Source organism: Hippichthys cyanospilos, chromosome 16 (assembly GCF_059441005.1).
Source record: "Hippichthys cyanospilos isolate Australia breed blue-spotted pipefish chromosome 16, RoL_Hcya_1.0, whole genome shotgun sequence".
NCBI classification, from domain to species: domain Eukaryota; kingdom Metazoa; phylum Chordata; class Actinopteri; order Syngnathiformes; family Syngnathidae; genus Hippichthys; species Hippichthys cyanospilos.
The window spans coordinates 3,393,664-3,504,147 of record NC_142384.1 but is presented as its reverse complement, the minus strand read 5'-3'; the positions used below and the strand labels follow the sequence as shown (position 1 = coordinate 3,504,147).

General features: G+C 37.8%; 2 protein-coding genes and 1 long non-coding RNA gene across 6 annotated transcripts; 1 reads left to right on the top strand and 2 right to left on the bottom strand.

Annotated features, from left to right (window-relative positions):
• Positions 1 to 367: 367 nt before the first annotated feature.
• On the bottom strand, positions 368 to 13,506 carry mettl22 (methyltransferase 22, Kin17 lysine). The gene is made up of 12 exons (XM_088437124.1): positions 13,419 to 13,506; positions 12,208 to 12,357; positions 9,681 to 9,858; positions 9,403 to 9,548; positions 8,747 to 8,787; positions 7,699 to 7,843; positions 7,466 to 7,537; positions 5,687 to 5,740; positions 4,660 to 4,740; positions 3,508 to 3,610; positions 2,859 to 3,027; positions 368 to 2,029 (listed from the first exon to the last, which is right to left on the bottom strand). Exons 2-12 carry the CDS (start codon positions 12,311 to 12,313, stop codon positions 1,955 to 1,957), a joined length of 1,170 nt encoding a protein of 389 aa, XP_088293250.1. The 5' UTR covers positions 12,314 to 12,357; positions 13,419 to 13,506; the 3' UTR covers positions 368 to 1,954.
• A 1,874-nt stretch (positions 13,507 to 15,380) lies between these two features.
• Positions 15,381 to 94,408, bottom strand: septin12 (septin 12). Of its 4 annotated transcripts, XM_088437169.1 has the most exons (11): positions 94,189 to 94,408; positions 74,308 to 75,834; positions 34,142 to 34,543; positions 31,871 to 31,999; positions 28,026 to 28,107; positions 27,336 to 27,473; positions 26,536 to 26,653; positions 26,357 to 26,452; positions 24,867 to 24,963; positions 24,145 to 24,196; positions 15,381 to 19,639 (listed from the first exon to the last, which is right to left on the bottom strand). In XM_088437169.1, the coding sequence occupies exons 1-11, from the start codon at positions 94,241 to 94,243 to the stop codon at positions 19,474 to 19,476; spliced, it is 2,862 nt and encodes a 953-aa protein (XP_088293295.1). In that variant the 5' UTR covers positions 94,244 to 94,408; the 3' UTR covers positions 15,381 to 19,473. The 4 variants fall into 4 exon arrangements, with proteins under 4 accessions (XP_088293295.1, XP_088293298.1, XP_088293296.1 ...); XM_088437172.1 differs by lacking the exons at positions 74,308 to 75,834; positions 94,189 to 94,408 and adding an exon at positions 45,902 to 45,955; XM_088437170.1 differs by lacking the exons at positions 74,308 to 75,834; positions 94,189 to 94,408 and adding an exon at positions 40,211 to 40,403.
• LOC148410184 (uncharacterized) lies at positions 36,696 to 44,758 on the top strand. The gene is made up of 3 exons (XR_015868182.1): positions 36,696 to 36,800; positions 36,896 to 36,961; positions 44,644 to 44,758. It is a non-coding gene; the product is annotated as an uncharacterized LOC148410184 (long non-coding RNA).
• Positions 94,409 to 110,484: the final 16,076 nt, after the last annotated feature.

Here is a 110,484-nt window from a genome sequence, read left to right as displayed (position 1 = left end):
AAAGTGGGGTGCGTGGACCGCCTGGGGTCCATGGCATGACTGCAGGGCGTCCATGAAATAATTATGTATATATGAAATTTGTTCAAATGCGTTTTGTGTCTACAATTGCTTGCTAGCGAGGCGATGAAGCCAGCAAACTAAAACATTATTTTATGATGCAGTATTAAATAATTGGTAGCAATCTTTTTGGGAGGAATTGACTGTTTGTTATAAGGAAGTGTGCAATTTGCAATTATTTTCTAAACTTCAGTATAGCTGAAAAGTAACAAATGTAATTGTCAAATTGAATCTGTTGCTGAATAAAAAAGGCACTTGTGTTTGGCTTGAATTATTTTATTTCTTGTTTTGTTTCTGCAGACATTCGCAATGGGGGTGTCTTTGTTAAATTTGCTTTCTATAAGGTGTCCGTGAACCCCTGCCCTAGAGTGCCAGATAAACCACCACAGAATTGACTCCAGGGGACATACTCAAACACCTGGCTAAGGAAATTCCCATGTACTGTACACTTCAGGACCCTTATTGGAAAACATACTTTAGTCCACGGGTGTCAAACTCGAAGGCCTGGGGGCCAGATCTGGCCTGACACATCATTTTGTGAGGCCCACAACGTGCTAATTATGACTTAAAGTTTCTGGCTAAAATACCAAATTTGCTCGTTGACCTCAACTTTTAAATGTTTTGTTATCAATAACCCTTTTGAACAGTTTTTAGCAGCCTCTGATTTTAAAATGTGTAAATGTGCAACGTGTAAATGTGCAACGATCATACTTCAAATTGATTTGACTTCATTCAAAACGGCCCTCTGACAAAAACCATAATTGCCCTGTGGCCCATGGGAAAAATTAATGACACCGCCGCTTTAGTGGCACACAATATCTGTACAACTTATTTACAAACTAGGGCAATTATTGTGTTCACAGCATCATATTTTATTCTTGATTAGAAAGAACACTTTTAATACACAGATCATAAAAGTCATTAATCTCTTCATGTTGACTAATTAATGACAATACCGTCACAAACAACTTCAGAAAACCCAAGTTTGTATTAATCATAATCTGACATATGTTATATGCTTGCAAGTGCATGTGTGCTTGGACACTAGTTCAATAAGATATGTTCCATCATAGAAACTGTTGAAAGTACTTCAGCTGTAATGTGGATGCAAAAGGTATATATACCCCTGCTTAAATCCTAGGATGTGATTTAAAAAAAATAAATCATTTCAAAACCTTCCTGCCATTTAGAAGCAATATGGAAAATGACAATGAATAATGTGACACATAGCCTTACAACTCAATTGGGTGGGGTTAAATATATAGAGATAAAATTGCACACAATTTGGCTGTGTTTTGAACAAAAATAAATCCCATTCAACTTGTGCTACATGGCTGCCTGCCACTCAACGTGATCATTCTTAACGTAGCCACAAACTCAGTTTTAAGAGAATGTGCACTTCTGTAAACACAGTATCAATTATCTATTTTTTCTTCAGGGTTGTGTCGACTTTTTTAGAACCATCCATCAAGACGGCATTAGACACAGGTCAGCAGTTTCTATCATTTGTTATTTTACATTTTAATTGTTTTATTGTTATTTTCAGGAGAGCCTCAACCTATGTGCTGTTCCAATGACAAAATCTGTACTTAAGTCAGAAAGCACAAATCATCTCAGTAGTCTATGCAAACGTACAGTAGTGAAGTCATAATTACAGGAAGTATTAGAATTAAATGCAGCTGTCACCCATAAATATTAAATAATTAAATATAAAATGGCTGGGGAAAAAATAAGTAACAATTCCTTTCCTTTACTCCTGTGTTTGTCTTGCACACTTGAATGTGACCCAACTGGTTTGGAAATACAAAAATGTTGTAAGTCCATTTTTATCATTATTTTTAACAGCTTCCCAGGTTCTTGATAGGGAATAGCCATCCGGCCATGGTGAGTTTGCAAGTCAAGATCCACGCTTCTCAGAACTGGACCGGGCTTGGTCAAATGGCACTCTATTTGCAGTCACCTTCCATAGCTCCTGAAATTGCAACATATTAATTGATAGTGGGAATCCATTCAAACGCTTGGAAGAGATATGGATCAAGTCAAGGAGCTTCTTGTTGTGTAATGCAGCAAGGGTGGGAATGTAAATAGGTGTTTTTTTTTTTATAAATGCAATAACAGTAAAATGGTGTGTTCATGAAACTGTGGTATTCTAATAAAAATGGACACGTCATAATGTCCGTGTAAAATGAGGAACAGTCTTGGCCCAGGAAACATAGAGACTGGTTGTCTCCAACAAAAGAAACAAAACACTTCCTCCAATAGAGAAGTAACATGCCACTGTGAACAGAATGCCAGTTGCTGCTATCATAAGAAGATGTCAATCAGGATTGATGGCTCTTTGACTTCCTCCCCCCCATGCACGCACATACAGACACACACATGCATTCCTCAGTGAGACCACGTCCCCTAAAAGTGTATAAGAACTGGTTGTGGAATATGAAATGCCACCACTATTGCGATCTGCTGTGGTCCAAAATCTCGTGTACTTATTCCCATGAATCTTGCCTGGAAGAAATCAATTGTTTCACTTTGTTGTGGTATGTGCAATCCAACAAAAAACAAACACGCTAGGAACTAGTATGACTCGCCAACTTTGTCTTACTTACAGTATCTATCTATTTTCTATACCGCTTGTCAACACTTAGGTCGCAGTTGAACTTGAATCTATCCAAATACTGTCGACGACGAGTAATAAAAACAGAAAAACAATCCTGGAAAATTGTTCTTGTATTGAACTATGCCATTTTGAATACTACGATAGAAGTATGTTATTTATCTGTAACGAAAGAAATGTTTCTTACCAGTTGGTCAATGCGTTCGTACTGAAGAAACTGCGGGAAGGTACAAGGGACCTGCTCTACTGTGTAGCTGCATTGTCCATCCACCTGGTTCTCAAGCTGCGACAGGCAGTGTCTAAAATGATTGTAGGCGTCGCAAGATACATCCATTTGTCTCAGGGTGAAGTTGTACCTTGAGAACGTCAGATTAACATTATTAGCCGCTCAGTTTTTTTAAAGATATTTATTCTCATAGAATAAACTTTATCCATTTGCTAAATCCGCTTATCCCTCACAGGGGTCGCAGTTGTCAGCCAATTGCAGAGCACACAGAGGCCAACAACCATTCACGTGCACAAGCACATCGAGGGACAATTTTGAGCATGTCCAATACACATGTCATGCATGTTTTCGGAGTGTGGGAGGAGGGAAGCCACACAGGCTCGGGGGGAACATGCAAACCCCACTCAGGAAGGCCGGAGCCAGCCGGATTTGTACTCGGGATTGTGCCTGAATGACCAGCATTGAATGAGAATAAATATGCATCAGGACCAGTTCACTTCCGCTTTCAACACAAAATGTGCAACATTTTGCAGAATATTTACCAGGGTTATGATTTAACAAAAAAAAAAAAGAAAAAAAAAGGGGAATTTCTTCAATGTGCTAACCTCACCTTTTTTCAATGGATATGAAGACAGTACACACATTAGAAAAGTTATTGCACAGTCGGTACAGTGTTCGGAAGAAGCCATCTGTCAGCTCATCATCATAGCAAACTGGAGACAAAAACAAACAAACACATATACGCAAAATAAGTATTTTGTTCAGGATTGGCCGCAGGTATTATTTCAAACTGAAATATATGTTGACAAATATTAACATATATGCAAAATAAGTATTTTCTTCTTTCATCAGGATTGGCCGCAGGTATCATTCAAAACTGAAATCTATGGTGACAAATATTAACAGTGCAATATTGGAACAGAAGAATCTAGATTCCATTAGGGCACTGTATACAGTACAATTTACAAAATTAACAGTAATCGCGAGTAGCTCTGATACCTTGCACATGTCATCGGCAACTTGTCCATTTACAGCACATAAACAAAACAAGAGAATGTTGAAAAAGACTTTGTTTTTACGTTTAGTTTGTTTTTCCTCCCTAAATATTAGACACAGGATGAGTGGTCATTCGGAGCTCTGTCACACATTAAGCAGCTTTATAGAGTGGATATGAATGCCGGGTGTAATATTTATCGTGATGGCAAAGCAAGTGCAAACATTTCAACATTGTTAATTGCAGACAAGTCGATTAGAATAACAGGAAGTGGCATGATTATAGTTTCACTAAGCATTTAAAGACAGTTACATGAAAGAAAAAAAAAAAGAAATTATCTGTCACATTTAGTGTACAGTATTAAGGATAACGTTTCACTATCAGCATAAATCAAACAAACAGTACATTACTTTTAATATCTACTTCCTTACGAGATCAGTTAAATGTAAAACGGACAAATTTACGAGCAAGTCAACATCAGTTCAGCTCAAACTGCATGACCAAAGGATACAAAAAAAGACAATAAATGCATAATTTCTTTGTTAATTATCATTGATAGTAATATTAAAAAGATATAATGTATAATCATTCAATACAACATTCTACCTATTTCATCAATGACTATCTATGTTTTAAATTATTAGATGGCAGAGGAGGAATAAAAACTGACTGCAAAATTGTGGACGATCAAAAAAAAACAGAACAAAAAAACCCCCCAAAAAACAAAAACAAAACAAGCAGTAACTTTCAACAAATCGTTTGACCTACCATCAGCTGCAATAATGAAGCTGGTATTGTCATGTAGATCAGCTACTTCTTCATCTGTCCAGCTAAGTTCCACCTTTGGATCTACAGGTCAGACAAATGGACAAAAAAATGATTAAAAATGACTGTGGAACATTTGCAACAGGAAATACTGGAACATAGCTTTTTAAGATCACTAATTCATTAATGAATTAGCTAACTCTAACCCTTTTTTTTTAAATTACTGGTAATTGCACTCGTAAAAATTATCATAAGGATAGACCTATCCAAGGTGGCATTTGTCTTTGAGCAGTAAGGGGCTGCCAATTCAAGAAGTACTCCATAGCACAATAATCACCACATGCATCTCATGTAAAAGTATAGCCCCAGTGTCCCAATATCAAGTATGCATATTACCTGATTGAGGACAAATTATGGCTATCTTATGTCACTGTAATATTTCTGTGAGAGTTATCAATAATGAGAGACTGGAGAAAAGGCAAGACTGAGTCAAAAACAATCTTTTGCAAAAAATGCGAGAGAGCACCAAGGTTTTCCAGTGATCTTGGGCTCTCCTCTTTGTTTTATTACAAAGAATACAAAGAAGGTGTTTACAAGTTTCACCATACCACGTAACGAATTGTTAATGTGTGTGTGTGTGTGAGTGCATGTGTGTAATTACATTATCTACGTTATTAATTTCACTTTTTTCACTATTTATTACAATTTTAACAAGTAGAATTGGTTAAACCATTAAAAGTCATACTTCATGACAATATCTACTCTGTGTATTTAAATGTAAAGTGAACTCAAACATTTATTTCCATATACACTAAATGTTTGACGATGATTAATGAGATGTGCAAAGGCTTTCTAATTTTGCCATAGTGAAACATTTTTTGGACATTTCAACTGTTTATGGAGGGGGGCAGGAGCAGGAGCTTTTGAAGCCTCATTTTATACAATTGTAAAAAAAAAAAAACAATTTTAAATGGACTTTAAATGCTTTCTTAATCATCTGAAAATCCATATATTTAATACATGATATCACCTGTACAAAGGTCAGATCGGAGCCAATCCATATGTCTCACTCTCACGTCACCACCTGATGGGCAGATTGAACAGAAAAGTTAAAATTTATGTTGTTTTTTTTTGAGATGGCATGTTTGAACAAGTTAGACTAAAATACATTTCTAGAAAGCTGTTGTTGTTGAAGAGTTTAAAATGTAAGACGGCATAGATGACATTTTAGACATTTTATGTTGAAATTGATTTTTATGGGGATGGGACGAGACAAATCCCATGAGACAAGATGTCTTATTTAGTTCAAGAGGACGAGTAGGGATTTTGGTCAAATTATCAATATAAAATTAGCCCCTATCTAAATGTTCCTGCTTTCAAAGTTTTCTTTTTATTGAGAACACTAAGAAAATTAACAAGGTAGCGTGAAAATGTAAACATAAATAGAAGCGTCACTTTTGTTACAGGCTCATTTTTCAGCAGCAGCTCAGTTATACAATGCATATATCAAAAAAACACCACACAGGTGATTTGAATGTAATAAATGCATCTTTCATTTCCTGTAGGGCTACTTCTATTGAATATTTTCCTGTTTGGGTAAATATAAAAAAAAAAGTTTTTTTTTTCAGTTGGGTGGAATACAAATATGAAGACAGAAGAACAAAATAAAGCATTTCTACCTCGTAAGGAATGAATACTCAAATATCGAATTAATCACTAATTATTATTGGAAATCAACAAGTTCCTTGGACTTTCAACCTATCAGTATGTATTTTTAGATTTTAGATCTCCATCAAGCAAATTTATGTTTTTTTTCTCAACGAGAAAAATGTGCATTGTGCAACCAATAGCGTACAACTACTTTTACTTTAGAAAACAATCAACAGTTTTGCCGTGACTGCTATTAGAAAACAGCTTTTTTCATTGATAAATTGACAAAATGAGCAACAGATTATTCGATTATAAAAATAATCCTTCGCTGTAGCTCCGGTACAATTTCTCTGCACACCAAATTATGCTGGGATCTTTCAGCGCTTATAGCAGATGACTTACGGCGGCGGATGTATAGAAAAAAGTTTAATCTTAACTTGAAGTCACAAAGGAAAACGAATAGCTCAATATTGTGTATGATTGGTGGCTGCAATGTCAGATGCAAGTTAATTTAAGTCTTAAAGCGAATAATGAATGTGTTACAAGATATGTTCTCACCTTGTGCATACTCAAGAGAAACAGGACATGTAATCCCCCCCAAGTGTACCGTATTTTCCGCACAATAAGGCACACCTAAAAGCCTTAATTTTTTTTAAAAAGCTGATGGTGCGCCTTATAATCACATGCGCCTTATATATAGATGAATATTGAGCTTGGTATTCGTAGATGGGGAATGAACTGATAAAGTAAGCTTTACCTGTTTTTTTTGTGTGTTTACAGTTGAACAAGGTTGGTCATATTTATGAGTTATTATGCTACTTAGAGTTTAGAGTTATTATTGTTATTACTTTGAGTATTACTATATTGTGATTGAAAAAGTTTTAAAATATGTCATTAATTGAGGGTGCGCCTTATATATGGAAAAGGTTTTAAAATATGTCATTAATTGGGGGTGCGCCTTGTAATCTGGTGTGCCTTATAGTGCGAAAAAAAAGGTAATTATTTTGTCAGAAGGATTGAATCATGAGCTTCCATAGCCCCGCAAAGTTAATTTGACAAATTCCACAAGAGTCACTGCATGGAATCAAGCTATGGGAATAGTGTTTTATTTAAGTTTAAACAACCTTAGGTAATTTGTTTGTTTTTCCCTATTACTCACCTGCAAGCTCAATCATGTGCTTATTCAATGTTACATTTCTCTGACACATGCTTAAAAGGTCCTCCCCGACATCTGAAACACACAATTTGAGTGTTATACCAATTCCAAACACTACAATAACATCTTCAACTTGAAAAAAGTTTTGTATGTCAATAGGGTTAGTGTACTCTCAAATACAATGAAAAAATTAATTAGTAGAGAAATAGTATAGGCATGACTTGAAGGTCCAATACCTGTGCAGTACACTCGTTTGGCTAAAGTGGCCATGATGATGCTGGTCAAACCGGCACCAGCTCCTAACTCCACCACAGTTGCCCCTCTAAACATGATTGGCTTTGAGAGGATGAAGTCGCCTAAGAATAATGCTCCTCTCCAAACCTTCCGGGAGGAAAAAAACAACAACATTTTGACATATAATAAAATATTTCACAGTAACTCATTTAGACCAGCCATTGTTAGACAGTAATACTTGAAAATAAAATATAAATAATAATGATAATTATCTCGGATAGAACTTTTAAAAATATAAAAAATATATTATGTAGAAAAAATCTCAATTTAAATTTAAGTTTAAAAAAAAATGATTAAATACAATTCTAGAATTTGGTCAGTCATTATTATGTGGGAATATGTTATTTGGTCATCTGTCTTTGTAATTGTTTTACACCACAAAAATATTCGAAAGAAATAGTCCGACAAACACAAACACCACAGCTAACAAGAACAGCATACATTTTGTGAAACTCTTGACTCCTGTTTATGCTTGCATTTGTATGCTAAATTATTATATTTCTAGCAGTCGATTCAATAAAAAGAAAACTGGAAAATTTATATTGGCCATTATTTTCTATTACAAATGTTGTCAATAACTCTTTTCTTGATCTCGTGAGGTATCTCATCTTGTGAGATTTGTGTATCGTCCCATCCCAAGTAGCTGCATTCGCAGCTGGATGCTTTGCATTTATGTAGGAGGCTAAACTGCTTCTAAGGTAAGCAAGGTCCTTTCCACAAAGAAATCATATATTTCTACCGTTATCAAAAGTGAAATTAATAATGGGATTAATGCAATTTCAAAAAAATGCGTTAATTGTAATCTGTAATTGATTGATTACAACTCATCTGTTTAGATCACACTTAGTCATAATGTATATAAATCTTTATTTTTGCCTGTTAACCACTTCATATACTTACAAAGACACGCAATGTATCCTAAAAACTCAATGACTTGTAAAACAGTTATCACAATCTATGAAATTTAGGAGTCACAGTAATTTCACTAACCTGCTTGCCAACATCCTCCAGGGGCGTTGCCATAGTATGCTCTGAGAAAAACAAAAAACAAAACCCCCTCAAAAACCACACGAATAAGCACCTTTTATTGTACCCGCATAAAAGGGTTAACATCCTTATATCATCAAAATTGAAATAAAAGTAGCCTGCACAATCTGTTTTAATATGGACCTCACAATGAACAAATAGTTATTATATATTTCAAGCAAACTACGATATTTATCAAATTGGTTAATTTAAAAGTTAATCTAGGATGCTAATGCCTCAGAGATTTCTAAATATTTTAGTATTCTTATTATTAGTCGTAGTAGTAGTAGTATCACTGTTGATATTAAAATATTGATAATGGTAATTATTACCACCATTAGCAATAGTAGTAGTAGTATTGGTATAATAATTATTATTAGAAGTAGAATGGATTTCCAGCACAGAATTAGTGGACCAAGAGCCCTTCAAACAAGTAAACTTAAAATAATACAATGTAACTTTTCAGTTTCTCCATACTATTATGTTGTTTTATTTTAAATTCTTACAAAACAACACTCATATTTTCAAATGGCAATTGCATCAAGATTCTAAATGTTGGTCAAATAGCAACAGCAACAACAGATAGAAGCCATAGAACAATAAAATCCGTTGGGACTTACCAATCCGTATAATGTCATTAAAGCACTCATCGGCATCATTATCATCTACATTTTCTTCATTTTGTAGTCCAGGATTATGTGACTGTTTGAGAATGACGGGGCATACCGCTTCCCTGCAGTTCTCCCCTGTTGGATTATTTCGAGGTCTGGGGAGAGGTAAAACATTTGCAATGCATCTCCAGAAGACACCTTTGCTGTTCTGTAAGTATCCAAGACTGTGTCACATTTTATTTATCTTGATGAAGCACACAAACTAACATAAGAGTTGAACTCCCTACCTATGTGTGACGTCAAGATCTCCATCCTCATCCAAAGCCAGTTCTACGTTTCTTTCACTATCCTCCTCTTCATTCTTATCTCGCGGAGTATGTGTCTCACTGTCACAGTTTCCACTTGTGGCCTCATTCCTCTCCTGCTTTCCAGGATTGGACAAAAACTTGAATTTGGAGATGAAAACTGGATGAACAAATTATAAAATACCATACATTAATGCAGACATTACTGTGTATATGTCTAGTGAAAGAATAATGTGCAGTTTTGCAAACATGCAATTCACCAAATGAAGAAAAAAGTAAAAAAAAAATAAATAAATAAATACTATTGTCAAGATTCACGATGCACTTTTATTATCATTACACATGCACAAGTACAGGGCGCCAAAATTGACTCGCTAGAAACATCCAAGAAACATAGACATTGATTATCAAGGTTCCGAGATCTTCGGTGAGAAAAAAGAAAACACGAGGGTGAAAGAGAGAAAAAAACAAGTCTTCAGCCATGCCGAACGAGGGCATAATCCTGGAAAAAAGTCCTTGAACATGTACGACAATCCTACATATTTATCCACAATAAATCTAACAGCAAATAGATTTATTGTGGATTGGTTGGGGGGAGTGTGTGTGTGTGTGTGTGTGTAGGGGGTTATGGTGGGGTCCAGTACTTCCCCATCAGGTCACATCAGATTTCAGGACCCATGGAGGTATATGTAATTAGGAGTAGACATTAAAAAAAGTCAACCTAGTTGGCATAGTACACTTTAAATATAGGTCAACTAAAAATGTCTGCCTTAAATCTGCTGAAACCATGTTTGCATTCAAAACTCATAATTTGACAAGTCAAGCCAAATGTTCCATTTCTTGTGTTGGAGCACCCCCTAGTGGCTGAATGTTATTTGTGTGCTTAAAAACTCATTTAGCGGTTGGCAGGGCTTCAAAATCGATGCAAATTCAAATATAAATGGTGTTTGCCAACCAGTAAGCATAGAGGTTTATTTTATAATAAATAATGAGTTAGCCTATCCACTTACATTAACACATGATGAATAACCCTCATATCCACTCCAACTTACATTTAACCTTAGTTTTTTTGTTTTTGTTATTTTTTGCTGTTTCCCGTCTAAAATCTGTAAAAACTAAAATCGTGTCCCCAAATTGCAGTTTTTGTGAGGGTCTAATGGTTTTTATTTTCACGTAACTGAAAAGCACAACTTACAGCAGTAATTTGCTTACAAGGGTGCTCTGGCATGCCCATGAGTGCCACAGGAAATAAGCAAATTTTACATAATTTGTAGAACAATATATATATATTGATGATGAATGCATCTTTAACCATTGACAAAAATAAAAAAATAAATATTAACCACCCATATTTCCTCCATGTTTTGTTCATTTGAAAAGGCTGGTACAGCTAAAAGCACGTTTGCACAAATATTAAAAATGACAACAAAAATAGCTCATAATAGTTTAAGAGCCCATTTCCATAATCTCCTTGACAATAGCCAAACTAAATTCAGTTCTCACATGTATCTGTCATTGTAAGTGCCAAAAAAATGGCTTTTAAGTATTACACATTTTCTTCTGTTAGTCACATGATTTATATTTAGTGGTGAAAAACTTTAAAAGGAACAGAAACGAGGTGGTCTAAGAATTTCTTTCCATTGACTTTATCTCCAGTATGCCAGAAGGGTATAGTGACAGGAAGAATAACTAAGCCCTTCAATTAAATTGCCAGTCATGGTTCAGCAAATAAAATAAGCTGTGTTCAGTTTAACATGCTCAGACCTTACATTAGATGAACTGAAAGCCAACAATCATATTTTAAGATTCATACTTTTGATTTTTTTTTTTTTGTTCTGAAGTGTTCTGTAATATTTTTTTTAATGCATGCGTTGAATTCCTGTTCAACAAAATGTTTTGACCCAGGTTAGCAATTTTTATTACAATCAAAAGTGGTATTGACTTTTATACGTTTTCCTAACTGTTTTTCCCTTTGAATTTTTGCTTGTACGTTTAGAGGTCATGATTAACCTTACTTCATTTAATGAAACTATGATGCTGTTATATATTTAAAGGACATTGATTTACTTGCTCGGTTTAGGGCTGATGTAGAACTGTGCAGGAGTTGCTGGGGCTGTAACCAAAAATATCTTAAATCCACTTAATATTTTACCATGCCACAGTGTTAGATTTTAGGTATGTTTATAGAAAGCACACCAACAAGATTAACTAACAATACTTGAATTAGGTTACGTACGTAGGTTACCCCATTGCATAGCATTCAAAACTTAAGTATGGGGCATAGTCGAAGGCTTTTTTTTTTTCTCTTCCATGCCCCCCCCCAACTTAACCTTATCTCTGCTAAGATCTCAAAGGTAGAGCATCATGATGGGCCATCCGTCTCGTCCTGTCAGTCAAATGTATTGTATGTTTATTGGAGGGTTCGAGTTTGTTAAATCCAAATTTTATACCTTGAACTTGTGCAGCTGTAATGATTTAAAAAAAAAAAAAGCTATTACTCTACACATACCAGGCTGTCCAACGTTGTTGAGACGTGTCATTAGGTGGCGGGCATTGGACATGAGCATGTGAACATCCGACAGCACACAATCATGTTGAAAGACGATTTGGTTCATGGCTTTGCAATCATGGTCTCAGAACAGTAGAATCTCAGTGTCAACTGCTTACAAATAAGAGATGTGATGGTTACACAGATTGTGAGATACAACAATATTTATATTTCCAGATCTGTATTTCCATTTTTAACAAGAATTGCAGATAAATGGTTTTACATACAAGTTAAGACTTTCGACTAAAATAAACAAGGAAATAATTTATCTTCATAAAAATATGTATGGTATGTGCAAAACACAAGATCCTGCAGACGTCGTGAGACCAAGAGCTCTATTTTTAGCCATGCATTCTAAAAGCACGTTCATCCAGTTAACCAAAAGCTCATTTTACTTGACTAGTTTGCTGGTTAAGTTCCATGCCTTAACAGCTGGGTAGGCATTATTTTTAAGCCATGTTTTCATTGTTAATTAGTTAGACACAAATGATGATGAAAATAACTACACGTGTAGGCTGTAAATGTGTTTGGTTTTAACATTTTGCTTACGCAAATGTAGTGTTCTCTTAATAGGCTCACACTTTGTATCACCGGGGCCCAAGTTTTATTATAAAATATAAAAGCTACAAAATATCCAATTTTTATAATTGCAGATTTTTGACGAATTTGAGCAGTAGTTGAGAAGTTACGACATTTGGTATATTTGCTTTAGTGACTATTGAATTCCTTTATTATGATAGTATGTTGTTGGAGGCAACGACACGTTTTATTTTTTTTTAACCAAGAATAAAAAGACGCAATTAATTACACTCTCGTTGAAATTTACGTTCATTGTCTCAAATTCCATATTCGAGGGGATACGCGGTAAGGACCAACAATTAACCAGGTCTGAGAATTCTTAACGTCCGTAAAAACACAAATAATTTTAAGTCTTTTGAAGAAATGTAGAAGGAACGTTGCACAACATTTTGATTTTTGATACCGTGATAAAAAAAAAAAAATCTGACCCTTGAGACTTGCACACTTATCTGCACTTAGAAGCGACAACTTCGCGCCTCAATTAAAATATTATCGTGTCATTAAAAGCGTGCATACAGAAATTCTTTTCTAAATACATTTTATCATATCATAAAAACGCATGATTCAACTTTAGAAACGTGAACATTACTGACCTCGGCTGTAAGACAAGCAGACACAAGACGCCGTTTTCCAGCAGCGTTCATGCCAGTCCGCCACATAATTTGTCCGAAATGAACAAAACACAGTTCCGCTTTGCACAGAGACAGGGGGCATGACAAGCAACAGCAAAGCCGTAAAACAAACAAAAATGTCTTGAATATGTAATTACTGAGACAAAATGAATAAATTAATAAATAAGTAATTAAATCAAACTCATAAAAAAGAAAAGACGTGAGCAGTACTTGGGAAGTTGTGACATATATTATTTAGTGCAGTTCAGCTCTTGAAAAACGACAATAAAATTTGTGAAAGTAAATGATGGGGGATACAGACTGGCTGGCCCAGGAATAGCCAAATATGGTGTATTCTTCTTAGTTATTGAAATGCATTGGGGAAAATATAAAATTTAAACACTAAAAGTAATTTTAAAAAATGCTAATGAATATAGCAAACGTCCATCTATCCATTTTCTTTAGCCGCTTAGCTTAGGTCGCTGGCTTGCTGGTGCCCATCCCAGCCGTCTTCTGGTAGTGGGTGGGGGACACCCTGAACTGGATGCCAGCCAATCACAGGGCACACAGAGGAAAAACAACCATTCACGCACCCAATCACACCTAAGGACAATTTAGTATATCGAATAAACCTGCCATGCATGTTTTTGGAGTGTGGGAGGAAGCCGGAGTGCCTGGAGAGAACCTATGCAAACCAACATTCAAACTCCACACAGGAAGGCTGGAGCCAGCTGGATTTGAGGATGGGTCCCTGAACTCTGAGGCGGATGCGCTAACACTGACACTGCTCCACCGAGCTGCTGACCAATTATGCATAAAATGCATAATATCCAGAGGTCCAGCACAGTCTGTCACAGACGGTCACCTGTTTTGCTGATGGACCTAGAGACGTTCATGCTCAAAGTATCAGCAGAATAAGAATGTTGGGAAAACGTGGGTTTTATCTGTTGTTGCAATCGTCAGAGTAGACATTCTGTCAGATTTACGTCAGACCAATTTCTCTCCTGTAGCTGACAGCTGACAGACTGTTCTGCCTGTTTGCTGTGTTGCTTGTTTCCATTGATTAGAAACTGGAATAGCTTTGTGTTGCTACAAAGAAGCAGAGACATGTCCAGTTAAGTGAACGAACTGCTTCAGTTCTATTTATCAGTCAAATTTCACAGCATCAACACAGGCAGCATTATTAGAGATGTCATTGTTTGTGACTCTCTGAGTTATGGTTTCATGAACTGAAATGCATACTGTACACAATCTTGCTCAGCGGGATTATTGTACAGTCCTTAAGTAAAACAAGTTAGGAATTAAGTGTTAGGAGATTTTTTTGGTGTTTTGCTTTTTGAATATGATTTACATAAAGAAATTGCTTGTGGATAGTAAAACGTTCTGGCATGACTCTGTTGGCAAAGATGTGATTTCAAATGGGCACATCGCAAAGCTCACTCGGATTTTCTCTTAGCCAGGAAATGCAAGATCGTTTTTATGTGTCCTAGTAAAAGGCATTATTTAGTCAATTCAAGTTCAGAAACCTTGTTTTTTTATTCTAGTGTATATGACAAAGACATTTAGACTAATGTGACAGTTTTAATGGAACAGTCATCTACAAGGGTCGTTCAAGCAGTTAATATTGGATGATTGGATGAATGGACCTGTAGAGGTTAAATTTCATGTAAAGCATGATAATAACTCCCAGTAGACATAACTGCCCATTGCAGTCTAGTCTTGACCGCACACACACATATGCACCCTTTACTGTATGGAGGGCTAGTTAATTTAGACTTTTAGGCTTATGTACTTAATTTAAACGGTAGACGTTCCTACTGCATATTTTTACTTCATTAAAGGCCAATATTGTAACATTATGCCTTTCACTAGAAACTGCATTGCTGTGGAAATTTGTGTTGTACAAGGAAAACGTGGGCCAATCATAAAGACTTCACACTATGCTTTGGAAAGTGTCAAATATTTAATAGTAAATCAACAGTGTTAACATGTGTATTATTACTACTCGTGAATACATAAACAACCAAATGGAAAGTGTTTAAATGCTGAGTATAAACACAAGAGGAAGGAGTTTGGTACACAAGGTTTCAGATACAGGGCTGATGAGAAAACGTGAAATTGGGAGGGTTAATGGGATAATGAAGCAACAAAGGATTTCATGGTTCCAATGCACTTGATCCTTGTCTTTGTCCATGATGAAATCAAATACTAATTATTTGCATGAAGTCTCATTCTAACTAGTAATGAAGCGAATCAGGTGACTCAAAATAATCTCCAATAAGAATATATTTTAACCTTGATGTACTGTATCCCTGGAAAGTCAGCAAAGCAATTCTCACCATCTCAACATTAATGGTATTGTTTAACATTTTAGAAAGTTTACTAATTTATTGCAGGAATATTTTGAGATCTCAAATTGCAAACTACAAACTGATTTTCCGGTACTCGAAATGACAAACTGAATTTGAAATAACTGAGCTAATTTTTCCTGATTATGTTCAGATATTCATGCACCAAGTTTCACACATTTTAAAAGAGCATGCCATCAACCCATGTGTCACAAAGCAAAATGCCCCTAAATAATCTTAGCAAAAACATTCAAACGAAAGACTGAGAACTACAGTTGTAGTATTTTTTTTTCATTTCAAGCTGTTCAGCTTGTTTAATATATTTTATATTCTTTGCTATAGGTTATACCCCCGAAGAATTTCTCTAAAAAAAATAATTTAGTCTTAAAACATGTTTCAATTATTTGAAAATGTAGAACAAGCAAAGGACAAGCATGACATTTAACTCAAATATAACTATTTGCATACCGTAGATGTTGGGAACTAATTATTGGTCAGATTGAATTAAAACTCTTAAATACTTCAACATGCTGGATGTAACTCTTTTTTTTTTTTTTTTTCAAACACATGATGTGATGATGTTAAGGCACACATGGATGACCCAATAGTTTGGAAATGTGTGTATCATCTTAGGTTAGCATCAAACAGCAGAGTTCAGCGGACAATTACGTAAAAGCAGACATAGCTTTCCTTGGATCAAATCATTAACACCTAAACAAAAATAACAGTGTTGAACAACAAGACAGAACCAGAATGACAAAGAATAGTGAAATACATACAGTTTGCAGTTCAACAGAATTATAGCTCTGATTTTATTTCTAACTCATCATGGTAGGCCAATAACAGCAGTGAGATGCAGTGATCATTAGTAAAGTGAGCTGATAAAAGATCACATGAATGTAGCCATCATACTGTTATTTCAAAATTAAATTTACTTAAAACAGTAACGTGTCATAGTTCTGACCAAAAAGCAGACCAGAAAGCCCACACAGGCACGGGGCCAATGCAAACTCCATACAAAAAGGCCAGAGGCAGAACTGAACCCACAACCTTTGAACTGTGAGGGGTATGTGGTAATCAGGGAATTAATGAAATCCTCAATTATTGTTGGAATGCATCATTAGCTATACAGTGGACCTCTGGGTTACGGCGTCCCTGGCTTATGTTTTATTCATGTTACGATGTGGAATACAGAGTTTTTTCTTCCCTTCTTTAAAGCATTTATCCCGCTTTACGATTAACATCAACAACGATGGGGCTGGTTGTGTTTGTTGTTTTGCCTCCCTCTTGAGGTGTTTTTAGGTAATTGCTCTTATTTTCTGTTGGTGTCAAACTGCCTCCACTGCAACGCGTCATTACAATGCTGGTCTGATATTGGTTGACGTCTCGACTTCCTAAGATACTGGCCTACTATTGGTCAGTGTGATGGGGTCACGAAAATGCTGGTCCGCTATTGGTCGGCGAATGGGGTCACCAATGGCTGCCTAAAGACTTGATCTCGTGTGAGAGTGCTTTCAATATCGTATTTTTTATGCATTTTAGTTCTTAATTGAGACTTGAATTGGTTATCCATGAATCCCAAGATTGCTAGTGATGTTAAAGAGAGAAGTAAGAAGATGATGTATATGGAAACAAGGTTGGAGATAATCCAGAAATACGGAGAAAGCTAAGATAGCCTAGCCTAGGCTACCCTTACTAGGGAATATGGCCATAACAAGCGTCACTCAAAGGTAAATAAATCCTTTATACATTTTTTATTTATGATGTTATTTAATTGTATGCATGCATATTATGTATAAGTAGCACTTACTATACTATTTTGATACCAATTTTTAATATGTATATACAAATTTTATGCTTTTACTTGGGGTTTTACATGCATTAGCTAATTAACATACAGTAGGTTTGGATTGCCCGCCCGTTAGGATCCCATCCGCAGAATGGATTAATCTCGTAAACCGGGGGCCCACTGTAAGATAATCAGTCTCATCACTACACTTTAGGGACACCATAGTGTGCACTACAGGTGTCAAACTCCAGTCCTGGAAGGCAGGTATCCTGAATGTTTTCTGGTTTTCTCTCCTCAACACACCTGATTCAAATAATTAGGATCATTTTTAAGCTAGTGCAGAGCTTGCTAATAAACTAATTATTCAAATCAGGTGTGTGGAGGATGAAAACTGGAAAACATGCAGGAAACTGGCCCTCTAGGACTGGGGTTTGACACCTGTGGTGTAGAGTATGTAACATGCAGCACGGCCTCTGATTTGTCTCATGGCATACAAGGAAGGCAAAAAAACAAAACAAAAAACTAAACAAACTAAACAAAACAAACAAACAAAAAAACACCAGCAACACTATAGGCAGCCTATGTGACACATATCCAATTTAAGGTTCTTATATGCTTTAACACATTTTAACTCTAAATCTGCTCCAAATTGCCCCACACAACTCAGTGAAAGGCTTTTTTTATCACACAAATGTATCAAACACTAGTCAAGTAGTCAAGCAGACCTGATGCTGAGAAGCTAACTAAAGTATGCTCAATTTAAGCAATTTAAATTTTGAGAGAATGAGTTAGAGTGTGTGTGTGTGTGTGTGTGTGTGTGTGTGTGTGTGTGGGGGGGGGGGGGGGGGGGCAAAGACATTGGACAAATTTGCCATTACAAAATGCTTAATTGGAATATATTTCATGTATTGGTCTTTTTAAAAGACAGAATGTAACCCGCCTCAAGAATCACAGCACAAATGTGACCAACAGACACAGTAGAATTTAAACAGTATTTGTGAGAATCAAATTCCTTATCATTATTAAAATGTAAGCTGTTTGGCTTTATTTCCCAACCTTAGTCTTTTTCAGACAAAACCGTTGAACATTTTAAGGTGAACTTCAAGGATATTGAAAAGGTGCAGAGGCTCTAATACTTATACCCAAAATGCTACTTCCCATGGACCACATGAAGGTTTACATGAACTGTAAGCAAAATGAGAGGGTAGCTGAGGTACTCAGCAGACATTTATGCATGTTGTTCTGCAAATCCCATCACCTATTTCATTTAGTTTATTTCTCATTTCAGTCAATTATATGTCTTTCAGCAAATCCCATCACCTATTTTATTTCTCTAGATAGTTATGTATAGCATTATTTGAGGTCCAAATTAGAATACAATGCTTGTCTTGTCTATATACAAGTATATTTCAACATGTTGGACAGCTTGACTCATACAAGGCCGGTTATAAACAGGATCCACAGTAGGAATTAGAAGTATTTGCAGTTAATTTTCTGCATTTAAGGCTTGGGATGGTAATTAACATATGATGTTCTGACCTTCAAAGATGGAAAATTCAGGTCCAGAAAATAAAAACCTTGCCACAGTTTGGGTTTGGCCACAGGTGCTTCTCTCAGTTCGGATAGACTTGTTTTACTATCTTTGTATTGCTCTCGAAACCGCCCTGATTTTGCCTGTATACCCAACCATAAGACTGGAAAATATAAAATGTCCCATTAAAAAAATATTTGCATTTTTTGTCTCCCATCAAATTGTTCATTTAACAATGCAATGGTTGCTCACTGTGGTGATCAACATTAACAACCGAGAAAATCAGATATCCTGCTGTCTTGTCCCGGCTCTCATTTTGAATAAAGGGATAGAATATTCCCAGGAGCTTGACTGAGGCTGACAAAGGCATCAGAGGTGGCTATCTGATTCACATTTGTCAGGAGTTCCATTTTCCAGGGGCCAAGAAGAAAGTCCTTGTTCGATGAAATTGATGTTGCTCTCGTTCAGCCGTCGTACACGGTATGTTTCATAGTGTATGTTGTGTGTCACGTCTTTCAGGTCCTGCAAGTGAGACCTTCAAAGGAAGAGCAAAATAAGAGAATCACTGAATATTGCTTTACATCCTCAAATATTTCTTTCTCAAATAATCTTTTTCCACTCCAAACACACAATTTCTTTCGCAACACACAACAAAATAGATTATTTGACACATATGCTAACGCAAAGGTAGGGAACTCAGCAGTGGTTCTTCAAAGCTCATTTCACACTGCAGGAACTCTTCCGCTGTACCCTGGTAGCTTGAGTTCCCCTTTCCCTTCATAACCAAAAAACATCCCGAGTACGGAAGGTTCCGCTAAGCCTCAACCCTGAACCCTCTGAGCGCCTAGTCGGGACTAGGGTCGAGCCTCCGTACCACGGTAGCTCAATGAGAGTGTGCTGTGCTAACTTGTGGTAGCTAACGCTGATTGGTTGGTTGAACTTGGGGGTGTATTGTTTCGGTATCAACAGCCGCCATTACGCTTTGTTTACACAGTGGCATATTTGGAAATAGTGGAAGGAGAGAAAATTGATAGGTACATGGGTGCTCTGGAACAGACTCTGGTGTGCATTGATGGAGAAGTGGACATCCAACTCCAATTTGCTTAAGCTATGAGAAAAGGCGAGTCGATGACCGGAATGCCCACCATTAGCTAGTGCGTTTGTTATGCGGAGCTATAAAAAAAATAAATATATAAAACAACACTTGAACAGGACACCAACTGAAGGGGAATTACTTCCAGGCAGTCTGGATCTGAAATCCGCTCGATTTGGTGCTCAGTCCGTGTATTCTTTTTATAGTTTTTTTTTTTTTATTGTAAACAACATGCCGAGAGACGCTGAAATGCCAGCCAGAAGGCAGGCATCAACAACTTGGCCCCCCTTCTATTTCTCGTTGTTGAAGCAAAGTGGCGTTGGATCACGGAAAACCCTGATTGCACTGCCTTGAAAGCTCTGCATCTCAAAGCACATGCGAAGGGGACACGGAAATCATTCCCGCCAGCGCCAAGCCTTAGCCGAGCATCTTCGTGTCCTCTGGCAAGCTCTCTACGATGCAAGGTCCCGAAAAGAACACACAGCCACCCCAGCCGATTGTTGTTAGTGCAGATGGTCCTATTCATCATGTACTTTTAGCTGCCTTCCAGTCACAAAGCACTCGGTGGAAGTGGGGAAGTGCTTGGTCCGCCAGTGACTCATAGTTTTGTTGATTGATTGTGTAACATGTTGTTTCGTATGTATGGGGTTTTCATTTATCTACATATGTTTTCTGTTTGAATGGATGTGTTCTTAGTTAAAGCATTTGAGCGACGTGGGCGAGAAACAGAGGGAGCGGTGTGGTAAGGTAAGTGATGTGAAAGGGGGAAAAAAACTAAAAGATGAGACTTGACTATGCATTGGTCCTCTTGTGCTTCCTCCTTCGATTGCACAGCTCGAATAATGTATATGAATTTATTTGTATCAAGCTAAGAGAACTGCAAAAAAAGAGAAAGCTGATTAGGCTCCATTCTCATGCAGTGTGTGGCACGTTCTTTTGTTCATCATCCTGCTTGTCATTCTTTAGTGACAGGAGGGGGAGTGCAAATCCTCCCCCCCGCCTCACGTCATTAGTCCAAGTTCAATAAACTACCCTTTCCGCTGTCCCTCGGTATGAACGCAAACTTGTGGGCCACGGATAAGCAACTTCAGACCTAAAACCTCCGTGATCAGGAACTCATAGTCCATGGACTGTTTGATGTGAAAGGAGCTCAAGTGGGGTCCGCAGACCAACTGAGTCAGTGGCCTGACCACAGGAGGTTTGTATGATAATTTTGGTGTTTTGTAAGTGATTTAGCTTATCTTTTAACATTTACAGATTTGTGCCTTGTTTGGCTTATTGATAGTGCAATTTATGGTGGGGAAGGGTGGGCTTCAGTTGGGGGCAGTTTCTGTTGGTACGCATGCGTTGCTTCATCTATTTGTGAGATCTGGTCCACGAGTGTGTGTGAGTTGTGTTTTCTTTGTTGGAATGTTGTCATTTATGCTAATATGCCCCAATTGAGTTATTTGTTGATGCAACTTGTGGCTGGAGATAACATTCTCGCTAATGTCAGTTTTTATCTTCAGCAATCAGGATGTTATTTCGTGTTACCTTGTATGTGTTCAGCTAGTTTGCATTTTCGTTTGTGTTAGGTATTTCCTTTTGGTAAATGTTAGTTTATGCAAATGTTTTGCATTGATAATCATACTTGTTTGCATCAAATAACGTTTTGTATTGAAATGAATTATCAATTGTAATTCTGTTATACAAGTAATTTAATCTACGCAATTTGAGGTTTAGTAAGATTTAGTGAGATTGAGTATATTTAAATTAATATAAGTTTTGCATATGGGACTTACCCTAGCTATGTTTGGTATATTTTTACAGTTTTACAAAATAATTGAGTGAGAGCTGTTTTACTGACACAACTAAATGAAAGAAGAGCTACACTCATTTACTGTTTGCTGTCTGTCTACCTAGATAGAAGCCATTGGAACATCTAGAGAGGACAGAACATTGGGTTATTAATTTAAAAAAAAACTATATTTTGTGTTCATTTCATTTAATTTGATATTAAATTGTGAAAGTATTCATGACTTCAATAAAACAACCAATTCAACCAGTTTCATGTATTTTTAAAAATGCAATAATTTTTGAATTTGTCAAAATGTGTTTTGTTTCTACAATTGCTTGCTAATGAGGCAATGAAGCCACCAAAGCTAAAGCTGCATTTTATTTTATAATGCTGCTTTTGACAAAATAATTGGCAGCAATCTTTATGGGGGAAATTGACCGGCTTTGTTATAAAGAGGCGTGCAATTTGCAATTTTTATTTTCTAAACTTCAGTATTGTTGAGAAGTAACACATGTAATTGTTGTAAAATTGAAATTTTGCTGAAATAAAAGGGCACTAATGTTTGGCTTCAATAATTTTGTTTTGCTTGTGTTACTGCAAACATTTGCAATGAGGGTCCTCGGAAAATTAACTTTCTAAAAGCTGTCCCTGATTCCAAAAAGTTTGAGAATCCCTGCTTACGATGCCAATATGGAGCTGAACGTTACCTAAGTTTCCTTTGCAACGGTTAACAGCTGGTTCACCATTTCAACATTACCTCAGCCTGACTGCAGTTTTTTGGAGGGCACATGCACCAATTTTAGGATCAAACTGTAACACTAGTATGCAACAACATCTTAAGTATTGTGTACTAAATGAGATGTAAATTGTAATCAGAGGTGTACACCAGAGGCATACTCGTTCCCTTACATTGCAGTTAAACAGAGAACGGACAGGCTCTTTTGTAAGTGATAATCCCTGGTGATCTGTGCCCAAATTAGCTGTTAACAACACCACAGCTGAATTGTGACTCATTAATTAAGACTCTGACACTCGGAAGTGAGCCTAATGACTTCAATCATTAAGTTCAAATCAATTGGCAGCTTCTAAGCTTTAAACACTTCCATTTAAGAGGCGAACAACTACAGTGCATGCTCATGGTGTGGATTGGAAAGCCACCAGCCACTAGAGGTCCTAAACCCAGTTGAGAAAAAGACTCTTGCTATAAAATATTTACTACATAGCTACAGACATTTGAAGGGTTGCAATTGACCATAACACCCAATCAAGTACAGAGGTACCTCTACTTACAAATTAATTAGTTCCGGAAGTAATTACGTAACATGGATCTTTCATGAGTAGAGCAGCTTTTTACATAAATAGCTTAATCCTTTCCTAGCCCCCCCAAATGCTCCTAAACCCTTTAAATTAATAATATTAAATTGTAAAAATGCATCAAAATCGGTAACAGATATGTATTACATGAGTGCATAATAATTAAAATATATCATTTAAAGATAAAAAAAACAAAACAAAAAAAACACTCCTAAACCTTTAAATTACCAGTAATCATATTAATTGTAGTAGTTGACAATTACCATAGGTTTCTATAGTCCGCCATTCGACGATTTTGCCTTAAGATTCAAACTCCGAAACGAATTAATTTCATACGTGGGGGTCCACGATTTTTAGTTTTGGATTATTTTGAGAACGTAAGTTTACTTAGTTCTACAGTGTAAATTGTTGGTGGGAAGTGTGGATTAAACGAGTAAAGCTGAAAAGTGGTAGACTAAAGTAAACATTGGTGCAAAAAACTATTGTCTCGTTTGTGGGCAAGCCGGCATGATAACAAATGATAAAAATGCATCACAAACTACAACAAATACGGTAGGTACCACAGGTTCTAATAACGTATTGCATTACAATCTTGTTGGGGCGAGCACTGGTGTCTCATGTCTCATATTATACGCCAACAATGTCGCTTTCCTATCTTGAATTTTCTCTCGTTACTAGAGACAATATTTTTCTGCCAAGGCGTTTCATATCCTGATAAGAAGAGGCGATTATAAGTAGAGATACCACTATAGTCTTAACCCTAAGACTTTCCCTGATCATTTTAAAAACAGGCATCCCAGCTCAATAGGGAAAAAAAGAATAAATACAATTTTACACTCATAGAAGACAAGCTCACCTGATAAGCAGATCTCGTAGGTTGGCAAACTCGCAGTGTGCCACGTTTTCAACTAAAAAAAGAGGGACACAAATAAGCTCATTTGTTTAAAATTTTAGCAAAGAATATTGTATTATAGCAACATCTCAAAAGTCATTTACAAGTATAAGGAAAAGCTAAGAGTTCAATTTGGTGTGTGTGCCTCACTATGAAATGTGAGATTACATGACATAGTCATTCTTTTGCTTGCCTGACTGTGAGCAAGTAGCCTTAAATGTTGCTGGACACCAGGCCTAATTGAACAATGCCACTTGTGCTGTGACCTTTTTCACTCACGACAAGCAAAATCAGATTTTTTATAATAATTATCGCCATGGTTTTGTTGAAAGCTCATTCCTAGGCTGGGCAGATGACTTTCATAAGTTTATACTGTATAATGATAGTGAATCATTACGTTCCTCAAATAACCCTGCTTTGGACCAGAGAGCCTAAATGATTTTTTATGAATAAAACTGCAGGACTAGTTCATGGTTAACATGCATTTCAAGAATACATCACTGTAGTGAAGAAAACAGGCTACATGACTGTTATGTGTTTGAGCATTTAATGTAATGCGACCACTACAATTATTGTGAATCTTGATATGCAATGAAAAGGTTCTTTAGACATCAAATTGAACTATGCAAAATGGTTGGCACCTAGTGTCAGGAAGCAGTACAGTAATTTTTTTCCCCACTCCTCACCTTCAATAATTCCCCACTTGGTTTTACGGCCCAGCACTTTATTTCCGTTCACCTGGTGCTCCTTGTCAGTCCCCACCACTGCAAAGGGAATGCTTTCCTGGGGGGTAAAAAATAAAAAATAATAAAAAAAAAAAAAAAAAAAAAAAAAATATATATATATATATATATATATATATATATATATATATATATATATATATATATATATATATATATATATATATATGAGCATATCTCATTTGAAGAACAAGCAATAATAGTCAATGAGATGATTCTCATGACACTAATTCTAGTCATGTTTGGGAGCTCTGGTTGACTAATTGCATTAACAAAACTCATTTACTGTATTTCTCCGTGGAGAAGTCAAGCCTCATGCATAAGCCCCACCCCCACCCGTGCGAGGCAATGTATACGCAAATGCTGAAATTAATGTTGCAACAATAAAACGATTTAAAGTTTCAATGATTTATTTTTTTGACATAGCTGAATATAAATTTAGAATTAAAGTCCTTAACGTCACCATCACTAACAGACACACCAAATGGCTACTTCCATTTAAAATCCCGATAGCCTCGCTTTCCTGCTTATCATTTGTGCAAACACCCTTGTTACTCTTCGACGGGTAGTCATCTTCGGACCTGTCCAATTTGTTTGAAATTGAGGTCTCCAGAAATGCTTTGCTGAAGCCTTCTTTACCCAACTGACAACTGTGGTGAGATCAGAGCGTTGATCAATTGCTCTTTGGTGTGTTTCTCCTCCCATCCACTGACATCTATGCGAACCATGCCACTGCTCTTGCATTTCTGTCTTGAGCGGACAAGTCTCAAGCGCTCTTTTCCTTTTCATAATGGGTCAAAGTCCTTTGGAAAAATTATCCACACTGCATCATTGTTGACAACAAAGAGCCAATAAAGCAGCGCTTGACAAAAGTGCATTTGAAAGTGCAAACACTCGGAATGCATACTACAAACGGATGCATACTATATGAAATTAGAGGTACATATAATACTTTTAAGCCTTGTAAATGACATGATGTTAGTTATTTCACATTGAAATTAGTGTTATTCAAACACAGATATGTGGAAAAAATTGGACTGGTTTTGAATTATGCGGGTATAAGTTTACCACCCTCTCAATATGGGGGTTGAAAATGAGGAAAAAAATTGAGATATACGGTTTTTAGCAAACATTGAGGAAATACGAAATACTGAAGCCATAAGTCTTTTGGGATAGTGTTGATTCCATTCACTCAATTTTTATTTACATCTGTTAAATCATTTAAGATGAAAAGATGGGCACAAGAACTCAAAATGTGTTTAACTGTGAGTAAGATTGTTTCTTTCGAATGGATGGTTTAAACACTTATGCAGTAAATTAGGTTTTTCTCGATGAAAAACCTTGTCTGAACCCTTGGCACCGTACAAAGAATTCACTACAAACAAAGTTCCTCCTTTGTGTTGACCAAGTAAGAACAGGGTTTCGGCTCCTACCCTGATTCTGTCATTCAGAAAGCGCTCCTCTGGATCCTCATCATACTCTTTCTGGGGATACACACGAATCCCGTTGCCTGCTAAGTCTTGCCTTATCTGTTAGTGATACAAAGGTAAAACACAGGTTAACTTGAGGATCCGATACACGGATGTGTGCTGTATACTGTATGTGTCCTCACCCTCTCCTTGAACTCTTGTCGTTCCTCAATGGTGAGGGTGTCAGCCTTGGCAATGACAGGCACAATGCTTACTATTTTTCCCAATCTCTTCATGAACTCCACATCGATGGGGCGTAATCTGGACACACAGTGCATCGTTGGTCAGTTTGGATAGCGAGTGGACAAGGACAAGCAAGAAAAGCACAACAACGCAATAAAAAAGTTTACTTTATTGTGAGATCAATGCATTACTGATTCGGTATTGGTATTTTATGAATTACATTCATCAGTCCATTTCCTAGAGTCTCTTTTCCTCACTAGGGTCGTTGGCTTGCTAGTGCCTATCCCAGCTGACCTCCGGCGGTAGGTGGAAGGAAGCCGGAGTGCCCGAAGAGAACCTAAGGGGGCTCGGCGAAAAAATGCAAACTCCACACAGGAAGGCCAGAACCAGCTGTAATTGAACTCAGGACTCTGAACTATGAGGCGGACATCCTAACCACTCTTCCACCTAGCCACCCTGCATGTTATATTAATTTCTTTCAGTGGGGACCATTTACAGTTCCTAGGGGTTATAGTTTGCATTTCTTGTAATACTTAACAAGTAAGTAATATTAACTGTACAGCATGTTGTAATTTTTCAGTGTCAAATACTGGAAAGGATTGAAAGAAAACATGTATTGAAATTTTCTGGAAGGCGGTAGCTATTTTCCATCACAATGTACACACACACTCTGTAACCATGACTTTTTGGAAAGAAACAAGAAAAGAAGCATTAAAAATAAATATGTTGTGTTTATTTGAGTGTACTGTAGTGTTTTTACCTGTGTCCTGTTGCTGCCAGGAAGTAGATGCAGCAGTGAACTCTGGTGTCAGGTATTCTCCTCTTACGGTTGACATGAAGCTCTTCTCGCAGATATTTCTCATATTGCTCATTGATGTACTTCACAATGGGCTCCCAACTTGAGAGAAGAGAGGAAAAAACAATGTAGATAAGCAACTCCGTAAAAAAAAAAAAAAAAAAAAAAAGAGTCTACAATTCAAAATGATTTAAGATCAAAACCGCTACTTCCAATCAGAAATTACATTGCTTTGTTCAAGGAAAAAACACACACACACACACACACACACAATTGCCCAAACTGGTTAGCTCCTTGTGACCTGTCATTACCACATTTTGGTCTGTAAATGGATCCAAATATAATTTCTAAAACACTCTCTTCATATATGTGATGTGTTTTGACAAAACCAGGTGTATATCAGAGATATTCATTTTGAATCATCGGCAAAAAAATAATAATTTTCTGCAGAAATGTCCATTTTTGGATTTATACAAAAACCATCTCCGGAGATGAATTGGGGACCCCAAAATCGAATCAAATCAAATCGTGAGACAGCCAAAGATTCCCACCCCAAATATGAATATTTTTTCATTTTCAAAGATATAAGCCCCTTTTCATGAAAACACATCACATATGTGTTTCTGTGTATTCTTCATGGCCTCAGCAGCATACCAATTCTCATTGTTGATCTGGTCTCCAAAACCCGGAGTGTCAATGACTGTCAGCTTCATCTTCACCCCTTTCTCTTCAATCACTAGAAAAAAATGCACAATAACAAGACTTTAAAGCACAAAAATCTAACAACATAGCGATACTGTAGTTTTGTTTTGTTTTGATTGAGTGTTGATGGCTCAGTTCTGCTAAAGGAAAAACAATCACTGTGCAGCATTGTCAAAAAACAACAACAACAACAAAACAACAACAACTTATCCGTTTGTATCATGTGCGTTCACATGCATGACCACATGTCCATGTTGGATGGATGATGAGCAGAGGAGCAAAGGCTATCATTTGATGAGTAAGCACAGAGGAATCTCAATTCAGCGGATGCAGAGGAGCAAACATCTGGTACCTGAATCATTACGATTTTCACTAACCTGCAATAAAGCACCGCATGCACTGTCTAGACGAGTCCGCAAGTCAAAAGTACAGTACATAAAGTAATTTCACAGGTCGAAACACCTCCAAGAACAGCAACAAGTACAAGTGTTTGCCTGAGATTGACTGTCATCACAGGGACAAGCATATAGCCACCGAGCAGGAGCAAACGACATAAACAGATTTAAGCTATTGGCATGATGTGATCTAATGATTTGTCATTTCCCATCCATCACACACACTCTTAAGTAAACTACATTTCTAATGGACTTTACAGTTGCTGGAGGGACACTTTTTCGCAACTGCTGTTTCACTTCCGAAAAATCTTCTGGTTTTATAGAACCTGGCCTAAAACTGCACCTGATTTGTGGGAATGCTTAGATTCATTACCTTCTGATATGTAATTCGAGACACGAAGCTTGCTGTTTCCAACATCAGAATTTACAAAGTAGAGCAGCAAGCTAGAATAATAAGTCTGTAAATGGCTCTCATTTTGTCCCTGAAGCTGTACAGAATCTTGTCAAAAGTGGAAATGCAGGGAACTATAAAACAAATGCATCAGTTTCAAACACTCCTACTAGAAAAGTTTTAGAAAGACTTGTCCTTACTAGGTTTGAAATAATAATAAGACATTATTATTATTATTATTAGCAGTAGTAGTAGTGCTGGGCGGATATATTGCGATACAAATTGACGCAAGACGCGTATTGCAACACAACGTTCAGTTTCCAATACAGTGAACCCCGGGTTATGGCATCCCTGGCTTACATTTTTTTCACGTTACGATGTGGAATGCTGAGTTTTTTCGTCCCCTCTTTAAGGCATTTATCCCACTTTACAATTTACATCAACAAATGTCATGACCTGTGGGGTTGGTTGTGTTTGTTGTTTTGCCTCCCTCTTGTTGAGTTTTTAGATAATTGCTCTTGTTTTCTGTTGGTGTCAAACTGCCTCTGATGCAACATGTCACTACATTGCTGGTCTACTATTGGTCGGCGTCCCGACTCCCAAATAGATACTGGTCTACTATTGGTCAGCGTGATGGGGTCACGTAGATGCTGGTCTGCTATTGGTCGGCGCACTGGGTCACAAAGGTGGCTGCCTTAAGACTTGATCTCGTATGAGAGTGCTTTCAATATAGTATTTATTATGCATTTTAGTGTTTAAATCAAACTTGAATTGGTTATCCATGAGTCCCAAGATTGCCTTTGATGTTAAAGAGAGAAGTAAGAAGATGATTTATATGGATAGGAAGCTGGAGATAATCAAGAAATACGAAGAAAATTAAGCTAGCCTAGCCTAGGCTATCCTTACTAGGGAATATGGCCATAACAAGCGTCACTCAAAGGTAAATAAATCCTTAATATATTTATGATGTTATTTAATTGTATGCATGTATATTATATATAAGTAGCACTCACCATACTATTTTGATACCAATTTTTAATATGTATATACAATTTTTATGTTTTTACCAGGGGTTTTAAACACATTAGCTAATTAACATAGGTTTGGATTGCCCGCCATTGGGCGAATTTGCGTTCCGATCCCAACTGCGGAACGAATTAATCTCAGAAACTGGGGGCTCACTGCATATTGCATATCGCTTTTGAAACACCTTACTTTCATTATATTTCAATTTTTAAGATCAATCTGCACCGGGGTGGCATTCGTGTCATGATTTTTGTCATTTTATGAATCATGTTTTACATGTAAATCATTCCAAGCGCTACAAAAACACCACATTAATTGTTACACCACATTACCTTTCAAGGGAGGTCATGTGGCAAACGAGTAGGCCAAACAGCAGAAAAAGAAAACTTTATGACACGAAGATAACTTTTTGTTGTTGTTGTAGTGATAGCTCAGGCTTCCTGCCTTCTCCTGTTCAAGTCATTCGTAATATGCTCCTTTATGCATTCACAAGAAGCGCAATAATATCTGAACTGCCATATTAAAAAGAAGTAGAATCACAAGTAATCATTAAATTTCTTCCTTTTTAATGAAAAATGGTTTAAATCTTACACACTGACTCTTTAAGCTCCGTGCGGCTGCACACATCAAAATGACGTTATTTCAGCAACCACACTTCTCCGTGCAGAGTCCACACGAAACAGATTTTCCGCAACGCGTATCTTCCGGATTCTTTTGGCGAACGGACAACATGGCGGACAAACTAATGCTTATGAAAGTTTGCCAGTAAAAACACCTTTATGATTCATCTGAAAAGGAATACTGTGATCTAAAAACCGTAAACAGCTCCTAGCGAGCACCACGTTGGGGAGCGGTGAGGAGTCTGTTTCGATCGTTTGAATCGACTAGGATTCTCTACCTGTGATAGAGTAGTGTTGTTTGTATGCTGTAGAGTCCACCAATAGTATGCAGAGAATACCGTCTGACTGCGGAGGAAAGCCGCTCCGAGTATACAGTGCTGCAAAAGGCATGCCGGCGCATCAAGTATAAACCGAGCTATATTTGCCTGCAGGCTTGTTTTTGCCGTAGTAAATTTTAGTGCAACGCAAATGCAGATAAAAACATTTTGTATGATACAACTGGGGGAATTTTCCTTGTATGAGGAAGTAAAAAAGACGGAAAGGCTTCAATGCATGAATTTTTTACCACACGGGAATTTTTTTGCATACGCAGGTTTCATTGTAGAGGAGTTTTACTGTACTTGTATTTGTAGTTAAACAAAACAACATTCAAACATATAGGGAAATTTGAGTCTATATTCAGTAAGACACATGTTTTTGAAATGTGGAAGTCAGGAGTCCACCAACAAAACCCATATAAGGGTATGGAGAACACACCAACTCGAAACAGTAAGGTCAAGATTTGAACACTAAGGGGAAGGACGTGCTAACCATTATGCTAAATATCATCGTCACACGACCTCAAGTTGAAAGAATCTGATACTTTCGTTTGTAGAGTCCAGTCATGCGGGAGCAAGCCTCACTTCCTCACGCTCTTCGTTCATAAATGCACTGAGGATTTTCAACCGAAAAATAGGTTTGTTCCAACAACGTGACATACGGTTCATACTATGCCTTACTAATGCTCTTAAGTGTGCAAAAGAAAAATGAGGGTGTCATGTGAAGAATCCATGCACGCCTCAGTTCCATGACCATATCTAGGCTTCTAAATGCGTCGTTAAACCTCAACTGTCTGCTGTTATGGTTACAATTCTGCATGGCTGAAGCTTTCTTGACAAGATCGCTCCTGTTCTCTATATTTCAGTGTGTGAACTGCATATGTGACATGCAGTACTGACTTCGAAAACCATGTGCTGGAGAAAATGTTTATAGGTGCTATTCCAAAGAATGCGAACCCAGCGCCATAATGTTCAATTGGAAAACAACACAATTTTTAAAAAAAGTTTTTTTTTTTGAAAGAGTAAAATAGTATGTGTGTGCACTCACTGTGGCTCACTGACTGCAGCTTGACTGTTTGGGAGATTTTCTCCTCATAGTTTGGTGTGCAGGACTTCCTGCTGACTTTCGATTTGAAGAGAGTGTTGACCATCGTAGATTTACCCAAACCACTCTGACCTGCAGAGAGAGAGAGAGAGAGAGAGAGAGAAAAATATATATATGGTTACTTTTCTTTCTTTCTTTCTTTCTTTCTTTCTTTCTTTCTTTCTTTCTTTCTTTCTTTCTTATAAAGATATAATATATAAAATATAAAGCACAAAAGAAACACTCATAACGGAAACAAATTTACAGGCAGGTGGGGGCAAAACGGGGAAAATGAGGACCAGGAGCAGAGTAACGACCAGTCAGCTCGGGCGAGGCAGCAGGGAGGTAATGTAGCAACAAGGACCAGGCAGCGTGGAAAATAAATAATGACCCGACAAGAACCGCATACAAACTGGGAACTTAAATAGACAACAAACGAAACGAGAAGACACGACACAGCTATGGAGAGACGAAAGGCAGGGGAAGCTGATTGGATGACAAGGAGGGCAGGTAAACAAGCAGGGGGACAATATCAAACTAATGAGACACTGACAGCAAAAGCAGACGCAAAGGGAAACAAAACTTGAAAGTTGACCTTAGCAACATGAACAAAACCCAAAGAAGACCACAAACCCCAACCACACATGACAGGACAGGTATGTATAGCCAATGGAGCAAACTGGAGACATTTACCGCCCATTTGCAGAAAACCCCGGCTATGGGTAGACTATTGCCTTGTCTCATGTACTACTGCTTGTACTATGACTTAAATCTGCATAGTCTCCCCCTCGTTTTTGTTGTTGGTTTATTCAAAGAAGTCAGGTCTATATGAAACCCATGGTGTGGTTTTAAATTTGTGCACAAGCATGCCAAATCGCTAGGCGCAGTTATGTTGCCAAACTCTGTCCAATCAGAAAGAACCTCGGCCTCTGACGTCACCAGTATCCGCATCTTTGGTGGGAAAAAGAGTAGCGCGATGAAGCTGGTTAGACCCAACCACGAAACCGGAGGCTTGGGGAAATCTCCACTTTGGCCGGAGGTTTTGAAGCAATCGGTTTTGATTTAAAAAAAAAAAAAGGCCTGGCAAATAGCAAATGTAGCAAATAGGGCAAAACGGAGACACTGCTCGTTTGTAAGAACCTATGTGTAGACACGCCTAAGCGTAAGGCAGGGGTGTTCAGTCCTGGTCCTCAGGGGCCGGTTTCTTGGGTGTTTTGAATGTCTCACACCTGCAACACACCTGATTCAAATATAATCAGACAATCAGCATGGTCTGCAGAAGGTGGATCTTTTGAATCAGGTGTCGTGTAGCCGGGAGACAAATAAAACATCCAGGACACCAACCCTCAAGAACCAAGGGATAAGGATGCCTGTTAATGGTTTCTAATTCTATTTCAGATAGAAATATGGATAATATGGATGCATCGCATGTCTTAATTGAAAGCCTTCTAGCCCAGTGATGATTTTGACCAGTCTCTAGAAATCTTTACACTCTCAAATTATTGAGGATCTTAACTGTTTTAGTTTCATACCAACAAACACGGATAAAAGAGCCTTCTCAAGCTCTTTGAAGAAAAACAAACCAATGTTCTGTGCCTTATAGTTCAATGATAGTGCCGTGCTATGACATAGGATGGGCCAGCCTGTCCGATTTTGACTATCGCTTTATTGTTAAAGACCGAGTTGAAATTAAAATCGTCCATATCCTTGAATTTCAGACCTTTCAACGGGAAATTTTATATTATTTGCATAGTATTCCAAATAAACAAACTTAGTGTCTTTGTGTTGAATCAAAACTTTTGCAAACATTTGTTTTTACTTTGGAAAAAAAAAATATTAGCTCCTAATAAGTAATTACATCTTAGTATAAACAATGCGAAATCATTGTGTAAAAGGATGGAAAAAAAAATCGGATTCATTAATTAATCGATGATATAAACATCAGATTAATATTAAAATATCGAAGTTATTCTGGCATTTCTTATTGACGACTTTAATATTGATTACACTTGCTTATAGTCACATATTCAATAAAAATTTGTAATGTAAAAATCGCAATTATCGTGTTTTCTGCAAACAAGTAATGAAAGGTTTTAATGAAAGTATTAATTTTACTTGAACCCCTTTAACATTAACAGAACGAATAAATCGTGAGAGGCCAGACCGGAAAATCTGCGTAGATCCACCGTAATAATCATAGTAACAATTAAATATGTACTAAGATTTAAAACTCACCAACCACCATGATGTTGAATTCAAAGCCAGCTTTCATGGTCTTGTGTCTCATCTGGTCCAGCACTGCCTCAATGCCTACATAGCCAAACAGGTCACTACCATGGATGAAACTCATCTGCACGTCTGGCGCAGATTGGCACACTTGCACCTTCATCTCTGACTCCACCTCTTTCTTCAGCTCTCCTTCCACCATTCCTTTCTCCTTTTCCTTCTCATCTACTTCTGCATGGTCCACCACACTGTTTGCTTCTGGTTCTTTGCCACAATTCTCCGTAACAGTGCTTGTTAGTATTTCTTCACTCTTGTCCTCTGTGACTTGCTCTTCTCCCATGACGCCATTCTCCTTCTCCTCTCTCTCCTCCATCAGGGAAGGTACTTCTTGGTTCAGCTCTCCAGCGCTTTCTGTGAAAGAGTGAACTGGAGGTTAGTTGTATAAAAGTCTGGAATTTTATCTAAAACTTGAAAGGAGCAAATGGGACAAATTATCCCTTCGATTCACTTTAAATTGTCTCAAAAACTGACAAGCAACTCAAGAGGTGTTATAACCACCCAGTTTAACACCACACACCAAATATCAGGTGCAATTCCAGGATCAGACGTTTAGGTGTGCTGAGATCATTGCCCAACAATGCAAATTTGAGTTTTGTACATTCTAAAACAAACAAACAAAAAAGCACTGTCTTGAACTCAAAACTGTTGAGCCACAGCGAAAGAGGAATAGAACAAATGTTAAGAAACCAACATAATATAATGGCCACTGTATTTTTTAGACTATAAGCTGCAGGCACCCTAGTTGGCGTGAGAGAGGAGGATGTCCTGAATCCTCCTCTCTCACTCCAACTAGCCTCATGTCCTCTTTCAGTCTTAGATGGTGGCCATTGCTTGGTTGCGGTGACCCCTGAAGGGAAAAGCCGAAAGGAGGAGAAGAAACATTGATTATTTTAATCAACTATGCTCTCAAATTTTAAGGGTGGGGGTGTTGAGATTCAATTTAGAAGTGCTTGACCATACCCAAAAATGGGCTTGAAACAGAGATACCATACATCCTGTGCAAGCAAAATTGAGAAAGAACATGCCGCTGTTCCCTTGACAAGGAAATTCAATATGGCACAGACACACACAAATGCCTCCAAGTTTACCTGAGCAGTGAAGTATCACAAGTATTTGTGTACAGTCTGTGTCTGCAGTCTGGTCTGTGCTGTAAGAGGATTGACACTTGAGGGCATATGCGTGTCTGCTTACAAATGCATGACTGAAGCATGTGTGAGAGAATGACTGACAGACTACAACAAGTAAACAAACCACTGTTCAAAGGCCACATTTTTGTCAACTAAAACATGAACATTTGAATGTGACTGGATAAATCTGAATACAGACAAATCCCTGGTTTTAAGTGGGTTTGCGGAATGTTATCAACACATTAATTATCTCCATTATTTATCTTTATTTGACAAAAGATGCAAATTTTTCCTCAATTGACTTTTACAGATTATAGGTCTTTTCTATATAACTCCTGTATTTGAAAAGACTAGTTACATCCAGGAGCTGATAATCAGAAACCTGGTAACCATTGTAGTGTTGTGCCAACCCCCCCCCCCCCCCCCCCCCCCCCACACACACACACACACACACACACACACACACACACACATAAAAACAAACACATACTGAGGCTACCCTGGAGTTTTAAGCTGCAACATTTAATCAGCTAAAAATATCCAACTGTACAACCATCGGAACACAGTTAATCTCCTGGTGAAGTCAAGGCAGAGTAGGGGTGAAACATTTAAGTCTGGGTTTCCTTTAAATACTGCAACGAGCTCTCAGCATTATAACAAAAACGCTAGAACAAGGCAAGCATTTATATTTCTAACAGATTATTAAAACAGAGTTAAGTGATGTTAACTGTTTTAGAATATTTTTAACGTGTCGTTTGTATTCATTTTTTGGTAAAACATGTCGTCTCATAATTTGATGTTTTCAATTGTGTACATTATTTCAGTGCTAGTTACATACAGCAATATTTTTTTCTACCAAGGAGCAGAATAATGAGACACACAGATGTAGAAGACAAAGCAAACAATGTATGTGCACTTAAACCCACTCCAATTGTCTCATGACTAGAAATGTATGTGAAACGCAAACACTGCGTCAGATAGCCAGGAAGAAACTGACACAAACTCATTTACCAAGAGTTCAAAAAAAGGAAGGCAAACAAGCTTTGTGGGGAAGAAATGGACCCAATCCCTTTTACTAAAAACGCAAGACTCATTGACTTCTTCCTCATGTACTTTTCATAGTAGTCAGTGGTTCCACATATTTGTACAATGGACACACAAATAAAGTGCGTCAGATAGCCAGGAAGAAACTGACACAAACTCATTTACCAAGAGTTCAAAAAAAGGAAGGCAGACAAGGTTTGTGGGGAAGAAATGGACCCAATCCCTTTTACTAAAAATGCAAGACTCATTGACTTCTTCCTCTTTCTGCGCTGATTTTGAACAGCACCAAGAGGAGGCGTAAAGACATTACGCATGTACTTTTCATAGTAGTCAGTGGTTCCACATATTTGTACAATAGACACACAAATAAATCAGGTCAATACCCTTCTGTTTATATATATATTTCTTCTACATCTGCAAAGGAAGGCTGTCAAACAGTGAGCAGGCTCTTAGACTTCTCGAATGTTAGTTTGTCACCTAGAGTTTAAAAGTACACAGTTGTTCACACTCTCACGATTGTTTTGATTTGAAGATTCGTGGAGCTTCAAGACGAAGGGCCGCTTGAAAAAAAGCCCCAAACCAATTGACCTACAATGAGGTACTGGCATTGCTTATTATTTTTTTAGCTGGAACAAAAATAGTCCTTGACAAGTAAAGAGATGGGCAATCCGTCGCGAATGTGTGGAGTTACTGACAGAACGCGTCTGCATGTTTTGCTATGTGCTTTATGAAGCGAAGGCTTGATAGCATTGGAATAAAAATACAAGAACTGGCAGAGACAGTGGTGAGGCTGGCAAAACTCACAATAAGATGCTGACATGTAGTGCGCATGTTTTGAAGTGATGAAGTACATACAAAAAAGAAGAAAAATAGTCTTGGAAAACTAGCTTGACATAACAACTTGAAAAGCTGACAATGTGTCACTGAGAACCAAGAGCTGGAATAGTGTCAGACATCAATCCCGCATGACACAACAAAGCAAACTAAAGGACTATAGCAACATCATGGCAACTGATACATCAAGAAGCAAAACAGCGACAACAGTTGATATATTGTAAGACCTTATTTGAATGACAAAGTTGACTAATACGTAAAAATGATTGGTGAATAAAAATACATGACCATAATGACAAAGGTGACAAACACATGACCATAGCAACTGATATGACACCTACGGCTGGGGGAAAAAAAGTTGACTATGTCAAATTTAAAAATAGGTCGACTAAAAGTATCCGCCTCAAAGCTTTGCTTGAATTATGTCTGCGCCGCCAATTTCTACACGGACCTTTCTTGCACACACTTGCAGTCTTGCATTGACAGAGAGGGAAAACAACAAAATGAGGGTGTCAGAAGTTTGGGACCATTTCCAATTAGAAATACAGTTGAGAAAAATTAAGGAATATTCATCCAGCCAACCATTTTCTAGAGCCGCTTATCCTCACAGGGGTCACAGGCTTGCTTGTGCCTATCCCAGCTGACTTCAGGCAGTAGACGGGGACACCCGCAACTACAGTAGTTGTCAGCCAATTGCAGGGCAAACAGAGACCAACAACCATTCACACACCCAATCACACCCAAGGACAATTTTGTATGTCCAATATTTTTGGAGTGTGGGAAGAAGCCGAAGTGCCCTGGGAGAACCTAAAAAGGCTCAGGGACAACATGCAAACTCTACACAAGAAGGAGCGAGGTGGATTTGAACTCAGGTTCCTGAACTGTGAGGCGGAAATGCTAACCACTGTGCCACCAAGCCGCTGAAAAAGCATGGCTGTACTATGTAAGAATGTAACATGTCACTATGAACCGCATACTGTATTTTGGGAGTTCAAATTTTAGGGGCAGAAAGATTTGATTTTTTTTTTTCTTCCAATAACATTCGAGGAAGCTTGCATGCATCAGTTTTGACGTACAGATGTGCATTTTTGTGCAATGTCAACATTGTGGGTGATGCTGGAGGATAGGTGGGTGAGGTGTCTTGCTCAAGAACCCAATGATACAGTATTCGGACAGAGTGGGATTCACACAGCTACCCTTTCTACTGCTGGACAGCCCGCTCTACCGCCCCATATTTAAATGTGTTATCCCTTTTTTTAATGTTTTTTATGTTTTTTTCCAAACGCTTATACAGGCACCGTGCCAGTATAAAGTTTGGAAATTTAAATATTTTCAAACATTTTTAAGCACATTAACAGGTCACAATATATGCAAGCAAAATCTCTGAGCTTCCAGATCATAAAGCACCATCTACAACATTAAAGTGATATATGGGCAAAAAGTTCCTACTTTGATCTAAATTATTAAACATTTTTTTCAAGTAGTGAAACAAAAAGACTGATTTAGAGGGTGTTTCCAAAATTTTAAGTGGTAGAAGTTGGTAAAAATGGATTTGTTCACTTCAGAAAATAAAAAGAAAAAAGAAAAAAGAAAGTATGGTTTCCAGAGCTCATTGTTATTAAAAGTGGAGGATATTTGAAAGTTAATATTTTAAATACTCACTACTCACCAAGTCAAGGCCTCCATTAACCATTTCGATCAAATTGGATTTTTCATATTTTGGACTGTGTCTTTTTAAATTTTGAATGGACTGACAATGGATGTACCAGTGAAAAGTTCACACAGAAGCAGTGACGGAAGTGCAGTAAAAAGAACAATGGTTAACTGACAATTACAATTTGTTTGGAAAGATATGACAAATTGTCCACTGTTATAAAGAAAAATCTGTATGTCTCAACGACAAAGACAGACAATGACTGACATCTTGGGTGCAAACCCAACTGATGCAATGTATTACCCTCAAGGCATTGACGTCTGACACTCGCCTGAATTTATGATGCACAATGAGTCATGAGGTTAACAACAACATACAGTACCTTGAAGAAGTAGAGTTTGGTTCTCATAGAGATCAACTGATTGAAATATACTCAATCATTTGACACATTTGATTTGATACTGTAGATACGTGATCATTTTTATACTTTGTGGGACACACGAGACGATGCTTGGAAGATATTCAGATATTCATCTTAAAGTAGATCATTCTTTTTTAAATACAGTTCAATCCATTCATTTTGTATAGTGCTTGTCCTCATTCGGGTCACTGTTCAATCGCAGTAAATACAGCGGGGACATCTATGCGTCTCTGAGGTATGTTGAGTAAGACACTAAAATCACTAACACTGCCCATTTTTTCTAGTACAACAAAATATATCACTAAAGATATACAACATGTAGTAGCCTTGCTGTGTTAGTTAATACAATGGATTGAAACTAGAAATCTAATTTTGTACAGTGTGGCTCAAATTGTCTTTTGGACGGTAAAATGGTTCAAATTAGTTAGCTCATCCATCTAACAATTTTTTGTTTCCCCTTATTTCCAACTTCATTTTGATATGATTCTGGCCTTTGAAAAGTAATATTATATGCATTATTTTATTTTATAAGCAATCTATTGGAGGGTAAACACTAAAAGTATGATTCACACTTTGAGTAAACAGAATGCTGTAACTTGGTTGATATTATAGCCTTAAATTTACTTTTATATACAATTATGCAAATATGCAATTTCTACACAAAATATTTTCCAGCGCTACCTCAAATAAGTTGTCGGATAACAATAAGTGTGGCTAAAGTTTAAATTCTTTGTCTTGCATGCCCCAATAAACTTACTTGAAGAACTGTTTGATTCAAATGTTTCAAAGGGGCCAGCTCAACAGCCCCCTCCCCTCCTTTACCATTCCCGACCGCCAAAGTGGACCAGTCTTGTCAGCGTTCATTGTTCACCCAAGAGACCGAGCTGTACCCCATTGATATCCATGGGGGATGCCAAGAACAAAAAGAAAATTCCTACCTTCCACCATTCAAATTTCCCACTTGTTTGATGCGCTGACAGCCTCTGCAATGAACGGTTCGGAAGAACTTTTTAGTTTCTGGGGGTTTTCAAGCTCCTTCCTGCAGTGTTTGTCCAGAACAACAACAACGGTGATGTCCTGCACACTGCTTTTGTATCTTCCCCTCTCTGACTGCCTCACGCTCTCCCTACTTCTCCCTGATATGGGGAGAAGTGTGAGGAGACGGCCAAAGAGAGGGAAGGAGAGGGGGGTTTTGGTGGCTAAAAGCAGCACCGGGATCCATTCACATGTAAATTGGCCAAGGAGCTTCCACTAATCCCCATGTGGAGAAGAACGCCTTCCCTTAGCTTTGTCCTCCCCCCTCTCCTCCGTCAGAATCATTTACCCAGTAGTGACTGACCTGTCTGTCTGCATAAATAGAGTATTGGCGCGGTTACCACCACTCCAGTCTGCAGTACACATGCAGCAGCTCAACGTACCTTTGATTCTTCCAAGAAACTCACGATCATCAGTCTCACTATTTTTCAGATGAAGAAAAGTAGATAGACTGGCAAGAGTTCAGAACTTCTTATCAAACACCCACCTCACACAAATGCTCGCTACAGCAGCCTTAACTACCGTATTCCTCCATGTACAAGTCGACCTCATGTATAAGTTGACCTCCCCTTTTTTACTTAAACTTAGGTGAAGTTTCCGAAAACACAGGTAAAAGTCTACCCATGACTTTAGTGGTTACACATATCATGGCTGTTCAATTAAACACATGGTGCGCTTTTTTGAAATGATGAAATTACGGCACTTTTAGATGCATAATGCTCTGGTTATGGTGGCGGAAGTGCAACAAGTGCGAGGCAATGTGCGTGCATGTAGATGCAAATGCTGAAACTGATGATGCAGCAATAAAATGACTTCAAGTTTCAATGCTTAATTTTTTGACATAGTTGAATGTTAATTCATCTAAAAGTCCTCAAAGGTCATCATCACTGTCTGACACGCCAAAGAGCTCTTCCCATTTAAATCCCAGACGTCCTCTCATTTCTGCTCGTAATTTGCTCAAACATTCAACGTTCTTCTTCCAAGGGTGGTCATCTTCGGACCAATCCGATTAGTTTTAAATGGATGTCTTTGGAGATAATTTGCTTATCATTTTACTCGTGGCGTTCTTTACCAAAATGACGACTGTTGTGAGATGAGAGTGTGGAAGGTTGCCCTTCGTTGTTTCTCCCCCCACCTGTCGACATCCAGGCCGGCTTGTTCAAGCACACATCCGAGGGCTGGAGGAGACAAGTCAAGCCATCTTTTCCTTTTCATAATCTGTCAAAGTCCGCCAGAAAAGTAATCCACACAGCCTTGTTGTTAACAAAAAAGAGGCAATAAGGCGGTGCTTGATGAAAGTGCCTTTGAAAGTCCAAACACGCTAAAAATGGATGCATACTATATCGAATTAGAGGTATACATGTAATCATTTTAAGCCTTGTAAATGACATGATATTACTTATGTCACTTTTGAATTAATATTATTCAAACACAAATCTGTGGAAAAAATTGGTCTGCGGTTTTGCGGTTATACATTGAGCCCCCCCAATATGGGGGTTTAAAATGAGGGGGGAAAAAACTCCACTTGTATATGGTGAAATACGGTATTTTCAATTGATTTATCCACTGACTAACTGGTTAAATATAACCATATAGAAAACGCCAAATCCTACTGTACTGGACCTTGTTGCTTCTCCACACAAACAGGCATATGTCGCGGATATTAGTTTTAAGTTACCGTAATTCTCCAAATATAAGGCGCACCCGATAAAAAGACACACCCTTAATTTTGAAATCAACTCCTGGTATTTTCTATGTTACTGTGTACAAAACACTGTGGCTACAATATCAAAACTATAGCAAAACAGAATTAATATCAACTTCCTAAACCCCTCATATCTTCTTGTGTACATACCCATAAGTTATATATTTGTTGTGCATAGAGATAAGTGTGTTCCAGAGTTCCCGCATAGTGAACAGTCAGTGAACGCCTCACCAGTGTAACTGAAAGCGCTTATCGCTGTTGTTTTTCCTTCCCCTTGCGACGTGGCTCGAATTCATTTTACCATAAATACCCAAAGTTGCGCATCATCCGTGTTTCAGCAAGTTTATGATTGTGTGTATAATCCAAAAAGCCGCAATTAATGAAGGAGTCAAATGGAATATCTTTCCATGTTGTCTAACCTGAGCACTCGGCTGTTACTTTACCACTCTTCAATGAATCAGCTGGAGACACCATAACGCTTAGATGATCTCCAAGGTTTTAGCAATATTCCTGTGTGTGAACAAGGATGGACTCGGACATTGGTTCAGTCTGCTCGCTCCGTTTTACGAAAATAATGCCGTGATTTAAATTTAAAAATCGAAGCCTGTGTTACATCAATTATATATTTTTAAATCGATCGAAGCCTGAAAATCCGATGTGACGGTTTACTTCAGTAAAGCTCATATTGAAAACATTTAAATAAGAATGTAAGATGTTTCTTTTAATTTAACGTAAAAGAAAAAAATAAGGCTTCAAAATCTGGTTCAAAAATATGCTCGACACATGAGACTGCATTGATTTAGTGTTTAAATGTATAAACATTTGAGGTTATGAGTTTATTGCTTGAAATTTCCTTGTTTTCATATCTTGGTTACCCTTGTTTTGTCTTGGTTACCCTTTTCATTTTTTTAAATGATCATAAATTGCCCAAACTAGCAAGGGCAATCTGCTTCTTCCTTGACAACTGCATCTTGTCATTTCTGCTTTAATTACAATTTGTGTATTGGACATACTAAATTGTCGTTATGTGAGATTGGGTGCGTGAATGGTTGTTCGTTCCTCTGTGCCCTGCAATTGGTTGGCAACTGGTTCAGGGTGCCCCCCGGCTACTGCCTGAAGTCAGATGGGATAGGCAACAGTGAGCCTGTGACCCTGGTGAGGACAAGCAGCCCTGGACAATGGATATATGGATAATGATAAACATTTAAAAAAGTAATTTAGTAGAGTATACGTGGCATTGCAAAACAATGTTTCCAAGTATGAATGCCAGGGGTTAGTATGAATATGTGAGTCAATCGTCAGGTGTTAGTTGCAGATGATTTTTGTCTAAGATTTTCTAGTTCTGTTGAGAACTGCCACAAAACGTTTTAGGTGCATCTCGGGTGTGACTTAGCGTGCCCTCTTTATCTCTCATTGAAGTTAAAAGAGTATATGAATTATGTATTTCGTTATTTGAATGTCTTTTGCATTTGCCTTCTTGTCTTGTTACTAAAGAGACACCTTGCTTCCAAGTGACCAGTTAACGCTGTCATCTTACAGTGCTCTCTCATGGGTGTGTCTGTAAAAACTCCAGATTCATGACGTTCTATTGTAAACTATCCTCTAGACATACACTAGGGCTAGGCTGATGTCTGGAAGTCCTCACACCACAAGTCAAACATACGTCACTAAGTTCTGTTAGACTTGACAAAATCAGGATTTTGGGGGCCTTTCACTTTTAGTGTCTTGTGTCTCATATTATATGCCAACAATGTCACCTTTCGTATCTTGAATTTTCTCCCGTTACAAGAGGCAATATTTTTCCGCCGAGACGTTTCGTAAGTTGATTTTTTCTTAATAAGAGGCATTCATAAGTAGAAGTACCACTGTACATAGATGCTGAAATGCTAAACAGAATTCAAAAAGAATATTTTGTATTCAAATATAAATTAAAAAAACAAAACAAAAACAAATGTTGGTCTATGAGACAAACTTTCAAGTTGAATCAGCAGATTTGAGTCAGCACGGTTTGTTAAACTGTGATCAGTGGGAACCACAACTGTGTCAGGCTATGAGCATCAAAGTTTACAGTTATTTTCATCTATCACGCCAGCATTAACAGAGCATTCAAGTGCTGCTATCTAGCAGCTAATTTGCACTGTATGCTACAGTGTAAATGTAGCTACACAGCTACTGTATAATGGAGCCCGAGCCACCGACAAACATTGGCAACATGTGCCCTAAGTCCATGTCAGGCGATTTAGGTTGCTTTGTTAGCATACTGAATTGGCAAATGCAACGTGATTTTAAAACATCATTGGTTGCGTTGGGAGTCGGGAGCAACAGTTGGAGTAAAAAGACTCCTCAAGGTGTTACGTCGCTCTGCAAACGGGAATCCCTTCAGATTAAAAACTGTTCCAAGGCAACCGCGTATATCTATTATTCGGTAATCTGTCAATTTGAAGTTGGCTTTCTCTATGTGTTTCCAGCATGTTTTACTGTCCTTTCGCTTGATATGATTCGCTTGATAGAATTTTTTTGTGATGTGCACAGGAATAAGCAGCAACAAGAAAAAAAAAGGGAATTTTTTTAAACCAAGGTTCATGAATTGTTATGTCTCCACCTTACTGTCATGTTTTTTGTTGTCTGCAGAAGCAGTGAGCTACATTGATGGGGGGCGGAGCCACCGGTTGCACACCTGACTTTCATTTGTCATCATGGGCCTTTTAAGTGCGGCTGGAACAGGAGCATGACACCGGATTAATCCACGCCACTGACTTATGTCTCTCTGTGCTATTTTTCCCTCTGAGTTAGCCTCCTATGCTACACTGAATGTTTTTTCCTTGTTTGTATTTTTGCTGTCTGAGTGATTTTTGCGTATGTTTGAGTTGTTCCTTTGTGTCGTTCTCCTATTGGCTCCGCTCCACTCTTCTGGGTGATAATTTATTGCATAGACCAGGGGTGGGCAACTCCAGCCCTCGAGGGCCGGTGTCCTGCATGTTTTCCAGTTTTCTCTCCCTAACACACCTGATTTAAACCATTAGCTCATCAACAAGCTCTGCTGGAGCTTGAGAATAATCCTAATCATTTGAATCAGGTGTGTTTGAGAGAGAAAACAGGAAAACATGCAGGACACCGGCCCCCGAGGCCTGGAATTGCCCACCCCTGGCATAGACTCATTTTGCCAACGTCTCTTTTGGTTGTACTATACCCAAGGTAGGATTTCCATTGTACTTTGAATTTTTCTGTTTTTTGTTTCATTTTTTTTATATAAACCTTTTTGGAACATTGAGCTTCCAGTCTGTGTGGGGTCCAGTCATTCGATTATCCTGTGGTTCCGAGTTTTGGGACGTAACATTACTTGAGTACTCTTCAATATTCATTCTATTGGAAATGTCCTAACGTTTTAGGTTTTGTCCTTATTTGATGTTAAGTATGTATTATTTTGTCAAACGAAATTTATTATACATAAAATGGTTTGTGAAATGTGTTGCTATGAACATTTTATCATACTTTGGCAACACTTTCAAGGTTAAACTAAACTTAAATGTCATACTAATTGGGCATATTCTCAGTAGCAAACACATTTATCTAATGATCTGTACTGAATACTCCTTTCCACTTCCTCACACAAAACTTAAAAAAGCCGAGACAAATAACAATACCAAACCATGCCGTTTTAGAACAAAAATAGGGAATCGTCATCATTCACTAGCAAGCTCCTTCAACTCCCGGCTGAAAAGCACATAAAGCAGTACTATTTTTCACAAATTCGGGTCTGAAGTGCCAAGCAAGATAGTTTTGAAAGGGGGCAGAATAAATAAATGAAGAAAAAACACAAAGTCGCTGGTCTAACTGCTTGACTGAATTTAAAGCGTCTAAAAACAGGAAGAAGAGAAGTATGTTTTACCTGATGTGAAGACCTGGCAGTTCAGTAGTGACACACAACTGGGCAGGATGTCATATCAGTGCCTGTGTGTAAGAGGGTGTGACATGGTGCTCGTGTGTGTGTGTGTCAGTTAAAGGATGATGCATTTCCTGGCTTGTGGCAAGGGGAACTGTTTCCTGGTTTAACTTTTCTGAGTTGTATACTTTCAACACCAATGGTTCATATTGAATAGGAAATATTCCCTTAAATGTGCAATTCAAGCGCAGTCAAATATTTTGCAGTGACAGTGTAGTGAATTGAAAATGACTGAACAAAAACCTACAACAAAAAAAGTGGGTAAAACAGGGGTTCTCAAACTTTCTGGAGTCAGGGACCCCTTTAACAAAGCAAAATTTCCATGGAATCCCATTGTAAATATTTGCGTAAACAAAAAAAAAACTAAACAAAAAAAACAAAAATTCAAGCCAAAAATGAGTGCCTTTTTTATTTAGCAACATATTCATTTTGACAAGTATATTTGTTACGTTTCAGCTATACTAACGTTTAGAAAATGAAAATTGCACGCCTCCTTGTAACAAACTGGGCCAATTTCCCCCCCAAAAGGTTGCTGCCAATTATTTAGTCAAAAAACAGCATTAACTTTGCTGGCTTCATCGCCTCATTAATTAGCAAGCATTTTTTAGACACAAAACACATGTTGTCAAATTTAAGAAATTAAATAATTTTTAAAAAATATATTAAACCGATTGATTTGGTTGCTTTATTGAACAGTCATGAATAATTTCTCAATTTAATATAAAATGAAATGAAATGAACACCAATACATACTTTTGTGATCAATAACCCAATGTCCTATACTTCCAAGATGTCACAATGGCTTCTATCTAGAACTAGGTAGACAGACAGCGCACTAAGTCAAACAAATCTGTAACATTTAAAAGATAAACTAAATCAGTTCCAAAACACCCAAATTCTTTTACAGACCCTCCTACAGTCAGGTCGCTGACCCCCTTGGAGAATCACTGGGATACAAAAACACATACAGTACACACAGTGTTCAATTCTGTCAATTAAGTCCAATCCTGTTGAGTTTCTTATCAAGAGATGCCCTGATCATATTACAACTGTGACTGTGCTGTCAACTTAGAATCTTGACAAATGAGATTTCAGAATGATCGCACAGTAGTTGCCTGACCTGATCGGGGAGACCATCCAAACGAAGCTTGTAAGTGAAACCTTCTGTCAAGTAACTCACGAAAAGTATGCAACTTTTCAAATTACTTCCGGATAACTGGTTGTTGTATCATGGCCTTGGTGACTGGGAATCCACACAGATATTTCAAAATACTTCTGTTTAAAAACATAAAACAAAATGAATTGTGGGGGCTAGAAATGGCACTGAGCTTTTTTTTTTAATCAACGTTGTTTTTGTAAATACAGTAGTTTTTTGTACTAGGATTTGCATGGCTTGATCCTTGAGATAAGTATGTGTGAATGGAAGTTATCTTGTTGAACTTTTTTATGAGTCCAGACATTCAATTCCAGATACTTATATTTATCTTTTTTTAATTCAACTTTTTCTTTTGAGGAGGGTTTAAAATGACCCCCACTAAATGAATTAAGTAATATAATAATTATGTAATTGAGTACTAAGGTAATTGGTTACTTAAGGTGCTAAAGTACTAAATTAATTTAAAGTAACTTCTGCACAAAATTATCTAAAGTAAGTGATTACTTTATGACTTAATTACCTAAATTACTTGAGTAAATTAACTTTGATACCAGCCATATAGGCATCCTCCTTTAGCCAGAATCCTGATTAAAAAAATTGAAATATACAGACACAGTGCTTGTAATAAATGTGCAAAATAACATACACACAAAAGTCCAATCAACATGTTACATGAGCGCCTTTTTAACTTTCATTTTAACTATAGATTATTCTAAATAGATACAGTAACTATCTATCTATCTATCTATCTATCTATCTATCTATCTATCTATCTATCTATCTATCTATCTATCTATCTATGTATCTATCTATCTATCTATCTATCTATCTATCTATCTATCTATCTATCTATCTATCTATCTATCTATCTATCTATCTATCTATCTATCTCGCTTGCTTGCTTTGTAAAAAAAGAAAAAAAAACACAGAAGACCAAATGTAACATTTCCACTTAATTTTGATGGACTTTTATCATTCATTTTTGACACTGAACAGTTTTTAGTTAAATATATACTGAGATTTCAGATAAATCTCCTCCCATTCATTTTGAGTCGGCTTTGTTTGTTCAAAAAAATAGATAGTATAATAGTAGAATGTGTGTGTGTGTGTGTGTGTTTTTTTTTTAAAGATAGACCTTTCATGTTATTACTCAACAAAGTAGTTTCAGGAAAAGGAGTCGAATTCATTTGAACAGTGCTGTTCTTTCCTGTGATGGAAAGGAAACATCTTTTCATCGCTCCTTGACCCGATTATGTAATCCGACAAAGGTGAAGGAAAGGTAGCAAAAAGTTAGGATATTTGACTTTCCACAGGGGTGTCCGACCTTGTAAGGTTTGTACCCTCCTCAACAGCAAAAACATTTTAAATTAGTGCAACAAGGTAAAAGGCCTCTGAACCTGTGATGCTCTCTTATGAGAATGGTTTCACTGAAAAGGATGGAGGCTTCCTTCTTAAACAGGCAAAACTCTGATTACACTAAGTTTTCATTTCATTATATTGTACATTGTGAGCCGATATCATATCTCTGCAGTTTGCAAATGCTCTCATAAGCACAGTGAGCTGTCAGAAGTATGGCAGAAGAGGTGTCAATGCCATGTGACTCTCTTTTGATTGCCGCCATATTCCAGTTAGACCAACATCAACATCCATCCATCCATTTTCTAGAGCCGCTTATCCCCACAGGTGTCGCAAGCTTGCTGGCGCCTATCTCAGCAGGTTTCGGGCAATAGGCAGGGGAAACCCTGAACTGGTTGCCAGCCAATCGCAGGGCACACAGAGACGAACAACCATTCACGCACCACTCACTGCTATGGACAATTTAGTATGTCCAATTCACCTGCCATGCATGTTTTTGGAGTGTGGGAGGAAGCAGGAGTGTCCAGAGAGAACCCACGCGGGCTCGGGGAGAACATGCAAACTCCACACAGGAAGGCCGGAGCCAGGTGGTTTTGAACCAGGACCTTTGAACTGTGAGGTGGACGTGCTATTCACTGCGCCGCCGAGCCGCCTCCAACATCAACATACCAACATTAAAAAATAAACAACAAAATCATATTCAATCTGTGATTAAGGACACAAAGAATCCTCCAATTTCTTAAACTGTCATTGTATGCTATGCACAAGTCTCCGGCGTTAGCCCTAGCTGCTAACCAGGTATGTGGATTATTCAAACACAGCAAGACATTTCTAACTCCGAAACAAGAACTGTCCTTGAATGCGTTAACATTTAAGGAATGCAAATGTCTAAATAATCTGGACTCCCATGAATCTATAAAATCTGACATTAGAATTCCCCTTGTTTTTAATCCCCATATTGGGGGTGGTTGATTTATACCAGCATAACTCAAAACCAGTACTATTTTCTCCACATACATGTGTTTGAATAACACTAATTCGAATGAGAAATAAGTGATATCATGTCATTTACAAGGATTAATTAATGATTAATGATCCATCCATTTTCTAGAGATGTACCTGTAATTCGATATAGTATGCATCCGTTTTACCACATTTGCACTTTCAAATGCACTTTCGTCAAGCGCTGCCTAATTGCTCCTTTGTTGTCAACAAGGAGACTGCGTGGATAATTTTTCTGGCGGCCTTTGACCCATGATGAAAAAGACAATACAGCTTGACTTGTCCTTTCAAGACAAAAATGCGAGACCAGTGACATGGCACACGTGGATTTCAGCAGATGGGGATTGAAACACAGCAAAGAGCAACTGATCCCAGATTATGATCTCGCCACAGTCGTCACTTGGGTAAAGAAGGCTTCAGCAAAGCATTTCCGGAGACCTCCATTTCAAACAAATTAGACCGGTCCGAAGATGACTACCTGTTGAAGAGTAATGAGGATGCAAATAATCAGCAGATTAGGAGAGAATGTCCGAGATTTAAATGACAGGAGATATTTGGCGTGTCATCTAAAGGTACCATAATTTTGGCATTTTAATAACATACACCATATGTTTTACTTGGACCACCAGTCAGGAGTAGACATGCCTTTTTGTAAATTCACCCAAATTGAGGTTTAAAAGATGGGGGGGGGGGGGGGGGGGGGGGGGGGGGTGCGCGACTAATACACCAAGTCAAGGTCGATTGAAATTCGATATTTTACTTATAAAAAATAAAAGGTGGGCGGTTTGGTGAAGCAGTGGTTAGCACCTCTGCCTCACAGTTCATGAGCCGCGCGGGTTTTCTCCAAGTACTCCAGCTTCCTCCCACAATCCAAAAACATGCATGGCAGGTGAATTAGACATACTCAATTGTCCTTCTGTCACGTTCTGCCTGGGTTATGTTTGGCTATGGGTTTTTGTTGTAGAGATTTTGGGTTGTTTAGACATTTAGTTTCTATAGTTTCTTCCCCGCGTCTGCCAGCCTCATTAGTTTGATCTTGTCCACCTGCCTGTTTACCTGCCCTCCTTCTCATCCAGTCAGCTTCCCCTGCCTTTTGTCTCTCCCCCAGCTGTGTCGTGTCTTCTCGTTAAGTGTGTAGTCTATTTACGTTCCCAGTTTGCATTTGTTTCTTGTCGGGTCATTGTTTGTTTTCTGCACTGCCTGGTCCTTGCCGTATGTCCTCCCCCGCTGCCTTGCCTCGTGTTCCCTTGTGTCCATCTATCCCGTGCTGCCTCCTGTTGCCCTAGTAAGTTGAGTTTAGCGTTTTTGGTTGTACTTTGTATTTTTGGTCCATTGCAACCCTGCTTCTGTTTGTTATTACATATCCTCCTTTGAGCCCCATCCCAGTCTGTCCTGCGTCCTTTTGGTTCCACCTTTTCCACATCCCACACTGCCTTAAGTCTCCATGCTCAAACGTGACACCTTCAGTGTGATCGGGCGCGTGAAAGGTTGTTTGTCTCAGTGTGCCCTGCAATTGATTGGCGACCAGTTCAGGGTGTCCCCTGCCTCCAGCCAGAAGTCAGCTGGGATAGGCACCAGCAAGCCTGCGGCCCTTGTAAGGATAAGCTGCTCTCGATAATGGATGGATGGACAATAGAAGGTCCAACTAGTCACTTATGTTTACAATACTTAGACAAATAAGTAATCTTTTGTATTTCATTCCAGTGATTGATACGTCAGTGACCCAAAATAAAGACTGAACCAACATTTGTTATTTATAAATGTTATAACCTTTTTTTACCACAAATTAAAAAATGGAGCACCTGAATTAGTTGTTATCTAGGTGTTAAAACACTGATCAAGAATATTTAGTATGCCGTAGCATGCGATTTCGTTGAATTTTCATCAATCACTTATACACCTCTGCAGGACGCTTCTTTATATTACATTCTTAATATATATTATTACATTCTGTTCCCGAAGTTGAATGACTGTCACAAAAATATTTTCTGCCTATCATTTTGTTTTGGTGCCTCCCGAATAAATAGAAATCTTTACATTGATGTCGCGTTGTCCCTTTCATTGGCTCTCCACATACTTAAGTCACAAAAACACGTTCACACCCATAAATGCCCATAGGTGTGAAAGTGACAACGTATGGTTGTCAGTCTTGTGTCGGTGTTGTGATTGATGATCTGCCCAGGCTGGCCCTTTGCACTATGTCAGCTGAGGCAGAGGGGCAAGCATTACGAGTATGATTGCAAATTGCAAAATAACGAATTCTGGTTTCTGATCGGAACAAACACAGTCGGAGTTGAAAGGGATTAAGCCCCTCATATCATTTTGTTTGAGTTTTGTCAACATCTTGTAACAGATCATTTTCTATGCATTTGCTTGATAGGCCGCTTTTCATGGTGTTCAGTGATCTTGCTTGATTACTTTTTCATTTCATCATGCTACTACAGCAGTGATGTCAAGTTTGTGGAAGACTTGAGAGATGACAACATTCCAACATCGCCCACATTATACACTTCCCAGACATCTCATATTCCCATGCTGCTCCTTCATCCGATACTGAAACGAGCTTCCCATGGTTTATATTTCCAAGTGTACAATAACAATCTTTGTGAAAATGCAGATACCTGGAGAACATATCTTTTATCATTAAGAATATTTCTTAACTCACCTAATGTCTTCAGCATGGTTTGAAAAAAAGCAAGAGAAACACATTCTTTTGTTGTAATTGTTGACAATTACATGAATGCTGCATTTAATATACCATATTTTTCAGATAGAAGCTGCACCGCACTATAAGCCGCAGGTCCTAACAAATGATATTCACGCAGAATGGTGGAAAAAGTAAGTTTGTAAGTTTAATCTTCCATTTCCCTTTGTTTGATTAATTATTTTAGTGAACATATAAAAACATTGCACATATACACACACACACACATACACATATATATATATATATATATATATATATATATATATATATATATATATATATACAGTCGGCCCCCGGTTTACGAACACCCTGTTTTACGAACATTTCGATTTACGAGCGTGGACTACGGAGATTTTTGTCCCCCGCTTACGAGCAAACCTTTTGTCTTACGAACAATCCGACATGCCCGTCATTGTGTATGCAAATATATTTTCGCTTAGCTGCGTCAACAAAATCAGCAGTTGACGCTTGTGACAGTAACGTGAATGCTATTGCTCTTACAACGTCACAGTCACGGTATCAATCACGGAGTCAGTCGGAGATGCCAATATGCTATTGGTCGATTAAGGTCACCCGGTCTCACTCACGGAGATGCTATTGGCCGGCGTCACATCAATCACAGAAATGCCGATATGCTATTGGCCCAACGCCTTTATCTAGCTTGATGGCACAGCTGGTCGGGATGGAAGGAAGGAGAGAAAATGAGTGAAAAACAGAAGGAAGGAATGTTGTGAAGACTTTGCAAACTTTATCTGTTAGACATAGCTTCTAAAATTGCTAGTAGCGGTAAAGGAAGAAGTAAGAGGATGATGACAATAGAAACCAAGCAGGAGATAATAAAAAAAAACTGACACCATGACTGAAACAGTGACTGTGACATTGTAAGACCGACCAATAGCATATTAGTGTTACAGTATAAACTTTGCGGGATGATCTTTGCTCCCCTCCGCCTCCACCCAGCTCAAGTTACGTGGCTTGCATAGGTAAATGTCATTTTTCCTTTGTATATGTTATTTAATTTAACTGTACAGTAGATTATGATACTGATTTTTAATATGTGTATAAAGTCGTGATGTTTTTACCTAAGGTTTTTGCACGCATTGCACGCATTAACGAATTAACATAGGTTTGGATTGCCCGTCCTACGAGCAGTTCGAGTTACGAGCGTAGCCGCTGAATGGATTAGGTTCGTAACCCGGGGGCCCACTGTATATATAATTTACATGTCACAAACCTCTATACAAGATCTTATTCAATTTATGATGCACATAAGTTGTATATTTTTAATACTATGTTTTAAACACAGCCATCCACGATTTTTTGTTCTATTTGATAGTTGTTTCATAAAATGACACATTGAACAGTTACACACACACACACACACACACACACACACACACACACACACACACACACTTATGCAAACCGCAGATAAGCCGCACTGGTGTATAAGCCGCAGGGCTCACATCATGAGAAAAAAGCCACAGTTTATGGTCCAAAAAAATACAGTCACTCTTTGACAATTTGGCAATGAGCAAAGATAATACATGCATTAACAAGTTCATAGTACACAGAGCTAGGAAAATATTTATTCAATCTTCTAAATTGACTGCTGAGACTCACCAAAAAACCCAGAGAAATTTGTATTATTTTTATGATATAATAAAAGGACATATAAATGCTTTAATATTTTTTTTAAATATCTGGACCTGGCCTCTGATCCTATTTGGAGGAGCAGTATAGAAAGTGGATGAATAGATAATACACCCTTCAGCTCACCCCAGTTCACACAGTCACTGAGTAAAGTCTGGCAAGTGAATCCATGCACCGTCAGTGACTCAACACAAATATGTTGGAAGTAATGGCAGTATATATGTATTGTGCAACGTGAGTAACAGCAACAGTGACGATACAGACCGAGTGGGTTTGTGAAACTAACAATACAGTAATACAGTCATTTGTACTATGCAGTTATACAAATTACATTTAGACTATAAAAAAACCCCACCATAATCATGAATCTCAATGAATGTCTTATTTATTTAACCTTCAAACTTCAATGTTGACTCGTTTATGTTCAATGAGTGACTAATGAGTTATATTGTCCTGTGGTGATTTGATCTTTAAGTGGCACTGTGCACTGTTTATTCAGGCTGAAGTATATGCATGGTGGACAGTCTTATCTAGCAGCAAGATGCTTCCATGTTGACATGCAAATCCTCAAAATTAGAACTTGTAATCCCTCATCATGATTTTTCCATGTCTATGCTAATTCAAAGTGACATTTGAACCCAATGTTCTCAAAAGATCAACTTATTTAAAGAATTTATTTGTAAAAACGAGTTGTGCTTGTAGTACTGTTTGTGGCCACTAGAGGGCCTCTTTTGCCAAAAGATACTTTAAAAGATTAACAGGACAACTCATTTGATCCTCGTTACAAGTACAATAAAAATTACACCAGATAACATACCCTGTAAAACAAAACAAAAGTTGGAGAAACGTGGCAAAGGTGTTATTTAAACCCTGTTATGCATACACAGTCAGGAAAGACATTTTTTGTGTGTGTCTCCCATGGCAAGTATCAACACGTAATCACAAAAGGACAGGGTGCAACTGGAGAATGCCTTGAATTTAAGATCATCCTGAGCATTTATTCAGTTTCACATTCTTCATTGGTTGTTGTTTTCTTTTGGTGTATGAATCTTGCAAATTAACAATATTTTGCCCATTATGTACTCAAATGTCAAAAAATGCTTTTAAAAACTGACAAAATATGTGTTAGCAGCTCAATTAAAATGCTAGGTTTGAAGCTCAATGTTTGTACCTTTTTGGATATAGACTTTAGAAATTGAGCAACATGATGATTTACATATACTACGGTTTAGGCACTCTGATTATGTCAGTAATATACTGCATGTAAGGGTTTGGAACTGTCGTTCAAGTTCTTTCTTTCCCTTTTCTTTCCTGTTTGTTCGTATGAAATACACATTTAATCAATTAAAATCTGCAAATAATACCCATCATTACTTAAAAATGACATGAAATGTATATTGATTCTCTACTGTAGTTGATTCTGTTGCATTTTTCTCTAAATGTCAGTTATCGGCAGAACAAAAAATGTTTCGTCTCTAAAATTTTACTGTTTAGCAACTACTGCTAAATGATCCAGATGACCCCCTCACCTTTTCTTGAGTGCTGCCCTTAAGCAGTAATTACCCTTTGACCAACACTCCTTGGAATGAATCTTCAGAATCAATTGCTTGATTGATTAAACTGTCTGAGAATCTCTGTTCAAGAGCATAAACGACTTCTCAATAATGGGAAAGCGGCTAACCTAGCAAAATACATTGTTACAAGGGTTTATAGGTCTTTTGCATGCTTTTTCACAGATACAAGTGGGCAGCCTGAAAAGATTTACCGTATTTCACAAAGTACAAGTTTTTTTTACAAGTCGAGTTTTTTTTCCGAAATTTCAACCCCCATATTAAGGGGGTTGACTTATAACTGAGGGCGGCTCGGTGGAGCACTGGCTAGCACGTCCACCTAACAGTTCAGGAACCTGAGTGTAAATCCACCACCTTCAGGCCTTCCAGTGTGGAGTTTGCATGTCCTCCCCGAGCCTGTGTGGGTTCTCTCTGGGCCCTCCGGCTTCCTCCCACACGCCAAAAAAACCCTGCATGGCAGGTTTATTGGACATACTAAATTGTTCATAGGTTTGATTGGGTTTGAATGGTTGTTGGTCCCAGTTCAGGGTGTGTCCCCTGCCGGCTGCCCGAAGTCACCTGGGATAGGCACCAGCAAGCCTGCGAGCCTTGTGAGGATAAGCGGCAATGAAAAAATGATGGACTTATAATCGCTTATTTAGATCAATTTTCTCCACATATCTGTGTTTGTATAACGTACATTCGAATGAGAAATAAGACATATGTCATGTACAAGGCTTACAATGATTATATATACCTCTAATTCGATATAGTATGCTTACATTTCCAAATAAATGAATGTTTTTACAACATATGAATGGGAAACGTGTTGGCCAATGTTTAGCACGATTGCCTTTCACTGGTTTCCATTTTATCCACACCCAAATGTGTCTGAAAATAATTCTGTTAAAGTTCGTTTCTTCCCAGGAATTAGGATAGAGCTGATAGAAAAGACATAAAAGTTGCTACACTGTTTTTTTTTTTGAACAGTACCGTATTTCTCAGAATACATGTCTTTTTCCCTCATTTTCAACCCCCATATAACCGCATAACATAAAACAGAACAATTTTATTTCACATATCTGTGTTTGAATAACATTACATCGAATGTGAAATAAGTACTATCATGTAATTTACAAGACTTGATGATAATATGTTATAATATTGCATCATTCTTTGTCATTCCGTGCACAGTCAGGTTTCATGAGGTAAAATATTCAAATTATTTTTATTCTGGATTTTTAAATTTAAATGTAACCATCCAAATTAATATGCAGTAATTAATTTAGGGGAAGTGTATTGGGAGTTGAAGAATACCAGAGATGGGAACACCAGGTCAAAAAAGTAAAAACCTTGCCACATTTTGGCTTTAGTCACAGGAACCTGCAGTCCAATGAGCTCATTAACCTGCCAGTTAAGCGGAAGCACCTGTGGCCAAAGCCAAACTGTGGCAGGGTTTTGACTTTCTGTTCCTGAAATTCCCATCTCTGAAGAATACTGCATGCATGTAAAAATGAAAAAAAAAAAAAAAAACAACAACAACATAATTGGTGTGGGCATGGTCAAACGGATGGCCAGAGAGCCCCACACCCCAACCCACGCATGCCTGGCGACCATATAGTTCTGCCCCAGACATTGTTCAGAGGAAGTGACATGAATTGCAGAACATATATGGGTTTCCATTGAGCTTTTATTGTATTGTCCTTCTGCATACCGCTGCTCAAACAGGGCAGGAGCAATAAATACTTAAAACATTTTGGATCACACTGGTTGATTCGTTTTATCATTTCGATTAAAGTATAAGTAAAAACACTGAAATGGACCCCACAATAATTGATATATCAGTATTCAGTACCTCTTATTTTGTGTTTACACCACTTCTCAGAAGATGGGATTGGCTCAAGTTCCAGCTCCAGCATAAGTGCAATAGAGAGTTGATATGGCATGTGAACCATAAATGGTATTAACAAGTGCCAGGACCAACTAAAAATTGGCACCAATTGTTTTTACAACCATCTGTTCTTGGCAGCACTAACATGGTTCAAATGTTCAGTTCTTAAAAGGAGAGCTTGATACTGATCCCAAAACAGTTTTTGAGTTGGGCTGCATCGCTTAAATGTCCTTTTAAAGTCCTGTAATAAAAGCAGTGAGCGTCACTGGACTTACAGCTTTTCTCACAGCTCATGTTGACACATCAAACGTTGTCATTCCTTTGATACTTCATTGCTTCTGGAATGTACACGAACAAAATGTGTGTAAGAAAGCAAGCTATTTGGAAATGTGTTTAAATGCAGGTACATCACGACATGCTTAATGTACAAGTGCTTAATTTTATCATATGCGCAACAGTCTTCACAAAAGATATCCTTATTTGGGCAGCCTCAATTTAAATACATTTTATTCATTAAATTAGTATGAGTGCTTTAAGATGTTTTCATGTTATTGTTTTACATGTAATGTGGACGACATGCAGATGGAACAGAGTTTACATTTCTGCAACCTGATAGGACCATGAGAGGAAAACAACATGTGTTTGATGGTGATCGAATTCAGGAAACACATGTGGTCCCTGACCCAGAGTTTCCTTGTGTACCGCATGTGCTTTTTGAGCAAAGTAACAACTATAACCTTTCTGTGTTTTCTTTTTGTGAACACATTTATGTGATGATGAATCATTTCCCAGGTCTATTTTTGTGCAACAGCAACAAAGACTCCTCAAATCTGAAATAGTACTGTTTAGAGATGAACAATAACAAAAATAATTTTTCATGGTCTTTTTTTTCTTCCCCTGAATGGTTGGAAAAGAATAGCAATGTTGTACACATAAAACAGAGGTGGGAGGTGGGTCTGTTCAAAACAAGGGGTCTTAATAGCAAAAAAATTCGAGACAACTTGAAAAATTTTATCCAGTCATAATTAGCATTTTGCGGGGCCATATAAAATAATGTGGTGGGTCAGATCTGGCCCCCTGGCCGCAAGTTTGACACCTGTGGCTTAAACATTTGGAAATCGGGGCCACTAAAAACTGTTCAAAAAAGGGTATTGAAAACAATACAAAAAAGAGTAAAATTTGAAGGCAACTTTAAAAATTTTAGCTAGTCATAATTAGCATCTCACGGGCCACATTAAATGATGTAGTGGGCCTGATCTGGCCCGTGGGCCTTGAGTTTAACACCTATGACTTTAACACCTATCACTTAAACGGTAACATGGGGATTGGGTCTGTTCAAGAATTTCAAATGATTAGTAACAAGCCAGGTGCTAGGCCAGATGAATTTCCTCCGCGGGTTTCCTGGGTCTCCTTCAGCGATCGGGCTAGAAGCTCTGTCATCCGGGACGGACTCGTGTCGATCTGTTGCTCCCCTACATTGAGAGGAGTCAGTTGAGGTGGTTCGGGCATCTGGTTAGGATGCCTCCCGGATACCTCCCTGGTGAGATGTTCCAGGCATGTCCCACCTGGAGGAGGCCCCGGGGACAACCCAGGACATGCTGGAGGGACTATGCCTCTCAGCTGACCTGGAAACGTCTAGGGATCCTCCTGGAGGAGCTGGACGAAAATGGCCTGGAGAGAGGGAAGTCTGGGCTTCCTTGCTCAAGCTGTTGACCCTGCGACCCGATCCCGAATAATTTTTGAGATAATGGATGGATGGATGTTTGGGTGAATGGATAGATGGATACTTAAGGTTTTAGTATTAGCATTTTCAGCAGTCCGTGTGCTAGTGCAGCAATGTTTCTGTACTTTTACCATGGCTAAGCTCCCTCCTGCTACTGAACCAAAACCTTAATATCAAGCAAGTGATTTCAAATGTTAAAAAAAATTCAGGGCGACACAACTTTGCAGAGTACAAGGTTGAGTAGGGTTTTAACCCTCCTGTTGTGTTCGTTTCTTAATAAAGTTCATGGGTAAATGTGACATGCGCTAATGATCGACCTTTCTACAGTTTACTGTGGGAATGTGTATGATTATGTATATCACCATAATAGCGATTCTATTTTTGCGTCATCACTCTATTTCCCACCAAAGACACTGACGGTGATGTTAAGAGCCGTAAGTAGTTTCTGATTGGACAGATTTTGGCAACGCTACTGCCGCCGGAGCAACAGACCGACAATTACAACTTGGTTCAACTTGTAAAAAGGACGGACCAATGGAAATGGGTCCAGGGTATCAACGGCCTGTAAATGACGGACCAGAAAAAACATGCAAAGTTCCCTCCCGTACTTTGAAATCCTAAACCAAGTTTGAAATCCTACTAGGCAACCCCAACCCAATTTTGAAACCCTGGTTTCATAGACTAATCCTAGTTTGAAACAATTATTTGAAACACACCATTTTACAACCCTAATTTGAGATCTTAGTCACAGTTTGAAGACCTAATTTGAAACCCTTAACCCATATCATTGAGTCTGTATAATAGTAATAATGAATGTATGACCTAAGCCCATAAATCTACCATACATTTTCTTATCATCACAGATGGAAAAATCAGGCCCAGAAATTAAAACCCTGCCACAGTTTGGCTTTAGCCAGAGGTACTTTGACTCAACTGGCAGTTCCACGTCCTGTGAGCATCTTTGTAACTCTGAGAGAGTATCTACTTTAGAAATGTATTTAGCGCACTTGTCTGCTTCGGATCACTCTGACGTTTGGGACCCCATTAAGGGAGGGACTAGATTGAATCGCACATTTACACTAGGGGTTTAATTTTCGATTTTTAGGTAGGGGGGTGTTATGACCCTGTGGGTCATATGTTGTTTTTGTGTATGTGTTCTGCTGGGTTCTCTCCTTGGTTTGTGTGTGTGTGTGTGTGTGTGTGTGCGAGCCTTTTTGTTGGAATGAGTCAATTGTGTGCAGGTGGTGTCCTCTAATTGGCTGACTCTCCTGATTGCCGCCTTATTTAAACAGCCCACAGACAGAACTCTGTCTCTCTCCAGCCATCCCACCGCCAGGAAACTCCAGTTCTCAGAGACTGTTGATAGTACGGTTGATTAGTATTTTACTCATTTGTGTTTATATTATAAATATTTGTAAATAACTAGAGCAGTAGTAGGAGGGAGACGGCATTTTTGTTTACTCTTTTTCTCCTGTTTTTGCGTTAGGTAGGTAGTTTAGCCAATTTGTTTCCTTTTTGTTAGGCTAGTTAGGTAGGGCTACTTTAGAAGATCTTTTGTTTGTTATTTTGGCACACGTTCTCCCTCCGAAGAAAATAAAGACTGCCTTTTTTGATCAGTACTCTTTAGTGTCACGGGCCTTTTCTGGTGGTGAGAGGATGGGGGAGCGCACATACGTTATGTCCCAGTTCCCCTAGACTGGATGTAACAATATATATATATATATATATATATATATATATATATATATATATATATATATATATATATATATATATATATATATATATATATATATATATATAAACCTCCTCCAGCTTTATCTTTTGTGCAAGAACTGACCATACTTATTGAAGACAAACTGGCACAAAAGCTGATCAGCTGGTCAGCTGATGGCTTTATAATTGTAACAGTATTTGGTAAGAGTTCTGTTCTAAAAAAAAAAAAAAAAAAATCACACCTGGCTTTTATATGGAGTAGTGGAGGAGTGGAAAACCGACACTAATCGAAGGATTGGAAGATGAGGTCTAAAGACACATCATATACATAAACTTTTTTTTAAACAATGTCGTTTCCCGAAATTAAACACGATGCAGAAATATGAGTTGCTCTGAGGTCAATGAGTTGATGCAACCAGAGGGAGTAGCCTATGCATGCAAACAGACACACCTGGGTTTGAAGTGAAGATAAGGCTTATCTTAGGTATGTCAGGACATTTATTGCCTATTTAATGGGCTTAAGTGGAACACAGGTAACTTCCGACATTTATTGATTTTTCATTCACATTATTTGAAGAGTATTATGCCACAGCACTTTACCATTCACTGTTATAATTGGCGTACTTTCCGCAACTGATTACAAGGTGCACCTTCAATGAATGGCCTAGGTGCATAGAATAGAAGCCACAGTAGTGGCTGCGGTTGCATTAAACATCCACTAGATGGAGTTACACTAAAGGTAATGTCCACAAAACATTCAGTCAAAAACATTATGAATCTATGATTAAGACAATCAGAAATTAAGAATAAAGATTAGACAATAATAAGACAATTATGATTCAATTAAATATTAAACTTAAATCTTTTTTAATCAAACTGCAACCAAAAACCTTTTATTTTGTTAGTTTAAAAACATTTTCTGAACTAATTGTATAAAATTGCACGCTCTTTAAAAAAAAAAAAATGTTTTTTGTGCATTGTCCCCAAATAAATTGCTTCAAATTTGGAGCAGAAATAGCATACCAAAATTTCAATCAGTGTGTTGTAAAAACAAAAATACAGGAATAAAAATGGAAGAATATACATGATGATCAAGTTATTTCAATTTTTTGTCCCCCAAAAATGAAAGGTTCAAGCGCTGTCAGCGTCTGAGAAGTTTGAAGGCTTTTGGGTGCGCTTTATAATGCTCTGATCTCACAACACTGGTCACATGGGAGACAATCCAAGTAAGATGATCAGCAAATCCTTTTGGAAGTGTCACGGTCTGGCATGGCGAGTGAAGTGAGGAGGTTCGAGAGGATGAAACCAAGGTAGCAAGGAAGCCAGGAGGGGGTGTTCTCAAAAACTGAGGTTGTAATAATCCAAACAAGGCAAGACCAAAAATAGACAAAAGCTAGGCAACCTACAAAGGAACAGACACTAAACTAAACTTAAGGGGGAAGAGTGGCCGTGGGACCGGAGGAAAAACGAGGAACGCGCCCGCGAAGAGACAACAGCAAGGAGGTGACAATTGCAACAACCCGACAGCTAGCAGTGACAAACCTGCAACTTATATACACACAACACTAATTACGAAACAACGTGAAAAAACTGGAAGAGAACAAGAGGCAGGGGAAGCTGATTGGAAGACACGCAAGGGGCAGGAACACGCAGGCAACAGGTGGACAAAATCAAACTAATGAACCGGGAGGAGAGGCGAAGTGTGTGTGTGTGTTTTATTGTTGCAACATTGCATTTGCGTCCATACGCACATTACCTCATCTTACCAGCCTTGTCTCGCTCCTCACTCTTGTCTCGCTCAGACATCTTGCCCCAGTATGTTATTTGATATACAATGAAGAAATGTGTCTAAAAGTAATTTTATCATTTTAATAACAAACGCCATGTGTTATAATCGGACAGCCATGATCTATGTATCCATTAAAGTCAGGGGTAGACTTATAATTGCGTTTTTGTGAAATTCACCCAAATCAAAGTAAAGGGGGGGGGGGGGGGTCGACTTACATGACTGGTACTCAGAGAAATACTGTAATTGTGTGTCATTACAAATATTAAGTAATTTTATTTAAACAAAAATAAAATATACACTGTTTTAATAATTGTGTACAGTATTTGTTAAGTACACTGATATTGACCACAAACTATTTGCCATTCTTAGGACTCTCAAATCACCAGGACATAATGCTCTCCCCTGCACTCCGCATGAAATTAGCTTGTTGCTGACATGAGGAACACAACTCGCATCGGCACTATGTTTTTTATTTTTTATATTTGAATACATACAATTGTTTCTAGAATGGTTGGAAACATCACCATATAGTAAATTCACTTCACGTAGGTTACATATCGTATTTTGATCTCAAAAAGGAATATTTCGACTTAAAAAATTGTGATTTTTATTTCCGTTGTTGTTTAACAGTGCAGCACCTTGCATATGAACTGCTAGCCAAGTTTGGCAAAATGTACACAGCCAACCCCTGTGGCCTTGCACTTGCAAAAAATCATGTACATTGTGACTGAAGACACATCATGAACATACACTCTACTCTTCTATATCTTTAGGTTTGTTGATAAGGTTGGTAGACAAGGGACAAAAATGATTGCGCACCAAACAAAAACCTTGTGTCAAACAACAATAAACTTGTCATTTGCACCCATGCTTATAGCAATTATTTTCATGTCACAGTTTAGTTTACTCTCAGAAATACAAAGGCTTTTGAGAAATTCTAATTATTGGTAATATTTTGTGTTGCCGCTATCTTAAACACATTTGAAAGAAATAACTTTCCCTCAGTAGAAAACATTATGTTTCACTGACTTGGGAGATCTCTGATTTCAATAACAGTGTGAAAGACTGCCAGAGTGGCGGCCTAGATGTTACGCCCAAAACACAAATTTGACTCATCTGAACATTACTTGAACCTCACTGTTTACCAGTCTGAAGCATACATCGGTCCTATGTGCGTTAGACACGGTGGAATGACATCATTGTTTTGACATCATTGGCTGTGAGAACTGAAGAAAATTGAGAATGTGAGAACTGAAGAAAATTGAAAACACAAGTTAGTCAGGGTGATTAATATGCTAACTTTGATGAGATGGGTCTGTGGAAGTGCCATTTCCCAGCTGCACTACACATAGCTCAACTCAGTTAAGTACAGTATGTCATGAGGCAGGATGCCCTGTTAATGTCTCTGTTCAGTCTGAAAACTAGTAAACAACTACTATGTACCCAAAGAGTTTGCTTCACCAAAACAAAATGGTGTCTTCACCAAACATTAGATACTCAATCATCCCAAGAGAGGCTTAATTAAAGATGAGTGAGGCCATGCGTGTAGTGGTATTTTGCCAATTATGTTAAAGTCTCTTGAATTAAGTATAGTACTGCATGGCCCAACAGGAACTAACGTAAACATTAACTCCATTAACAGTTCAGTAACCGTCAAGTGGATAATCTGCACATTAAATACAGTGGGCTATGTAACCCCTGCAGTACAGTAAAACTAATCTGCAATGAAATCTGTATGTGCAAAAATACCCCCCAGTGTGAAAATAAAATTCATTTATTGAAGCCTTTTCCTCTTTCTTACTTCCTCTTACCAAGAAAAATCCCCCTGTTGCATAATACGAAATGTTTTCTTTTCTGCATTGGCGTTGCACTGAAATTCACTACAGTGAAAACAAGCGTGCAGCAAAAGTCTCGCTTGGTTTAGACTTGACACACCGGCACGAGTTTTGCAGCACTTTATACTCGGTGCTGCTTTCCCCCGCAATCAGACGATATTCTCCCATACTATAGGTGGCAGTAGACTGCTCTATAACAGCGGTCGAGAATCCTAGTCGATTCAAACGATCTAAACAGACTTCTCATATTTCCCCAATGTTGTGCTCGGCAGGAGTTGTTTACAGTATTTAGATCACAGTATTCCTTTTCAGATTAATCCTAAAAGTGTTTTTACCGGCGCTTATGGACGCATAAGCAATAGTTCGTCCGCTATGTTGTCCGCCCGTAAAGAAACTCTGGAGGATAGGCGTTGCGAAAAATCTGGCCCGCGTGGACTTTTCGCGGAGGTGCATGGTTGCAGAAATAACGTCATTTGAGTGAAGCCACACGAGGTCATGGACGAGTCAAGCTTAAACCAAGCGTAGCACTTGAAACATCAAATCAGCATTTCGCGGGCCACAAAAAATGCAGTCCTGATCTGTCCCCCGGGCCTTGAGTTTCACACCTGTGCACTAATGTGCACATAGCTGGAAATGTCCTAACGTTTATCAGTCCATGGGAAGACAGACTGTTTATAAAAGGAAAAATGTAAAGATGCAACACTCCCGAGGTCTGTCTGTTCCCAAAAATATGGATGCAAGTGCACATCTCAATGGAGGTTTAATGTAGGGAGCATCATGGCTTGGGACTGTTTTGCTACCTCAAGGCCTGGATGCAAATCTGTCATCAACATAAAATGCAATTAACAAGTTCATCGAAACAATACAGTATGTGGGAGAACTGGAGAACCTTTGTCTGCCAAAAGCAAAGAAAAGAGGCTGGATGATATGACAGGACAAAAAGCCGGAAAGAAAATCAAACCAAAATGACTCAAACACAAGAAAATACACAGTTGTAGTGTCACAGTCAGAGACCTGAAATCAAACTTACTGCGACATGGCTTGAATAAGTCAAAAAAGACATCGAGAAAAATGTGACAGAATCAAAACTGTTTTGGAAAGAGAAACTGTCACGAAATTTTCCTGATCCATTGTTAGGTGAAATATTTTACTTTGGTGGAGCTTCCCAGTTGACAAGGCAGATGCAACATGTCTCAATCCTAATTCTGCTAAAAGGCTTTCCTAGCTCCTCCCAGTCTCTCTTTCTCAGACCTGACTCTTGCCAGCACCCAAGCACGATTTCCTTTTGTTTGTTTAGTTAACTTGTTATAACTAATTATAGTGTCGTGAGTTGCTACAGTTCTTCTTATGAGCCGAGACGGAACGCTGTTGGGCAGGTTTGATTGCAACTAGGTAAAATGTTTGCTCGCTATTATTACTGCCAAAGAAGGCGCAACCAGTTATTAAATCCAAAACATTCAACAAACTTTTTCACACTTGACTGGGATGTTAACATCACACAGTAGCAGAGTTAGCATGTCTCTTGCTTTGATTCAGAGAAAGGATGGATCACATTTTACGATCAACTTACGCAGACTACAAGTGCAAATAGTGTACATACTCATTTTTGACAAGTCACAAAGTTAAAATGATACTAAGTACTTTTTTTGTTTATAATGAAGGTGATAAAATTTTGCATGCATAATTAATATCTTTAAAAACACAGTTCTTTGCTTGCTGTCAAACAAAAATCATATCACATCTTTTTAGGGCTCAACCAATCAAGGTTCAGCTTATGACCATCAAACGACCAAACCAAGAAAACAGACAAGCCGTGATTCTTTGCTACACAAAGGTTGAGCGATGTGATTAAATTTTTAGTTGACAACAAGTGATAAATGTGTTTTTAAAAGTAATCACTGGATGTGAAAAAAAAGTTATCGACTTCATTATAGACAAAATACGAACTTTTGAATGAGCTGTAGCCCATCAACTGAGTGGGCATGAGGCAAGGGACACCCTGGACTCATAACCAGCCAATAGCATCTCACATTAAAGAAAAAACACTCATATTCAGAACATGCTCATTTCTCACAGGAGATTTGAAGTGGTCAAAACTCAAACGGTAGTGTTTTGTTGACAGCATGACATCACACTGCACGGGAAAAAAAAAATCTGCAGAAACTGATAAAAAAAACAACTGATAAAAAAGAAAGAACATCAACCATGAGACGTTGCTTGATTTTGTTGTGTTTTAGTGCCCCGAAACACACTTGGTTTCAAAACAACACAGTTTTGTTTACATCGAGAGCTGCTCAGTCTCTGGGAGCAAAAGATATTAAGTAGACTGTTGATGCGACCATGATTCCGAGAGGAACTTCAAAATAAAAGCTAATCATGTCATATATTGCTTGTTATAGTATTTTTTGTTGGATGGGAGCCTTCTCACAATGTTTGGTGATTTGCTATAAAGCAGTAGATTCACAGGCAGTGTATTTTCCCATGTATCTCATTGCATTTCTGGGTAATAAGCTAAGAAAAAAAACAGGTCTTGTTCCATTTTACTCTTCCCTGTCTTTATGAAAGGAGAAGTGATAATGAGTACTGCACACCTAAGTAAGCTGGGAGTGTCAAAATCTGCCTCTCAATGCAGTTGAATGTATTTACAAATTTGACTGACACAGCCCAGTTGTAAAACACCAACCCTGTAGATCGCGGGAGATTGGCAGTCAGAAAAGTAGATCTTGAGGTAAAAAAGTTTGGTGACGATCCCCTCCTCCATTGAGGTAAGAGGTACTTTAAGAATCAGAGGGGACAGCGTCATGAATAATTTGTTTTTACACTATAAATCATGAACATTGCATTGCCATGGATACTGAATTCATGTAATGTTTCCAATCCGTGAGCATTCCACTTTGTATGGTAGAAGAGACATATATATATATATATATATATATATATATATATATATATATATATATATATATATATATATATATATATATATATGTGAATGACATAATTTCAATTTTTTTCACTAACTTCACTTTCAATTTGGCCAAAAAAACCTCTCAGCAAAGCAGATTGGAAAGAAACCCAAGAAAAGCTTAGCTCTAGGCAAATATTGCATTCTAATTTAGCACAGAATGGCACACATCCCTTTAACATGGCTTTATGAAGTCGAAAAGTGTTTCTGACCATTTACTTTCAGGCATTCTTTAAAAAAAAAAAAAAAAGAGGTTCCTCTGGATCATGTACAGGCCTGCGGTTCAGCCAGAGCAAAAATGTGTAAAATATAGAATCCTTTTTGACACACTAAGACAAAGATAAGGGAAGATAATTCCCTCTGATCTCAAAGCAGGCTTCTGAAACATGAAATATTTTTGTATTGTGTTTAAACATAAAAGACAATCTCACATAGGGCCTACTGCCTGCACTGTGTGTTTAACTCGGGGACAGTCATAGCCTGTGATGTATGTAACCATTATCTGACTTCTTAGAATCTTTCATTTTCTTTCATGACATGCCAGAGAACATGATGAATATTTTGGCGCCAAGCCAACACGTTTTGAGTCTCTTTTGGGAGGGTCACCAGTGACTTAATAGTGTGTTCACAGATGAGCGACAATAATTATAATAATTGACAGACAACAATTTCACTTTTCAAACTTCCGTTGATAGTAATAACTAAAGTAACCTAAATTTCTGTCACATTTAGTTAAATTAGGGTTGCATTCAATATAGGCAAGGTGTTTTTTACCAAATGCCACTGCTTTTTGTCATTAAGAAAGTAACTTGTCACGGTCAACACCACCATCAAGCCCAATAGTCTGATAATGTGTTCAGAAACACATGAACCCACCCCTGATATATATTTTGGAAGTGTTGGAGACCAAGGAAAAACATTAATCACCACAATTTTGCCTTCAGCGTAAAGTGCGCACTATATTAGTGGATCTCACTCATAAAAAGATGCACCCACCCAAGGATCCCTGAGCCACAACTTGAAGATTAAAAACTAATTTGCAATAAGATATGCTGTCAAATTTGAAAAACTACATGCTTACAAATGGTGTTCTTCACATAAACCTATTAGAGCAGTATGATGTGATTGCATCATAGAAATCTGACATTTACACCTATTTCATACTCATGTCTCCTGTTAGGTTTGAGGTAACTTTGAATCTCAAGTCATCATGTATAAATGACTGCTTTTACAACATATGAATGGGAAACATGTGTTGGGCAATGTTTAGCGTGATTGCCTTTCACTGGTTTCCATTCATTACACACCCAAAAGCATGTGAAAATAATTCTGTTAATGTTTTTTTCTAACCAGGAATTAGAATTAAGCTGATAGAAAAGTCATAAGAGTTGCTACATAGTGTAAAAACAATCATACTGTTAACTTGGCTACACTGAGGGTTTTTTTCACAAATTACTGTATTTCTCTGTGTACAAGTCATGTTTTTTCGCCCTCGTTTTCAACCCGCTATATAACAACAAGTAACTAAACACAATCGAACAAGAAATAACTCAAAACAGACCAGTTTTTCCCATACATTTGTGTTTGAATAACATTAATTTGAACGCGATTGTGTCATTGTGTAAATTGTGTCATTTACAAGGCTTAAAATGATTCTATATTCCTCTAATTCAGTGCTTCTCAATTAATTTTTGCAAAGCCCAACCAAGGAAAGAGAAAACCTTTGGCGCGCTCAACTCATTGCACCAAATATAAATAAAATTACTAGCTATAAAAATTGAATGATTATACCTAAAATTCCATAATTTTTAACCTTAACAAAAGAAAAAAATGCAAAGCACGCAAAGACGACAGGTTAATGTTCGAGGATAGCTGATCTTTTTTTTTTTTTGCTTTTTACAAGAATTATCCATAAGTACACAAGTTGTTAAAATTGACACTGTTCAGCTGTTTTGTTTATCGTTAGATATATTGGAAATAAGAGTACTTTTTCGTTTTGCAACTTGCTTGTTAGCTCGAGAGGTGCCATGTATTATTAGCTGATTACGTGTTTTATTTTTCTAGTTTTACAGCGACCTAAAGAAGGTAATGGTCAATGGCCATTGTTCAAATAAAGCAGAGCAAAAGTAAAGACAGTCTGCTTGTTTGAAACGCGGTTATCCAGCTGTCTAGCTGGCGAAAAACCCGACGCTTTGGAGTGAGGACGGCATAAACATCTTGTATAAAAGTTTGTGTTTGATACACAGTATACAGTATATTGTATTTATAATATTATGATTGTATAGATTATTTAGGTGCAGTGTGTGCAATGTTCAGTAAATACATCTATCACTTAAACAATGGGAGACAGAATGCTGTTAAAGAGAGGATGTTGCAGTTGGTAGACGATTTAAAAAAAAAAAAAAAAAAAAAATATATATATATATATATATATATATATATATATATATATATATATATATATATATATATATATATATATATATATATATATATATATATATATATATAAATTAAAACTTTCATATACCATCTTTTTGCATAAATATTTGATGCTATGACCTGCGGCAAAAGATGTTTTTTTGGTCAATTTTTGCTGCTGCAGCTTATATACTGGTGCGGCTTATAGTCCAGAAAATACAGTATTTTATTGTTGTAATATTAGTTTCAGCATTTGCCTCTCCGTGCATGCACATAATGCCTTGCACTTGGCGCGTTTCCACCCCACTCGCTCCACCCCATAATCGCACATGTTTCCAATACCCCACAGCCCAATAATGTAGTTATGCTTAATTGCAGTTAGCATTACCAGTGGTAACTCTTGAGTGGGTCTTCCAAAAATGTTCTTGTGCGTTAGGAGTTTACATTATATTGAGAAGGTGTATAGAAGAAGCAAATACTGTCTAGTCTTTAAAGGTCTCAACACATCATGTGATGATGATGTTGTGATTTACTACACTCCCTTACAGGTGAAATATTACCTTTTATCCTTCCCGTCTCACTCATAACTCTGAATTACAGCCGACAGTGAATGATTCCTTTTGACATTTCTTGGTCTTTCCCCCATATTTTTGAAGTCTAATTAGACTTTGAAGAGCTGCGTGTGTGAGCTCTCAAGCGCAGTTTTTGAGAGAACTTTTACAAAGTGAGGTCAATGAGACTGACCCCCTAAACCCTGTAAGGACATGTTTGAGTTTACAGCTAATCACTGCTCATCCTTTCATATTTTCCAGGCAAGCTAAGGCTGAGTTTGCAGAGAGAAAGAGTAACAGCCTGAGAGAAAGAGTAAGAGAAGAGAGTGAGAGAATTATTGGCAATGCTTTTCTCAATTTGGTATAGAAGACTTATTTTAATTAGTTGTTGAGAGAAAATTAACTTTATCAAATAATTTTATAGGGTCAATATGTGCCAAGGCTGACACAATCTCTGGATCGGACCCCAGCAGGGAAGCTTCATTTGATTCTGAAAAATCTTTGACAGAATATGAAAACCATGAGGGACCACATCAGAATGTGACAGGCTGGGAGGAAACTTACTAACATTTGTAACAGACCATGGCCCGAACCAAAGTGCACTTTTGTGCCTCAGGGACTCAACAGCCGCTTCCCGCCACAGTCGGTCAAGGATATCGTGACACTGTACACCGTGAGAAATCTTAGCAAGATTTGAATGGGTAGGGAAAAAATGACCAAACCTTCAGGTTGCTGAATGCTTTAGGTAAAAAAAATTCTGTGGTGACCCCAGGAAAAATACTGCAAAAATTGTTTATGTGCAACCATAGCTCTATTTTAGAGCCACACAGAAGAAAAACAGACCCAATTTAAGCAACAGGAATTAAGGATTGCAGGAGGACATATTAAAACTAGAAATAAGAAGGCCAAACACTGACTGACTGTTTCACTCAAATTCCTTTGAAGGACAGAGTACAGTAGTGTTTGTTGTTTTAAGAAACAGAATCATTTGACTTTTAAACCCTTTCCTGCGATTGTGACCCCGCTTGAACACACCTTCACTCCCCACTAGAGCCCCACTATGGCTGCTCTGGCCAGTAAAGGGTTAAATGGAGTGCATTTAGAGACAGTGTGGTGCATGTCTAAGGTTAAAATGAATAACGTAAATAATAAATAAATAATAAAAAAGTAAAAAAAGACAATAATGATAAGGTGAACCCCCCCCCACCCACACACACACACACAGAGACTCACAAATAACACTATCTTGAGACTTGCACATGTGTGACTTGTTCCCCTCTCTGGTATTCTGTAATTCAAAACATACACAGCACAAAATGATGTCTGATGTCCACCAACTGGTGCAACATTAGTTTTCTTGCTATGTGTGCATTCTGACTTTTCTTTTCCTCTGTGTGTTGATTTAAAAGCAGAGGAAAAGAGGAGAGGAAAGGGCCCTGGGGCTACGTTTTTGTTTTGATGTTTTTATGGAAACAAACCATCTAAGCAAAGCACTAAGAATAGAAAACAGTAATTCACAGTGTGAATCATTACGAAACATTTGTTTGTTATTCACAGTCTGAATAGCGATGAAAGCACTGATGAAAGTGGTGCCAAAGGTGAGTGCGCAAGACTGTCGTATAAACCGTTGTATAAAAATTAAAACATCAAACATTTCCAACCAAAAAGATACTCCCATTGTTGGACTTATGAAGAGCAAGCAAATGGCAGATCGACTGATGGGACACTCTTGACAGGACATGACCAATCAAAACAACACCCACATCTAACATAAGCCGTTCACAACACGACTATTTGTGAACTTTAAAGAACAGCACATCCAAAAATCCTCTTGCCAACAATCAAAAATGGGCGCGTTTGTACTTACAGTCATAAAGTAAGGTCATTTGTCAGATGCCAATCCACCCATTTGTCAACATTAGGTATGGAACCATATCAGATCTTACGGTACGATATCTTTGAGCAAAAATATTATGGTATTTTTTGTTGCTGAATAGCCATTTTTCCACATATAATCAAAACATATAAACAAACATTTAATGTGCTAAATGAATAAATATGTACAAAAAAATCAAAGCAAACCTTCAGTGCACATTGGGCTTTGCTCATCAACAAACTCCTTTCTGATTGAACACACAGTTTAAACTGAAATATGAGCACTTAGTATAAAATAACCACAGCAATATTTTAAAAGTAAATTCATTTGAAATAAGCTACCATCTAGTGATCAAGATGGTTGTTTATTTTTAACAATTTTTGCTTTGTTGAGCCACACACCAGCTCGATAGACTCCTCGCGTCCTACCTCGAGTGATAGCATATAAAATGCTGCGTGAAAGTAGCATATGAGTAACATGTTAGCAACCTTACCCGCAGTAGTGAGCAGGAGGCATAGTATTATATTCATATTTAAGCCCACAAAGCAGGAAATGGAAGTGTGATTGCTGCAGCAGCCAAGGAGGACTCATATAATATACACAATGAGAGCTGCACAGGGCAATTGAATCTTAAGGCAGTGGACACTTTTAAAACTGTGATATTTTGCCAATCCGGTTATCGGCCCATTCCTAGTCAACATCGGTCCATCATTATTTCAAACCCAATCAAAACCTTCATCGCCGGTTCGTTAATTGATCACTGTTATTTTAAGTGTGCTTCCGTCATTGACTCATTACATTTTTTCACCGCTATTTTATGACCCTAGGAGAAAAGCTGTTTACAAAGTAACAACAATGGTGGCCTAGTCACAAAATTTGTGTCTTTCACATCAGAGCAATCGGTGGCATCTCCTGATGAGTTTAAGCAAGGGGAAACTCCAGACAGGTGCCTTTAAACACATGCATCCTGTTTGTCAAGTCACTCAGTCATGTTTTGAAATGTTCACTAGACTCTCGCATAATTAAAGAGAAGCCTGTAGTTGACCAAATCATGGTAACAATCAGAGTTTGCACTTAAAATTCCAATTCATTATAAAAAAAATCTAGGTAAAAGCTCTACAACACTTTGGAGCAGCACTTCCCTCTCCTGCATTTCCTTCGTATCTATCCACATAAACATGCATGAAAATTCTGTCTGTAAATTGAATACTTTGAGACCACGACACCCTGATTTACTCTGATTTGCTCATGGTTATTACACTATCAGAATCCAACATCATCCCCTGCTCAGTCCCAATACACTTCACAAAAAAAACAAATAAAACTTTTCATAGTAAGATTCACGTCAAGGCAGGTTTAATTGCCAGCTATGTGATTTACAACAGAATATATCTTCCCCAAATGTATTGGTTTGATGGCTCAATAAACCTTGCGGCAAAACATCTTGGAGAGTGGTGAACTTGAAACATACCGTAATTGTTAACTTGTGCTTACGTAGTTATCAGAGGGAAGCAGAAGCCCAAGGCAAGGAGGTTGTGACCTTGAGTAGCTTTAGCTGTTAAAAATATCATACATGCTTGAAGAGACAAACACAACGCAAAAAATCCCTTGTGTGTGGTCTGAATTAAAATCTTAAAACACAAAACAACTGCCTGCTGCCTAAGTCATTTTCAGCAAAAACAGGTAAACAATTCAACACAAATATTGTTAGTGTATAAGTGTGTGTGCTTTTGTGTGTTTATATACTGTACTATTGCTCGGTAGGGAAGGAAATCATTACGATGGGTGTGGTAACCAACTCATCTGCTAACCCTGTCTTGTTTTCCTTAGCTGACATGAGGGAAGTCCCCTGTCATCATTTGTTAAACAGACTTTATTACTCACACCCAGCCACCCACTCACACAAAAACAAACTCACATGCAGATAGAACAGCCACAACTCTGTAGTGTACTGTATATGTATGGGTGTTTGGGTGCAGTATTTCGTCTAGGGTTTTTGAGCGATCGTTTGGATTTGTGCAATTACCCAGACTAGAACAAAGTAATGGGATGTAAAACAGAATATACAGTACTTATTAGTTACAAATCTGAAGACAATTGCTCCTTTTAAACCAAAGAACTGAAAATGATAAGCACATTCATACTACTGTATTGTTCTTACCTTTGCTTTTCTTTTCTCCATGTCCGGTTGTTGACATAAACGTGGTAGATGAAAGACAGTCCGGTTCAAAAGACGAAGCTTGACTTGGAACTGCCGGAGATTGGATGGCAGCTGGTGGAGTTGTATCTGTGATGACAGGCCGAGAGAAGGAGGCAATTCTCTGCAAAATGCACCCTACACTATCTCCGACATCAGTGAGGTGAGGTTCCAAAGAACCAGTCGCTCTAGAGTTGGAAGAACTAAGGGCATTGGCAGGGACTTGGTTCAATCGAAGAACTTGGGGCCTGGAAAGGGTTCCCAACTGTGGAGTCTGGGCTGGAGATAGGGACCCTGGTGAGCAGTTTACCTCTGGAACAGGAATGGAGCTTGTGGTTGAATGATTTGAGAAGGGCAAAATGGGATGGTGAAGAGATTGAGGTGGGGTATTGGAGGGACTATCAAGGCTGCTAAGGGAAGCTGATGGGCTTGCCGGGGCAGTTGGGAAAGTGCTATGATACTGAAGGCTACTTGACACCCTCAGAGGAGGTTTTGGAGGGTTGGAGTTGATGGGTTGTTTGTGAACCTTAACAGGGGATGTAATGGATGTGACGCTCACCAAGCTATCCAGGTCCAAGGGAAACTTACTGAGACGCGGAGTCTCTTTAGCCTTAGGCTGGCTAGTCTGGGAGCCTGAATAATGATGATTGTTGGGGCGGCAGCTACCTTTGACTTCAAGGGAATTGGCATTTCGAAGTCGGCCGTTCCAGGTGGCATTAGCATTGGTGTATTTCAAGCCAGGTGAAACCTGTTCGCCTCCTAGCATGCCACCTCCTCCATCAGAGATTTGAAAATCGAGGCTGGGCATGGAGCCATGATTATTGCTGTGAGGATCTGGTGTCCCTAACGCCAATCCAATTCCTTGGTCTAACGCGGTGTGAAATACAGTCCCATGAGAGGAGAACTTAAAGTTGTGTTTGTTTTCCAATTTAGCACCCACTTGTAGCTCCTGATGTGGGAGCTGAACCTGGGCTTGGTGGTACTCACCCTGGAGCGGAGAATTCAGATATGACGTCAGCTTGTTAGGATGAAGTGAACCTCCACCAACTCCTATGTATTCAAGGCTGGAAGAGGAGCTATGGAGGCTGTCATTATCACTACCTGGTGCACGCAGCCCGGAAAATCCATTGTTAGGGTTTACCCTGCTTTGGAAGGATGCTGCTCGAGTCACATGGGAGGAGGAGTTTTGAATGGCCGGTTTGTTCATGGTTCCCCGATTGAATGATAGGCTGCTGACCACTGTGCGTGATCTAAGGACTGGGCTGGGATTAGAACTTTGGTTGATACGGGTGTGGTACCCAGCGGAGCCCAGGCTGTTGATATTGTTTAAAGATGAAGCGGGTGATTGTCCCCTTCCGCTTTCGTCACTGGCTTTATTATGGCTGTGAAACAAATGGGATGGTGAAGGACAGACAGGGGAGGAGGTATTGGATGCCGAGGAGAAGGATGGTATGTCATCCACATCTTCAATGTCAAAGGATCTCTTCAAGGCTGCAAGTAAAAAGAGCAAAAAGGAAATAAGGGCTCTTGTTATTTTTTCAAGCTTTTGTGATCCAGCCCTGACTGCACTGTTGCTACTACTCCCATCTTCCTGTATCAGCCTTTGTTATTCTTAATCAAGACTTCAAAAATGTGCTGATTTCAGTTGATTTCCTTTTACTAAACGAAAGGAACTAAGATATTGGACTTGCTGAAGGGCAATGCTTATAAACTGTGATTCATGATACTTAAATTTCAACTTGGAAGAAAAAAAGAAATATGAGTCCATAGCTGAGGTTTTAATCTTTGATGATCCATCAACACACACTTTAAGCATAAGGTGCAATAGATATACACTGTACTTTTGTCCCAGCTCATAATATTGTATTTAATTTCCTCTGCTTTCTCTTGCTTTTGTTCAGGTTTTTCTGGCCTAAATGATCTTTGACACTTGCCTTTGTATAGCAATGGTGTCGCTTTCCTCTGTTGAACATAAACACTTTTCCTTCATACCACAAAACACAAAAGGGAGATTGAGGTCGGGGCTTAAGTTTTTGTAGGGTTTTGCATTACCAATACCCAACAACTGTAACATGACACAACAGAAGAATGGCTGCATGAGTGGTTAGCTCAAAGGGTGAAAGATTTTATAGGATATTAAAGTGATGATCTTCATAATATTTTAATATAAAATCTCGTTGGAGTAACAGATTTACTTCAGCCATGATTGGCCTTTTTTCTGACTCAATGTTGTTTACTTTTGTTTTGACTGGTTTGTTGTTACCTATACTGTATGTTTTGAATGCTCCATTGAACAGAGTATACAAAATGCTGATGTTCGCCATCCATTTACTTTTTTACTTGACTGGTTATGTCCAACTAGACCAAATAAGACATGCCCAGCTAACACAGAATCGTGTAAACATTTACTTTTTTACTTGACTGGTTATGTCCAACTAGACCAAATAAGACATGCCCAGCTAACACAAAATCATGTAAACATTTGAGATTTTCAAAGACTTTTTTTCAATATTATCAACAACATTGAAAAAATTACAGCATCAGTTTTTAAACAACAAACAGAAAAGGGAGGAGTTTTACACTAGAGAAGGCAAGAGTCGATGTGAATCTATAACATTAGTCCTAGTAAGCTAAACTGTTACAGAAAACCCCTTCACATATAATTAGGAGTCAAAGAGTCTCTATATGTTGCACAACCGGACTAGTGACCTCTCAATGCCACACAGACACACTCATTGACTTTAGTGCTTAGTGACAGTTTGTTAAAGTTACATACTGACTCAACTTAATGAATGAGCTTTTCATCAGTCTGAACTGATTGCATTTATTAAAAGGCAATTTACTATATATATATAGAGGAATACTGTGGATCTTTATTTTTTTAAACTTTGTGTTTGGAAAAAATAAAAAAAACTCCTAACACCAAGCACTTTTTGATTTGATGAGGAAAATATTTATGCAATACTTCTCTGGATTATGAATGTGGTCTATTTAAAAGCTATGTGGTCTATTTAAAAGCTGCCATTGTTTTCAATCAGTGTGTTGAGTTGAGACTCACTTCCTGTAGCCTTCAAATGGCTTCAGAGCAGAGTCCTTATCATTTCTTGTTGGTGGACAGAAGTTAAACTAAGGCAGTTGTAAAACAGACCTTAAGTAGTGTAAAGTAACCATTTTTTATCTTGAGTGGCACATTTGATTTATACAAAAATATTCCATCACCATTCATATCGCTGACTGTGAGCTTTCATTTTAGAAAGATAACTCCACCCAGTGTCGGTTGTCTTTCGGTGAGGGATTAAAGATTCAAGAGTTATTGTCATATGCATAGTAATACCACACAATAAAATTCTTATTCTGTTTACTTCCCCGAGCAGACTACATTCCATAATTAAGCAAATAATAAGGTAGGCAATTAAAAAAAAAAAAATATATATATATATATATATATATATATATATATATATATATATATATATATATATATATATATATATATATATATATATATATATATATATATATATAATGAATTTGGAAAGAAAAAAAAAACACTTTATATTCATAGGACACCTTTAAATAGATGTTGTCCTATGAGTTTCTTCTTTCAGGGTTTTGCACCAGTTTTAAAGAGATTTTAAATATCTGCAACCCAAATTGGTATTGATTTAAGTTGTCTGTGTCAACACCCACAACAGTGCATAATGCCTCTTTGCAACTGTGTATGTCTGATAAAATACCCAAATATCTTCTAGCCAGCCACCACACAAAGTTTGAAAGCTCCACACAAATGACTTGCATGCATCGTGGACTAAGTTCACCCCCTGTGAGAAATGTAGCTTTTCTCTGGTATTTGTACATAAAGAATTGGAATCACATGATTAAAAAAGGACAAATATTCATTGGCCGTGTTCTATCCTCATACAAACATGTACTGTATACACACACAAAAGTACAATTTTAGTTCCTTCCTTCCTGTGAAGACCCATAGCCTCGTAAGGCTCCAGGCAGGCTGGGAGGTGGGTGTGTTTGCATGCGTACGTGCATTTGTGTAGGTGTGTGTGTGTGTGTGTGTGTGTGTGTGTGTGTGTGTGTTGAGGGTTATGTGAAATGAGTTGGCTGAGGCTACGAGTGTGAACCTGTCCTCAGTACAAAAGATAAAGAGTCCTGGTAATTGCTAGCACTCTCCTGGAGACTGAAGAAATAATTATGGTGGCAATTGTACATCAGGACTTTGCAGTGCTACTTTTCGCTTTGTGTTTGTGTGTGTGCACGTGTCTGTGTATGCTGTGTAATGATCTATTTACCCTAGGTTCTACTCCCTCTACTTTCACAGCTGTGTGGAACCTAATCTTTGCTTGTTAGCAGCAGACCATCAGTCTGATACCATCAGATTATCAAACTCATCTTGTATCGTTAATGCCCACAAACAAACACTATGAGAAGGTGGGATGTATTTGGCATAAACGAACATGCTAACAAGCTAAATGCATACAAGGCAGCGCTATATAACATGCTTAAGGTAAGCACTAACATCAGCTACTATGTTATCCACGGGCACAAATTGTTGGATCAACAAACAAATTAATTTTGGGCATATTATCATAAATGACAACCTTACAAAGAAAGTACTACTCATTTAAGGACATCAGAGAATGGGACATACTTATGAATGAAAACAAAAAACAATTCAAAACACAAAAACTGTATTATGACAAATAAATGACTTTTGAGCAATCAACGTTGCCAGCATTGAATGGTAAATGTACTTTCTCTTATATAGTGCTTTTCTACCTTGGGTACTCAAAGCGCTTTCCACTAACTGGTCATTTACTTAGTGATGATGCAACATCAGGAGCAATTAGGGGTTCAGTGACTTGCGCAAGGACACTCGACATGGTCTCGATGGTCGAGGGATCGCACCCACAGTCTCTCGGCTGGGAGACGACCACTCTACCACAGAGCCATGCCGCCCCTCATTAGGTCTTGCTGTCTGATTTCCTGCCAATGCCATCCATCAATCCTCTGTTGCTATTTGCTAACATTGGCACATTTTATGAGGAACATATTTTTAGATTATTTAACATAACCATTTCTTGGTAGCACTTTTACATTAGGAACGTGGTTTTAGACTGTATATATGACGATAAGTTCTGCACTTTTTATTTGAAATGAATTTCAGACTGTGTCTGTATACGTTTTATAAGATGTGTATGTGATAAAAGTTCTGTGTGTCACTGTTGTTCTGTGTTGCTGTTCTGGTTTTTGTGTATTGACTACAGATGGAAAGTAGTGACACGCTAAATATGGTGCAGCCATATTTTCCATTGTGAACAATGTCGCTGCATGCTGTCGATTAAATAAAATAAATAACAAATTACAGACACTTGTGGGCCATATTTCATAGAGAGACAGAACAATGTGTGTGTCACCGACATATGACTGCTCTCAACTGAAGCCACACCATCCTTCTCGCTACAAAATGTTATATCAACAGCGGCCAGAGGCGGCACCAAAAACAAAGCTCAAGCCAAACAAAGCACAAATGAACAAACTGTTAAACTACATCAATTCCAAAACATCATTATTTCGGGTGCGACCCATGTGGCCCGTTTCCAGTTGATCCACGAACCGGTGGCTGTGGACCACTAATATACAGTACAGTCTTGTAAAGCCCCCCTTCCCTGAAAGAGAAAAGCTTGACATCAGTTTTGACCACTGCATGACTGTCAAAGACAGTGAAGTCAAAACACTGGACAATAGTTCCTTTTACACTGCCATTACAGGCCTGGGTTCAAGGAGGAAAGGCGTGACAGAATGCTCAGCGATAAGGCATCAGTGGGGGTAGCAGCAGGGCCTTCTCTTTGTACAAATAGCACTTACCACAATAGTAGAGCAAGCTAGCCAATGCCAGTGCATCTCCGTTACGGAACGCTGAAACTTACACACTGGGTGGCATTGTGATAAAACCAAGAAAATCAGCATGATGGATTCGTTTTTTGTTTTTTTTTGTTCCATTAACATTGCATCAAATGTCCCTACGATGTCCAGATTTCTTATATTTGGTTGCATTTGACAGAAATAATAAAATATATCATCACATTTGAGGGTGCATAACAAAATACTTTTCTTTCCTCTATTCCTATGCAACAAAGATGTATTATTTACTATGCTATATTTGAAAAGATGTGTTATTTACTTTGCTACAGTATATTTAAAACACTGACTGGTGATACATAAAAAATAATTGTAATGTCCTAATATATTTATAATGGAAAAATAATTGAAATCTGGCTATACCAGTACATGAATAATGTAATGCATAATTTATTGTATAAAAAAAATATTGTGATTAAATCGGTTAAATCTACTTCATGACATGGGGTTGAGGATGTTTGCGTAGCCAAGAGTGTTTTAATTTGACAACAACAAAAAGAAAACAAGATACTTTGGTGCTCAAAATACCAACAAAGTTTCAAAATAAAAGGACCAAAAACGAGCGAAAAGGAAAAAAACGCTGACTTGACAATGAACTGCCAAGAATTGAATAAAAGGGCTGTGTGTACTATGGCTGTGTCGATCGATCAATGTATCAATAGAATCAATATTAAAGTCCATATCAGTACTGTATTGAGACCAAAGAGCCAGTTATTTACATGTATTTATTTAATATGGGTTCTATTTGTTTCAATTTTTTTTAATTCAAGCTAATTCTATCACTTTATAATAATATTATAGGATGAATAAGAAATCAACCAAAGGAAACATTATTAATAGGACAAATTATGTAAAATACTATATACATAGTATTTAAAATATATGTATTTTATAGTATTTTAAATAATTTATTTATTATGTTATTATTTTTGTTGTAACCTAAAACAAGCTAGTCTCAGTTTCAGCTATATAAGCATTTATTTGGTATTGACTGATACCATAATCTCATGTATTGTGCAGCTCCATTGACTACATGCCAACTGACAGGACATTTAGGAACACTTTTTTGGTTTTGCTGTGTGAATGTCACTGTGAAGATCTTGTTTATGCAGGTCACTGGTAACCATTCCAGAAACTACCGTGTAGCCTGCCCCTAAACCCAAGGTCAGCTAGGATGGGGCTCGAGCTCTCCTTTAAATGTAATGATGTCAAACTGCAGTCCTCAAGGGCCGGTATCCTGCATGTTTTCCGGTTTTCTCATCCCAAAAGACCTGACTCAAATGATTAGCTTATATGCAAGCTCAGAAGGGGCTAGATATTGATCCTAATCATTTGACTAGGTGTGTTTGAGAAAAAAGGTTTGAAAACATACAGGAGACCAGCCCTCGAGGACGGGAGTTTGACACCTCTGTTAAGTAGATGGATAATAATAATCATGATAAAATATAATCCAATACTAGGTCTCAAACCTTTGACACCAAGTACCATCCTTCCATTTTCTACAGCCGCTTATCCTCAGTAGGGTTGCAGGCTGGCTGGTGCTTATCCCAACTGTATATGGGCAGTAGGGGACACCCTGGACTGGTTGCCAGCCAATCCCAGGGCACAGAGAAACGAATAACCAGCCACGCACCCAACCACACCCTGTTTTCAGAGTGTGGGAGGAAGCCTAAGTGCCCAGAGGAAACCCACACGGGCTCAGGGAGAACATGCAAACTCCACACAGGAAGGCCGGAGCGAGGTGGATTTGAACTTGGGACTCTGAACTGTGAGGCAGACGTGCTAATCACACTTTCACCGAGCTGCCCACACGTAGTAACACCAAAGTAAGACACCCTAACATTGCATGCAGTTTTAACATGAACACTGCATTTGAATTTAGGGAAAATAAAACATCAGCAAGCTTTTCAGAAGCTTATGATTATAATAGTTCGAAGAGAGACCCCTGCTTTTGTGATGTTCGTACCACACTGTGAAAATGACTGATGCTGACCTTTCTGTCAATTGCACAGTAAAACAGACCGGCATATGCAAAACTGATGTTTACATAGTAAGGGTGATGCATAAAATGATCTTAAGAGCCAGCCTTCCTGTAAAGTCTGCAAACACTGGAGAATGAAGTAATGCAGTTGTTGCAGCTTTTGGCAAAAGACCAGTACCCCAGAGTAGGAAAACATGGAACAACTGGTCTACAGTCCTGATGGGCAGGATAATTTTCTTTCCAAATAGAAACAAATGTCAACTATGAAAGTCCAATACAGGTGGCTAATTTTGCGGTATGTGGCTCTTTTAATATTTTAGGTTGCCGACCCCTGCTCTATGTGGAACTGAACAGTCACCTCCTGTGAAGGATTTGGTTAGAATCTCACTTAAGCTGTATCTTAACATAATGAACTCACTCAAAGACACAAAGGTGAAAAAAAAAACACCCTAAGTTTAAAAGAGCTAAAAACAAACAAAAAAATCCAAGACATCAAAAGAAAAACACTGCAAAAAGACACAATCACATAAATTACATGGGACTCAAATTTAAAAAAAAAATGCACTGAGATAAAAACAGCTGCAGCAATAAAATATACTGCTAGCTGACACCACACATCTGAAGTGACACCAATAGCGGGAGCATTGAGCAAACGGAAATTGAAATAATTTTAACCATTTCTAGAAAAATATTGATTGTAGTTTCTGTTGAGTGAGGTTAGGTTGAACCAAAAGATGAGTTCCAATGCATGAATAGGAGATGATTAATCAATTGTACAGTGAAAAGCTTGAATGCTACACTCTACGTAGGATGAATAACCAGCTATGACCACTAAGATGAATTACTTTGAGAACCCGTAACCGCAAGGAAGGGTGGAAGGCCCAGTTTGTCCTGTGGACACAATAAGAAGAGACCTAGTCCAGGCATGTCCATGATAATACTCCCCTTTTTTTGTACACATTCCACACAGGTAGCCCTGACAGATAAGACATGTGCATTGACACGTGGTCACACACCAGCCCGCTCCAATACACGCATATACCCATACTCACAATAATACATATACATAATCCCTTATCAGGCCTATATCTGTGATAACACTCGTACAGTTGCATGCATTGAAACAATTACCATTTCATTTTAGCACATCTGGAAAGCGCATTCCAAACAGCCTTTCCAATGTTTACACTGAAAATAACACAGAGCAAGACAACTCAAAAACATGCATGCGTACATTCATACTCATACAACTAACAGATGCTTAAAAGTAATTTGCAATTCTGGAAATTATTGGCCTTAAATGCACCTGCTGAAAATAAAACAGGTGCTAGCATCTATTAAAACAAGTATTAGTCAAAAATCTTGCTTCTGTTGTTTCATTGCTGAGTTAGATAAAGTATCTAAGAGGGCGGTGTGGTGAAAAGTTAGAATGCAGTTAGAATTTTGCAAGAAATTTTACCTACATAAACATCTACAGGAGGGCTGGGAAAGAAAGTCGACCTAGGTAAGTCGAATTAAAAAAAAAAGTTGACTAAAAAAGTTCGCCTGAAAGCTCCACTGGAACCCTGTTTGAGCGATCGTTTTCTAAATGGATTTTTCTTGCCGACATAAGCACTGTTGCAATGACAGTAAGGAAGAAAAACTTCCCCAAGAAACTGCGGATGTCAGAGGTTTGAGTTCATTTACTGATTGGAAATTATTCTAAACCTCTAGCATAAAAACCAACATATAACAAAACAACAAAAATGTGGCAAAAATAAATGTGTGCCACAAACACTTTCTGATTTAATAATAGCAAGGCTTCTTCAAAGACAAATCTAGCACAGTGAGCTTCCCAAAAGAAAGGAATGTTGTGCTCTATTACACAGTAATATAAACTCTCACAATAAACAGTCGACTAGGGCTGGGTGATAATATCGATATATCAATGCAGTGGACGACGTCTCCAGGGTTTACGGCGTCCCTGCCTTACGTTTTTTTCACCTTACGACGAAGACCGCGCCATTTTTTTGTCTCCTCTTCATGCCATTTTTTTTTTGTCTTACAATACCTCAAACCTACAATGCTGGTCTGCTAATGGTCGGCGTCACAACTACTTAAGATGCTGGTCTACTATTGGTCGGCGTCCCGGAAACAATAAGATGCAGGTCTCCTATTGATCAGCATCACATGTTCCAAAATGGCGGAACGTTACAGCTTTGTTCTCCTGTGAGTGCTTATAAAAACGTATATATATATATATATATATATATATATGTGCTCAAATTTTAACCAGCATTGGGCGCTCAGGTACAAAACGTGCTTAGTTTGTTCGTAAAGAAGAAGAAGAAAAAGTAATTAACCTCATAGTATCTAACAGGCACTTTCAAGGTTAGCCATGCTTATTTTAGAAGCATAGTCTTTAAGTCACTTTAATAAAACATTTTCTAGTGATGTGCCATTAGAATAGAGACTTCCAAGTGCGAGTCGAGTAATAGTGCAGCCGCAAAGCACAACAGCGGTCCAACATCGCAGCCAACGCAGTATGCTCAAAATACTTTGCATATCGGCTTCATGCGCTTTTGTTCTCACACTGTCATAAAATGAGAAGAATGCAACTAACGTAGTGCTTTCACATAAATAGTTTTACAACAGTGATATAATACTTTTAACAATGCCGGAAAATGAACGTCAAACAATACTTAATGCATAATACTTACAAACTGAAACTTTGGCACACATTAAACATATGACTTCTCAAACAGCACAACCCAACATGAGGCAGAAAAGGTGATGGAGTTGCCCGCACAGCTGGTACCACTTTGAAGCTCCACTGCAGAATTACAACAGCAAAACAGCAAAAACTTAATTTCCCTAAATTTACTTGATCTGGCTCTCACTTATCTTTCTACACATGCATCACCTGTGCCCTGTGAGAAGGTTTCAAAAGGTTTTTTTTTTGTTTTGTTTTTTTCTAGGTAGACAAACCTTTAACCTGTATACATGCTGTAAAAACGGTAACAGTTGTTGAAAGTTGGTTTATATTGTTTTTTCCTTTTGTCAATGTTAAAAAAAAGATACAGTTTTTGGTACAGTTATACAATCTTAAAGAAAATATTTTTATTTATGGTCGGCATGGAAAGTGTGTGTGAGTGTGGAGGAGGGGGTGAAAGGTTTTCTCTTTCTTAGGGGTGGCTTTGCAAAATATAATTGAGAAGCACTGCCTTAGAGTAAATGTCATATAATGAAGTTTTAGTACATGCAATGGCACAGGTGCCTGAAAGTTAAGGAGGAGAGTATTAATAAAATATTACAGTAGGCAATGCTTTAATGGCTTAATTGTTTGCTATGTGCTTCACAATCATGGTTTCATGGAGTAAAATCAATGTGTGCAGAATCTTGCTCAACACGTTCATTGTACAGGCCTAAAATCAAAAGTGATGAATAGAATTAAGTAACAAGTGATTTTTGCGTTTTTTGCTGTTTAAATATGATTTAAGTGAACAGATTGATTGCACATAGTTTGGCAAAGCATTCTGGAAAGCCTTTTCTTTCTTGTGTGACAAGGAGAGTAGCAATCTTACAAGCTCATCACAAAGTGGTGTTGGTGGTAATCACTATGATTGGCTCTTAGCCAGGAAATGCAAGTCAGTTTGTGAATTACAAGTTAAGAAATTGCAAAGGCGTTATCTAGTAAATTAAGATTAGCAAAACATTGCTTTTTACTTGGTCTTAACTGTTGAGTATGTGGTAGAACACTTGTGTGTGAATTCTCTTATATGGAACCTTGACTGTGAATGGCGTTGGAAACAGTAACTTCTGAGGGAAGGACAACATGATGTTCATGGTGTTCAATGTGTATTTTAATATTAATTATTATTTGTTTATTTTGCCTCTGCATAACTTAATAATAGTGTCCACATGAAAACATTAACGGTCAATTACATCCAAGTTCAATTAATGTGATCTGTTTGATATTAATTTGTGATGGATGACATGGTAGGTTTATGAATACATTTCATTAAAATAAATACAATTTCTTTCTGTATTAACTTGGAAATATATACCTGAACCTCTACCTTTTTTTTCCGTTATTTTTCTTATTACTACTATTGCTTATAATAAACAACGTTTGCTGTTGTGTTGGAATTTGTTTACACATAGCAGTGTAGGCCAAAAGATCAGGTCATAAACAACTGAAGAATAACAAATACTTGGAAGTAGAATATCCAAAAATGTTCAAGTAAGTATAACGCAAGTTAATACGCTAAAAACAGGGTTGAACACAATTAGATTGTTTTCAAGTTGTGCAAAATAAAATCACAGGATTTAGATAAAATCATTAAGAAGCTGCATAGCTGTACTTTCATTTTTAGTCTATGAATAATTTGTAGTTGCACCTGTTACATCTAATATTATCATGGCATACAAGCATATAGTTTATGATATATGTATGAATAAATATGTAACTATATAAATAATGGTAAAGTAAATAAATAATATCCTGACTATACTCCATATCACATTGGATAGAGATTTGTATCATGAAGAAAATTCGTCAGGGTTTGAAACAATCAGTTATAGATTAAGCATTTTGTGTCATTTTTTTACATTGGGAATTTGCCCAAATAGGTTTGCGTTGTCCAGATATCGATATAATTAAATTGGAATTTTGAATGATAATAAAAATGAATGTGCCTTTAATATTTACTATTTTATAATAGAATAGTTACAAATAAAAACGATTGAAAAGTTAATCTTTAATAAATATTGCACGATGATGATTTTAAGGACTTTGCCAATCTGTCAATCATATGTGCCAAATAAACTTTTACATCTCTTCATAACAGACAAATCTGAAAATACAAAATGCTAATACATATCATGCTTGACATTTTTTCTTTTTTTTTTCTTTTCTGTATACGTGTCCTGTGTGCTGAGGTAGAGGGAACTGCCCTCAACTGGGTGACAGCCAATCACAGCTGTCATAAACAAGTCACATTATTGAATTCAATCTAACCCATATTCATACTTAGGAGACACAAAGTCTCCACCGGCTAACCAAAAACAAGATAGAGTCAAATTGTTCCACCTAAGTACACAGTCCATCCATCAAGTGTGTGTATGGTTTGTGCTGTTCAGGGTTGTAGCAGGGCATGGCGCTTATCCTAGTATTTTTTACAGCGAGAGGGCAGACAATCCCCCACACTTTGTCGCCAGTCACTCACAGAACATTACTTTACAACAGGGACGTTGTATGGGAAATTATCACCTACTGTATGTAACCCACTACAACATACTGGTGACGGCCATTTGGTTGCAGGTGTGTCAGCCTCATAAATAGTTTGCCTGAGTCAAACCCATCTCTGAAAGAATGAACAAAACATAGTAAATGAAGGACAATCATTTAAGATACTGTTGTTTAGTGATGGGACTTTTGGCTCTTTCACCCCTGGGTGTCCAGGGATTTTTTCACTAACCTGGCCTTATTGGGACACAACTTGGGTGGAGCGTGAAAGGGTCTTAAAATAAATATATTTTTACTTTCAATCCCTCAAAATGATCAGTGGCATCAGCTGTATGTGCATGTGTACCGGTATATTTATACTTATACAATGTAACCTTTAGATATGAATTTAATCCGTTCTGGAGTGCATTTTGTATTTTAAATCATTCTTATAGTGAATCACATTTTACATGTAATATGCCTAATTTGTTCGAAGCTCGAAATAAACCCCATATTAAATATAATATTTTACCTTATTTTTCAAAAATCGCGATGTTCAGTAGATGTCAGGCAAATGACCGAAAAAAAATGGCTGTACACAAGAATTTTACTTCAACTTGAACTTAATTTGATTAAAAAAAAACAAAAAACAAACTGAAAACATTGAAACTTCAATTTTCATCGCATTTAAAAAAAAATGGCTGTAAACTCTGGCTTTAATTCCACTTGAACTTTAATTTAAAAATACACGGAAAACATTGAAACTTTAATTTTCATCATCTTTTTCTTTAAAAAATCAAAGACTATAAACAGTAGCTTTAAATCCACTTTAATTAAAAAACACACACACACACACACAAACACGAACACACAAAACATTGAAATTCTAATTTTTATCAGGTTTGATTAATGTAATAATGGATGCAAATGGACCGAAACTGGGGTTAACCCACTCCACAAAAAAAAAACGTACCCAGGATTTTACATCCACATCACCGGAAAGCTCTCTCTTAGCACTTCATAGGAAGTCTTGAACGTTAGCACGTTAGCTCGTAAGAGATGGTAGCTTTTCCCAGTTCGTAGCACAGAATGAATAAAAGAGCCCCTCTTAAATTTATCGGAGCACCGGGTGAAGCCTTGAAATCTCAAGATAGGCCTACTTGCTGCCATGTCCCTTCACCTGCGTTGTCTTTGGATCACGCACTCACAAGATTGCCAATAATGACGCTGGCCTGGAAAGTTGTACATTGTATTGTACACTGTACTGTACAAAACAACCACTGGGAGAGCAGGACAATGAATGTGAGGGATCCTGACCAATGAGGGAGCAGACTACTGGCGCAGCGGTATAGCGCGTTCAATGCGTGCGGGAATTTCAAGTTTTCTCTTGGAGCATTCGAGTTATCGCTCGTATATTGAATTTTTCTCTAATGAAGAAACAAAATTGTGGCCAATTTGGACTCATAAAGTGAATATCTTGTGTACAGAGTGTTCTTATTTCGAGGTTCCACTGTATATATTTCAAGGCTGTTTCGTTTCGAAGAATTTTCATTTTGTGAGAAAAACAAAAGGTTGACATTTATTCAATGCAGCAGATTTTCTTTAGTCCGAAGAATAAATGTGATTTATATAGGGGCTGTCAAGACCAAAAACGCTTAAAGTTCATTGGCTGTATCAGACAGGGACGTTTATAGCCCTTAGAATAAAAACAATGACTATAAGGGAAGGATGCATCTGATATTGTGAAATATGCATGACGGGTGATTCTAAACTGTCACATCAGTGCTGGACTCTCTTCGGTAGGATGATGGTTGCCTCTTGACAAAAATGAAAAAAAAAATGTTGGTATGTCTTTTAACAACGCTCACAACATTTTTTCGATAATGTGGTCAAGATGGTGGAAAGATGGATGGATGGATGGATGTAAATAGGTATTTCAGATCAACAAAGATTGATACCAAGTGATCTATTCAAAGCTTAAGGTATTAAATAAGTCTAAGAGGGTTCACGATCAATACGGGATATTATTAGCATGAATGCAGGCACAATATATACAGTGAGACCATTTCGTGGAAAACACAAAATGAGTAGTGTTAATCACTCCAATACAATTGTCACCCTATCCTCAAAATCTCTGAACTGAAATAAATACCATATGTATGACATGCACTGACTTTCTTACAACATCACTCATTGTGAACAGTGTATATTGTTGCACAGAGAACAGCATGTTAAATTTTATGGCAAAAGTAAACAAACAAACAAATAAATACATAAATACAAACATACACAAATAAATAAATAAATAAATTTGTAAGAAAAACACTTAATCTTGTCAGTTAAAAGTTTTTAACTTACACTAATGGTCTTGCGTCCATTCTCTCATTGGCTAATCTGAAATGCTTAGCGTGTCTTAAGGACCCAGCGATTTCAAACATGTCTGAATCAAAGACAGCACACACTGATGTCTTGCCAACTTCTAATCCATTATGGAAGAATGGCCTGGCAAAAAGCCACATCAAGTGCTACCTGAGCGTGTCTGAGGTTATGGGCTCTCTTGAGGCAGATGTCCCCCAGAAGGAATAAATAACCAATTAAATGGAAAATATGAAGTTAGGAGCATCAACCGAGTGTTTTGTGCAATACTGTATGCAATTATGTAGCTGAATTTAAAAAAAATATCTCTGTAATTTTACAGAGTACTGACAGTCTGTTTCCCAGGTTGAGGTGCTCCTCGACAGTAATGCAGACTGGAATGTTTTCGTGAGTAACGCTTGACATGAACAAAAACAACAAGCACAGTGTGTGGGTATGGAGGGGGTGTATGTATGTTCGTGTGTGTGTAGGGTGACTGGGTCAGTAAGTCATGGGACACTCTCTGATCTCTAGCAGTACCAGGATGTGACAGGGACTGCGAGGCAGCTTTTAGCCCCCCTGACCTCTTCTAATCTCCTGGGTCACCCAAAGGCCTGAATGCTCTGTTGTCTCCCTAGCCTATCAAGTGGCTTCACTTGGTTTGCATGTCCACAATTAACTGTTATTGCTTCAGTATTGGGATTTTGGTATCTACTATTGTTGAATGATGAGACAAAAAGTTATTGCCACTTTACTAAATGAATGAATATATTAAATTAAAAGAATTAACCTAGCTACCTGCCTACTTACTGTCTACTTGTACTCGGAAAAATACGGTAAATACTTTAAATAAGCCTCTTATTATATGTGGAATGATATCCAATTCCCAAATTATCAAACATTTGAAATGACAAAACTCCTTTAGTTTTCACCACACACCTTTGGACAGTATCTACTATTCATCTGATTGAATCCTGTAGAGGTAAGGCGCCTCAGTGCCTTTCTGCCAACATTCCACAGCCAGCCTAGCAGCCCAGCATCAACAGTTGTCCTACTGTTACCATAGCTAATTTAAACCAGTTAAGTCTGATTGCCACAGTGCAAAGTATGGTGCTGCAGGAACCACGTTGAATTTCTTATACAAGATTAACTTTTAAGTAGGATCTTTACATAGGATGGAATTCGTGAGTTGTTTACATGAAAACGATTGTTATTTTTAGATTTTACACAATACACACACACTGTGCCCGATCTCTAGGGAACAGTTATGTAAAAATGAGCGTACTTTCATTTTTGTGCCTGAGCAAATTTAGTTTACCAGGCTTGGGACATTGAAGTGCCCCAATGGCCTTTCCTGCAGCAAGCTGCCGTCCCCTCACCTACTGGACAATTTCATAATACTGTACAAAGTAGATTGTGCTCTAAATAAAAGCAGGCACAGCTTCATTTTCCCTCTGAGGTAAGTATGTTTGGCTATCAGCTAACGGCGCTGCTACGCCCCCGTTGCATTCAATAATTTGGTTAGAAAACGTAGACAAAATTTTAGACTCACTAAAATTGGTCTAACTTGTGGTGCAGGTGGTCTAACACAATTTTGATGGACTTGATTGAGGTGCAAGCAGACAGATTTGTACTAAACAGATTAAACAGCAATTGCTATTGCTATATACTTTAAAATGCTAAATATACTAGGCACTCTAAAGGTTACTTCTTCCGATAATGCTTGGCATCAGCACGTAATTCCTCTGGTTAATGGTTATGTTGTCAAAGAAAAAAAGAAGAATCATCATTATAAAATGCGTAAACTGAGGAAATTGTGCTTTCAAACTTTAGTGGCCACAAAAAGGTTGAATTTACAAAATGGGACACCATGGTAGTTTTTAATTGGCACACACTGCAAACATGGCGTTCCTTTGATTCCTTGGCCACTTGACATTTTAAGACTGACAATAGTCCGTGGTGTCCAAAAAGCCTTTAACAATTGTGCAACAGAGGCTACTGTTGCATTGTATGGCTCAAGGCCACACTAATTTGTTTAGAAGCAGAGATCAACACCTGTCTTAACAGTGGAATGTGGAGAGAGTGTTAAGAATGAAAGAACAGGGGGCAGCTTTTGTGCACTGGCCCTGCGGGCCCTTCAGAACAAGATGGATTACCCTGATGAGGAGCGGAGTGTGTTGCTTTTGACATCTGCCCTTCTTCATGACAAAGTCCACAGATGTGGAAGGTATTTTTATAGTGCGCTTTTTCTTACAAGTAAGTTGTTTACCCACTAACTTAGGACAGACATGACCAAGAGCACCTATGTACTCTGATGGAATGCGACATTTTCAGCTATCACTTATGTTTCCTCATAAATGATGACAAAGGTAGTATCTGATCTAAAAGAACAATGGCACTCATTTTTATCTGCCAAAGTATTACTGGCATAAGTACATCATAATTCCCCAAATATAAGACACACCTGTGTATAAGACATACCCTTAATTTTGGAGTCAAATCAAATTAAGTGAAGGATTCACAAAACTGTGTGCTTATATATGACTGATGTCGGGCCAGAATTTATTTCTTATTTTGGCGAATTTCATGTTTGGGAAAAGAAAAATCTATGCAGAGACGCCCTACGTGAGGCTATTATTTATTTATTTATTTTACAAATTATTGACCAATTTAAATGGTTGCATCTGAGTGTCTCAGTCACCATACAACAGATACGGCAACCAGCACATGCTGGAGCATGGCCCAGCCGAAGAAGGGATCAAGGTGGGAAAATGCTGGGACTCAGCCATTTGTGTGGTGCGGGTGATGAACGGTGTGGCCGAGCCCATCCAACACAAGATCATCTTGCACAATCTGGATGCGTGTCTGAGCATTCGGGTTGGGATTGGAGTTGATCCTCCAGCTTTTCTTTTGTTTGTATGCATGTATGAATCTATGTATGCAAGCACGTATGTATGTATGCATTTATGTATTTACGTATGTTTGTATGTATGTACTGTATGTATGTTTGTATGTATGTACAGTATGTAAGTATTTACAGTATGTATAAATGAATGCATGTATGTCATTTATCAACGATCACTATGTGCTATGGCATATGTGAGCATGTCACAGTTTTATCTTATGAGTTCTGTTGTGTAGTTATTGTTTTTTTTTCCATTCTTAAATGTTTTCTTTGCTACATTTAAGTATTGTGTGCGTGTAGATGATAGTGACACTCATAAGTATAGTAACTACTTTTGTGTTGTTAATGAAAAGGTGGCTAAATAACTACAAAGAACAGGAAATGCACTTTATTGTTTCAATAAACTGGGACTCTAAAGTACAGATAGTGATAACAGATACGAGAAGATGAACAGAAATGTGAGAAACCGGTGATGTCAAACCAGTGAGCTGATAACATTTTTTTTCGCTAAGAGCGTGAACATCAGCAGCAAGCAGAAGGGATGGGACCGACTCAAACAGGCCGCCTATTCACAAAGCCAAATTTCCTGCTCCTAAAGAGGCGCTATTGTCTCTCGTTAGGATGCATTCTGTCACACAGAGGGATCCTTTTGGAGATGTTTTTATTTGTTGGTCGCTTACGTGCCCTCTGTGATTTTAATTTGACTAAAATAATCACAGTGTAAGTCAAACATTTTTTTTTCAGTTTATGTTAGATGATTGACATGTCTACTTCATGTTTCTTGCTAAAATCTGTACTGCAGTTGCACATTGTCTTCATTTTTAATTACAATAAAATAATGTGTTTACTACAACATTCGCAAACTGTCTTCACCTTTAACTACATTTTTTTTCCCTTGACCTGAGATTTCAAAACTAGTAACCCATCAAATTTCTTAGTAAAGGGATAACATGATGAGGCGATTCTACAATACATCATATGGTTTGGGAAGTCATAGATGTCCTCTGAGGCAAACAAACCCTCCTTATAAAAGTGTCACACCCAAAATTTGCTTGACGCCCCAGTAAGAGGCACTCGCATTTTGGAGTTCCAGGTCTAACAAAACTTTTCTATCCTGCAAATACAACCAAAATTACATTAATATTATTTGTTTTATTATAACGTATGATGTATTTTTCGTTGTTTCATTACATTCATCTTTGTCCGCGGAAAAAGACAAGGAAAACAAAGTAATATTATCTCAAGTGTGTGATAACTTTGATCCTTGGAGAAAATTATTTTTTAAATATCTATGTCGCAGGTCATGCCAGTGCCAAAGTGCTCGTCTGTACAACCTCGACGCAGACAGAGGCTTCCCTTTGCACTGAATGAGTAAACAGCCCAAGGGTGCAATTACACATTTGCTTTTACTGCAACAACAAAGCAAGCTGTAGTAAAGCAATTTAATATTACAACTTCACATACCTTCAAAATCTGATAAAATCCCTTCGAGGTGGTCATTCACGGAGAGTGCCGACATCCTGTCTGAAGTAATGAAGACTCCGTGATGCCAACTCCAAGTCTGATGAATGAAGATGATGTTTCCTGTCTTCCAAAAATGAATTGCGGATACAGTGAGAAATCAAAACAAAGATGAGCTATTCGTGCTCAGATAGCTACTTGGCAGCAGTAATGTGCACTTTTGCAGCGGTCTCGTCCGTGTTGTGGCCACTTACTGGTAGTGTCCGAATGGGCTCCAAGAGCACTCAGTCGGTTACACTGTGGCCCGCCCCCCTTTGAGCCAACCCTCCAACACAGGCCACCTCAGCCCACCCCTCATCCTCCCCGACCCCCGGCTTGGCTGGACCCGAGGGGGACGTGTAGATAAGGGGGGATAGACGGATGGTGGGCGGAGACGCACACAACACCTGGAAAAATCCCTAAAAGTCAAATTTCTCTTTCTAACCCCTCACCCCACACCTCTCTCCCCAATGTTCTCCCCTGTGGCTACAAGTGGGACTGGATGCTTCAATGAAAGCCAGTAACTCCCTAATTGATGTATGCAAACCTTTTCAAATGGATTCAGGGGGTTAACACATGCGCACACACACACAAACACGCACACAAAATAAATGCAAAATTCCATCCTGCGATAATGTTTTTTTTTTTTATAAGGTGATGACAAAGTGAAAAAAATATTAATATCTTTCTGAAAACCATCCTAATAATAATAATAATGATAATAATGATAATAATAATAATAATAATAATAATAATAATAATAATAATAATAATAATAATAATAATAACCTAATGAATCTGGCGTGTTTAAGAGAGAGTGATAGAAAACATGCAGGATACTGGCCCTCAAGGACTGGAGTTTCACACCTATGACCTACAGGGTGCCAGTGGAAATTTGTCTACTATTTGTGGAAAAAGGAGAGGAGGACGCTGTCTGCAAGAAGAAAGAAAGGAGGAATACTAAGAGCTTAGTACTAAGAGTTAGGACCCTGAATGTGGGAACTATGAGAGGACAAATTAGAGAGTTGTTTGAAATGATGCAGAAAAGGAAGGTAGATGTGTGTTGATGAAACCAGGTGGGAAGGCAGCAAGGCTAGATGCCTGGGAGTGGGGTTCAAGTTGTTCCATTATGTTGTAGAAGGGAAGAGAAAGAGAAAGAAGAGTTATATCTAGAGTAATCAGTCTGAAACAGAAATAGAAGGTCCGATGTTCAATGTTTGTTAAAGGGTATGCCCCACAGGTAGGGGTGTGAATTGGAGGAGAAGGAATATTTCTGGTTGGACTTTGATGAAGTGATGCTAAACATCCGTAGATATGAGAGCATTGTTATTGGTGCAGCTTGCAATGAACATTTTGGCGCAGGAAACAGGTGATGAAAAGGTGATGGACAGGTTTAGTGTTCAGGAGAGGAACGCAGAAGGTCAGATGTCGGTTGACTTTGCAAAAAGGATGGAAATGCCTGTAGTGAATACTTTCTTCCAGAGGAGGCATGAACAATGGGTGACCTATTAGATTGGAGGTAGGAGTACACAGATAGACTTCATCGTATGTAGACAATACAGTCCCAAGGAGATCAGTTATTGGAAAGTAGCGATAGGTGAAAGTGTAGTTGGTGAAAAAGTAGCTAGACAATATTGGATGATGGTGTATAGGACAACTCTGAAAAGACGAAGTAGCCATAAATAACTAAATAAAGATTTAAAACCTGTCACTGGTGTCTGTTTGTCTGAACTTTTGAACCTTTCAAACTTCATTTGTACAAAAAAAATAAACATAAAGTGTCCTCTTTTGATCATAGATGAGCTGTTATAATAAAGAAATTACTCAATTATTAATAAATATTTATCTGCAAAAAAATAATCCATAAAATGTCAGCCCTGTTCTCAAAAAGAAATTATAAATAATTATTTTCCGCAGAAAAAGATTATACATAAGGTGTCCTTATTTGGGATTACAGTAGAGATCTTTTCACAAACAAATCATTAACTTAATTATTAATAAATATTAGTCCATGAAAAAGAATCAACTTAAAGTGTCAGATCTGCTCTCCAAAAGAAATAATTATTGATATTTACCCACAAAAAAGAATCAACACAAAGTTTTAGACCTCAAAAAGAAATAATTATGAATATTTAACCACACAAAATAATCAACATAAAGTGTCAGACCTGTTCTCAAAAAGAAATAATTATCAATAAATATTTGTCCACACAAAAAAAATTCAACTTAAAGAGTCCTCTTTTGGAGTCATAGCAGAGATCTGTTCACAAAAATAAATCATTAGTTAGGTAACGTGGGGTGGCATTTGAGTTGGGTCGAACTATTCTAGTCCAGGGTTTTAAAATAGTGAAATTGGGTTACATAACATAAAACATAAAATTTGTTTGATGAACTTATATTTTTCTGAAACATTTCATTCATTCAATAATTATTTGAAAGGATTTTGCATGTTTGTTTTATTTAAACTCCGGAGTAGCCCCTGGAGTTCCTTAAGTAACCCGCAAGGGTACCTGTACCCCCATTTGAGAATCACTGCTCCAGAGGTCTTGTAGAAGTAGCACTAGCATTTCTGAAAGGGTTTTTAACAAGATCTTCATGTGAGGATGCCTGAGCAATGGAGAAGTGTTTTGGTGCCCGTTTTTATGAACAAGGGGGATGTGCAGAGTTGTGGAAGAAAGTTGATGGGCCATACAATGAAGTTATGAGAATGAGTATGTATGGATGTAGAAGACTAAGGGCAGAAGTAAGCATTTGTGAGCAGCAGTATGGTTTCATGCCAAAAAAAAAGCACTGCAGATGCAGTATTTGCTTTGAGGGTGCTGATAGAGATTTTGGGGGTCCCTTGATTCAAACTTGTTTAAAGATGCTCAAAGTTGGCAGCATGCTTCAAGATCTCTGCTAATATTTCTTCTAAATTTGTATTTTCATGGTTATTTAATGTTCATTGTATGTCATGTGAACCTGATTTCTTCCTCTACTGTTTGTGGCATTCATGTGTTCATTTCTTCTACAAAATGTCACATTGACCACATTTTTGAAGACTTTTTCCATGAGTATTTGGGAACATTTAGGTTGTTTTTGTTTTCAATCCACAATGCTGTGGTCTTTTAGAAGGAAAAGAGCACAACACATTCTTTTTTTTTTTTAATTGAAAAAAGCTAACTCTCCCCCTCCCTTTATTTCAAACCACATACACATGCACACGGACACAAAAACATGCACGCGGACACACTTAAACACTCCTGCTAGACTGAAGGTCGGGGGCTCTCATTACTCCTATGGCTCTGAAATAGGCAGGATTAATGTCACACTTGTTTTTCATAATCAGTTGAAAGGCTGCTGTTTGTGTATGTGTGGCGGAGGGAAACAAAAGTAATCCTAACTTCAAAAGTGAATTTTAAAATATAAGAGTAAAAGCGATGCATGGTTAAGAAAGGGATGCACTTAACTGTCATTGTAATTCAACATGTGTGATTGTTGTGTGTTCTGGACTCTTATTTCTTCATCATTGCTTAATTGGTCTGTTTCCTGTGATATCCTTCGTCGTTCGACAAGTTGCATGTGTGTGTGTGTGTGCGTGTGTGCGTGCGTGTACGTGTGTGTGTGTGTGTGTGTGTGTGTGTGTGTGTGTGTGTGTGTGTGTGTGTGTGTGTGTGTTTCTGTGTGTGTGTGTGGGCTTGTTCACTACTGGCCTGGAGGAATTGGTGTCTGATGTCTGCTGAGAAATGTAAGGGTGAATTGTAAGGGCTTAAGAATTCAGGCACCGCATTCCACAGTAACTTTGATGGACAGGTTGCTCTTTATTACAGAGAGTTTTGTATTATCTTTTTTTTTTCCCACCAAATGTTGCTTTGTGACTTGTCATCATCTAACTTGTTGCACATTTCCTAGTCGTGCTATCTATAAAGATTTATGTACTTTATTACACAGGAACATTTAGTTACATATAAACACACAATATATATACAGAGTACGGATATTTAACGATAAACCACCACCTTTTTGCAAAGAGCTCGTTAGCCGGTCCACGGGGCTTTTGTGCAATTTTGTTGACTTTCTATACAATAAAACTGAAATGATTACCGAAGGTTTATGCTATGTTATTACTTCTATAGGATGATGTGATGACATGAGTAGAAACTTCCGTAATTCCTCAAATATAAGACGCACCTGTGTATAGGACTAATTTTATGGTCAAATTCTGGTATTTTCAATGTTACAGTGAATTAGAGGCACCAACAGTTTGGCAACAAAATAAAAACTATAGCAAAACAGAATAAATCTCATCTTCCTAAACGCATCATATTTTCTTGCTGTCATATTTATTTGTTGCGCGCCAAGTTAAGTGTGTTTCAGATTTCCCACATTTTGAGAGGTCAGTGAACGCGTCACCAAGGTAAGTTGAATGCACTCTAAGTGATTGTTTTCTTTTTCTTCGCAATGCGGTTTGAGTTAATCAACAAGATGATGATTGTGTCTTTACGACAAAAGAACACAATTAATAAATGAGACCAATGAATACCTGTGTGTGTTCTCTAATTGTAACAACCTAAGCTAAGACGACCTGCTTTAGCTTCTAAGAGCTAACTGACTTCCGCCCTCTAGCTTGTCCTGGTAAGGTAATTATAATAAGTAAGAATACGACCGATATAAAAATGTTAATCTGTTTGTCAAAACTCAGTTTATGTTTCTGACGGATCCTCGAATGGGGTATAACATTTTATAATATAATATAATATTACTATACTTACTATACTGTACTATACTATACTATACTATACTATACTATACTATACTATACTATACTATACTATACTATAATAGTACAATACATACTATAATAGTACAATACTTGCTGTATTGCCTTGAAAGAAGCTAAAGGTAGTGCATGGTTGCCTGCAAAAATGATATCTCAACCATGTTGATATTTAGTCTGCTACAATTTAGTAGTCAAAACAGGCACTGACCATTCGGAAAGATTTTTCTCCATTTAATTAAAGTAATATTCAAAAATATTACAGTATTTTGTTAATTTTATATGGAAATGTAAGGATGAATTGTATATGTTGATTTTATAAAGGAAATTTCATCAAAGGTAGTCTTGTGTGCATTTTGATAATTTTGATAATTTTGATGAATTTTTGTTCACACACACTAATGATGCGTTTATTTATTATTTCATTATTTTAGTTAAACAGTCACACTGTGAGCTTACCCTCATTACTAGTAAGTGCTGTCATGGTAAAAGATTATAAATTATTGCAAAGTGCAGATGGAAAATGACCTAAGGCAGGGGATACCTCTCTCTTTCTCTCTCTCTCTCTCTCTCTCTCTCTCTCTCTCTCTCTCTCTCTCTCTTTCTCTCTCTCTCTCTCTCGCTCTCTCTCACACACTCACACTTACACACACGCACACACACTCACGCACGCACACACACGCACACACATTTGTTCCTAAATTGATGGAAACAAACAAACAAACAAAAACAAAAAACAAAAAGAGGTGATGTAGCCTGGGGTTCAATGATTAAGGACTCAAGGAATCCTAATTTTCATGAAACACTCCTGTAAACAACTTAACTTTTGGACTGAATTACATCAAAAGAGGTCTCCCAAACACTAAGCTGACTGTGGCATGTGTTTGCTTGCCAGCACATCAATCAAAAGTGACAGCTTCGATAAAATGACCAAAATTCTATTAAAAAAAAGTGTCATTAGGTAATCAAATGATTCATTAATTAATTAAAAGTGCCATTAATCAAATAAAACATTGAATTAATTAATGAAGCTTTTATTTAATTAAAAACACATTTAATTAATTAATTACGCATTCATTTAATTAATTACACATTTAATTAATTAATTAATTAAACATGCATTTATTTAACTAATTACACATTTAATTTATGATACTGTTGTTATAATAAATGCATCAATCATTCTGCTCTTCAAACCAAGGCGTCTCCTAACACCTGATTGGTTACCCTACTCCAGGGTAACCAATCAGGTGTTAGGACCCACTCATCAAATTTTGACGAGCGAGAGTGACAGACGAACCAAATGCATGATACGCTAGAACAGTGTGTCGTCAATTAAATACATGTTTCATTGATTAATTAAATGCGTGTTTAATGAAATAAAAGTTTCATTAATTAATTAAATGTTTTGATTTAATTAAAGACACGACTGATTAATTCATTAAACATTTATTTATTTAATGACACTTTTATTTACTTATTGAATGGCACATTTATTTATTGAAATTTGGCACTTTCGGTCCTCCATATTGTTAGGTCAGAATTCCTCAATCAAATGTTCAAATTATAGTGGCTCAACCTGTTTTGTTGTTTGTTTGTTTTTTCAACTATTGCAGTAAAAAAATTTATGTACGTTTCACACATTCTCGTTATTCTTTATATCGGAAGGCGCTCTCAATTTCATTGTATACCTGTGTGTAATGACAATATGGGCATACTATTCTATTCTATTTGCTCTTGTGCTGTTTACTTGATTCTGCATGTAAGAAGATGTCACCATGAAAATAAAGTGGCGGCCTATGGACAAAATGCAAAACATGTCCAATCACTGATATGAATAAATAAATCCAAAACGTCTCTGTGACCACGCACGCGATCTCATTCCCAAATCCGTGACTCCGTCGCCTCCTTGTGGCTGAGCGGTATCTCTGAAATGATGGCGATTACTAATCAGTAAATTAACGTTTTTTTCTTTTTCTGTAGTTGGGTCACGAAGTGTCCAAAATTAATGTTAATTAATTAATTAATTAAGAGTACTCGTCATGGTGTTTATTTTATATTGGCCCAATGCATTTGTTGATGGGATTTACATCTGACAGACAAAGGTTTTTTGTTGTTGGTTTCCCCCTCTGCCATTACAGTTTGTCACAGTCGTTTTAGTACATTCTCGGACCAGAATTGAATTTCTCTAAATTGTTTGTTCGGTGTGCACATTATTCTTATACTTGTGCACACCAAAAATCAGTTTCTCATTTGTATGCACACGTTGCAAATGCTTTGCACGACTAAATGATTATGTGTAGGTCCCTTCTGATTCCTACACCATCAGTTGTGTACGCTGTGTTTATTGAAATGTGTTAAAAGCGTCGAATTGTTCTAAACCCCACAGCATTTTGGTACATCATGTCGGTCTTCGCATGTAAAGGGATTGAACGAGTTGTTGTAATGTGTCTAAGTTGCTTGAATACAGCCCAGCCTTTTTTTTCCTTTCTTTAATCAATGGAACCCAAGTTGTTCAACTCAACGCAGCGATTGGGGGGATCAAAACATCAAAATAAATGGTTGTTACTGTATTTTTTTTTTAAACATTTTGTGATCTTCCTAATTTTGAGGGTGCAATTATTCACTTTTGAGGTGATAGAGGACCCTTTAAAATGAGCACAACTTTTACCACCAAATTTAACGTTCTAAATTTGACCGGCAAGAGCAGTATACTGTATATATAATCTTCAGATGTGAAATGCTCCGCTGTAAATTAATTGCAGTGACGTCTGCTTTTCTATGCTGTAGCTATGGCCTCAAATTAGTAGAAGATCCCTTCTGACCTACTCATAATAATGTGCAGTTCTGAAAATCCCCTTGCTGTGCACAACCATTTCAAGTTTGGCAGAGGAACCCATTAGTGGCTATGGTTGGCTCAAGGGCTATCGGGTCAATCATTAAGTACACTGACATTTCGTAAAGGACAGCCAAAGCCAGGATGGTCCATTTTTTTTACTGACAAGCTCCATTTTTGTATTTTTTAATCATGAATATATTAGCTTTTATTTTCAATTTTATCAATTTGTTTAAGAGAAATTAGTAAACAACTAACGATTGACAAATGAGCAACATGGCAATGCTATGGTCACATGATGCTCAGAAGGAACCGGACATTTTTTTTCCCTCTCGTTGAACCATTGTAACTTATGTAAAAAAACTGGGGAACACTCAGCCCCAAAATGTATATTGTATCTCTGCTGCTGCCCTATTCAAAATGGATTCAAAATATCGCATTGTTTAGCTCACAGGTGTCGAACTCTGGTCCTGGAGGGACCGATTCAAATGATTAAGATAATTTAGAAGCTTCTGCAGAGCTTTCAAATGATTCAATCATTTGAATCATCGAGTGCAAGGTATTCTGAATACAACTCTCGTTTGCACCACTATGACCTCGCGAGACATAAATAATAAGAATAAATAATATAAAAATATTTATTTTTAATAATTGAATACTTATTTCGTAATGGGAATCTACTTCAGCATTCGTGTGTGCACCAAGACCAAGGGCTTTTCAATTTTAACTGCAGTGCTTGGTTCTGCCAGCTGAGGTCCCTAGCTGGTATAGAAGCTTCCCAAAAGGACAAGAAAGTGGCCCAAATGTTCCCAAAAAGCTTCATTTGTACATCACTACAAATTAAGACAATATTCAGTGCATATGGATTTTGTTGGGAACTACTGACTTTTTGATAACTGAATGTGAAAAACCAAGCCAGGAACCATTACAATGTTTGCCTTCTGCATAAAGTGACGTTTTGACTGTATGACTCCTCCAACCCAAAACCTCTGTTATGTGCACTAACATCTTCATTTTGTCTGCTTACTGACCTTTGCCCAACCAATTCACTAGGAAGAGACCTCACGCTACGATTTGGTCAAAGCATAATATTAAATCGAAAAGGGCTGAAATTCTATTTTACAAGGTCAGGTGGCAATGACCTGAAATGGCTCTTGCCTGAACTGCTGACGGGTATGTGAACATTAAATCAGTTCATGATGTCTTTTTCATCAGGTATGGACTTCTATGTCTGTCTGAATACTGTTTGAAACCTTTAACATTGTGAGAGCATTTAGTTTCGACTGCATGTCCACATATGCTAAAAAGTGGAAGTAACTGATGGAGTCTGAGCCAATATTACGAGGCCATTACTATAACTTTAACTATAACTTTTTTTAGAACATTTGGGAATTTAGTAGTATTTAGCCTTCAAAAACAAACAAAAAAAAATGTTTCAGGGCTTACCAGGTCACTGTGTGGCCAAAGGTGGAATCCATCCACCCATTTTCTATAGCTGCTTTTCTTCACTAGGGTTGCTGGCTTGCTGGTGCCTACCTCAGCTGTCTACGGGCAGTAGGTGGGGGAGCGCCTGAACTGGTTGCCAGCCAGTTGCAGGGCACATAGGGCAAAATAGCCATTCATGCACCCTAGGAGCAGTTTAGAGTGTCCAATACACCTTCCATGCATGTTTTTGGAGTATGGGAGGAAGCCAGTGTCTGGAGAGAACCCATGAGGGGAACATACAAACCAAAGGTGGAATCTTGCTCGGTTATTGCTCCTTTTGGTGCCATAAATCTTGTTGTGGCTTTCTGTCTATCTGTTCAATGGGCACTCCTACAAGACGCGGGCACTCCGGGCAGAGGTTGTAACTCACTCCCGTTCAAATGTTGAAATCCATTCCTCATTGATGCCTGTGCTTGTAGGAGTGGCTGACTGGATTGACTGGCCACTCAGGTCGAGAACAGTATTACTTTTTATGTATTTATTTATTTGTCTGTTTTTTATTTTTGCAGAGGAACCACAGCCAAAACATGGATACGAGAAGGAATAACAGTATGGTTACTGTATATACTGTATTGTTATGACCCATGGGTCATATGTAGTTTTTGTATGTGTTCTGCTGTGTTCTCCTATGTTTGTGTGTATGTGTGTGTTTGAATGCCTTTTGGTTGGAGTGTGTCAATTGTGTGCAGGTGGTGTCGTCCCATTGGCTGCCTCTCCTGATTTGTCGCCCTATTTAAGCAGCCCACGGACCAAACTCTGTCTCTCTCCGGTCATCCCACCGCCAGAAAACGCCACCTCAGAAATTGTTAGATAGTGTGCATCTGTGTTGCTCGCTGTGTTTGTAAGAATCTGTAGATTGAGCAGTAGTAGGAGGGAGACGCTGTTTTGGTTTAACTCTTTTTTTTTCCTGTTTTTGCGTTAGGTAGTTAGTGAGCCAATTGTCATTCGTTTCCTTTTTGTTTGGCTAGTTAGTTAGGGATTCAGAAGATCTTTTGTTTATTATTTTGTTTGTTTGCTCTCCCTCCGAAGATAATAAAAGCCGCTGTTTTTTGTTCAACAACTTTAATTTCACGGGCCTTTTCTGGTGGTGAGGGTACGGACGGGGGAGCACACACTTTATATCCCAGTTCCCCTAGGCTGGGTGTAACATATTGGGGGCTCGTCCATTTTTTTCGGTTCGTCTTTGGTTGAGTATCGTGTGTTCGTGTTGTCTCTGCTTGTTTGTAGGCAGTTTTTTCTTTTGTGGTGGTGGCGGGTATGGAGTTTACGGTTACAGTATATACTTTATATGGTTTAATAATTTAAGATTTAATCAAATATGTGTATTGCAGTAGTTCAACATCCAAGGAGTGCCCGTGTCATCTGCACTTACAGTTCATCCGTCTTTCTAGCATTCAGGGAACCTTCACACCGCATCTCTCCACAATTTAGCCTTTTTTTTTTTCTAATTAAAGAAATGCACTGATGGTGCAATAGGGGAGGCGCGAAGTAGCGTGGGATCCCTGTATTCATGTAAAAATAAGCCCATAGGCAGATGAAACTGAAATCAAGTTTGGGGACGTGCATGGTGGTATTGTCAGAGGTATGATATACTTCCTTGAGCCTGTCTACTGTGATTTATTTTATGGCCGCAAAGTATAAGTAATGGGTCTTCATTCTGTCTGTAAAACACGCGCACATGTACACTTCTGTGCATTTGCACAAATTAAACCTGGCACAGGATCATCCATTCCAGCAATGTCACACTGTTCTCTCTCTCTGCCAGACTTATTAATGTTTTATGGTAGCAGATTGCAAATCTCTTCCTTGTCACTGGGTCACATGTTTTACCTGGGTCACTCTTAATGAAGTTTTGCTTTAAAATTCAGCCAGTCGATTTTATTGTCATATGTCACTGGCCAAGTTTTGCATTGCAGCTCTGTTCATATTGTAGAAAAGTGTTTGCTTCCCCTAGGATCTAAAGCGTTCTCTACATATAACCGCCTATTTAAATTTATATAGTCTCCCACATTCTGTCCAATCAGTAAGAACTCCCGCCTCTGACGTGTCCAATCAGAAAGAACTTCTGCCTCTGATGTCATCCGTATCTTTAGCGGGAAAAAGAGACGTAAATTACGAGTTCAAGCTGGTTACACGCAACCATGAAACCGGAGACTTGGGCAAATCTCCACTTTGCCTGAAGGTTATGAAAGATTCGGTTTTGTTAAAAAAAAAAAAAGCCCCACCATGTAATGGCAAGTAGGGCAAAACAGAGACATTTACTGCCAGTTTGCAAGAACCCTGGCTACTGCAACTGAGGTTGACAACAGACAGGGCTTTAAAAAAGTAAAAAAAGTTCATATAATTTCTGGCCAACAGTCATAATAAATCATCTGGATTAGAAAACGTATGTAGATTACTCTGAACCACAGGATGGATTTTCATAAAAGGAAGCATTAATTTGGTGCATAACACATTTTTTATACAAAAGTTAATTAAAAATTAAAAGTGAATTAAACATTAAAAAAAGTGATGTATGACAACAGTGATTTTCAAATTGGGGTACGTGTAACACTTAGGGTACAGGGAGGCTCTTCAGAAGTTGAGATTTTAAAAATAATTTAATGTTTTTGATTGCCATGACAGAACGAGTACATTTTTTTCTTTTCAAATCAAGAGCAGGTTAGTTGGAACATCAATCTAGATATTGCAGAATTATATTCTAGTGACAGTGTTTTTTTTTTTTTACTTTGCCCTCCTGCACCAAACCCCCCCCCCATAAATTCATCATTGTAGTACATCTTTTTGTCAACAAATGGTGCTATTTGCTCACATGTGGTTTCCTCAGAACTTGTGTTCCTTGTGCACGCTTGCTTGCCAGCGAAGTGCCAGAAATCAAACATTTTTGTACAGATTGGTTGAGTAGAGTGACCTGGATTGGCCGGCAAGCAGTTGAGGCTGTCCCCCGCCTACTGCAATTAGACAGCTGGGATAGTCAGCAGCAAGCCAGTGACCTTAGTGAGGATAAGCAGCTATAGAAAATGGGCAGAAGGTGTTTGATCCACAAAACCTTTTGCTTCTTAGTCACTGTAAGAAAATGTTGATATCATTTCATAAATATATTATCTGTAATGGAAGGATATGGAACTTTCCAATATACTGTATTTTTGTTTTTTAAATACTGTTTATCAGAATTGCAGGTTCTGAAGCAAGTGTACTGTTCGTACTGCCATGTTTGCAAACGTTGTTCTAACTTGGAGCACTGATTGTGAATTTCGGGGTAAGTTAACAACATAAGTGGAGAACATTTGAAAAAAACAAACAAAAAAACATTATGTTTTTTATTTTCTATTTGGAAGTAATGTGCAATGTTTTCTCACCTTCACCTTCATTTTGTTAAGTTTTGTACAGATGCAGCTTGTTCTTAGCCACACAAATAAAGCAGATGTTTTACACAACCTATATTCTAGAGTTGCTGGATAAAATATGACAAGAAATACATTAACCTGTTAACCTGTACATTTTTGCTGTATGGGAAAACACACATTTGCCAATTATGGTACCATCGGGTCAGCACCAATTATCAAGAAACGGTGAATCAAACAAGTTCCCCGCACACCAGCCTCCATTTTGTTTGTTTTTTTCGTCACGAACAAAGTGAGCGTTTTGATATAAAAGTGATATAAAAGTGAAAGTAAATATGCAAATTACTGGATTTTATTTAATGGTTTTAAAAATAATTATTTTAAATGTTTTGCAAGAGTAGCAATTTTAAACCATTAATAAGAAATATTGTAAGGATTGGAAGTATATATTTTTTTATATAAGATATATTTTATTACAGAATCAAAGTCTATAGAAATGTGTAATAAGTATATACAGGTATTTACAATATACTGCATTTAAGAAATAATATTAATAGTATTTAAAGTATTTTAATTGCAATGTACAAGTTAAAAACTGTCTAACATAAATTTTGAATTTAATAATTCATGGGATTATTTTTCAGGAATTTGCCTATAAAATATATGGTGTAAGGTTTTTTGTATTTGTAAGGCCACAGAATCTTGGAGGTTGATAGAACTGGAACTAGCATTACAAATGTAGTTACGGAGTTTAATAAATCATCCATGGTTGGCCAGCACGGTTTTATTTTTATTTTTTTTTCCATTCAAAAATGCTTTTTGGTGGTTTGCGGGTATTTGGTTGAAAAATATTTCACAGGGGTTACATGATTCAGCCTTGAAAAAAAGGCTGAGAAACCTAAATATTACAGTGGTGCTTTAAAAAAAAAATCCCCTATTGTTGTTGCCAGAAGGAATTGAGGGGATTTTTTTTTTCGGGGGGCATTCAAGTTAGTGAATTAGATGCGTGCATAAACTATAACCTAATTGAAAACAGTATAAACTACACAGGGCTCACAATGGTGCAGTTCCACATTTGTATTACAGCCTTGTAGAGGTCTGCATGACCCTCCGTAGATGCGCTGGGCGATTGCAGGCACAGACACACATCTCTTCCTGGGCAGATGAGGCTGACAGCCTCCAGACACCTCGAAAGGGGAGAAGCCAATAACTGAGATGGTTAGCAAATTTTTCGCTGGCTAGATGGGAGAGCTGCCGGCTGCTGTCAGATCAAATGTTAGAGGCAATTCCAGGGACTCAAATATAATTCATAATCAATATCTCAGGGGTTTCAATAGCATTCTGAAACTTTGTATTGTATTGGAGAAGTAGTCAACACATTTCTGATATAATGGTTCAGAATATGTTGCTCTGGACTAAAGGGACAAATTGGAACATGTAAACGCTCATGCGATTTAAAGTCACAGATTTCTTTGATTACGCTGAGCGATTCTTGTTTTGCAATGTTCATTTACAGATCACTTTTTCCATGTGAAAATATCATTTTTTGTGTTGCTAGTAACTGATAATTACCTGGAAAATTTAGCAGGTCACAAGATCAGGCACACTTAAAAAAGACAGATCAAAATCCATGATCCTTTTTTGAGTGATTTAACATGCCACTATTGTGAGACTAAAAAAACAGACAGTAAAAAAACAAGAATGTTTGAGGATACGAACTGCTAATATGTTAAACCAAAGACGCAAATTGAACTAGTCTAAAATAATCTTTTTTTCATATACATTGATCGCTTACTACTTCACGACTCGCCTAGCGTGCCCTCGGTGCATCGCAGATTTTTTGGGAGGACAAAAAAAAAAAAAAGCTATATTGCGGAGAGATGTGCTGTGACAGTTTCCTGCATGCCAGACAGACGAGGTAACTATAAATGCACCTGCCACAGAACTACTGGAACTACTGCAATACACATATTTACTTAAACCTCAAATTGTGAAACCTTATACAGTTACTGAACACCTATTTCCATCCTTTGAAGTCTCGCCGCAGCCGTGATCATATTTGTGGCGCCCGGAAGTAGAATTAAAGTGAAAGCTGCAGATAAGCAAAAATGATAACAATGACAGTTTACACTCGAAATACCCTTTTATTATAAAAGAAATCTGGAAAACTGATTTCCATTGGTCTGGTGAATGTCTTTGCTCCTCTCCCTCAGGTCTATCCAACAGCCTGTGTGTTTCATGAGTGACGCGGGACATCTAAGAGGCGGGACATGGGGCAGGAGTAGAATAAAACACTTGCCCTCATTGGTCGATGGTCACGTCGGGAGCCAGTCATGTGTCTTATAGAAGAGCCAAGCTCCCTCTTGAAATCCAGTTTGAGTGTCCTGCGAGACAGTCAGACTGCTCTCGACTGAAGTCACACCGTCCTTCCTCACTATAAAATGTAATATCAACAACGGCCAGTGGTGGCGCCAAAAAACAAAAAACAAGCCAAACCAAGAACACATGAATGAACGGTTATAGGATAAACTAAATCATTTCAAAACATCATTACAGTGGAACCTCGGGTTACGGCGTCCCTGGCTTGCATTTTTTTTCATGTTACGATGTGGAATACTGAGTTTTTGAGTCCCCTCTTTAAGGTATTTATCCTGCTTTAGGATTAACATCAACCACTGTCATGACCTGTGGAGTTGGTTGTGTTTTGTTGTTTGCCTCCTTCTTGAGGCATTTTTAGGTAATTGCTCTTATCTTCTGTTGGCGTTAAACTGCCTACACTGCAACTGCCTTCACCACAATGCTAGTCTGCTATTGGTCGGCATCTTGATTCCCTAAGATACTGGTCTACTATTGGTCAGCGTGATGAGGTCACGAAAATGCTGGTCTGCTATTAGTCGGTGCATGGAGTCACAAAAATGGCTGCCTAAAGACCATCACGTGTGAGAGTGCTTTCAATATCGTATTTATTTAGCATTTTAGTGCTTAATTCAAACTTGAATTCTTTGAGTCCCAAGATTGCTAGAGATGTTAAAGAGAGAAGTAAGAATGATGATTTATATGGAAACAAAGCTGGAGACAATCAAGAAATACAAAGAAAGCTAAGATAGCCTAGCCTAGGCTACCCTTACTAGGTAATGTGGCCATAACAAGCGTCACTCAAAGGTAAATAAATCCTTTATATATTTTTTATTTCAGATGTTTAGTTGTATGCATGTATATTTTATATAAGTAGCACTTACTATACTGTTCCATCCATCCATTTTCTATTTTGATACAGATTGTTAATATGTATATACAAATTTGATTGTATTTGATTGGTTTTACACACATTAGCTAATTGACATAGGCTTGGATTACCCGCCACACAGCGAATTCGCGTTACGATCCCAACCACGGAATGGATTAATCTCATAGGGGCCCACTATATTTTGAATGTGGCCCATGCGGCCCAGTACCAATTGATCCAGTACTAGGCTGCGGACCAGCGTTTGGGGACCTCTGTTTTAGATAACTACCTCTCTCAGAGATGCTAAATACAACACAAATAACATTTTATTATGCTAACCTTTGTCAAATTCAGAGCTTGGCAAAATGACGAACGGAACGCTCACCTTCAGCGATTGCTTCTGCAATTTTGGTGAGTGCTTTGTGATAGGAAGCTTCGTAAACATACAATGGGCTGAGAAGGACAGTTTGTACAGACCCCGATCGACTTCAGTCAGTGTTTAGTCCGTGTATTTTTTTTTTCACACACTCATATTGTAAAGGAAATGCGGAAAATGCACAAGCGCTTTCTGAGGGTGGGTGTTCAGTCAGTGACGCCTCACTTTTCTCACTGT

What these genes read in the sequence shown, in the direction of transcription:
- mettl22 (XM_088437124.1), bottom strand. Translation starts at nt 12,313, where the DNA reads ATGAACCAAATCGTCTTTCAACATGATTGTGTGCTGTCGGATGTTCAC. An exon ending in CAACAACGTTGGACAGCCTG is followed by an intron (nt 9,859 to 12,207) that starts GTATGTGTAGAG and finishes TTGTTCATCCAG; the next exon opens with TTTTCATCTCCAAATTCAAG. An exon ending in ACGAACGCATTGACCAACTG is followed by an intron (nt 2,030 to 2,858) that starts GTAAGAAACATT and finishes TTGCAATTTCAG; the next exon opens with GAGCTATGGAAGGTGACTGC.
- septin12 (XM_088437169.1), bottom strand. Translation starts at nt 94,243, where the DNA reads ATGTCGGCACTCTCCGTGAATGACCACCTCGAAGGGATTTTATCAGAT. An exon ending in CAGATCAACAATGAGAATTG is followed by an intron (nt 27,474 to 28,025) that starts GTATGCTGCTGA and finishes TCTTCTCTCAAG; the next exon opens with TTGGGAGCCCATTGTGAAGT. An exon ending in CTGGCAGCAACAGGACACAG is followed by an intron (nt 26,654 to 27,335) that starts GTAAAAACACTA and finishes CTGTGTGTCCAG; the next exon opens with ATTACGCCCCATCGATGTGG.